The 144,179-nt window shown below is 41.0% G+C and overlaps 1 protein-coding gene and 1 pseudogene across 2 annotated transcripts; one reads left to right on the top strand and one right to left on the bottom strand.

Annotated features, from left to right (window-relative positions):
- The first annotated feature begins 66,027 nt into the window (after nt 1–66,027).
- Nucleotides 66,028–143,717, top strand: ZFR (zinc finger RNA binding protein). Of its 2 annotated transcripts, XM_045847789.1 has the most exons (20): nt 66,028–66,179; nt 66,478–66,577; nt 88,324–88,606; nt 91,704–91,848; nt 93,714–93,932; nt 99,499–99,746; nt 102,571–102,762; nt 103,467–103,758; nt 105,878–106,071; nt 107,680–107,799; nt 108,651–108,796; nt 112,905–113,067; nt 114,109–114,314; nt 115,068–115,218; nt 116,930–117,071; nt 121,899–121,996; nt 122,864–122,959; nt 139,647–139,758; nt 139,857–139,954; nt 142,123–143,717. In XM_045847789.1, the coding sequence occupies exons 1-20, from the start codon at nt 66,143–66,145 to the stop codon at nt 142,300–142,302; spliced, it is 3,222 nt and encodes a 1,073-aa protein (XP_045703745.1). In that variant the 5' UTR covers nt 66,028–66,142; the 3' UTR covers nt 142,303–143,717. The 2 variants fall into 2 exon arrangements, 1 of the variants encoding a protein (XP_045703745.1); XR_006786724.1 differs by lacking the exons at nt 121,899–121,996; nt 139,857–139,954; nt 142,123–143,717 and having other exon boundaries at nt 139,647–139,691.
- On the bottom strand, nt 77,329–78,185 carry LOC123824553 (annotated as a pseudogene).
- Nucleotides 143,718–144,179: the final 462 nt, after the last annotated feature.

The raw sequence follows: 144,179 nt of genomic DNA, 5'->3' as shown, positions 1-144,179 counted from the left end.
GGGGTGCCAGAAGAACAGGAAGAGCAAGAACTTGAAAATTTATTTGGAAAAAATAACAAAGGAGGACTTCCCCAATCTGGCAAGGGAAATAGACTTCCAAGAAGTCCAGGAAGCTCAGAGAGTCCCAAAGAAGCTGGACCCAAGGAAGCACATACCAAGGCACATCATAATACATTACCCAAGATTAAAGATAAGGAGAGAATCTTAAAAGCAGCAAGAGAAAAGGAGACAGTTACCTACAAAGGAGTGCCCATTAAACCATCAGTGGATTTCTCAAAAGAAATCTTACAGGCAAGAAGGGGCTGGAAAGAAGTATTCAAATCATGAAAGGCAAGGACCTACATCCAGGATTACTCTTATCCTGCAAAGCTATCATTTAGAATGGAAGGGCAGATAAAGTGCTTCCCAGATAAGGTCAAGTTAAAGGAATTTATCATCACCAAAGCCTTATAATATGAAATGTTAAAGAGATTTATCTATGAAAAAGAAGATCAAAAACTATGAACAGTAACATGAAAACAAACTCAGAACTATCAACAACTGAACCTAAAAAACAAAAACTAAGCAAAGAACTAGAACAGGAATAGAAGCATCGAAATAGAGATCACAAGGAGGGTTATCAGCAGGTAGAGGGAGGAGGGAGAATGGGGGGAAAGGTACAGAGAATAAGTAGCATAAATGGTAGGTTCAAAATAGACAGGGGAAGGTTAAAAATAGTACAGGAAATGTAGAAGCCAAAGAACTTATATGTACGACCCATGGACATGAGCTAAGGGGAAGGGGGAGAATGTAGGATTGTGGGGGAAGGGGCTCAGGGCAGTGAGTGATAAAGGAGAGAAAAAATCAGGACAACTGTGATAGCATAATCAGTAAAATATACTTTAAAAAAAACCCAAAGCGCATCCAAAAAGACATGTGGGTTAAAGGTATCAAAGTCTGAACGGGAGTATTTGTTTTTATTGCTGTTAAACAGCAGGCAGTGTCTCTCGAGGAGGCCGTGCCAAAGAAAGGAGAAAAGGGTCCAAAATCACAAGAGAAAGAAAGAAGCCAGGGATGTTTGATAATTACACTTCAAGCGCCTGTTCCCAAAGGGGAGTGGGGAGAGGGGCCGGGCTAAAGAGTGCTGATCTGCCTCCGGGCAGGGATTCTCAGCCCCTATGGCATTGCACCTGGGGTGGGATCAGCCTTTGCCGTGAGGGCGTGAGGGGCTCGCCTGTGTATGGCAGGATGTTTGGCAGCAGCTACAACTAATCATCTTTTGTTTTCCTTTTTTAAGGTTTTGTGTATTTATTTTTAGAGAGAAGAGAAGAGAGGGGTAAAAAGAGGCAGAGAAACATCCATGTGTGAGATATACATTAATCACTTGCCTCTCGCAGGCCCCCCACCCGGGGACCAGCAACCCAGGCATGTGTCCTGACTGGGAATTGAACCTGAGACCTTTCGGACTGCAGACCAATGCTCAATCCTACGAGCCACACCAGTGAGGGCCAACTAGTCATCTTTTAAAATTTATAATTCAGAGAATTTCAGAAAATCATCAGATAGGAGTTCATTTTTTAAGTGCTGAACTTCATATATATGTAATCTATCTATCTACAGACAGGTTCATACACAGATTACGTATATGTGAAATTTTATTTGCCACAGCACCCAGGAGTTAGTATAGGAGTAAATTGTCGCTAGGTCCCAAGAAAACAGTAAACAGATGACGCTGCTGTCGCTTCAGGTGCTTTGACACATGATATCTCACTGGATACTTACAACAAGGTGGGACCATGGTGAGTGTCATTTCTTCTCTAGTTGGTGCCCACGATGGTCGCAGGGATAAGAGGCCCTCACTCCCTCTGTCACCAGAGGACAAGCAGGGTGTCCAGAGAGAAATCACCTGTCTCTTTCTGCAGCCTGTATCCTGTCTCCCAGCTCTTTGTGTTGCTTGAAAGGAGCCCAGGCCTGCACTGCCCAGAGGCTCCCTGCAGGAGGCATCCCCCCAGGAGGATGACACCACCTCCCTGCACTCCAGCCCTGTCCCCTCCCTGCACTCCAGCCCTGTCCCCTCCCTGGCTGGTTCTGCCTGCGGCCAGTGCTCTGCGGCTCTCTCCTCCCAGCACATTCATTTTAATTGCTGCAAGCCAGCCTCCGAGCATCCTTAAAGCGCCTTTCCTGCAGTGTCCCCTGCAGCTGGCGGGGTGATGGGCTGGGGCATAGAACAGAGATGGACCATCACTACCTTGACTGTCTTCCCCATGAATAAGCCTCCAGCAGTGGGAAGGCTGGTATCTTGCGGACTCCCCACAAGAGTGAGGAAAACAAACAGCAGCAGAAGGATGAATAAACAGAAAGCTACAACAGGAAAAGAGAACACGATTTTAAAAAAATAAAAAAGGTCCTTTTGAGGCAGGCTGCTGTAAAGATTCCTGATACTAGGTAGGTCAGGCCTGGAGTGCATATTGTATTTCCTTCCAAGCCTCCTGCGGCCTGCGAGCAAAGCCACCCCCAACAGCTGCAAATATCCACCCTAATTCCAAATTATAGGTGCACGAATTCCACACCTCTTTGGATTTTAGGGTGATTGTATTAGTCAGGGTTTTCCAAAGGAAACAGACTCAATAGAGGGTGTGCATGGGGCAGGGAGGAGGAGGATGTGGGAGAGGGAAGAATGGAGGAGGGAGGGAGGGAAGGAGGGAGAGAAAATGAGGGAGAGAGGAAGAGAGTGGGTGGAGAGAGAAAAAGATTAAGAATTGGCTCACAGGCTTGTGGGGGCTGGCAGATCTCCAAGGCGAGCTGGAGATCCAGGGAAGAGCCAGTATTGCAGCTTTCAGTACAAAGTCTTGAAGTTGCAGATTGCAGGCAGAATTCCTTCTTCCTTGGGGAATTGCTCTCTTTGCTCTTAAGGCCTTCAGCTGGTTGGATGAGGCCCACCCACATGATGAAGGGTAACCTGCTTCACTCAGAGTCTACTGATTTAAATGTAAATCACACCCAAAAAATGCCTTCCTAGCAACATCTAGACTGGTGTTTGACCTAGCCATAGCCTAGCCAACTTAACACATAAAACTGAGCATCCGTGGAGTCCTAAAATCCTACCTCAAGGAGTAAGACTGGATTCAATAGGACCTGAATCACAACTCTAAAGGACTTGAGTCAGAGCCGAGGTGCCGCCAACGGCCTCTAGGGAGCCTCTCTGCAATGGTTGGGACTTGGAGAAGCCCTGGACGGAGCAGGGGTTCTGCACCCCCACGAGCCTTCTCCAGTCCCATCTCGTTTAAGCCTGCTCTGAAATGTCCCGATTTCCTTCCCAGGTGATCATAATTCATGCCTGCACAAACACCTCCTGCATGAGGGCTTGCTGGTCTTCATCACTCGCTCGATGTCCCGAGAGTCGGCTAGGCTGCATAAGCACCCACCTAGCACAATGTATCAGATGTCTATTAGGAATGAATGAACGTCGAGTCACACCCATAAGGGGGTCTACCATTGAAAACAAACAGGAAAGGACAAGTGTTGGGCAAGAATGTAGAAGAAATTGGAACTCTTGTACACTGTTAGCAGGAATGTAAAATGATACAGCCCTGTGGAAACAGTACGGCGGTTCCTCAAAACATTGACAATAGAATTATTGTCTGATCCAGCAATGCCACTTCTGGGTTTGTACCCAAAAGAAGTGAAAGCGAGGACTCAGATGTTTGTGTGCCCATATTTATAGCAGCAGTATTCCAACAGCCGAGAGGAGGAGGAAAATCAGCGTCCGTGGACAGATGAAAAGATACACAAAAAGTGGTCTATACATACAAGGGAATATTACTCAGCCTTAAAAAGGAAGGGAATTCGGGCACAGGCTCCAACATGGATGAACTTGAGGAAATTACGCTAAGTAAAATAAGCCAGCCTCCAGAAGACAAATACTATGTGATTCCACTTTTATGGGAATACCTAAAGAAGTCAGATTCATAGAGACAGGAAGTACAATGGTAGGGCTAGTGGGGGGCAGGGAGAATGAGTAATTTTTTGTTTAATGCATGTAGATCTTCAGTTTTGCAAGCTAAGAGTTCTGGAGATTGGTTGCAGAACAATGTGAATGTACTTAACACTACTGAACATAAAAATGGTTAAGATAGTAAATTTTATGTTATATATATTTTACTACAGTTTAAACAGTTTCTCAACAATGAATATAGATACACTCAACATGAATGACCATGAATACATTAGACTACATGAGCCCTGACTGGTGTGGCTCAGTGGATTGAGCATGGGCCTGCAAACCAAAAGGTCTCAGGTTCGATTCCCAATCAGGGCACATGCCTGGGTTGTGGGCTATGTCCCCAGTATGGGGTGCAAGAGAGGCAACCACACACTGATGTTTCTCTCCCTCTCTTTCTCCCTCCTTCCCTCTCTCTCTAAAAATAAATAAAGTATTTTTAAAAGAAATAATAAGTGAAAGGAGCCAGTAACAAAAGACCACAAACTGTATGATTCTATTTCTATGAAATGCTCTGAAGAGGCAATTCCATAGAGACAGAAAGTAGATTAGTGGTTTCCGTGGGTTGGGAGAGGAAAAGGAATTGTGTATGACTGCTAATGGGTACAAGGTTTCTTCGGGGGTGATGAAAATCTTCTAAAATTAGATAGCAGTAATGCTAGCTCTGTGAACACACTGAAAACTACTAAATGGTACACTTTAAGAGAATGGCTTTTATGATTTGTAAATTATATCCCAATAAGCTGTTATTTCACAAAAAAAACGGAATGAATGAAAGAGTAGGGTTCTAATTATATCTAGATCCTTGAGATCATTTTCATTCAGTGTCAGTTCTAACAGAAGGGAGATTTGTCATGAATAATTTGGGTCGGAAATGAGAGTACAAAGAGGCCCAAATAGGTACTGCCCGCAAATCGGCAAATCGCAGTCTGAGTCCCAGCAACCTTTGAAATGAGTTTGCTAATGGCCCCTGAGGGCTGGAGAAGCCCTTGGGCAGGCCTTGGCAATTGACTACAGGACCCTATCTCCCTGGAGCCCTCGGCCTGTTAGACCATGGAGTCTCTTCAGGGCACTAGGACTAGAGGGAGTAAGTACATTTACTCCCCAGAAACGCCCGACTGGGAATCCAGTTCACTACTTGCCATTATAATGATGTAATTGCAAGCTACTCATTGATAATGTGTAAAAACAATCACTCGAGAGTGTAAACAAACAGCTGGTGAGCAACTTCCCCGCAAAATGTGAAAGGCAGACTTCAAAAGATTTTTTTACATCGTTTTTGCCAACCTGATGCAGTAATCTCGAATGTGCGGCACAGCATATGTGCCACCTCGGAAACGACAGTGACACAGTCTGTGAAATGGCACGTTGTCAGCACCACTCACAGAAGGCAGCCCGGAAGGCAGCGGTGAGCAAGAAAGTGGAAAAGTGGAAACACTATTCACTGGCAGGCCTTCCTCCCCATCAGTGATCCAGACTCTTCATGCTCACAAACACCTTCCGTCCCCGAGTTGCACTTTCATACGGCATGTAAATTTCAGTTCCCTTCTGCGGAAATAGTTTCCTCTCCCAGCGAGTGGGAGCCCATAAGCCTGTTTGCTCAAGGAGCCCCACCAGCGAGACCCGTGTGTTGCCTGGTGGGCTAATGTCAAGGGCACTGTCTAGTCCCCAAGGCCACCGACCTGCACTGAATTTCTGACAACCTGAATGGACTTCTAGAATTGGATCTTTAAGAAAACAGCAAAATAAATTATTTGAAAATTAAAAAACCAACCCAGTGGCTAGAATATAAACATATGTCAAGAATCAATGTAGGTAATCCTAGAAAGAAACCATTATTGTATTGTGAGTGTAATAGGCATAGTTTTGTCAATCACCAATTCCTCTTTTTGGAGAGATGGATAAATTCTTTAAGCCCCAGCAAAGAAAGGAACTCCTAGGTCCAACCAGGTTTGTCCTCTGAACCCTGGGTCCCTGTCTGCAACATCTTGTGGGTTCCGGGTTCCGACAGAGGTGCAACACACTTGGAATTTTTCTTAGTTTTTACCCATAGGATGTGTATTGGATTTATTTGCTGTGGTGACTTCTTTCTTTAAAAATGGTTTTTAACTATTGAGATGTAATTTATACACCATAAAATTCACCCTTTCGTGTGTTTTTGTATGCTCCCAAGATTGTGCTGCCATCACCCCTATGCAATTTCAGAACTTTCCTCCACCCCAGGAAGAAACCCCCTGCCCATTCCCTCCGTCCCCAGGCCCCAGACACCCCTTATCTATCTTCTGTGTCTATAGATTTTCTTATTTTGAATATTGCCTATAAATAGAATCATATAATATGTTGTCTTTGTGACTGCTGGGTTTCTTTCCCATTGCATGTTTTCAGGGTACATCCATGCTGTGGCACATGTGAGTAGTGCATTCCTTTTACGATAGAATAATATTCCACTGTAAGAATATATCATGTTTGGTTTACCGATTCATCACCTGATGGGTGCGAGGGTTGTTTCCACTTTCGGCTGCTGTGAATAGTGCTGCTGGGCACTTCGGTGCGTGGGTTTTTGTGCAGACACACACCTTCCTTTGTCTTGAGTCTGTACCTAGGAATGGATTTGATGGGTCCCAGGGTGATGCTGTGTTTCACTCTGTTGCAGAGTGTGCAGACTCTTCCCCTCGGCCGCCGCACCAGTTTATTAATATCTGTGGTCACTCCTTACGGTCGAGCCTTTTCTCGGCCCTTGCATTTTGTGCTCCTCGTTGTCCGGCCTGATCAGCGGGCCCTCTGACGACACACTTCCAGGCATGTTCCCGTTTCCTCCTCCCGCTTGCCTTCTCACTCAGGCAGGCCGCTCCCGAGCAAAGAGAGGGAAAGGAGGATGAAAATGAAGGGAGGGCCAGCTGCACGCTAAGCTCTGCACTCCACACTCTGTGTGTCTGGTTCTTTTGTTACTTGCCACGTGACAGTGAGTGCCCACCTTACCAACCAGGAGACTGAAAAGCTTCTGCTGGTTTGATTGCTCCAAGCTGCTTCCCAGGCCCACCAGACCATGGTTCTCAAACTGTGTCCCACAGAACCCAATGGTGCAATGAAAACACAGCACCTTCTGCTGAACAATAAAACATTAAATTCCTGAAAACTCCACTCCTCACTTGTGTCTGTGTTGTAGTCTGGAGCTGTAGGAAGACCGAGTCGGTCTTATTCATGACTCCTTCCCAGGGCTTAGAACAGCGCCTGGCATGTAGTGGTTGTTGGGTCTGTTTTTATCCAGTGAATAAATTTTTCCGCTAAAAATTTGGCTTAGCACATGATTGGTTCCCAAACCGGACTATATGTCCAAAATCACCCAAAAGTTGGTTGTTTTTTTTTAATATAGTTCACTGAGCCCTGCTGAATGAGCCTCTCTGGGTGGGCATTGACATCATTGTTATTACATTTGCCCAGGGGATGCTGATGGAGCTTTCTGCAGACCCTGGTTTGGGTGCCATTGCTATGAGAAGTGCTGTTTCTGTTTGTCTGGTCAGTGACTTCCATGGTTGCTCTCCCAGGCCCTGGGGAATCTCACTCCGTCCAGAACCACCAGTCAACAACCATATGGTTAGGGTCTCTGTCTGCATCCATTGGTGTTACTGTCCCACTGATCACTGGTGGCTTTACGCCAACCATTGAGACCTCTCAATGTGACAGATTACCCATGTCTGGAAACAATCTCAGTCTGGCTTTCCCAGTACTGGACCTGCTTCCTTATTATTAAGTAACAAAACTTAATGCCATGCTAGTTTGCACATCAGAAGTTCTGCAGGCTGCAGAGAAGCATCGCAACACTTTTTAAATTCTGTAACTTTCCCACAACTTCCCAAGGGTTTACAGGGTAGACATATATTGTGCAAGCACATTTGGGTTTCCCCTTTCTCTCCACCTGTTATGACAGGTAGGAGTTCCTACAGCCTCAGTTCTTCTTTTGAAGTCAAGGTTAGTGTAGGAAGTTGTAATGTTTTTCCCCACTCATGGCAGACTGAGAGAGAAAAAGTACACCTGACTCATCTTTATGAGCTTGCTCAAGTTTCACTTCCTCTTTTCTCCTAGGAGGAAGGACTTCACCTATCACCAAATGTAAAGATTCTCTAGAGATGTTCAGTCGTCTGTCCACAGTCAGTTATGTACCCACATGGGAGGAAGGCCAGGGTATGGCAGAGGAGTTGCGCAGAGGAAGGGATAGCAGAGTGAGGGTGGGAGGACCAGGTCAGCGAGGGGAGGGAGGAGGGAAGCAGAGAAGCAGAGTGAGGCTAGGGGACCGCTGGGTAGAGCCCAGCCAACAGAGCCCAGCAACTATCAGGCCAGAGCGGTCCTCTCCAAACCAATTCAAGAAAAACACTGGCACCAGGAACTCGAAAAGCCTCAGAATGGCTTCTCAGGTCTGCAGAGAATCTCGACACAGACATTTTAGCATTTTGCCACTCACCCGAACATTTGTGAGAAACGCAGAATCTCAGGTCCCACCACCCAACTTAACAAGACCCCATGGGACCTGAATGCCCATGTAAGTGCTCTGAACTAGCTTGGGAACCATCACAACCCAATATTAAAACCAAGTAGATGATTCAGCAATGGCTGGAACAAGATAGTCTCGAGCTTTAGTGCACGTGAGAATTGCCTGGAAAGCTTCTGGTTCCACAGACTTCGGGTGGGGCGCAGGAATCTTTAGTTGGAGCAAGCACACAGGTGATTCTGATTCCAGATGCTCCGACTGGTTTAGTTCTGGGTGGATGACATGAGGTTTCCTCTCTCACGTGTGTGCACAATATTTGGAAGGCTTAACTAATATTTCGCATGTATTTTTCTTTTTGCCCATTCTCCATTTCCAACAGACAGCCTATTTTTATGGCCTTGCCATTTGGAAAGGGTATGAGAGGACAGAAAGCTAAAGAGAGTGAGAGCAAGAGACACAGTCAGACGGACAGACTTCTTCCTGACTGTGGCTTCCAAAAGCCTCCCATCCGTAGTGAGAGGAGTTGGACAGGACCTAATGTTTGAGAGGGGGATTGAGGGAAAGAAGGTCTTCTCCACAGCAGGAAAAAATTGTTCATGCTCCGTGACAGGAAGGACAGGCAAAAGGACAGATGTCACCGAGGCCCAGAGACTGAGGCTCTGTGCGGTCATTGCTGCAGAGAGAAGGTGCCTGCCTCGGGGGGGGACTCCTGTGCCTTTAAGATGTAAGCATGGAACAGCGCGGGAAAGGCCTTAGAACTTGAAGGCGCAGAGCAGACAGGAATAAGAGGCATCCCAGGGCCCTTTGCATGATTGGTAGGTTGGAGGGGCAGCCTTGGCAGATGCCCGCATGAACAGATGACCCGAAGATTCAATGGGCCATCACTGCCACCATCCAGATGCCTCAGCGTTCACAAGACCTCAGGTGAAGATCTGAATTCAGATACGTGGTGGAAGCTATAGAAGCAGCAGAGTATTGGGTGTGAGGCCACAGTGGCTTAGGTACTTGGAATTACTTATCATAAAAATAAGAAAAGTCAGACTGTGGAATGAAAACCATCTGTGTGACACAGGCAGGTCAGCAGGACCACGACTCAAGAACAGCCGCAGGTGGTCTCTTCCAGGGGCCCCTCTCGGGGCACCTGTGGGCAGCAGCACCTCTCACCGTTACCTCCAGCTTGTCTCCTAAGAACCCTTGGCTTTGCCCCAGCGAACCTCATACTGTCTTTTTTTTTTCCCTTTCTATTCTTTATTCTTCTCGAAAGAGCTTTAATGACCCAGAGTAACAACCTCCACCGCCCTTTAAAACCGGACAGCTGGGGAGAAACAGATCCTCCTCTGGGCCACTTTCTCCTAGCGCAAGGAGAAGCCAATTTCTCAAAACACACGTGTGAATTCCCACCCAGTAAGGACAGCTCGGGCCTCCTGAGCCTGCAGGGGAAGGGGCAATGATGACATTCACAGTAAAACAAGACAACCCCACCGTTGGTGGAAATGCAGACTGGTGTAGCCACTGTGGAAAGCAGTGTGGAGTTTGCTCAAAAACATTTAAAATGGAACTGCATTTCTGTAACAGGGTGCAGCCAAGAGGGGGGCCCCAAACAAGGATTTGGAATGGGGCCCAGAACTCAAGGTGTTCAGGAAATATTAGGATGTCCTTGTTACAGAACAAACAAGGGGGGGCCTGAGACGATACAAAGAAGCCCCCAGGTCCATTATGTCCGCCGCCAGAGGAAAGACGTCTCTCAATGCCAGAGATTTGTGAAAAGGAAAGGAAACGTTTATTTAATGCTATACAAACTTAAAGTAGGGACCTAATGTCTTCACCAAAAATCCTAAAGCCCCTTAAAGCACCCACAAACAGACACAGTCCTTCCTTCCTTCCTTCCCCTTTGCCCAGTCCAGAGTACCGTATCTCCTAAAGCTGCGGAGGTCCCTACTCTGGCAAAGGCATGTGGTCCTCTCTCCCCAGACCATAGGGGTCCCCACCCCATCAAGGCCGCATGGTTCTCTCCCTCAGGGCTGCGGGAGTCCTCACTCTGCTAAAGCTGTGTGGTTCTCTCTTGCAGGGCTGCACATGATTCCTCCCCTCAAATGGCTGCCACGACTCGGTTTAAATTCCAGCGCCAATCTTCCTCTGAAGCCCCATTTCCAGCTCCTCTCACAATTGGCTACAGCTGCCAGATTCTGGGCAGGTGTGGCCCTGTGGTGTGGAGCCAATTATCTTCAGGCTCTTCTGGATCTTATTACAGATCCCTATTTGAGGCTCCCCTCTTGGCTGCACCCTGTTACAGCCTCACCCCCGCAACAGGTGTGGGTTGGGGGAAGGGACACATGGAGCAGGGCCTTTGAGAGCTGTTTTGCATAGCAACAGCTTTGCAGCTAACCTCTGGTGTGGTCATTTAACACATCTATAACCTTTAACCGGTTGCATAGATATGTTAAATAGCTGTGGCCATGCTCTGAGCCAGGGGGATGGAAGTGACATCCCCCCAAGATGTAACTGGGTCCCCCGAGTTACAGCACCTGCGTGGGAGCTTGGAGAAGATTGACTCCATGACATGGGGCCACTCCTGCCCAGACTCATATGGCAACCCAGTAAAGCTGCAAGGATATGAGAGTGCTGGCAGGTGTAACTGATTGTAGGAGTCGGAAATGGGGCTGCAGAGGAAGATTGGTGCAGGGATTTAAACCCAGACTCAGCAGCCATGAGAGGGAGAACCACGTGGTTTTGGCTGAGTGGGGACTCCTGTGGCCATTGTGCAGAGAGGACCACTCGGCTGTGGCAATAGAAAGGAGAGAACCACACAGCTTTGCCAGAGGGGGGACTCCCACAGCCCTGTGAGAGAGAATCACCATGCAGCTTTAGCAGAGAACTGCCACTCAGCTTTGTCAGAGTGGCGACCCCCCTTCTTGCAGCCATTGAAGGGGGAGAACCATGTGGTTTTGGCAGAGTGGGGGCTCCCGCAGCCCTTGTGTAGGAGGGTGCAGCCAGGGAGCCCCCAAAAGAAGGATTTGTAATGGGGTCCAGAACTCAAGGTGTCCAGGAAATATTAGAAAGATACATAGGATGTCCTCACCCTCCACCACAGGTGTGAGTTAGGGGAAGAGACACATGGAGCAGGGCCATTGAGAGCTGTTTTGCATAGCAACAGCTTTGCAGCTAACCTCTGGTGTGGTCATTTAACACATCTATAACCTTTAACTGGTTTCATAGATATGTTAAATAGCTGTGGCTCTGCTCTGAGCCAGGGGGATGGAAGGGACTTCCCCCCAGGATGCAACTGGGAGGCAGCTCCCCCTAGTTACAGTGCCTGCATGAGAGCTTGGAGATGATTGGCTCCACAACATGGGGCCACCCCTGCGCAGACTCACGATGGCAACCCAGTAAAGCTGGAAGGATATTAAACCCAGACTTGGCAGCCATTGGAGAGAGGACCATGCGGCTGTGGCAGTGAGGAGAACCACCCACCTGCCGCAGCCATGAGAAGAATCACCATGCAGCTTTAGCAAAGAATCACCACGAAGCTTCAGCAGAGAACCACCACATGGTTTTAGCTGGAGATCCTGGCAACACAGCTGATGGTGCCGGGAACTGAGGGAGGCCTACCAGCCGAGTATGGATTACTGGGAAGAACCGGGGGCTGCCTGAGCCATGGACTTCTATTTCTTTTCCTGAGATATGGTACCCCAGACTGGGCAAAGAGGGGAAGGAAGAACTGTGTGTGTTTGTGGGTGTTTTAATGGACTTTGGGATTTTGATGAAGACATTAAGTCATTACTCTTAAGTCTGTATAACTTGAATAAATAATTCCTTTCCTTTTCACCAATCTCTAACATGGAGAGCTATAATTCTCTGGCTTAGGGAAAGGTGAACCTAGTACAGGGGGACCCCAGGAGAAACGGGGATCAATTCGGTAGCATTGATCCCTCTTCCCTGGTAGCCAATCAGGGAAAATCATGGGAGACCACATGTGCAATAGCTTTAAAGTAATACAACTACTTGTACATGAGCAGTAAAAGCCCACCAAAACTAGCCAGGAAGGATCCACCCTATAAGAATAGAGTCCCTTCAAGCCCATGAGATCATTCTCTGCTTGGAGTTGGCCTGCTCCCATGTTCTCTGCTATAAACTCTGGGTGTTTGGTTCAATTCTTTGTCCTGATCACCAAGAACCTGGTTACCTGTGACACTTGTGCAGAGAGGACCATGCAGCTGGGGCCCTGTCAGGGAGAACCACACAGCTGTGGCAGTGCAGAGAGAGGACCACAGCCAGTGCAGGAGGGGAGAACCACGCAGCTTTCCCAGAGTGGGGACTCCCTCGGCCCTGGGAGAGAGAACCATGCGGTTTTGGCTGAGTGGGGACCCCCGCAGATTTAGAAGGGGGAACCACCACCCAGCTTTAGCAGAGATCCGGCAGGCAACACAGCTGATGGTGCCGGGAACCGAGGGAGGCCTACTAGCCAAGACAGATTACTGGGAAGAACCAGGGGCTGCCTGAGTCACGGACTTCTATTTCTTTCCCTGAGATACGGTACCCCAGACTGGGCAAAGTGGGGGAAGGAAGGACTGTGTGTGTTTGTGGGTGTTTTAAGGGACTTTGGGATTTTGATGAAGACATTAGGTCACTAATTTAAGTCTGTACAGCATTAAATAAGCATTTTCTTTCCTTTTCATGAATCTCTGTCATTGAGAGATGTCTTTCCTCTGGCGATGGATACAACAAACCTGGAGGGTTCCTTTCAGGTAATAGTACATTGCCTTGCCCCCCCCACCCGCTTGTGCTCTGTAACATTTCAACCCCATTCCCACTTCTGGGAATATATCCTAAGAAACCTGAAACACTAATTTGAAAAAATAAATGCACCCCTATGTTCATTGCAGCATTATTTACAATAGCCAAGATCTGGAAACAGCCCAAGTGCCCATCAGTGGGTCAAAAAGCTGTGGTACCTTTACATGATGGGATACTACTCGGCCATACAAAAACAAGGAAATCATACATTTTGCAACAGTATGGATAGACCTGGAGATTATTGTGCTAAGCGAAATAAGCCAGTCAGTGAAAGATAAATACCATATGATCTCATTTACATGTGGAACCTAATGAACAAAATAAACAAAACAAAAACAGAGGCATGGATACAGGGGGAAAGCTAACAGCTGTCAGAGGGAAGGGGGGTTGAAAGACCATGAAGGGATTAACAACAAATATATCCATAACACACAGACACAGACAACAGAAAACTGTGGTGACAGCCAGAGGGAACGGGGGACGGGAGTGGGTGGAAGTGGGCAAAGGGCGGGCAGGACATAGGGACAGAAAGAGACTCTGCTCGGGGTGATGGGCACACGGTGCAGTGCGCAGATGATGTTTTATTGAGTTGTGCACTTGAAACTTGTGTGATTTTACAAACCAATGTCACCTCCCTGAATTCAATTTAAAAATGTTATAGCACCAAAAATACAAAAATAAATAAATGAATAAAAATAAAACAAGACAAACCCAATGTTCTTACCAATGTCATTTCTGAATTTGGAGTCGAGGTGAAACGTGTCGGCATTGGGAAGAAATGCCAGTTAATAACAGAAAAGATTGTGTCCACATTTCTATCCCTATCTCCTTCCCCTGGACTCATGAGTCCAGCTTTCCGAAAGATCCGGGGTCTTTGCAACCAGAAATGTCTACCCGAGAAAGACTAATCCGTATTAAAATCATTTACCTTGTAATTGGTTGTGGAAATGGAAGTTTTCAATGAGTTCCAGGAGGAACCGTGGCCTCTTAGGGGCAGCAGCCCCTCAACCTCCTCCTTTCTGGCAGTGAGACCAGGATGGAAGTACAGATAGGCGGAGGTTAAGAGACAATCCCACACACAGTCTGCAGCCACAGTTATTTCCGTGTAGCAAGTTTTCCCACTCGATTCAAAACACAACGAGGTCTGGCCTTGCCCAGCCCCACGTCCCCATACCTGCCTCCGGGGCAGCCTGCTCCCGGGGCTCCCTGGGGCAGAGGTGGGCGGCCCCTTCCTCCTCCCAACCCAGCAAGGATTTAGTTCACCCTTTGCCAGGTTTAAAGAAATGGAACAAGCTGTCTCCAAGTGGGTCCAGACAGCTAACTTAAGTGACTCAAATGACAACTACCACCTCTTCCACCAACCCCACTTCCCTGAGAGCTACCCATGGGCACCTCCTGCCCCTACAAGCCTCCTCCTTTGGCTGGAGGATCTATAGGATAGTATGAGCTCAGCACACTACAGTGGAACAGCCAAGTGTAGGGTGGCTAACTACTGTCATGCGGATAGAGAAGGAGAAAGAGGGCTGGCATTGTAGGGAAGGAACTGTGAGATGGAAAAGTGAGAGACCATCAGACAGTCCTGGCTCCTGAGAGTTCCCTTCCTGTTTCTATCCTTCCAGAAGCCTGCCAGCCCTTGGGTTCTGTAAAACATCACCGTGCATCTGCCAAGCACCTTATGTCTCCATCCAGGATACGCTATGTCTTCACTTGGATTGTCTGTCTAGTTCTCTCACAGTGATCCAGGATCTGCTGGACACCAGGCATCTCTTTTTATTCCTGTTTGTGACTGCAGTCCTTGCTGGAGAAGTCTGGCACAGAGAAAGTGATTCAAATGTTGCTTGAATGAATAAAAGGACAACTCGGTTATCACGTTATCCTTAACGGGCATGTGTTTCGTGTCCAGGATTGTTAGGCATATGTCTGGTGCTTTGTGCGCGCACGCACATACAAACATTAAACATCTTTTCTCCCAACCACGGTTAAATAGAATATTCCTTTGTAAATAAACATGACTATCTTCTCATCACAAGTGCTTTTTAGGGCTGCCTAGAAGCAAGAGCTCTTCAGTGGCACTCCCGCCTGTGGACTCTCCCGCAGGGACTTCAGGAGGGTGCTGCCTGCAGCTCAGCAGTCTCTCTCCCCCTGGCAGCAGCACCCCCATCCTGCTGTACAGGTTACAAAGGCCAGACTAGCCAATTCTCAGCCTCCTCCGCAGCCAGAGCTCAGGCAGGCGGCCCAGTCTTGGCTCTGGACCTGCTGTGGCTTCCGCTGAGAAGCAGGTTCTGTTTGATAACTGGAGAGAAAGGATGGGAACACCCTCCCTTGTGGCTGCAGACAAGGCCTCCTGCAGATGTGATGCTTAGAGCCCTAAAGTGATGTTCAAACCACGCAGGGAGACGCTGCCATAACTCTGAGAATGACTGAGCAGCAGCTATTAAAAGAAAAAAAAAAAACCAAAATCTTGCCATTTGTGACAACATGGATGGATACTGAGGGTATTAAGCTAAGTGAAACAAGTCAGACTGCAAATACAGTATGATTTCACGTATATGGGTAATCTAAAAAACAAAACAAACTAATAAACAAAATAAACTGATGCTTGCCAGAGGGAAGGAGGGGAGTGGGGGAAAGGAGGAAGGAGATGAAGAAGTACACACTTCCCGTTATAAAAATTGTCACGGAGTGGACTGCACAGCACAGGGAAGACAGTCGGCGATATTGTAGTAACTTTGTGTGGTGCCGGTTCCAATCCCTGGAACCTGCACATTTTACCTTATAGAACAAAAGGGACTTTATAGGTGTGGTTAAATCCAGGATTTTGAGGTGAAGGATTATCCTGGGCTCTCCAGGTGGGCCCTGGATGTCGTCACAGGTGTGCATGCAAGAAGGAGGCAGAGGGAGACTTGGCAGAAGCGAGAGAGGGGAGTAGTCTGAGGAGTGGCCATGAGCCGAGGAGTGTAGAAGTCTTCCAGAAGCTAAAAGACACAAAGAAACAGATTCTCCCTGGAGCCCCAACTGGCTTTTGTCCAGTGAAACTGATATTTTGGACTTTTGGCTTCCAGAACTGGGAAAGAATAACTTTGGTTGCTTTAAACCACCCAGTGGGTGGCAATTTGTCACAGCAGCAGTGTGTCAATAATGAACTAGCATCCCTACCTCTGGATTTCCTTTGAGGTGACACCATTTTTTTTTAACTGCTATGTTTTTAAGCTGCTTTCAGGAAGGCTTGTTACTTATAGCACAAAGCATCCTAAATAGTACGTTTATTACAGTTAGTTAGGATGACTGGTAGGGCTGTTCAAGTTCAAGAGCTTCACCCAGAACGAGGCTTCTTCTATCTAACATATTGGGTACCTCCTCCTTCATTTTCTTTTCTAGCGGTGATAAATAAGTAGCAATATTTTTGTTACCATAAATGTATGTCTTAGCGCTCTGCCCTGCCTGTGGCATTATGTGGCCCTCAACCTCACCGCCCAAGGTACTTTGTCACCAAGGAAACCAAAAAAAAACCCCAGCTGAAAGGAAGAGGGAAGGGGAGGGCTTGATCCTGAAAGTGGCACTCACATTCACACGCATCGCTCAGGACTTGGTCACAGAGCCACCACACCTACGCGTCAAGGGTGTGGAAGTCTTCATTCCAAGGCGCCCACTTAGACACTCAGAAGAAGAAGGGGAAGGCACTTGGGGGACGACAGATGATCTGTCTGAAGAGTTTAGTTGATAGGTCACGCGAGAATTCAAGTTAACATCAAGAAGCCTTCAGCATCTCAGGACAGTGGCCTAACAATCAAGCTTACCAATGAAGCTTAACTCAGTCCAAACTACTCCTGGATTTTTTTTTCTTTTTCTGGTAGCAGCAGAACCTGCAATATGCAAGACGCCAGCCCTGACCCGCGTGGCTCAGGTGGTTGGGCGTCACCCCACAAGGCGGATGGTCATCAGTTCTGTTCCCCGAGGGAGCACAAGCCTGGGCTGCGGGGTAGGTCCCCAGTCAGTGCACGGTCCCGGTCAGGGTGTATGTGACAGTCGACCAACCAATGTTTTTCTCCCTCTCTTTCTTCCTCCTTTCCCTTCTCTCTAAAAATAAACAGGTAGAATCTTTAAAAATTTAAAAAAAAATCTGTCTTTTTTTTCAAAGAAAGAAAGATACCAGTAGTAGGCCCCTCCCTCTTCCCTTCCCTCATCCCCTTGGGCACCTCTTTGGAGTATTAGTGTTCAGCGAGCACACTTGGAGGCAATGCGTTGCTCTAAGAGGAAGCAAAACCATACTGCTAGGCGGTAATTCTTGGGGATTCCCAACTCTTCTGAGTGGATTGTCCTGTGAGAAATCCCCCAACCCTGCGTAAAGAAGCTGGACTAGTCCTATTGCCGCACTCAGTGCTTGATGTGTTTTAGAGTCAGCGGCTGGAGGGGAAACAGAGGCTTGAGCACTCCACTCCGCAAGTGAGAAGCCATTTTCAATTACACTCTGTAGCCCACAGTGCTGTCTGGGGCCACAGTGAGTGCTGGTTGCCATGGCACCGCTTTAAATCATGTCTGTGCTAACATTCGCACATCCTGCCCCCAATAAACCCGAGCCGCAGCTAGCTTTTCCTACGGTGCACTGATTGATGCTTGAGCTCTGCACCAGGACTACAGATGGATCAGCAAGAAAGAGAATCCATGCGGTTGCCACACCTTCTGCCCAGCTACTACACTGGAAACATTTGAACCAGGAAACAGGAGACCCGGCTCTGCTCTCAGTTCTCCACTGTGTGGCTTTGGGCAACTCTTTTCATCTCTCTGTGCCTTGGACCCCTGACCTGCACCGTGAAAGAGGGGGAAGAGAATGTCTCCAAGGTCTCCTGAGCTCCTGGTGTAACAGACTCTGGTTCCTGGTGCTGGTCTGAAGCTGCAGAGGTGAGCAGAGTTCCGCAGAGGATGAACAGCACAGCGGGAGTGAGGCAATTCCTGTAAGCTCTTGCACAGTCCTCCCTTCGCTGTTTCTGAAACTCCCCTCCTGCTCCTCTGGGCCGCTGGAGATCTGTTTTGAGTCAAGGCCCTGGCAAGATGCCACTTGTCAAAAAGTCCCTTCTGACATGCTAAGAGGATTGTTTTCCACTTGAGTTGAATCACTATTTGCCCTGGAAATGATTTCTTCTCGGGATAGCCCCTGCCCGGTTCAATGCTCAGGACTTGGGTCCCAAAGATCGTTATCCCCTCGAATAAAGTAAATTACAGAACTAGAGAAAGACAACACCTGTGAGGCTGGCCTTCAGACCTGTTTTAGGGAGAGCATCTCGTGGGATGGAGAGAGCCACGAGGGAGCAACACTGGCACTAGTCCAACCAGTGCTCAGCCGTTCCACCAGCCAGAGCGCCGATGACGTCATCCTTGCGCTTCCGCTGACCTTGTCCTGCCCCCAGCCCTCACGTGCTGATTGCAGGAACAGGGCTTCCATCTGTTGCTATGTCCCCTCCCCAGGGCCCTCCATGACTTCTGAGAACCCCAGAGACTATCTCCTGTACACCCACAAAACAAAAATATGGCTGGGAAACCAAGGTGACAACAGGAATGGGGTGTCTTGTCACAAACTAGGGCTGTACACATCATTGGGAAAAAATCCAGGACCTCAGTGACAATCGCCAACTCAGGAACAAGGGTCGAGCACCTCAGTTTGCCTGGTGAGGGGAAGAGAAAACTCTCAGCAGACTTTGCAGAGAAGGCTAAATACTGGCTGACCCTTGAGAACAGATGTTAGACCCAATGACGATGGCGTTCGGAGAAAACCCGATGAGGCACCTTGCTCCCCCATGCACCGAGCATGCCCCCTTTCAACTGGAACGTTTGTTCATTCATTCGGGGCTCTTTCTAATTGTCCGCACTTAGAATGAAGGCAAAAACATCATTGCTTGTCCTCTCAGTGTCATGCTGGCCAACTAACCACAGACCTTCTTGGGTCCCATCAGACACAGCCCTCTTGGAGAGAGGGAACGGCTGTATAATCTCGTGAATCTATTGAAACCACTGAACTGTACACTTTAAAAGGATGACTTTTGTAAGATGGGCCTTATATCTCAATACAGCTGTTGTTTAAAGAACAAAAAGAAGTAGCTACTTTCCCTAGGCAGTGGCTCTAAGGTGCATTATTTTCTGGGAACAGATACGAAATCTGATTTACAGATGCTGAGCTTTTCTGTATTGTTTTAATAACCATTGTTTTAAATCATTTCAAAAGTTATTTTCTCTGCAGAAAAATAGAAAAGCCAACCTTGCCTGTCCATGCTAGTATATAACCACACTAAATAGCACTAAATTAAGCCCAAATGAAACCATATTCCGTCACTCTTGTTTGAGCATCCTCCAAATCCGTTCTCAGTAACATCATCATCGGGACCTTTTAAAATGTAAGTGAGCAATGAGTTACAGATGTGTAGAGCTCCCGGTCTCCTCACTGTGGGGGTGGTTGGGTGGAGGCTGGGGGAATGGGGCCCCTGGACTGGTCAGCCCCAGCTGTGAGCCATCTCCTCTATTCACCCAGCCTGCTCCACAAAAAAAGCATTTTTTATTATCACGTTCTGGCTCATTTCACAGCCTGCTCTGCCCTAGCCTGCTCAACCCTGGGCCATGTTATGTTTAGATTATGGTTGCTGGAATAGTAAAACCGGAAGTAGGGCATGGAACAACTCCTACCGAGGCGGGGGCGGGGTCCCAGGGGACTGCCTCCTTAAGACAAAGGAAGGTGGGGACTACCCTTTTGTCTTAGTCCCTTAAGATAAAGGGACTACCCTTCCTGAGTCAGAAAAGGTCAGGGGGTGGGTTTCAGAAGTCTGTGAGGGTTGGAAATTCTACTTTGAGTTACTATTGTTTGCCTAATGGATTTCCTTGATTTTGTTTTCTAGTTTAATCTAATTGAATGCCTCCCAGATGTTTTCATATCATTGCACAGTCTAACCCCTGAAGCCTTTAAGTCACCACATCGAAGTATGTGCTGTTACCCAGAGACGCCAAGTTCTGTCGTGCCGCTGGCTGTTGCCAGAGCCATTTCCTCTGGACGGTGCATCCTGAAGACCAGTGAAGCCCCACAAACGTATGGGTACATACCCCGTAGCGGGCTGCATCCCCCATACTCTCCCCCCACCCCACACCAGCTCTGAGTGGCCTGGCCCAAGTATCACCTCCTACACAAATTTTTCCTTGACTTCAATACAGGTAGACTTAACAGTTTTCTTATTGTCTGTTCCCACACAGTTTTAACACATGAAATAAACCCTTGCCATTCGTATATTTAACTTTTCTAGTTTAGCCAGTTCAAAAGTTGCTTTACAGAGTGAGTCTATAGAGTGTCGTCATTTGCCATTTGGGAGCGCACAGATGGGAACCGTTCCCCCTGGAGGGCTGTGAAATGAGGCGGAGTCACCCCTCGGGGAAGCTTTCCTGAGGCTCCTCCGTCCCACTCAGTCTCCAGGCTGCTGGCCCTTCGCATCAGCCGGGATACTCACAGCCCTGCCTGCGAATCGTTTCACATGGCGGAGAGTCTGAAGGCTGAAGGTGGCTTTGCTTGGCCGCTCAACAACGACAGGTCTTTGGATCAGGGTTTTTGCAGGACTCAGCCATGTCCCCAGAGACACGACAGCAGCAGCTCCCAACAGCCTCTCTTCACATATAGCTACTCACTTTCTCCTTTGATCCCACTTTTTCCCAGGAAGCAAAACTTCCTCCGGGAATTCCCCCAAAGGCTTTCCCTTTGACTTCATTGGCCAGACCTTGGTCCTATCCCCAACCCTGAACCAAAGGCCAGAACACGTAAACCAGGACGCCGTGCTTGATTTAGATTAGTGGTCCTCTGGCCAGTGGCATCAGCATCACCTGGCAACTAGCTAGACATACAAATTCCGGGAGTAAGGCCCAGGGTTCTGGGTTTTAAAAGCCTTCTAGGTCAGCCGTCTCCAACCTTTTGGACACCAGTGACCAGTTTTGTGGAAGACAATTTTTCCATGGACCAGGGTTGGGGGGGTTGGTTTCCGGATGACTCCAGTGCATGACATTTATTGCGCACTTTATTTCTATTGTTATTACATTGTAATATATAGTGAACTCATTATACAACTCATCACATGCTAGGGTTAGCACGTGGACTCACCAAAGCCGTGACTGAGACAAGTGTGCAGTGCGGGAAGGAGGCACAGACGGATGTGGTAAATGAAATAATGGGTGGGCCACACGCGGACTAAAACACGTGTTGGATTCTGACTTAAAGCCTGCCACCAGATGCAGCTTAATTGTCACATGCCACTCACTGACAGGGCTTTGATATGAGTGTGCAAGCAATGGTTTTATTATGGTCTCTGTGTGGTCAAACCTCTCTGCTGATGATAATCTGTATTTGCAGCTGCTCCCCAGCCCTAGTATCACTGTCTCAGCTCCACCTCAGATCATCAGGCATTAGATTCTTATAAGGACCATGTACAGCCTACATAGCGCACAGCCAAGATCCCTCGAGTGTGCACCTCACAATAGGTTTCACAGTCCTATGAGATGCCTCTGCTGATCTGACAGAAGGCGGAGCTCGGGTGGTAATGCCAGTGGTTGGGAGCACCTGCAGGTATAGAAGAAGCTTTGTTGGCTCACCCTCTGCTCAGATCCTGCTGTGCAGCCTGGTTCCTAGCAGGTACCAGTCCATGGCCCAGGGGCTGGGGACCCCTGCTGTAGGTGATGGTAAGGCATATCAACATGTGGGAATCACTGGCTAAGATCCATCATGGTTCATCCGGAGCGTCTAGCTTCCTTGAATAAAATCAGGATTCTGTGAACTAAGAAAGAGGAGAGGGATGCGGTTGGGTAGGCATCACACTTCTATTATTTACAGTTAAAGTGTCACTAATTATACTACTTATCCATGGGTTTTCTTGCCTGACTCACCCACCTGCAAGCTTCCTGAGAACGTTAAACAAAAAAAACGTCCACAGCCTAAAGCTTTTCTGAAAGAAAGGGTTTATTGGGCCAAATGCTAGCCAGAAGAGGACCAGGTCTTGGGCACACAGTCCGAACCGCCAGCAGCAGGGCCACTTGGAAAGACTTTGTGGAAGAAAGATGCTGTTTGTTTTGAAAGAATTAACACTGGCCGCAGATGAAAAGGGTGGGAGGAGAGAAGCTGGCTAGCCTTGCAATAGGCACAGAAGCTGTGAGGAGGAAGTACGTGGTCCTTCGGATTGGTTGTGGGCAACAACCCAGAAAGTTCATGCTAGGCAAGAAGAGAGGTGTCTGATGGTTAGTGGCTCCTGGCTATTCTTTGTAGATATTCAGGAAAATTGCCATATGGCAGTTAATTAAAAGTTTCAACATACACTCAGGAATGTAAGCAGTCCTTTGTTGGTTTTGCCCTGCAGTGGTGATTAACCTCTCTCGTCTCTTCCTTCTACCCTCCATCCTGCTGTAATTTAATTTTTAGGGCATCTCAGAAAGTTCTCCCTGTTGCAAGAGCGTGAACTTTGTCTTTTATTAGTGTTTATATAGGTAGCGCAATAGAAGGCACCCCATCGAAGTTTGCTGGACAAATAAGTAAATATTAAACTGGCCTCTCTTTTCTAATTGCTCATTCCCTCCACAGCTGCTTCCTGCTGCCTTCACTCAAGGAACATTTTCTCACATCAGCTCATGTCAGTGAACCAAGAGCTGTCTCTTCCAGGGGGTCTGAGAACAATTATTCCTTTGCACATGGGTGCAAGTTGAAACTCTAGCTTTCCGAACACGTGTTGGACTCTTGTGCACATTCATTCTTGTTCAGGGCGTCCTTGGAGAGCACTGCTGTACAACAGCACCAAGCTGAGCGTGTAGATTGTTTCCCTAGGTCCTGGCTGCTGACTCCTGGCTGGCGATCTTTCTCAGAGGCAGCTGTGTGCTCCCAGGCAGACAGACGACAGGACCTGGAAACGGCCATCAAGCTTCATCCCCACAAAGAGCAGCACGGGGCAATGGCAAGCAGCTGCACTCACTTTGTTCCACTGGCACAGTGACCTCAACGAGGCTCCAGGGCTTTCTGCAGCCGCTTGTACTGGGTAGGGCCCTTTTGGTTGTAAGGGACAGAAAGCCAAATGCAAAATGGTAAAAATAAAAAGGAGGGAGGAAGACATATAGGCACATGTATTTTAAAAGTCCTGGGGTAACAAACAAATAAATAAATAATAAAATAAAATAAAATAAAATAAAATAAAATACAAAGTCTTGGGTTGGTATGTCAGTGTAAGAGCTGTCCCAACCTGTAAGAATTTTTATGAGTTTATCCAAACCAAACTGATGACAATTACTGGCATGCAAAATCTCAACAGACTGAGAAAATGTTCCAGAAAATGGCAGTTTTACCACTTTATTTTATACATCAGAATCAAAGGGGAAATTCTGATGATATTAGGGCGGCAGGAGAAAGCAAAGTGGGGACTCTCTGGAATCGGATAAAAAGTAAAACGAATGAACACATACTGTTTCTACATAAGTGGCTACGGATAGTTAACAGTTAACAATTAACTCGGTAATGATAACAGTGAAGGGCCCTGGCAGGAGATTGTGCTCTGAGGGGTCTGGAAAAAGGAAATTACCCTGACATTCCAAAGATGTGAGGTCATCGATGCAAAAAGACAATAGACAGTCTCAGTTAAAGTAAAGATTGACCTTTGTCAAGGAAGATACCGGCCTAGCACCCGACTGCGCACCATGACTCGCTTTTAGCCGGGAAGTTTTCATTTCAGACCATCCTGGGAGGTTACTTTAGTCTCTGAGTTGGTAAGGCCCACCATGCAAGCCTCCCCTGAGCTTTCCAGGTTTAGTATGTGACCCCTTTCTCATCCGCACATAGCATGAGTTTCAGCTGCAGCTGGAAGAAGTGAATGCTCAACGTCCTAGGGGACCTCCTCTTCATTGCATAACTGGATGTCATCCACACGGCTGCATTCTCAGGCAGGCTTTCGCAAAGCAAGCCGGGAGCCACTCCAGACTAACACCCCATCCACTTAGCACCCACACCAGAAAGCAAGCCCCCTTTTCCCAAAAGTGACCTGGGGCTGACTCTCATCTTCCTGAGCCAAGCCACAGGGACGCCCTAGTACAACCACGGTGGCCAATGGTTTAGGTTGGTATAAGTGCCCAGCTTGGATTGGAGTAGGGGTGCTGGTTTGGGTGAGGTCCGTCTCCCTGACTACGTGGAATGAGAGTGAAGAAGCTGTCCTGCACTCAAAATCACTGGCTGTTGCCAGAAGAGGGGGGAAATGGCTGCAGAGAAGGCAAAAGCCACACGTGCTGAGCCTACAACTGTCCTGATGCTGAGTCTCCAAGTAACACTTCACAAAAAAGTCACCCACCTGCATACACACATGCAGAGCTGGGTATCATCTTCCAAAACCAGGGAGAAAATAAAGTGCTTCCTAAAGATACATAGTACAAACTCTTTCTCTTTCCCACTGGCTTGAAATAGCTCCCAGAGCTAAGGAGCTGGGGCTGGGGGGTTGGGGAAGGGAGTGGAGGAGGACGAGGAGGAGGGGCCCCTACAACCTCATGCCATGTAATTCAATCCTCCAGAGCATCTGCCCTGAACATTCAGCTCTGTGAACAACCCCCTCTCCTCCTAACGTTTTCTTGGCCTGCTTGACAGTCTTTTGTAATCATCAGCTAACATCTGCGTTATTTTATATGTGACAGGAAAGATTTTTTTTTTCTCCTTTGCCCTTCTTCCTCCTGGGGTTGAATACAAAATGGATTAGAATAACAAAATGAGGCAGACAGCTTCTTAACATAATGGCCTGCAGATTTGTTCAGCTGGGAAGTGTCGAGGTCTGGACGCTTCCCTCTGCCACTCCCAGAGGGCAGACTCTTGCAAAGGCCTCTCTTGCCCTCTTTTCCAGCACTTTCCTGGCCCAAAGGCCTGGGTCTGTTGGCAGCAGAAGGGCACCAGAATATTACAGGTGATTGGACCTTGGTTTAGCAACCTCAGTGCTTGCGTTCTGGCTAAGAAAGAACTCAGAGTCAAGACTGAACTATACAAGGAAGTTTATTTAGAAAGTCATGGATGCGCAGGGGGGTCCAACCTGCAGCCTGAGGGCCCCATGCAGTCCAAGATGGCTATGAATGCGGCCCAACACAACATTGTAAATTTACTTAAAACATTATGAGATTTTTCTCTTTGTTTTGGTTAGTGTTTGTGGGTCTAATGTGTGGCCCAAGACAACCGTGTTTCCAGTGTGGCCCATGTTAGAAATGCAGAAAGAGCCAGGTGATCTGATCCAAGTGCCTTTATTTGATGCTGCTCTGAGTCTGGACCAACTGTAGCCCCAGGGATAGGTAAAAATGGGTTTGTTTGTTCGCTCATTTTTTACAGTGGGGGGTAGGGATGGGGAGGGGTTAGTCTCTTGTTCATCTGGGCGAATGCCTCAGGGTTTCGGGATATGAGTCTGGACAATGGGTTAGGTAATGGGCAGGGCTGTTCCCAGGTATAGGAGGAGGGTCAGTCTGATCACAGGCCATTATGGCGCCCAGATGTCTATTGCATGATGTGGGAGAGAGTTCCCATGGAGCCTCAGGCTATCAAGCCTCTTGGGATAACTGAGTCACAGGCAGCCCAGCGGGTCAGAAAACTGGCCTGACTGTGTCATGAGCAGGCTGGCAGGCAGGGAACCTGGCCTGACCCTTTCAGCCCAGAGATGCCAAAAGGTTGGACACCCCTGTAGGGAAGTAGAAGACATGAGCCATAGAAGAAATAGGCTCAGGAAACAAGTTACAGAGACAAAGGGACAGTCCTTGGATATTAGGAGAAAGAGGGAGGCGAGGAAAACAAACCTGGGGGAAGGGGTGTGGGAAAGGGGGTGGGGAAAGGTACTGGGCCCTCTGTCCTGTAGATGTTTCTCTGGAGGTCTCAAGGGAGGATCCCAGGAGAATATTCATCAGCTTTTCGGGTCTGTGCTTTCAGGAGCTGGTCTCTACTGATGGGGCGGCACCAGGGCAGGGGCGCATCCGTCAATGCAGCTGGGCCTGATGTCAGCCGTGGTATTGCTCGTCTGGTTCTGCTGCTTTTCTGCACTGGGAGCTGAAACGAAAACGAGGCCAAGATATATTCGCTACGGATCAGAACCTCACTGTCCTGGGGGCTAAACTCCTCGGGGCTATTATCCACCCCTCTTATTTATTCCCCCTCTAAGGAGGTCTAGCCCCCATAACTAGCAATATGCCAAGAGAGATAAGGCCAGGGGACACTCTGAACTGCGTGACCAGCAATATGAGAGGTCAGGGAGTCTAAACCACATGACCACTGATATGCTAGGGGAGGAAAGGTCACCCTGAGGGCAAGGTCCCAGTCCAGTTTTCCCCATTGCTCAGTACCCGGCCCATTATCCTTGCTCTGCTCAAGTTTGTCTAACTACCTGCCACAGAGTCATCTGAGGCAGGATCGTAGAAAGCTAGCAAAATTCCTTGGCAAGCAGAATGGGGAAACTGAGACAGGCGGTTGATTCAGAGTCGCCTCATCTCGCACGCTGACTCACTTGCCTCCTTCTCTCCTGCACGACCACTCCCTTAAGCCTGAAGCTCCCAGTACAATGAGGTTCTAATCAACATTAAATAATCGTAGGAACAAAGCCTTGAGCCTGTTGGCCACAGAGATACAGTTTTGGTCAAACTAGAGAGAACATCTAGGCCTCAGTTGTGTTTCAGCTCCAGGCCCAGAGAAGCAGCAAAAGCAGATGAAGTGACGCCATGGCCAACCTCAGGACAAGATGCAGTGACTTATGACCACCCCTGCCCTGTGCGGATCAATCAGTAGAGACCACAACCCTGACCCTATATGCTCATTTTGATGAATAAGCATGTTGAAGGAAACACCTTGAAAAGCTGATGCATGTTCTATTGAGACCTTTCCCTGAGACTTCCCCTAAAATGCCAGCCCCTGGGAAACCGATAAAAACTCTTAAGGCAAAGGGCCTAGTGCATACTTACTCTCTAGAGCATCCCTGCACCCTCTTTTTTCAGATGTGTCTCTTTGCTTTCTTTCTCCTATGCTCTAAGGGTCCCCATGAGATTTGCAACCGGGAAACAGCAGGTAGTGGCAGCTTGCCCCAGGCTGCCTCCCTGAACCTGTCTCCAAAGGCTCTTCTTCTGCCTCTGTAACTTGTTTCCTGAGTCAATGCAGCCCAGCTGACTCACTTCTTCTGCCCCTATGACTTCATGTCTAAGAGGCCAAAGAAGCTGTCTGAGCAACCAACTCAATTCTTCTCTTTGAGTGTACTTTCACTGTGCTAAAAAAATTCCTCTTGTGCTAAAGTTCTTGGCTCTGAATTCTTTGCCAAAACCACAACACTGGTAACATGTCCAGGAAAGAACCGATGAAGCTGAAAGGCTAAATTCAAACTGAGATAGAGGGCAAGGGGGTAAGAGAAGGGAGGGCCCGCATAGAGAGGCGGAGATAAGAAATCCAAGGGAGTAGAAAATGAAAGCAAAAGTCTCTTTCTGTCTTCTGGGGGAAGAAAGGGCACTATATTTTCCCATCTGCAAGTAGACAATTCAGCTATATGGGAGATATAGTCTCTAAACCGATAACAAAATCAAGGACTTAGTCCCCTCCCCTACCCAGTTTTGACCAGAAGTGTAAAAACCAGTAAGACGACTGAAAGGTGCATGGCAAAAGAAGGAGAGGTAATCTGGCTCAAATAGTTCTAAACTGAGGTTTCCCACACCAGGGAGGAAAACCAGCAAGACAGCTGGGAAAACAGGGCAGAGAACCCTCCCCCACATCTCCAGCCCCCACCCCCACCCCACTCTCCTGCCCCCATCCCAGGAGCCCTGTACTTCATCAGCACATCCATTTGCGGCATGAATCAGACAGCTACTTCCTCTCCAACATGGCTTAATCAATGGGGTCACATGTTCATTCATGTCAAAAGCATTCAACCAGTACATTACAAAGCATAGTGCATTGGGGGGAAAAGGTATATTTTGCTTAAATTCTTTAGTGAATTCATTTCTCAAATAAATATGTTTCTTCTCCTCTATTTAACCTATAACCTTCCTGTACGTGTGTATATTATGAGTCCTTTTCAGGGAACTCACTCTCTTCTTAGCAGTTAAGTGGAAGCGGATTGCTCTATTTATGGGTTTCTTTCTCAAGAACCCTTCTTCTCTCCCTACAGACGCCAAAGACTCATTAGGTTTTCCTCCTTTCCTCACGGCCACTACTTGCTCTGTCATTTCCATCTGTATTGATCAGAGTTTGCAGTGGCTTTTGCAACAACCCTCTCTATCTAGCTAGTGTATGCAGAAAGGGATTAATGAAGAGGTATTATAGGTAGCCTTATGCATTTCTAAAAGGACTAGAGATGGAACCAACCCTAGATTAGGGAACCGCCCCAGTAAACTCTTCTAACAATGACCTCCCTGATGCCCCCTCAGGCCAATTAGCATCTCTCCTCAAGCTTCTCTTTATACTCCCGGGCCAAGCTGTCCACGCTGCAGACATCTTAGATTTATCACAATTTCCAGCAGATGGTGTCTTATTCTAATACAGTAGAATACTAATGACCATTATTTTTACAGGTGCTTTAGGCAGCATTTAGGTATCTTTTTATAATTAATACAAAGCTGCTGCGTAGGCTAGCAGGAACCATGCCCGTGACATCAGATATTAACAACAGAAACCCTGCCACACTGTTCCAGAGGGACCAAAAGCCTCCACAAAAGTGTTTTGCAGAAGAGGCGGCCTCTTTGCCCTCAGCCAGGGAGGGCCTCCCTTCTACCTCACAGTCTCACCAGGTGAGTGGTCTGACGCACCCTCGCTGCACAGGAGCAGGTATATTTTGCTTAAATTCTTTAGTGAATTCATTTCTCAAATAAATATGTTTCTTTTCCTCTATTTAACCTATAACCTTCCCCTACGTGTGTATATGGGATGAGGGCTTGTTCAGGCCCTGCACACAGAAATGTGTGGCTGGTTTTCTGCGAACCGATCCACGCAGCCGATCTCTGAGGTTTGCGGTGGAGCACCACAGGCCTCTTCAGTCTTCCTTCCTCGCTGCAGCTGAAAAACACCACTCAGCCTTTGGCAAGGAAACGGTTCTGCCGATCCCTATGGTGAACATCTGAGGAGCCATGCAGGAGGGAGAGATTTTGCAATTAGCAAATATGTCCCTTGTTAGGGTGCATTATACTTTGCCATTTAGTCCTTGAAAGTTGAATGGTACAAGCTCCTGAAAAAGCTCAAAAGCCTCCCTCTGTATTCTTTCTTCAGTCCGCATAGAAATGCAAATGGAGCTTCTGTTCCCATGGGTAATCTGAGCACCCACATGAATAATCGACCACCCCTAAACATGACACCCCGTGGAATGACAGTGCAGGCAGAGAATGGAAGGGAGGCCCGGACAGCTAAGGGATTTCAGAGGCATGAGAATGGAGGAAGCCCCTGCCTTGAACATGGCAGGGGGGGAGGGGGGAGTCTGGCTCCCAGGAGGAAGCCCACAGCCCCTCAGAGGGTGCGAGTCAAGTGGTCAAGCTGGCCCTGAGCAAACATGACTGCGCAGCTGATTGGTCTACCGATTTGCCGCACTGTTGTGGACAGTAAGGAAACAACCAGCCCAAACAGATGTACATAGTTTATTATTCACAGCATGGCAGAGGGTGTGAGCCCTAAATTCACATCAGGTCTGCCGGCCCCCCAGCCTCAGGGGCACTGCTGAGCCAGCAGGGGTGAATACTGACCGCACAGTGGTCCGCCTCACTGCCGAGGAAACCCCCAGTCCTCTAAGGGAATGGCTAGCCAACCTGCCTACATGTGACCCAGAGAAAGACAGTACTTTTATTATGCTGGGCATGAAACCAAACTGTCCTCTGACCCAGGGAGATGTTATCTCCAGTTTCCAAGAGCTGAGCAAATGATCTGGTTATCTGGACAAAAGCTGTCATGAAATGTGTAGCAGTGCCGTGGAGAACTGCCTCCCAGCATTCTGTAGGGGTGGCAGAGGCGGGCAGAGAAGTGAGGAGGAAAGTGAGGGATCAGTGAAAAGTCTATTGGAGGGGCGACATCTAACCACTGCTCCAGGCCCAGAAGTGGCGCGTTTAAGCTGGTACTTTTTCACCCCCTCGAATTCCAGGACCAACGCAGGGGAATTTTCCTGATAAGTTTTAAGGCTCCTTTGGGGAGTGCTTATTGATGCCCCAGGGTGTTATGAAGTGAGGATTACCTGTACAGAACACGTCAAATAGGGGCTGAGCAGAGATTTGGGGAAGGACAGGAGTCACCAGGTGGCAATAACACCAGTGAGGTGCTGGCTACTGTTGAAGAGAAGTTCTCAAGGCACAGCCAGCCTAGCCCCTGGGAGCATTAATAACAGGTGAGCACCACCGCCCCGAAGGTAATGACGGGGCTCCCACTCATTTCCAGGTCCTTGAATGAAGCCCTTTCATGAGAAGCCCCTTATTTTCCTCTCCAGGTGGCCCCTTCAAGTCAGGCCCTGTCTCACAGGAACCACCAAACTTCCCTCCCCATTCCTCTCCCTGCTGCAGAGATTTGGAGAGAGGTTCACCTCTTAGAATCAAGCTAGGTGAAGTGCGGAATGTCAATGCAAGAAAGGTTTAAACCTGGAGGGAATACGTACGAGTTTATTTGAGCCAAACTGACGACAATTGCCAGGAAGCAAAATCTCAAGGAATTGAGAAACTGCTCCAGAGAACGGCAGTTTCACTCCATATTTTAGACATCCCAGTCACAGGAGGGGGCTTAGGGGGTTACATGAAACCAATCTGTGAAAGAGCAGGGAGGTGGGAGAAGGCAAAGCTGCGAAATCTTTGGGATCAGATACGAAGTGAAAAGAATAGGCACGTGCTTCTTTTACATCTGTGGGTATAATACAGATAACAGTTAACAATGAACACAATAGCAGACCCTGAGAGGTCTGGAGGAAAGGGAATTACCCTGACATTCCAAAGGTATGTTACCAGTGCAAACAGGCAACAACAGACAGGCCCAGCCAAGGTGAAGACTGACCTTTGTCAGGACAGAGATCAGCCTAGGACGTGACTGCGCGCCCTGCCTCTCACTCTGGGTTAGAAAGCTTTCAGTTCAGACCATGCTGTGCGGTTATTTCAGTCTCTGAGCCTGTGAGGCCACCACACAGGCCTCCCCGGAGCTCGTCACGTTCAGCATGGGGCCCCTTTTCCGTCCACAGGAGGAATCGACTGTGGTGAAGACACAAAACGTAAACCTTACCGGCCTTGACAATATGAAAGTAAAATTACAGATGTCAGAGACTGGGAAACAGAGCTTAAGACTTTAAGAGAAAAGCAAGGGGTTTGTTTGTTTGTTTTAATAAAGGGAGAAGTCAAGAAGTTACTGCCTTCCCCCCGCCCCCTGCATCCCTAAACCTGTGTTTTGTCATGTCTACAATGGGGATGTTTGCTGAGGGTTCTTCTGAAAAAATGCTCTTGATATAGACTATTAATACAGGGAGGTCTGTGGTTCCTCAGCTAAAAACATGCCTTGAAGGCAATAGCCGTGTAATCCTCCCCATCCCCTACACTCACATTTTACTTTTAAAGCCCAAAATCCTCTTCAGTGTGGGCACTTCTGTCCCTCACACAACGTCTCTGAGGGGCTGGGGGCTCCTACGTGAGTTCCAGACCTTGGCTCAGGTGACACCACTGACTTGACATGTTCCCTTTTGTCCCACCCAGTGTGTAATGGTGACCTCAGCCTGTCCCTGGATGAGGCCTACCCCTCGCAGGCCCTCCAGGTAGTCAGGATACACAAGCGTTCAATAGTACACCTCCTGCCCCCCCCACCCCGCAAAAACGAAAGAAAAAAAAAAAACAACTCAGTAGTGTTCAAAAAAAGATTTGGCTTAAAAATAACTGTAGAGAGATTTAAGTCCATTACTTAATGTCAAAACAGTAACCAATAGAGGAACTAAAAATAAAGATAAACCCTTACTAGGCAAGGGGTGTGAGCGAACTAAATCCTTATCATTCACAACAGGAAGCCAAGAGAGAATGCCTAAAATTGATAAGCCAAAAAAGAGCAGCGCAAGGGTAGTATTTAGATACACAGAAGTGATCACCTGAAAACCAAAACCTAGTGGCTGCCTCTGGGGAGCAGAGAATATTCGCAGTAACCAGGAGCAGAAGTAAACGCCGCACCTTTCCGGAAAGGGGCCGGGCTCTGGGCCCGTCCGCCGAGGGCCGGCCCATCGTGTGTCGGTTCTTGACTCCGTGCAGAAGAGATTTCACTACCGCGTCCAGGTGATTTTTAGAGGATGTTTATCCAAGTGGGGGATAGTGAAACAGGGAAGGGGCCTCAGGTAGAAGATGATGCGGACTCCGGCCCGCGGGGTCCGTGTGTTGTGGCTGCGAGGAACAGATTCGCTCGGACTGCATAAGTCCTGCGGAGAAAAAGGGACGGCATGGCCGCTCTGTGAGTGAGAGAGAGCGCCCCCACCCCTGCCTGGGCAGGCTTTCATCGCTTTTCTGGGTGCATCACATCGAGGATGGTCCTCACTATGCACAGGTACACTGCAGGTGATTACATTTACAGATGACAGAGGAAGGGATGTTGCTAATTACTTCAAAAAGAAGGATGTTGCAGATCAAGGGGGAAAGTGGTTGAACTGGTTACATTCCATACTTGGAAGGTTTAGCAAAGATTTTAGGAAGTTACTTTAAAGATATGCAGTAAACATTTGCTGCCTCAATGCAGGGTGAGGGAGTGTTAGCAAAAAGCAAGTCTCATAGCAGCCTAGGTACAATGCGGGCCTGGTTCCCACAGGAAAACCAATCTGTGGGCTCAGGTCCTGTGTGCTGACTCACTCCCCACTGGTCTTTCCGAGTCGGGGCCAGGGCTACATTGGCCACGCCAGGCGGAACGGTTCCCTGTAAGAAGCAGCAACAGGAGAGGAACTGGTTAGGGAAATGGGCCCCGGTGGGGCTGCTGTGGCTCACTCAGACATCAGAGACAAGGGGGCCTAGGGGACAAGTTCAGGGGATTAGCCGGGGACAAGCTGCCACTGCCCATTGCTTCCTGGGTACAAGCCTCATGAGGTTCCTTAGGGTTTAGGAGGTTTGTGCAGCTTTCGGCGGTTTTTACCACTGAAAACCTTGATGACTTTCCATCACTCTTCCATCCCTCTTTTTTGTCCATGCCAGATTCTGATTCCCACCCCAGGTGCCCATCCCAGTAGGTCCTGTTACCTGTTTTTTTTTAAGGCACTTTCTCTAGGCTATAAAAAAGAAGATGGATGGACATGATATGGGTCAGTGTTTCATAACATCTTGAACAATGTGGAAAGAGCACACTGTCTTAGCACTTAGACTTATAATAATACACCAAGGAGTTGACAGAGGAACTCAGTACTCCTCTAAAGTGGTGGTGGCCCCAAACCAGGGGCACGTTTGCCATCCAGGGAGCCTCGTGCAACATCTGAAGACGTTTGTGGTTGTCACACGTGGGGGAGGGGGCATGACTGGCATGCGGTGGTGGAGGCCAGGGAGGCTGCAGAACGCCCTGCGGCATGTGGTTCGGGCCCCCACACCCCAGCAAAGAACCATCAGGCCCAAACGATCAGCCGCACTGAGACGGAGAGACCCTGCTTTAGAATTAAAAACATATTTTTGTTGAAGTATAATTTAAATCCAATGTATCATTTTTAGTCTACCATTCCGTGAGTTTTTTAACCACTTAAATTTGTGGGCATCCAGTTTGTTCGGCAGACGCAGACTGCTGCCGCTCTCAGGTTTCTCTTTCTCGTACTGCGTTTGGTTTGGTTTGGAGGTGGACCCCGTGAGTCAGAGGGAGCCTTGCGCCGCGCCGAAAGGAAAAGGAGATTTAGAACAGGCCTTATAAGGAATGACTTAATGTGAGTTTGGCCAAATGTATTACAAAAGGGAAGGAGCTAAGTACCTAAAAGGCCTAACAGTGCCTGACACATAGAAGAAAGTCATCGAATATCGGGGCAAGGTGCGCAGGACGGTGCGGGGGCTCCGGGCAGGCCACCCCAAAGTATTTCACTGTGGCATATTGATTATTTTGAATTAAAGTTACTTGAGAAACAGCCAGTGCAAGAAGGGCACTCTGACCTCCTCTCTTTCCCCCCTCCGAAAGCAGGAAATAAATCTCCCACGTGAAAGTTCCCTTCCTCACACCAGGAAGCAGAGAGAAGTCTTTATCACTGGAGACAGGAGATTAAGGGCCAAAAAGCCAATGTAAACAAACCTTGTGAGTTCTTTACTAATGTACTGGCCCAAGCCCCAACTTGGCTGGGACTCCTCATTCATCACACATCCAAGCCCTAACATTCTTTGTCCTGTTAATGCTTCTCAGATTAGTTGTTTGTCTACAAAGCATAAAAGCTACCCACTTTGGTCATTTCTTTAGGTCCCATACCTATCAGGTCTCTGTACATACAAACTAATTTTTTTTCTCCTGTTAATCTGTCTTGTGTCAATTTAATTATTACACCAGCCAAAAGAACCAAGAAGGATAGGGAGAATTTTCCTGTTGCCACCCAGAGAAACCATGTTCTGTTCAGCCTGGAAATCCAGGATCTGTCTTGGACGCACCTGCTTCCTTTATTGCACTCATCACCAATCCTGGCGAGTTTACATTTTCACCCTCTCTTGAATCAGCCCCCTCTTTTCTTTTTAAAGATTTTATTTATTTATTTAGTGTCGCAGGTTCAATTCCCAGTCAGGGTACATGCCTGTGTTGCAGACCATGATCCCCAGCAACCGCACATTGATGTTTCTCTCTCTCTCCCTTCCCTCTCTAAAAATAAATAAATAAAATCTTTTAAAAAAAAAAGCAATCCCAAATTGTTAAAAAAAATTTATTTACATATTTTTAGAGAGGGAAGGGAGGGAGATACAGAAAGAGAGAGAAACATCAATGTGCGGTTGCAGGGGGTCATGGCCTGCAACACAGGCATGCACCCTGATTGGGAGTCGAACCTGAGACACTTTGGTTCACAGCCTGCACTCACTCCACTGAGCTATGCCAGCCAGGGCGAGTCAGCCTTTTTTTTTTTTTTTCTTTTTTTTTTTCTTCCACACAGCCCTCATTCCAGTCACCGTTACTTCTCACTCAGAATACGAGGCAGCCCATGGCCAGGATTGCTGTGGACCTAATGTAAACAGCTTTCTCAAGCACCGGACTTCCAGGGGCACAAGAGCCAGAAGACAAAGAGAAGGGAGAACCAGAGGGCTACTAGCAACCTATGAGCACGCTACAATGAAAGGACAGACTGTGTTCTCTGTCAACCATGTCGCATGACTTCCTGCAATGATCTAAGCGTGAGCGGATCCAAGAATGGGGCTGTTTCATGTCAAAAACAGAAAGAAAAGCTCAGAGGCATTTTGAGAGGAAGGGCTCTCATTGTCTCGGATCTTCAGTGTCAGGAACCGGAGGGGAGATAAACCCCAGAACAGAAGGCAGGGGAAGGAACATAAAACCCGAGTTGGAAACTTCGGGCTTGGACTAATAGACCCTCCAAGGAACCCTACAACCTACCGAGCACTGTAAACGCCCCCGAGTGGAAACGGCAGCGCCCTCTCGCACCGAAGGGCCCCGTGCACCGAAGGGCCCCGTGCACCGAAGGGCTTAGTCAGCGCTCTGCTGCCACCCCACGAGGCCCCATATATTATGTAGCTCGTCCCGGCAAGGGCAATTTACTGTATGGAACCTGAAAAGCAGAAGTTCGAAGTTATTTCATAGTTTCAGTTTAAGAAGGGGAAATAGCTCGGGAGATGAACATTTGGCTGCGATTCTAGCAAAGCTGATTCCTTTCCTAAAGAAAAGACTCCTTTTTTGTTGTTTTTTCACCTTCTCAGATCGCCTGGTTTCACAGTGGGGAATGCACTAGAGGGGAGTCAGAGCAACGTGAGCGCCCGCCCCCCCCCCCTTGCCCCCCACCGTTGCATTCTGAGGGCTTCTCTCCGACCACACCCCCGACGCCACACGGAAACACCTTTCGGGATACAGGAGGCAGCTCCACACGCATGCACGTGGGGTGAGGGTGCCGGAGTGGGCGTGCCTCCAGAAGCCGCCTCAGCCAATGAGGAACAGAGATGGAGTGGGTTGTTTCTCACTCTCCTCCCCACTCAGCAGCGCCCCCTCCCTGTGAGCATCAGTTGCCCACGGCGCACACTCGCTTGCTGAGGCACACTGGATTGGCTCCCTCCCCGCCCCCATCTCAATTTTCCATCCCCCTTTTGAAGCTTCCAAGAGTCGCCTACGGAATAAACCCCTTGCACTCCAGTCTCCATTTGGGGATATTTGCGGGGGGAGCCAAGCAAAGCCAAGTCATTTCATCAAAACCCAGGGCAGGCTCAAAGAGCGACGTGAAAGACAGCTCGTGCCTGGTGCCGAGCTCCTGTCTCCTCACTCTGCCTCTGAGCCAGCGAACGAGAGGGCAAGGGACCTGCCAAGTCCGAGGGGTCTGGGCTGCAGAATCACTGCTTTTAGGAAAAGAACAAAAATCATTTTATTTATTTATTTTTAGGGAGAGGGGAAAGGAGGGAGGAAGAGGGAGAGAAACATCAATGTGTTGTTGCCTCCCGAGTGCCCCCAACTGGTGACCTGGCCCACAACCCAGGCACGTGCCCTGACTGGGAATCAAACTGGCCACCTTTTGGTTCGCAGGCTGGCACTCAATGCACTGAGCCACACCAGCCAGGGCAAATCGCTGCTTTTTATACCTCTCATTCGAGGGAGAAGCCTCATCCTCCTCAAGAACCTACCTTCTACCATGTAAGGAAATTTAAAAAACAAAACTTTCTTTTGATTGATTTCTTAGAGGATAGGGGAGAGAGCCAGAGAGGAATACCAATTTACTGTTCTGCTTATTTCTGTATTCATTGTTTGATTCTTATGTGTGCCCTGACCAGGTATTGAACCCACAACCTTGGTGTACCGGTACAGTGCTCCAACCACCTGAGCTACCTGGCCAAGGCTGCAAGGAAATTCTCAGTGTGCTGTCATTACTTCATGTTCCGCAGCTGACAGAAAACCTAGGAACAAGGCTTAAACAAGTAAGAAGTTAGTTTGTATTTCACACAGCATGTCCATGGGAGATGCTCAAAAGTTGGTACAGTGCTCCGTCCAAGTTTTGCTTCACTCTGCATGAACTCCATTCCCAAAGTCTCCTCATTCTCCAAAACGACTGCTCACAGTCCAACCATCTCACGCGTGTCCCAGGCAGCAGGGAGGAGGAAACGTGGAAGAAAAGCATACCCTCTCCCTTTAAGACTCCTTGGCAGATGTTGTATATATTCTCCCTTGCCAACTTCACAATGGCCAGTATCTAGTCTCATGACTCTGAAGGTGCAAAGAAGTATGGGAAATGTAGTCATCGCTCTGGACAGCATGCACCAGCTAAAAATTAGGTGTTCTATTTCTGTAGAAGAGAAGAACAGGTATTAGTGTCAGCTAACTGTTAGAAATGCTTGCGAGACGGAGGCGGAAGGAGCTGGATGATCTGATCCAAGTGCCTTTATTTGATGCTGCTCTGAATCTGGACCGATTGCAGCCTGTGGGGGAGGCAAAAATTGGGGTTTTTAAAAGAAAAAGAGTGGGGTATATGGGACGATAGGGGAGGGGTCAGTCTCTTGTTCTTCCAGACGGGTGCCTCAGGGTTCCAGGATGTGAGTCAGGACAATGGGCTAGGTGAAGGCCAGGCTGTTCCCAGGTGCAGGAGGGTCAGTCTGACCGCAGGCCATCATGTCCGGCACCAGACGTCTATTGAAGTGAGGTGGGAGAGAGTTCCGATGGAGCCAGCGGCTATCAAGCAGGTTGGGATAACTGGGTCACGAGCAGTCCGGCGGGTCGGAAAGCTGTCCTGACAGGGTCATGAGCAGTCTGGTGGGCTGGGAAACTAGCCCGACCTTTTCACTAACAAGCTCCACAATTCCAGCCTCAAAGAGTTTTTTGGGTCCTGGTATGGACTAGTAAGAGCAGAACAAATCCCGTCTGCGGCAGAGAAGCACAGAGGTGTCCACAACGTCATGGACTCTGATGGGCCCCTGCAAACCAGAACGAGGTGAGCGGATCACCGCACACCAGAAGGCTATCTCAGGAGAGGCCAGCCCGGACAGATGATGACGAGGTCCAGGTCCTCTCCACTATTATGGCATGTGCGAGGCCCTCCACCACCCCCATAGATGGAACCCCTGGAAAGAGAAAGACCCCAAAGTGGCTTAGAACATGTTTCTATTCCATTAGTGAGATGAGGATTATGGTGGCCATTTGGGCTTTTTACAAATGCCTATTCTTTTTCTCCTCCTCCCAGGTAGATGCTTTGCATTGCTCGGCCCCCTTGAAGTTGGCTGTGGTCATCTGATATGATTTGGCCAATGCCAGAAGAGCACAGGTGAGATGTACCCTGGCTAAACTGAAGGTTAAGAGCCCATAATGGTTAATTTCATGTGCCAGCCGGGTGTTGCTGTGAAAGAATTTTTAGATATTAACATTTAAAACAGTAGGCTCTGAATAAAGCTCATTGTGCTCCATAATGTGAGTGGGTCTTATCCGGTCAGTTATAGGCTTTAAGAGAAAAGACCAAGGTCTCCCAAGGAAAGAGGAATTCTGCCTCCAGACTCTACCTATAACTTTAACTCTACCCTGCGTTTCCAGCCTGTCCTGCAGACTTTGCATTTTTCCAGCCCCTGCAATTGTGTGAGCCAATTCTTTAAGATAAATCAATCTCTCTCTCTCTCCCACCCTGGAGAACCTTGATGGATGCAGAGCCTATGTGCAATTTCTCACATTTTCTCCCCCCCCCCCCACCCCGCCACAGTGACCTTGGCGTATGGAAATGAGGCTTCCAGCCTGGATCCCTAAGTAAATACCAAGTATGGTTCCTCTGCCCTCCATTGTGTTAAGCTGCTGAGATGTAGAGACTGTTGTCAGCACAACCGAGCCAATAGACGGGTAGAAGGAGGCAAACTAGATTGGAGGATGACGTAGAAACATAAAGGAAGTTCTTTGTCTTCAATTCCGGAGTTTGCAAACTAAGATTTTATTCCTGCTACAAGCGCTCACTCTTCCTGATTTCTCCGGCAAGGATTGTTCCCAGGCTGAAGGCCTGCAGGACAAGAAACAACTCTGAGTGTTCCCTGCTTACAACGTTCCTGGAATCAATGTCCTGTTCCCTTCACTCACACTCCCTAGGCTGGCTGTAAAACTACCTCTTCCTCTCATTCAATAAAAATGTTTCTTTTTGTCTCAATGTAAGAGATCACAAGGGTGCAACAAGAGATAATAAGCAAATCCTCTCCAATGTGTGAATAGAAGCTTGGTTTTCCCAAGGGGATTTGCATTTGAAAAGAAGATTAAAAAAAAAAACAAAAGTCCCACACAAATGAAGTAAATGTAATTGGTGAAGTTCCAGGAAGTGAGATCAAGTGAAGAGGTTTCCAGAAGCAAGGAAGACATTAGGGGGGCAAGAGGGATGTTTCACAGACTCTGTAGATGGTACCAATGTTGTGGGATATATTGTGCTTTGAACTTCTGGGTTTTGCTGAGTGGCAGAGAACAGGGAGTCATCAGGGACACTTCAGAGCAACTTTCTGTGTTGTCTAATCATCCACATTTCTCCTTCCAGATGGCTCTCAATGACGGGAGCCCACAGCCTGTCCTGTCCATCCTCAGGCCCAGTGGCCAGCCCCTTTGTTTTCTATGGGCCGTGTGACCTTCACCTCAGGGCAAAGTCCTTAAAATCTGATACTTATATACTCCCAGGTGCAACACCTGCCCTCTTACTTCACTCCAGGAGGCTGACCTCTAATCCCAAATGCAACGTGTATTCGTAAGAAATCAACTAGGGGTAAAATGCAGATTCAGAGATCCAGATGCTGATTCGGTAGGTTGGGATGCAGCCCGGAAAACTGCATTTTTACAAGCCTCCTTTGGAGGGGGGGGCGCTCAGATTCACATGGTAGTCAGGCTATGCCTGGAGAAATCATGCCCCAGGGAGATGGGGTGAGCTCCTTAGTATGTCCTGCCCCCCCTGAATCTGCAGCTATGAAATAAGTCTTTTCTAGTAAACTCTGGCGTTCTACTGATGTAGCTGGGCCATCTGTTCACATCCTTGAAACAAAACAGACAAATAAAACATGGAATGTTGCTTCTAGGAATTGCTGTGCTATTTTTCTCTTTTATTTCTGTTTACAAGGGGATGTGTTTTTTTTTATGGGTGCGTTATTTAGTCTTTAATCACAAAAAATGAGGAAAAATTATCATCTGTTTTCCTACTCAATTTTACCATATTTGCTTAGGACTTAAAACTAAACACAAAAGAAAGAAGCCACCAACTGGAACAGTTCTCAAATGGAAGTGGGGATAGTAAAGAGTTAAATGACATTAATTAATGCAGTGTCTCTATAAACGTGTTTAGAGCCAATTGCCACAGGGCAGAACCAAATGTCAAGAAGACAAACTCCAAGTGGCCATTTGAAGTGTTCATTTCTATGGCCTCCGGGAAAAGAATGCAGTCTCCCACACCGGGAAGTAATTATCCCCTCCTGGCTCCGGCCCAGCCCCAAGCAGGGTCTCTGCCCGGAACGTGTGCGCCCCCTGGTGGTTTGAAGGTGAACTACAACTTACTTTAACCGGGACAGCTTCAGATAACCAATCCTCTTCAAAGATGGGTCATCAGGACTGTTTGATAGGTAAGTATATTCTATCTCTGGTGGCATTCTCACATTTTATTCTACATGCCTTAAACATTCACAAATGCAAACACTTAGCAGCTCTTTTTTTTTTAAGATTTTATTTATTTATTTATTTTTAGAGAAGGAAGGGAGGGAGAAAGAGAGAGAGAAACATCAATGTGTAGTTGCTGGGGGCTGCGGCCTGCAACCCAGGCATGTGCCCTGACTGGGAATTGAACTTGTGATGCTTTGGTTCGCAGCCCACGCTCAATCCACTGAGCTACGCCAGCCAGGGCTTACTTAGCAGCTCTTAAAAGCAGTTTTTGCTGGGCCCAGCTCTGTGCACTGAGTCTGGCCCACTCACCAGTGCTCCTCATAGAAAGCACTCAGTAAAAATCAAGCCCCAAGTGCAGCGTGGAGCTCTGGCTCCCCAGCACTCACACTTCAATTGCAGACCCACCTGCCCAGCTTCTGTGTCTGTTTTTCCAACCCAACACTCACCCCTGATCATGGACCCCAGAATATATACCCAGGGACAGGGCTTCTGTCCAGCTCTCATGTCCACTCCATCCCTACCACCCTAATTATGGAAAAGTCTCACAGCTTCTAACTGGGAAGTAGTAGAAAAAGGCCTCTGAACCCTCCAAAGGGGTTGGCTTTTAGCCAGACACTTGACTTCCACATGAGATTTTTAAAAAATAAATTACACAGATACATTAAGTTGTTTAAACACATCAAACACAACATACAAATGCCATTGTTTCCAGTTTGGAGCATGTTCTTCTGGAACTTTCTATGTGTATTTACTCATATAAAGGTACATAGAGAAATGGAGTTTTGTGAGCCCGTGGAGCTTTTTTTGAAAAACAAATAGGATCGTATTGTACCTCTCTTCTTTGGCAGCTTGATTTTTTTTAATTAAGAATGAGCCTTTTATCAATAAATCTTTCCACGTACATACATATGGAGCCATTTAGTTCTTTTTAATTGCCGCATACTATTTCATAGTGTTGGGAGTTCAGAAAGCCAAAATAATACTCCTTTTCTTCCCAAGTCTGGGACCAATGGAGAAAGAAGACAGTAGAGACAGACAGATATAAATCAGAAACTGACAGAAGTCAAACTGTCTGTGTTAACTAGCTGGCTGGAAAACATGGCTTAAGGTACATCTTGAAGAACTTGCTATACTTCACCCCTGAATGAGTAAAAACTTCCCTGTCAGGTCACAGGCATTCCAGGACAGCCAATGTGTCCTAAGCCTTCCGAGCTTGCTACAGGGAAGTGAACAGGCTGGAATGCCCTCCAAGCAGGCACCTCAGGAGACGGGGGTGCAAGGGCTGAGCTAGGGTGCCCAGTGCCCTCCACCTCACTCACCAATCCCACACACCAGTCCTCTTTCCATAGGAGGAAATTCATAAATGAGCGAATGAGAGGTAGGAGAGAGGACAGAAATGTCATCCAGAACCTAACTGAGGCCGGGGACATGGAGATTCCCTTGAACATTTCCCAGCCTTTTGTTCTTGTAAACTTTTTTAGCCCAGAATCCACAGGGGCATGGTTGACTCCCCTGTGCCCCCTGGGAGAAGAGATTAGAAAGTTGCTCTCTGCTCTCTTCATCAATCTATTCCCTCAATACCAACCACTCCTCTTCTGTAGACCTGTCTTGTCAACAGGTTTCACTTTAGCCTCAGGAAATTCTAATCTAGATCCTGGCTGGTGTGGCTCAGTGGATTGAGCACTGGCCTGTGAATTGAAAGTAACTGAAAGGTTATTGGTTTGATTCCCAGTCAGGCCACATGCCTGGGTTGCAGGCCAGGTCCCCAATTGTGGGCGTGTGAGAGGCAACCAATTGGGATACCTCTTTCACATTGCTGTTTCTCTCCTTCTTTTTCTCCTCTTGTCCCCTCTCTCTAAATTAAAATAAATAACATCTTAAAAATAAAAGAAGAATGGATTAGGACAGTTCATTTGTTACAGTAACTCCTAGACCTTGATGTTGCCTAGGTCAAAATGTGCTCCATACTGTGTTTTCCATCAAGAACACACCCAATCGCAATGTCCAGTGTAATTCACCAAAGGTTATATAACAAGAAGATATAGTTACAGAACCCTGCCTATGCTGTTCTGGAACAGCTGTGGGGTTCAATTTCCTGCTACCAAGAAGCATGAGTCCCAGAGCAAAAGTTTGGTGAAAAAGGAAAGGGGTTGGTTATTTACAGGTTATACAAATTCAGAATACTGACAGACTTCTGCTGTTAAGTCCCACTCCCTTTAAAGCACCCAAAACACATAACCCTACCCCCCTTTGCAAACCCAGACCAGTTTCAGAATACGCCAGTCAGAGGTACCATCTTTCAGAACAGCAGAAATCTGCAGCTCAGCATTGCCGCTTACAGTTGAGCATTCTAGGCATCTCCCAATAATTCAGACTTGATTAGACAGGTACCTGCACAGCTCCCTCAGCTCTGCGGCCGTGTTCTCCAGGTAGGTTTCTTAGTGGGTCTCCTCATTCTTACTCCAGATCTTTGTTCAAAACCGTGTGGCATCTCATTACTCCAAACCACGTGGCACCTCCTTACACAGAGATGGCTGAATCCCCCTCCTTCACGGCTGCCACTAACCACTGACATCATGGCCGGCAAGCAGCCCGTCCACATCCTTTGCAACTGCGTGTCCGCCACCTTACTCTTTCAGCCCTCGTGGCAGGCCAGCTTTTCTCTCTCAGCCCGCTCTTACCTTTAAAGGCTGACCCAGAGCTCCCCACATGACCTCAAACCTGGCCCCTCCTACAATGTGCTCCTTTTGCCAGTTCCCCCATATCTTTTCCCTTCTTTGAGCTGCTATCTTTTTTTTTTTTTCAGCTGCCATCTTTAGTCAGGGCAAGAGTCTTCTGTGACATCCAGACATCCAGACATCTGGGGTGGGCCATCTCCCCTGGCTGTGTCATGAGTCCCTGAATGCCCTGAAAGTCACTAGACCTTTTGCCTGGGGTGGCAGCACAGCTGTCAAGTAGCTATAGTTATGCAAACTACCTTACGCAGCTGTATTTCCCCATGTCCCCCATGCCCCAACCATGAGCTGTGGGGAATTCCTCCTGTATTCTGGGGAACCCCGCTTTGCACCCCATCTCAATACACCTTTCAAAAATGCAATACCTATCATAATAAAGGCTACAAGGAACACACAGCTAACATGATACTGAATGGTGAAAGGCTGAAAACTTTTCTCTAACATGAAGAACAAGATGAGGATGTGTGCTTTTATCACTTGTATTCAACACAGTGTTGGAAGTCCTAACCAGAGCAATTAGACAAGCAGTCAAACATAAGACATCCAAATCTTTCACAATCTTGAGAAAGAAGAACAGAGCTGGAAGCATCATGCTCTGTGATTTCAAACAATATTACAAAGCTATAATAATCAAAACGGTATAATATTAGCCTAAAAACAGATGCATACATCAATGAAACAAAAGAGAGAGCTTAGAAATAAATCAACATATGTATGGTCAATTAATTTATGACAAGGGAGTCAAAAATGCACACTGGAGAAGGGACAGTCTCTTCAATAAATGGAGCTGGGAAAACTGGACAGCCACATGCAAAAGAATTAAAATGGACCACTGTCTTACACTTTACACAAAAATTAACTCAAACCAGATTAAAGACTTGAAGTCATAAAACTCCTCGAGGAAAAACATAGGCAGTAAGCTTCTTGGTATCACTCTTGACAATGACTCTTTTGGATTTGAAACCAAAGCAAATGCAATAAAGACAAAAATAAACGATTGGGACTCCGTCAAACTAAAAAGCTTCTATACAGCAAAGGAAACCACAAGGTGAAATGGCAATCTACCAAATGTGAGAAAATGCTTGCAAATCATATATTGATAAGGGGTTAATATCCACAATATATAAAGAACTCATACAACTCCTTAACAACAAAAAATCCAATAAAGAATGGGTAGAGAGGAACTGGATAGACATCTACCCCAAGAAGACATGCCAATGGCGGACAGGTACATAAAAAAGAGCTCAACATCATAATCGTCAGGGAAATGCAAATCAAAATCACAGTTGAGAGATACCACCTCACACTTGCTAGGATGTCGACCACCAAAAACAGAAAATAAAAAGTGTTGGCAAGGATGTGGAGAAAAATAGATCCCCCGCCCCACCCCCTGCCCGACTTTGATGAATCCGGTGTGGGCTGGGGCCAGCCGGAGTCTGCATGTCTAACAAGCCCCCAGTGACGCTCACGCTGCTGGGCTGGGACCACAGCTGACGCCTGGCTCTCAGACCCCAGTCTTCTGTCAAGGAGAACTCTCCTTCATTTTGCTTCTGTTCTTCCACTGCTCCACCCTGAAGCCTATTTTTTTTTTCAAACTTTCACGGAGAGTTAAGTTCCTCTTTAACTCTCTGACTCCTAGACAGGGGCCTTTTAATCTCTTCTCAGCCTATGGCTTTCTAGTAACTTTTATTGTGCTGCTCCTCCACTTCAACGCAAGAATTTAGCATAACTGTTTATTAATAAAGCACACTTCTGGTGGTGGCTGTGCAGTGTCCACTTTGGAACCGTTCACTGAGCAGTTGCTGTTACGATGTAAGCACTTTTTCTCATGGATGTTATATTTTAATTTTCAAAAAAAGGTTTGTTAAACACACATCCACACTGATGTTGAAGCCATGGTGTCTGAGTCTCTCAAACCCAAAGCCATGGCCAAAGGTTAGGCCACTGGCCAACATGGGGCTGTGACCCTGAACCTGTAGACAAGCCAGACGAATCCAAGAGGTTAGTTTCCTGCTTGGCCCTAAACGCAGATGGACGAAAGAGACCACATTTCGAACTGTATTTTGAAGAGCGAAGGGCAAGCATACCCCTGGGCCTGACCTTCCCACGGCAGCAACAAAGCCGAAAGCCAGCAGCCCCGGCTGTGCCAGGACCTTAATCTCCTCACATGTTCCTTTTGTTCTCGGGCCCAGTCCTGTTCTGCTGCCCGAGGCTTCAAGCTGGGTTTTTAGGAGGCCACTGTATTTGTTCTTTATTCCCATTTCAAAACAGGACCGACTGAAAACCGGACCGACTGAAAACCGGACCGCGGATCACAGTGTGTGCTTTCTTACTGATAAACATCGACTCGACCATGGATCCAAATCTTTGGCTAAAAGCATTTCTGCCAACCATTAGGGTTGAGTTAGGTAGGCTTCCTCACTAGGTCACAACCAGTCCCGGAGGACTGGAACCTGCCACACAATATGGGAAACAGGTCAAAATGCAGTGTCCTTGAAGGTCATCAAAAAAGAGAAAAAGTAAAAGACTTGGCTGAGCGTGCCTATTCTCCCAAATTCCCTAATCCTAGACGTCCCCTCTTTCTATCGGGAGGTGTAAGTAAGGGGACAGTAGTGTGGCTCTAACTCAATTTCCTCTCATTGGAAATATGAGACGAGAAAAGAAATGGAAGTTCCCCTAACATATAGGATGGTTTTACCAGAAACTTACTTCGTGATTTCCCTGTTGGTAGATACTTAGGTTGTTTCTAATCTTTCACACAATGAACATGCACCATGGAAGAGCCTACACACTCGTATGTTTCATAGTGCCCATGTTTAAGTTTTCCTCTGGGTTGGTACCTGGAAGTGAATATCTACACTGAATGTATAAACATTTAAAATTGTAAAAAATACTAACAATTTGCTTTCTTCAAGTGCTGTAAATGATTTGCGCTTGAGCCAGGATGCATGCAAATGCCTATTTCCCCACAATGTCATCAATGTTGGTTACAATCGGTCTTTGTAATTTTTTTCAAATATAACAAGTGAAAGGGCCATATTTGTTTTGTTTTACTATACATGATTCTGTCACTGGGGAAAATGGTATCTTTTTATATGTCTGCCAGCCATTTGCATTTCCACTTCACGAGACTGTATGTTCATTTTTTCCTTTACCCATATTTCTGTTAGGGTATTTTTCCCTTACTCATTTGTAGACATTCTTTATACATTTTCATTACTATTTTACACTTTATACTTGTGATGATTATTCTTTCCAGCTTTATGCTTGTTTTTTAAGTTGAATGTGCATCTTTGGTAGTACAGAAAATTTTATTTTTATGAGGTTGTCAAATTTTACTTTAAAAAAGAAGATCCTCACCCCAGGACATTTTTTCATTGCTTTGAGAGAGAGAGAGAGAGAGAGAGAGAAAATGTGAGAGACAAATATGGACTGGTCGCCTTCTTGAGCCCTTACTGGGGATCAAACCTACAACCTGGATATGTTCCCTAACTGGGAATTGAACCCACGACATTTCAGTCTATGGAACGGTGCTCCAACACCATTCCATAGACTGAAACATCAGTGTGTGGTTGCCTTTCACACTCCCCCAACTGGGGAACCTGGCCCATAAACCAGGCATGTGTCCTGACTAAGAATCGAACCAGTGGCGTTTTGGTTTGCAGGCCGGTGCTCAACCCACTGAGCCACACCAGCCAGGGCTAATTGCTATTTTTAAAAGGTGGTGAAATAAACACTGTTTTGGCACTTGAAGGGTCAAGTTTCCATTGAATGGGAAGATCAGTTATACACGGAACCTTGATTCTTACACTCTGTTGGTGGGCTGAGAGATAATATAATTCTTAGATATGAAAAGAATCAAGCTCATTAAATGCAGAGCAAGAAAGATCTTACCTGCCTCTTTTTCCTTTTTCTTTTATTATACTTTTCTCTTATCTGTATTTCTTAGGTTTTGTATTTTTAGACAAACCTGGAAAAGACCCCTGTGTGTCTTTCCCCCGCCGACCTGGCTGCTGCAGGGTGCTGCGTGGGTGTGCAGCGCGGCCCCTTACTGCTACAAGGTGCAGGCTCCATGTGTTCCTTCTCCTTCTCCGTCCTGGTGCTTCCTGCCAGGTAGAAGTTCCGCCTGCTCTCGAAACTTGAGCTTCTGCATCTCATATTTAGCCTGAGGGTAAAAGTAGAAGCAGCTCAAATTTTAGCCTGGAGGGTCAAAATCAAGGATTATGTATCACAGCCCTGGCTGGTGTGGCTCCATTTGTTGGAGCATTGTCCTGTGAACCAAAAGGTCATGAGTTCGATCCCTGGTCAGCGCACATACCTAGGTTATCAGGATTGGTCCTTGTCGGGGCACATGCAAGAGGCAGCTGATCGATGTTTCTCTTCCTGCCTTCCCCTCTCTAAAATCAATAAGGATGTCCTCGGGTAAGGATTTAAAAAAAAAAAAAAAAAAAGCAAGCCCCAGCTGGAGTGGCTCAGTGGATTGAGCACGGGCCTGCGAACCAAAGGGTTGCCCATTCGATTCCCAATCAAGACACATGCCTGGGTTGCAGGCCAGGTCCCCAGTATGCCTACTGCATGAGAGGCAACCACACATTGATGTTTCACTCCCCTTCTTTTTCCCTTCCCCTCTCTCTAAAAATAGATAAATAAAATAAAATAAAACAAAATAAAAGGATTATGTATCACAGTAACAGTAACACAGGAACAATCCGCAGCAGCATGCCTTTGCCATTGAGGTTTCACTCTTCTCACTCAAGGTGTCTCCATGGTAACTCGCTTGTGCCTCCAAACAGCCCTGATGGCCCTGTGGGAGATGGGGTTACTGCTCCTTCACTCCCTCCCTGCAACAGAATGAAACACCTGCAGGCTTTGCATGTGGCTTGGCAGGGTCTCCCACTGCGGTACATTTTCGTTCTCCATTGATGCTGGGCTTGCCTACAATGTATCTGTCACCTGAACAGAGATTTTAAACATGCCTGCATAGTTTGTCTTGGTTTCCTGAACCTCTGTCGCCTGCCACGAACAGCTTCTAGTCCCAGCATGAGAGGCATGTGCATGGAGCTGACCTGAACCAGCCCCACAGCCTGGAGCCAAACCACCCCAGTGGACCTGAAGACCTGTAGTGAGAAACATAAGCGTGGCCTTGCGGTTGTGAGCCACTGAAATTTGATTCTGTTTGTTTACCAAAATCACTGCAGTAAAACCTGCCCTATCCAGCACCCCTCTTTGGCACATGCCCGGTGTTTCCATGCAGCTCCCCTGTCATGCCAAGTCCCTCTTCGCCAGACATGCACCATGACTTTGGCTGGTGCCCTCAACACCCCCTATAATATAATATCTCTCATGTTTCTGGGGTCAAAGGCCAGGCACAGCTCCCCTCAGTTGCTGCTGAAGGACCTCTTTCTTCCACGCTGGGATAAACTCTGTGAGGCCATCAAACAGCCACCCTGTGCTATTTTGTACAGCTCTTAAGCTTGACTAATTTTTTTTCATTTTGGTACCTGACTCCTCTCCCCAGGAGCCTGATTCAAAAGGGCTGGGCTTAAAGATCATCTGAGACTCTACTCAGGGCTGCATTCAAACCCTGTCTCCTTGCCGACCTACACAGTACCCCTGGGCCACGTGCGAGTGCTCTCGGTGGGGTGAGTTTCTCTCCTTTTAGAATACCACTGAGAAGGTGAGAAAGGGAATGATCTCTAGCTGAAGGCAGGCTGCAGTCCAGGGGTCAGCTGTCAGTCCCAGCATGCCAAGCGCCAGGCCCTTTGGAGAAAATAATTCCTGGTGGCCCATGTGGAAATTCACATGAACTCCAAAGCACATACCTGCACTCTGTCTGGGATTCTAAGGATGATAAATGGCTGGTAAATGGTATTGTCACTTTCTCAGAGCAAAGTAGGTCCATAACATACTAGTCCTGGAAGATTCATTCTTTCACTCATTCCGCAAGTACTTATTCAACTACTGTGCTAAGCACTAGAGATACAAAGGTGAGGGACAAAATCCTTGCCTTTGTGTAGCTTGCATTCTTGGGAAAAGGAGTGGAAGGGCAGAGAAAATAGATAAACACATACATACACCATTTTAAGTAGTGACAAGTGCTATAGTAAAAAGCAGGCTGGCCCTGACCAGTGTGGGTCAGTGGGTTGGGTATTGTCCCACAAACTGAAAGGTCACAGGTTTGATTCCTGGTCAGGGCACATGCCTGGGTTGTGGGCCAGGTCCCCAGTTGGGAGTGTGCAAGAAGCAACTGATCAATGTTTCTTTCATGCATCAATGTTTCTCTCCCTCCCATCATCTCTCTCTAAAAATAAATAAATAAAATCTTCAAAAAAAAAGTCAGGATAAATGGTTAGAAGAGGTTTGGGCCCTCGCTGGTGTGGCTCAGTGGAACGAGTGCCAGCCTGCAAACCAAAAGGTCACCGGTTCGATTCCCAGTCACAGCGCATGTCTGGGTTGCAGGCCAAGTCCCCAGCTGGGGGTGTGTGAGAGGCAACTGATTGATGTTTCTCTCCTCTTTCTCCCTTCCCCTATCTCTAAAAATAAATAAATGAAATCTTAAAAAAAAGGGGGGGAAGAGATTGGGATCTTTCACACAGGGCAGGGAGAGGGCATCTCGGAGACTTAACGTTTAGGTGGACACCTGAACCAAGGCAGGGAACAAGCTGTAAGGAGTTTGAAGGAAGAACAATCTGAAATAGGAAGAACAAATGCAAGGATTCTTACATGTATGAATGTGAGGCTGAGCAAACATTCAAAGACACGGTGGAGGCCAGCGGCTGGAGGAGAGGGAGCCCAGAGGAGTGGGAGAGGCTGGGTGGGCAGAGGCCAGGTCAGCCTCCCAAGGAATTTGAATTTCAGGGAAAGGAGAAGAGGAAGCCACCAGAGAGAGTTGAGCAGGGGGAGTGGCTTGTAATCTGATGAATCTTTAAAACCTAATCTTTACTAATACAAACGGCAGGGCAAGAAGCAGCGAGACCACTGACGAGGCTACCGCGATAGCACGACATGCGACACCAGCGGAACGGACCTATGGGCGTGGCAGAGGTGGTGAGCAGCGGTCAGACTTAAGGTGCTGTTTGAAGGTGGAGTCAGCAGGGCTCAACTAGCAATTGGATGTGAAGTGTGTAGAAAGGAGAAGAATCAAGGGCCTTCTGGGATGAGCAGCGCGAGGTGGAAAGAGGTCTTGAGAAAATATCCTGAGCCCTGTTGCATGGCTTTTCCAGATTCCCCTCCTCCATTTAGACGGGAATGTCGTGAAGACAGCTGGATATGCAAGTCGGCAGTCAGGAGAAAGGCGCAGCTGGAGGTATAAACCCGGAGAATCATCAGCGTTCGGACGAGTTCAAAGGAGCATGACTGCTTGAGGGCGAGCAGGAGCTGGGGACGGACTCCAATCTGTCCGGAATCTCACAATGGGGAAGATGCTTTGAGAGGTGCGCACAGTTCTCCATCTGGATGCAATGGCTGACACGTGTTCTTGAGCGTGAGGGCCCTGTCTTAATCATCTTGGTGACCCCTCCAGGTTCTGCACAAGCCCAGGTGTGGGCCCCTGTCTCTGTAGCATTGAAAGTCTCCACCGAGGCTTCAGCTCTGAACTTGAGGGAGCACGGCCAAATCAGGCTGAGCTGCAGCCAGAAGCCCGGAGTGAGCTACAATTACCTTTGTGTCCTGCATGGTTTCACACAAGTCTGTGGCCAGGATGCCAATGATCTTGTGTGGGAAGAGAGAAATGGGGATGAAAATTTCTTAGCCGTTGAAATTTTCGACGATTTCTTTTCAGCTTTTAAAATAAGTCTTTCACAGTTGCTGTGATAGAAATAATTGCCTGTGATTAAATTGCGCTGGCCTTAAAATTTTTGAAATCTTTTTATTTATGGAGAATTTCCAATTCACACAAAAGTAGACCAAATAGGATCATGAACTCTCTAGGCATCTACTTCCTCAACCCCCAAACCATCATCCACCTGTACCCTGAGCAGTTTCCTCTCTCCCCAGATTATTTTGAAGCAAATCTCAGACATAACATCATTTCATTCATAGAAATTTGAGTGTGTTTCTTTAAAAGATCAGTTTTTAAAATACAACCACAATGCAATCATTACACAATAGCATCAAATGTTCTGTCAGTATTTGAATTGCCAGTTGTCTCACAAATGTTAGGAATTTTTCTGTTTTCATTTTGTGGTTTTTTAAAAAATGGGATCCAAATAATGTCCATGCTTTGCAAATGGTTACTATGATCTTAAAATTTCTCTTAAGGATAGGTTGTCTCTCCACTTCTGTTTATAACAATTTATCTGTTGAAGAATCCAGATTGTTTATTCTGAATAGTTTCCAACAGTCATGGATTTTGCTTATTGCATTGTGTAGTTTATTAAACATGTTCCTTTGTCCTCTCTATTTGCTATAACTGGAACTTGGAATTAGATAATTATTTTTAATATAATTTAATACAGATCATTTGGAAAATGCAAAAAAAAGTAATACGGGAAAGCACAATTCTACTAATTTCAATCCTCATTTTGAATAGTAAATTATAAAAATTGAAGTTCTCTCTTCCCCTCACGGGATCCCTGTGTTCAGGAGTAACCACAGGTAATAATTTGGGGCTTAGAGGATATAGTTTCACTTGTTACCAAACAGCAGTTGGAGACCTACTGCCCACCACCACCCTCTAAGAAAAATTCCAGAGGCAAAGGATAACGGAAAGGACTCTTTATTCAAAAACTTCACAATTTTGAAAGAACAGCTCTCCACATGCATTAGTCACTTAAGCCTATCAATTAAGACTAAACCCTAACTCTTTCATTACAGCTTTAATCACTTAAGTTTATCGATTAAGGCTAAACTCTTTAAAATATATATATATATATTATTGATAATGCTATTGCAGTTGTCCCATTTTTTCCCCTCTGCCCTCCTCCATCCAGTACCCCCATTTGTCCAGCATTCCCCCCACTTAGTTCATGTCCATGGATCATATATATAAGTTCTTTGGCTTTTCCATTTCATATACTATTCTTAACCTTCTCCTGTCTATTTTGTGCCTACCAATTATGCTTCTTATTCCCTGTACCTTTCTCCCCATCCTCCCATTTTCCCCTCCCCACTGATAACCCTTCGAGTGTTCTCCATTTCTATGATTCTGTTCCTGTTCTAGTTGTTTGCTTAGTTTGTTTTTGTGTTTTTAGGTTCAGTTGTTGATAGTTATGAATTTATTGTCACTTTACTATTCATAGTTTTGATCTTCTTTTTCTTAGATAAGTCCCCTTAACATTTCATATAATAAGGGCTTGGCGATGATGAACTCCTTTAGCTTTACCTTCTCTGGGAAGCACTTTATCTGCCCTTCCATTCCAAATGCTAGCTTTGCTGAATAGAATAATCTTGGATGTAGGTCATTGTCTTTCATGACTTTGAATACTTCTTTCCAGCCCCTTCTTGCCTATAAGGTTTCTTTTGAGAAATCAGCTGACAGTCTTATGGGAACTCCTTTGTAGGTAACTGTCTCCTTTTTTCTTGCTGCTTTTAAGATTCTCTCTTTATCTTTAAACTTTGGCATTTTAATTATGATGTGTCTTGATGTGGTCCTCTTTGCATCCAACTTGTTTGGGACTCTCTGAGCTTCCTAGATTTGTATGTCTATTTCCTTCACCAAGTTGAGGAAGTTTTCTTTCATTATTTTTTCAAGTAAGTTTTCAATTTCTTGCTCTTTCTCTTCTCTTTCTGTTACCCCTATGATTCTGGTGTTGGTACATTTAAAGTTGTCCCAGAGGTTCCTAAGCTTCTCCTCATTTTTTTTTTAATTCTTGCTTCTTATTTCTGTTCTGGGTGAATATTTGTTTCTTCCTTTTGTTCCAAACCTTTCATTTGAGTCCCAGTTTCCCTCCCTTCTCTGTTGATTGTATATTTTTCTTTATTTCACTTTGTATAGCCTTTATCTCTCTCTTTATTTTGTAGCTGTATTCAACCATATCTTCGAGCATCCTGACTCTTTTGAACTCTGCATCTGATGGGTTGGCTATCTCCTTGTCGCTTAGTTCTTTTTCTGGAGTTTTGATCTGTTCTTTCATTTGGGCCATATTTCTTCGTCTCCTCTATTTGGCAGCTTCCCTGTGTTTCTGTGTGTTAGGTAGAGCTGCTCTGACCATGTCAGTACACCTGTTACCTTGAGGAGGCAGAGACTTAGGCTTACTCTGGGGTGGGGCAACCTGCCTCACAACTTGATAGCATTGTATGTGGGGTCAGAGAGGGAACAATGTGGCTCGCTCGGCTTTCCCCCCGTTTTCAGTCACTCCCCGACTTCCCATAAACAACTGGAGCCCTTCTAGCTGATGCCCTCATGCTGATTTCCCAAGTGGGTGGGTTTGTGCACATTCTAGGACCCTGTGAACCCTTGCAACGAACTCCCCTGAGAGACCAGCACTTTCTTCCACCACCACACCCCTCACTGATTTTTACAGCCAAAGGTTATTCCCATCACTGGAACCCTGGGCTGCACAGTCTGGTCTGGGGCTGGGATTGCTCAACCCCCAGTTGTCCCTCTGAGTTTTTACCCACTGAACATGAACGTGGGACCACCTGTTCTTCCAGCTGCCACTGTCACCTCACCATACTTCCTCTCCACCCTGGCCCCAGCTGCCTGTCTCTGCTCCTGCTACCCATCTGGATGAATGTTTCTTCTTCAACTCCTTGGTTGTTGAGCTTCCATATAGTTCAGTTTTCTGGCAGTTCCTGTTGTTTTGTGTTTTTATATTGGTTGTTATTCATCTTGTTGTTGTAAAGTATGTCTATCTATGCCTCCATCTTGACTGGAAGTTGAAGGCTAAACTTACTAACACCTAAGTTCTATCATTCCCCCTGTTAGTTTTCAATTATCTTATTTCTATAAGGTTAGTTTATAAACTGAAATAACATAAGATACGAAAGCTACACAATTTTGGAAGAATGGCAGGCTTCTGCATCAGAGGTTGTCCCCTCTAGAATACCCAAAGAAGAATAACCCTGCCACCCTCTGCCAGGCCAGCCTGATCCTAGGTTATACCCGGAGTTCCTTCCCATCCAAAATACTGTCCGTTGTCCATTGGGAAGTGCAGGCAACTACAGCATAATCATGCAGGCATCCTCAAGGAAAAGAGCCTGAGAACCAGAGCCAGCCCGTCTGAGAGCCCTCAAGAGCCCTTTTTCCTTTAAAAACTATTTCACTTATTTATTTTTTAGAAAGAGGGAAAAGGAGAGAGAAAGAGAGAGAGAGAAACATGTTGTGCAAAACAGCCATCAGTTGCCTCTCTCACGCCCCCAACTGGGGACCTGGCCTGCAACCCAGGCATGTGCCCTGACTGGGAATCGAGCCCACAACCTTTCAGTCCACAGGCCAGTGCTCAGTCCACTGAGCCACACCAGCCACCACACCCTTCTTTTATTTCAAATCTTCTTGCCCATAATTCCATGCACTCCAGAGGCATTCAGCCTCTCAGCTAATCCCATCAGTCTGTTTACCACTACCTAGACTATTTACCATTGCCTCATCCTAGCATCCCTCCCTGCTCCTCCCCAGTGATCTGGTCGGATCTTTCTGTGTCACAATTCAAAAATGAAGGAAGATGTGATGGTTAATTTCATGTTTCAACTTAACTGAACCATGGGTGCCCAGACATTTCCTCAAACCTCATTCTAGGTGTGTCTGTGAGGGTATTTTTGGATGAGATGAACATTTGAATCAATAGACTGAGTAAAACAGATTGCCCTCCCTATGTGGGTGGGCCTCATCCAATCAGTTGAAGGTTTGAATAGAACAAAAGCACTGATTCTTCCTCAACTAAAATGGAACTCCTCTTACCTGATTGCTTAAACTAGGACATCAGTTTGTTTTGTTTTGTTTTGTTTTGCTCTGTTTTCCAGTCTTTGGACTCACATTAAACCATTGACTCCTCTTGGGTGCAAGACTGCTGGCTTTTGGACCGAATTTATACCATCAGCTCTCTTGGTTCCCAGGCCTTTGGATTTGATCTGGAAGTTTGCATCAACTCCCCCGGGCGTCCAGCTCACCATCTGCAGATCTTGAAGCTTCTTACCCTCTGTAATTGCATCAGCCAATTCCTTGTAATAAATACGTATATATGAGATACACATATCCCCTACTTGTTCCATTTCTCTGGAGATCGCTGACTAATACTGAAGGCGAGTGGAGGGGATGGAACCTAGGCTAGGCCTTGAAGGACTGGCGGCATTTCAATGGTTAAAGACAAGAGGTAAGGGTATGCCAGGAAAGCAAAGTGGAAGCATCTGGAAAATGAATCTGTTATGTGGGGCTCAGTGGGTAGTGGACAGACTGCAGCTGAGACTTGGGTGTGTTGAGTCATGCAGGCCTCTGGAGGCCAGGATAAGGAGTATGTACCCAGGCCTCCAGATAAACAAGAGCCACTGTCTACTCTTATCAAGATAAGAGTCAGGTGTCAAAGAAGTTCACGTGTATACAAAAGAGCTCAAAGCAGCAGGGTTTGCTGGGCAAGTTCCACTGTGGTATTCTACAGAAACCCAAAGGGACTGCAAGGTAAATGAAAGCAGTACAGAATCCTCCCCCAACAGAGTCGCAGGCTCACAGCCTGACTGTTCAACACCCACACCCCCAACCCCGCCCCACCACCCCTGCCCCCGGGCTCTCAGCCCCTTTGAGCTCTCTGGTTCTCAACTTGGAGTGCACCTGCGCCTGTGTCTCCTTGCCTTCTGGTGCAGTCTGGTTCCAGTCCTTTTTCAAAGAGTCTGTTTCAGGGTCTCTGTTTATCTTCCTGGCAAACATGAGAGGCCATTTAGGGTGCAGTGTTTCAGTATCTCTGGAGCCATATTACCAACATTTAAATCACAGCACTATTTTTTTAGACTTTATTTATTTATTTTTAGAAAGAGGGGAAGAGAGGGTATGAGCCCTAACTGGGAGTCGAACCTGTGACCTTCTGGTTCGCAGGCCAATGCTCAATCCACTGAGCCACACCAGCCAGGGCCCCTAGCACTATTTTTAATAGCTGTGTGACCTGGGGCAAGCAGTCTTAACTGCCTGAGCCTGGTTGCTCATCTGTAAAATGAGAGTAATAGCAACTTACATAATAGTTATTAGGATGAAATGAGATGGCACATGTTAAGAGCTTAGAATGGGCCTGTTGCGATAGTAATAGTTGTTTTTTTTTTTACTAAAACATATGTGAAGCACAGGGTTTTTGCTTCCACTGCTCCACCCTACTGTTGAGGTCACCAGTGGCCCTGAATTTCATTCCCTGGACTTCAGAACCGAGAGCTGCACTCTCTTGGGGATCTTCCCTGGCAACACTGGGTTTCCACACTGCTGAGGCCCCAGGCTGGTTCCGAATCCTTTGTCTGCAGCTAGTTGAGCACCTTGACTTGGAGAAGTGAGTCCCTGCCCCTCTCTGCTCAGCTATGAGCCCTGAGGCAGGCTGAGCTGACCCTGACCAAGAAGGGAGGTGCAGAAGGGAGGTGCTTTGGGAACACCAGAGCCACCACAGAAGAGATCTGGAATCCCTCTGTGGCTGTCACAGGCCTGGTATTTGCTGTATTCATGCTTCTCAAATCCCTCAGCCACAGGCACGCCTCCCCTCCTCCTCCAAGTCTCTGGGCTCTACCTCTGTTTCCCATTCCTGCTCTAGATCAGGAGCCTTCCTCTCAAAAAGCCTGGCTTGTGTTCGACACCTTGCCTTACCCTCTCTGGCCCAAAGGAGCTCTCCTCTGTTTTCCTCTAAAGGCTTTATTGATCTTTCCTCTCACATTTAAATCTGCAATCCATCTGATATTGATCCTACCTCTAGTTTGAATGTTCTGAACTGAAAATGGTCGGTTTTCGTTTTTTTAGGCCGTGATGTCTGACCAGACTGTTTCTGCTTCCTTGTCCTCCAGAGCTGACTTTGTTTCTGCTCAAGCCCAAGCTTGATTCTCCAGCCTTCCTGTTAAATTTGAGCCTTCTATAAAGTCCCTTGTTACTTGCATTACCCAGAATTGGTTTCTACTGCCTGCAATCAAATATCCCTAATTTTTACATCCCCAGAGAAGTGCATTGCTTGGGAGGAGGAGGAGGAGGAGTAGAGAGAAGGAGGGAGAGGCAGGGAGGGAGGGAGAGGCAGAGGGACAGGGAGAGGGAGGGAGACAGACAGAATCCGTATAAAGGCATTAATTTCATCATGAGGGCCCTACCCTCATGGCATCACCAAATACCAACACATTGGGGGTTAGGGCTTCAACGTTTGAACTCGGGAGGGGGACAGAAACGTTCAGTCCACAACAGCTGCTCAGTAGGCAGTGAACAGTATCTGCCATTCCTGCTCTGTGTGGTAACTAAGTGGTGCCAGCTTGGGGATCATGTTGGTTGCAGGGGACACCAAAGATGTGATTATGGTACTCTTGGTAGTAGAGAAATTATGTGTCTCCAGCCACTTGGGCCTCACACATTCTCACTCACAAACCTCCAGAGCTTGAGACTCCTAGCCAGTGGGTTCTGTCCACGCTAGTGGGTGTCCTTGACCATCTCAGCTGTCACAGGGCAGGCTGAGTGTGCGTGGGGCATCAATTCTGTACAGGGAGTTGGGCTCGCAGGGCAAAGGTAGTGATAAAGCTTGAATTACAGGCATGATTTTTACTTATTTGTCCAGGAACACTGCCCATCTCTTCTGATGGACCCTTACCTTCAGTCAAGAACAGCAGAACACCCAAATCTTCATTAAGCTGGGACTCCAGGGAACCTAATTTGGGGCAGGTTTGCAGTGTAATGAGTGGAGAAGCCTTGAAGCCCTGAGACAGTTTATTCAAGTTGTCATGCCCTTCAAACTATTTTGATGCATGTAGATCTTCAAGGGTTTCATCAGTGAGAACATTAATGACACATAGCCTAGGACTTACCCTCTACACAGACGGTTCTCGACCAAAGTGATACCACCATCTGGGGAATATTGGAAGTTTGTGGTTGTCACAATAACAGCCCTGGCATGTAATGGTCAGACACCACAAATGTCTCACATCCTGCAGTGCATGGAACAGCCCTATACCACAATGAATTGTTTCATTCTACAAGACTGTAATATCAAATTGGGCATTCATGTATTCTCACTACACACAAAGTGTGTTTATAATGATCTAAGTCTAGAATGTAAGTGGGCTTTGACATATAAACACAAACTTTTTTTTGTATGTCTAAATATTTATTTTTTTTCATTGTTGTTCAAGTACAGTTTTCTTAAAAAGAAAATATTTTTTGCATAGTTTTAACATGCTCTAGACCTGGAAGGAATGTCATTATTGCACAAATGGAAGAATGATTGTCCTGTGTCCAGTTTAAGACTTTAGCACAGATTGTTTACCATCTCAGGAAACCACGTCACCAGTGCTCTGGTAACTAGCTGGTACATCGCCTGATGCCGTCTGCACTTGTGACTCTCGCGTTCCTGGAGATAGTCGCGCTGGGTGCACACACCTCCTGTCCTCACTCAGTGTCTTCCAGAGCAGCTGTGACCAAACATCAACACACTGGAGTGCACATTTTTTTATTATGAAGTTTTTCCCCTTTCCTTTTTTCCTTTCTACTTCAACAAAGGCACTGTACTGATTTTTTAAATTATAAAGTTAACATTTAATTTTAAAAAGAAAAAATTTATATATACATGTAGTAGGTACAATGATGTACAACTTTCACTGCAGAAGAGTACAGAGGGTGTTATGAAACATTTTTATAAAAGGGGGGCATTGGGGTTTGATGCAGTGGGGAACCATTACTCTATGGGGACTCATTTTTTTAAGTGATCTTACATGGACACAAAACATGAGTGGACCACTCAGTGAATTTTTATAAATCACCCATTTATTATCCAATTCATATTTGTAAATTACAGTTTTATAAGTTATCCATCTTCTCTGAGGGGTCCTAATATTGTCAGTTCATAGGACTCTCCCTCATACTCCCTCCCGGTCACTTCCCACCCATGATCCTGACTTTGACACCAGAGATTAATTTTGCCTGTTTTTAATTAAAACTCCAGCCCTGGCTGGCGTAGCTCAGCAGATTGAGCACGGGCTGCGAACCAGGCATCACAGGTTTGATTCCCAGTCAGGGCACATGCCTGGGTTGCAGGCCACGGCCCCCAGCAACCGCACAGTGATGTTTCTCTCTCTCTCTCTTTCTCCCTCCATTCCCTCTCTAAAAATAAATAAATAAAATCTTTAAAAAAATTATAATTAGATGAGGTCATGAGTGTGTTAACTGACCTTACTGTGGTAAACATTTCACAATATGTATACACATATGTCGAATCAACATGTTGTATACCTTAAAAGTTGCACAATGTAATATGACAATTGTATCTCAATAAAACTGGAAAAAATAAAAACAAAATACTTTATGTAAATGACATCATATAAACATTTATGCCTGGCTTTGTTTTTTCCTTTTTTTGCTCAGCACTGTATTTGTGAGAATCATCTATGCTGCATGTATCAGTAATTCGTTCATTTTCAATGATGAAAATATTCTGTTGTATGAATATAATAGAATTTATTTTACCCATGTGACTATTGATAGAAACTACTGTATTTAAGTAGTTTCCAATTTTGGACACTATGAATAGTTGTTTCTGTGAATACTCTTATGCCTGTCTTTTCATAAGCTTTACATATATCTATTTCTGTAGGAACACCAGGAGTACTATTGTTGGATAATAAGTGTGCATTTGTCAAGCTTTAACTTTTTAACACTTCTCCAAAGTGGTTGAAATAATTGGCACGGTCACTGCTGTTGTGATAGTTCCAGTTGTTCCACACTCTCCTGTTTAGACAATTAAATGTATCCTTCTAACTCCACCTTACACAGAATCTTGCCTGTGTCACTTTAAGATGTGGCTAATGAAAAATTGGAAAGGTGGGAACATGGGCACCTCAGCACAGAGTCCTTTCTGAAAGCACTCAAGGTTAAGTGCTGCTTAGGCGTGTTGCTGGCAAGTCCTCTGAGAAAGGCTTTGGCTGCCACAGCCAGTCCAGCAGTCTCTGAGACTCTGGGACTCCTGCTGCGACTTGCGGTGGGGGGGGGGGGGGGGGCGGGGGGGGAGTTAACGGGGGATGACTAAACTGCAAGGCCATCAGGGCAGAAAAAGGGTTGTTCAAATGCTCCAGGCCTCCAGGAGTCTGGAGTGGGCAGAAGGAAGGGAAGTGAGGGGGCTGACAGCTAGAAAGCTGACTCAAGGTAGGTGGGTGGGAGGGGGAGCCAGGGTACAAATGACTGTATTTCCAAGTTGTATGCAAATCAGATGTAGTTAGAACTAGGTTTTTAGTTGAAAAATTCATTCATTATGATATGATAAAAACTTTCTCCCACCGACCACCACAAAAGGGCTTATAATGAAGAAACAAAGTCTCTTTCACCTCTGAGATTGACAGTCCTCTGGGCCTCTCCCCCAAAGAGAGGCACAGTTCCTCCAGAGCCAGGCTGTGCTCATGCAGGAGGCATCTTCAGTAGGTTATTCAGCTTCTCTGGGCTTCGGCATCCTCATCTTTAGAATAATGAGGTTGGGCCCAGTGTCCCCCAAACGTCAGTGCTGATGAAAATCACTCAGGGAGGGGAGGACTTGTTCAGTGTATGGTTTCCCAGGGCCTAGGCCCTGGGATTTCAGTTTAGTGGGACTGCAGCGAGATCCAGGAATTTGTATTACTGAAAGATTCCCTGGGTGATTTTTTTATCAAAAAGTTGAAGGAAAACACTGGAATTGGAGTCTTTAACATTTAAATCTTTTCAAGTGCCTATAATATTCCGTCCTTTAGCAATCATAAAGGGATGCTACCTTATAGAAATGTGGAGTTTCTAAGGAATGAAGAATGAAGGTAAGTGTTTTCACTGCAGCCCATTAAAATAAAGTAAAAAAATCTCTGGGTTCTTTGTCAACGACACTGGTCAATGCTGGCTCCTCTCCTTGGTCTTGTCTGAGCTTCTTGCTCCCTGCCCGGGGTCCCGGCAACAGTGAGGCAGCAGCTCGCCCCTTGCCTCCCGCTGCATGCCCCCGATGACCCTCCATGCTGCCCCTCGTGATCTAGGCACCTCCTTTTTATGTTCTCAGGGGCTTGCTCTTCCCCTTCCCCTACAAAAACACTCCCATCCTTGGGCTCATTTTCTGATTGTGTTAAGAATGGGTGGTGGTTAGAATAACAACCAAAGCTCACATGTGTGCTTGCAAAGAGCCCGGCACTGATCTAGAAACTTACATCTAGGAGATTTTAAAGCCCTACCAACAATCCCTTGCTACAAGTGCTCCTTTCATCAACTCTATTTACAGAGGACAAAAATCAGTCAGAAAGGCTGTGGCTGAGGCGGCATGGCAGTGAGTGACAGCTGAGAGTGGAAGCCAGGTGGGTCCAGCTTCAGAGTGCGCATTCTCATTCACCATGCCATACTCCTCTCGGTACAAAGTAGCTTTTATGTCCTCCTTGCTGGCTGACACATTTGTGTTTTAATAAGGCCTTTCAGGATGCCAGGCCTTGACTCCAAGTTGGGACTAAGGGTGACTAGATACATTTTCTGTGAGTTTAGGGGCAGGCGTTCTCTGGCTAGCTCCACCTTGTGGTTATTGGTCTGCCAATGAACATTTCCTCGTGTGCCCTCAGACACTGTTGCGGTTCCTAACCATGACTGAGGCACTGTGAGTTCCTGAACTGCCTTCTGAATCATTGAAGAGAGGTTACACCGTGCACAGCCTGGTTCATTTCTTAAGTAAGTTCTCACTGGGGGCCTCTCACCAGGTACCCTGCCTTCACCAAGCTGTAGTTTGATGGGGCACATGGACATGACAGAACAAAATTTAATCGAATAAACTTGAAGATCTGATTGGCTTTACTAAACTATCCGTGAATCAGGCAGCGTCCCGTTTAGCAACTAAAAGGGTACTCCTATGAGTTGTACAAAATGGAAGGTTTTTTATAGGCAGAAGGAGAATGGGACTAAGAAGTTAAAAAAGTGAATTATTTCAGACAAGGACACCTTTCCTTAGAACAGTAATTTTCATCCCGTGAGCCACAGCACACTGGTGTGCCACAGGAAATTTTAAAACATGCATCACCTGACAAGTTAGGGGCACTGACCTTTTTTCCCTTAGATTGTCAAATTTAAAAAAAAAAAAAGACAAAAGCCAGCACAACAACAGCTATCCAGGATGAATGAATCAAAACTGTACCTATTTTTTTGTCAGATCATCAAAAAAAGTATTTTTTGGTATGCCATAGAATTTTAGTAATCAGCGTATGTGTGCCATGAGGTGAAAAAGGTTGAAAATCTGCTCCCTGAGAGGAAAGCAGGGGTCTTAGGTCGATTACCTCACTAGAGTTGATCAGGAGATTCCAGACTGATTGGTTTAAAATTTCACTCCTGGGAGAGGCTCAAACAGCAGTTACGTTAGTTATTCAGTTTTGCTTTGGTGATGTGGCTTAGCAATAGTGACTCCATTTTGGCCTGTTGTTTGTTTGTTTCTTTCAACATACACATTAAGCAAATAATCACAAAATAAGTAAAAGATTGCAACTGTGACAAAAGCAACTAAGGGGAGATGCCAGGTGGTCTGAGAGCACAATGAAGGTCTGATCCAGCAAGGGGTCCACAGAGCAGAGACCGTGAAGCATGAAGGTGACCTAGGTGAGGAGAAGAAGAACATTCCAGGCCGGGAGAACATGCAAAGCCCTCTGGTGGGTGCGGCACGGTAAACAGCAAGCCAAGGTAGCTGGACTAGAGAGAATCAAGAGGAAGAGGCTGAAAGGGCAGGGAGGCCAGACCACATAAGGCTTTGTGGGCCACCCCAATGGGTTTGCTTTGTCCTGAGAGGGAGGGGAAGGACAGACAGTTTTGATCAGATTTGTGTTTTGAACTCATCACTGTAGCTGAAGTGTGGAGAATGACTGTTACATGTTCTTTTCTTTTTTCTTTTTTTTGGTATTCTGATGCCAGCCATTCTGGACACGAAAGATGACAGATATAACAGGTTGCTTCCAGTCAAGTCTCCCGCCTTCTGCGGCTGGTCCAGAGGATTGCATACTGCTGTGTTGCCTAGACAGGGTACACTCTGGGACATAAACCCTTTCAGGGAAGAGCCACCTACTTTTTGGTTTTAGGGGAGTGATGTACATTCACTTACTAGAAGGTACATTTAAAAAAGATTTGCAACCATCCAGGCTAGTTCTTTTTACATAAATACCTTGTGCTTGGTATTGTTTTACAGAGATGCTACCTCATTTAATCCACACTGCCATCCTGAGAGAGAGAGAGAGGTTATTCTGGTCCTACGGGTTTAAAAATGTGAAATAATTTCATCTCACTATGAAATGCTCAGGAAAAAGACTCGAGTCTTCTTGAAAACTCTTTCTTTACATAAGCCCAAGTCAAGGGTAAGTTGAGACCCCTTCCTACAGATTCTCTCTTTGAGGAGAGCACTGTTATAAACAATATTCATTATGGCCACACCTACCCTGACCTCGAAGAACAGTTACCAAAGAGAAGAGGCACGCCTCCCTCTTTCTAGTTACTTGTTTGCTCATTGGAGTGTGCCAGCAGCCCCTTTCCATCCTCTAAAGGCCTACCAAGCAATCATGCATAAAAGCATTCTAAAAAGAATCTTCTTATGCAGGTGATTAATGCCTGCCTTTTGTCCTCCAGTTTTATTCATATAGCCTGGTAGCTAATAGTGCAAATTCATCAAAGCACTTACAGTCAGTGCCTTTGAAGGTTTGATTGCTCATGAGGTTCAAGGCAAATTACTTCTAAAATGCAGTTCCAATATCCCATGTCAAAAATATTCTTCCCTAGCAACACACTTGGAGCACAGATAACTTCAGCCTAGGGAAACATCAGTATTCTCAAAACCAATGATGCTGATTTTTCTCAAAGGTTCTACATTCTCTCTCTCTCTCGGAAATGACTAAGAGGATAAATCAGACAGGTTCTTAGAACCATCGCCCTTGTGGAGGTGTGGGGGAGCAGGGTTGGCACAAGGAGAAATGAAGGTATTGTTTCTGCTCTGGCATAAGAAGGCGGGATAAAGTCCTAAACTTCATGAGTGAGTTCTTTGCATTTCTTTTTAATGCTCATATCCAATATTGAGGAGAAACCAGTAGCAGAGGGTCTGGGAAATGGCCACGGAGAAGGTGAAGAAGAGGTGAAATAGAGCACTTATGTGCAATAGAAGGCAGGAAAGAGGGAAGGAGGGGGAAAACAGTCAATCAGAACAGGAACTGCAAGAGGAAAGAGAATGGTTGGAAATGACCAAGAAGAGAAAATGGTGAGAAAGCAGAGGGAAAAAGAAATACGTGAACGGGGGAGAATAGAGTTCAGTCCTTGCCATGAAAGGTCTGGCACCCTTACCAAGACCCCCTTCTGATCCGGTCTCCCATCACTCAACGCCAACGAGACGAGCCTCCCCATTGCTCTTGAGCACTCCAGCCATAGAATCTCCACCTGCGATCCTCCCCCACCCCCCAGGTACCTAACGAGCTAGTCCCTCACTTCCTTCAGGGCTCTACTCAAGTGGCCGCCTTATCCACTCCCTCCACTATCTTCTCTTCCCGGCTTTATTCTTAAAGCTGCAATCATCACCCGACACAGTATTTATTTGGCTATTGTCTAGCACCCTCTCCCCTTTCCCAGATGCTAAATTCCTTGTGGGTGGGTACTTTGTTTTATTCACTGCTATATCCTCAGGACCTAGCCTGACAGTGTGTGTGTGGGTGTGTGCGCGCGCGCGCGTTGGGATGGTGGAGTGAGGTGTTTCAACATACGTTGGATGAGCCCAGGGGTGGCTGCAAGTCGCAGAGAGTGCCAGTAGAGGTGTGTTCGGGAGGGGTGTCCGGGGGCGTGCTTCCAAACCAACAGAATTACACACTTGCCATTCTTTTTTCTTTCCCCTCTCCGTCTTTTCTTCCCCAATTTAGAGGCCAGGGACAAGAATCGAGGATGCAGGAAATAAGGAGGAATCCAAATGAGTCCAGCTCAAATTCTGATGAAAAGTGCACAGGCGAGAAGGACTGAAAGGTAGAGAACACATGCACACGCAATAGTGAGAGAAGAGTGAAAAGAAGAAAAGGCTAACAGACTTCAAGCCCTCGGGTCACTCTCCCGGATTCCCCCACGGCGTGACCAGGCGCTCCTCCCGCGCTCCTCGGTTGCCCGGCTTGCAGCTCGCTGTCACTACCACTTTGGAGGAGACTAGGCCCGCGCTCCACCGCGGCCGTCCCCCATTTCGCCTTGGCGGAGGCCCCAGCACGCGTTCGCCGGGGCTGCGAAGGCGGCGAGGACTACAGCTCCCAGGGTGCCGAGCGCGGCGGCGCCTGCGCGGTGCGGTGGGAGGCGGCGGTCTGTTCTCGGCTGAGGAGGAGCAGGGGCTGAGGAGGGAGGCAGCGGGTGAGAGTTCAGAGTTCAGCAGCAGCAGCCCGAGCCCATGATTCCCATATGCCCTGTAGTTTCTTTCACCTATGGTGAGTATAATGTGCCCCGCCGAGGTCCCTGCCCAGCTCCTTCCTCGGCCTGGGGCGGCGGGGAGGCGCGGGGGCTGGGGCTGGCTCCGGGGAGGAGGCGGCGGCCGCCACCGGGGCGTGCGAGTGAGTGAGGGAGTGCGAGGCGGGAGGGGGCGGCGGCGGCGGCTGCGGCCGCGGCCCAGGCCTGGCGAGAGCGGCTTCTCACGCGCCTCTCTCTCTCCCTCTCCCTCCCTCGGCGTCTCTGCGCCCCCGCTCCTGTCCTCCCGCCATGGGACCCGACTCTCCGTGCCCGCCGCAGTGCCCAGCCGGCTGGGGGAAGATGCCAAAATGGCGACCGGCAACTACTTTGGATTCACCCACAGCGGGGCGGCGGCGGCGGCGGCTGCGGCCCAGTATAGGTAACGGCTCCCGCCCTCCCCCTTCTCTCACCCAGCTCGCTCCTCCGCTCGGATCCCGCCGCCACGGCGCCCCCGCGCCGGCCCCCGCCCCGCGGCCCCGACTTCCCCTCCCTGCGGGCCCTGCCCACCGCCTCCTCCTCCTCCCCGCCCGGCCGGGCCCCGCGGCGGGGAGCGGCCCCCCGGGGGGCGGGGGGGGCGGGACGCGAGACGGCCGAGGTTGGGGACGTGGAGGGCCGCCGGGGCTCTCGGCGGCCCCGCAGCTAAAATGGCCTCCCGCGGCCTGGGAGCCCGGCCGGCCGGCTGGCGGAGGCCGAGGCTCCGATCTCCCCGGCTGCCCTGCCTGCACCCCCGGTCCCCCTCCCCCGGCGTCTCGGAGAGGGTGGGCGACACGGAGTGTAGATCGCACGGCCTGCGGCCTCTGCCGCGGCGCCTCCCGAGCACCAGTCTTCCCCGCGCCCCGGCCCCCCGAGCCCAGATAACGTGTCGTTTTCCCGGGTCCCTTCTCCTGCGGCCTGCGGCTTCCCCTGGCCTCCCCCGAGCCCTGCGAACGGACCGCGGGTGTCACGGCAGCCCTTGGGTTCCTTGAGTTTTCCCTCCGAGGAGAGATGTAAACGCGCCAACCACCTGTGCATGGTGTAGTCGGTAGGCTGCGAAAGAGGGTGCGAAGTTTCTAGTGTTGATAAACCAGTCCGCCGCCTGGTCCCGCTTTTGAGTTGAGGCTCCGTGCGGGCCAGTCGTTTCCCTTGGCGAGTCTTTTCCCCTGGGGAGAAGCAGGCGCGAGTGCGATTGGGCTGAGTTATTCTAGTGCGCGCACCTCATGAAATTCGTACCTTAAGGGAAACGCTAATTTGTGAAGTGTCGGTAGCCCATTATCCTAAAAAAGTAGGTTATTTGTTGTGGTCCCTGTCACTTCTGAGCCCGTCGGAGACAGGTGTCTTCAGATTCAGGCCGCGAGCACGCAGGGCTCCTAGGAGAGGAGCTTTCTGTAGCGCACGGACTGTATCAGACCGCCGTGTGTATCGGACACACAGCCGTGTCAGCTGTGGCTGCAACCCAGGTCGTTTCTTCCATCTCGTTCACTTCAGGCGGCGGCTTGTGTAATGCAGAGGGAGGGCATCGTTGGGGACTGGGCGCTCTGGGGTCCAGTCTCTCTTGCTCTAGATTTTTTGACATTGGGAGTACCGCTTATTTGGGGTTTTTTTCCCCTCATCTATACGGTGCAGCTATCTTTGGGGGTTAAAATTTGTAATTATGAGAAAGTTGCCATTCCCCTTGGCATTCTCAGATGCCAGTTATTGTAAGGGACATCATTTTATACATTACTAAAAAAATTGCTACCAATTAAAGACAGCAAGGCTGAAGACCATTGATTTTATGAGATGTTAGAGTGTGCAAATGTACCTGTTGTTGAGGAAATTGGTATTTTATTAGTTACTGAATGCCTTGAGTGCATGTGGATTTTTTTTACAAGTTTCTTACATTGAGGCCTATATTCCTCCCCCACCCCCCCCAAAAAAAAGACTGAGGTAACAAATAGGGAAAATTCTTGGGGCTTTTTAAACATTAAAAAGCCCTTTGCTTACAAGTTGTAAACAACTAACAAAGTTTCAGCTACTTTGTTAAAACCTTTCAGGGCCAACAATTTTTGTTGAGGGGGGAAAAAAACTAGCCATTTTCTTTTTCAGGGAAACAAGAAATAGCTGATCAGCATCTGTGCAATAAATTCAGTGCTACCAAGTACTTTGTATTAACCATTAAAATTTTCGCTTGTTTTACCCATTTTCTTTAAGTATGGGCAGAAGGATAGCTTTTTGGGTTACTGTTTATTATTAAAAATGTAGTGGGTTCTTTGTGGCAGTTCTGAAATATTTTTCTAATGCAAGCCTTCAGGTAGAAATGAGGGGAGGAAATGCCAATTTAAAGATACCTAATCATTTTTTAAATAAAATAGTTGCACATATGTATTTTATCCCAATATTGGAAACTATTAAAGAATTTCTGTACCTAATTATTCCTTGGCTCTGAATCTCATAGTTTCAGCAAACTATAACAACAATCCAGTTACTGCTTGTTATATATATGCCTAGTGATAAAAGACTACTTTTTAAAAATTTCATCATTATATTTATTTTTTTAGAAATATTTTTTAAATTTTATTTTAATCGTTCAAGTACAGTTTTCTGTCCTTAACTCCCATCCCCCCCCCCATTTTTTGTCCATGTGTCCTTTGTATTTGCCCTGTAAACCCTTCCCATTCTCCCCTGAAATTCCCCTCCCCTCTCCCCTCTGGTCACTGTCAGCCTGTTCTCTATTTCAAGGACTACTTTTTTGATGTCATGTATGCATATAACAGCAAAACTAATTAAGATGCTCTGTTCTTGTATATAGATATAGTACATGGAAATTGTTTGCTTTTAATGGGAATAAAGCAAGCCAAATAAAGTTAATACTTTGGTTCAGCAAAAATTAACAAATAGCATTAATAATAAAACATTTGTAAAAATGTAGTGATGATGCTCATTTTTCGGTCTAGAAAGCATTACGATGTAACTTTTAGACATGGAAAACAAAGCCTACTTTGCAGTTTTTCCTGTTTTTCCAATTTGAGGGATCAGGGAACTCTTTGGCATTTACATGTGGATGCTGTGAATAGTTGCTTCAGCTGTCATTGAATACAGATAAGTGAACGTAACTCCTAAGTCTAGATTTAATTCTGGTTCTAAGTTTCCGTGGTTACAGTTTTGAAAGGTATTTGATTAAATTTATTTGGAGCTTAGACTTTATTGCTTATTAATATTTGAGATTCTTAATGGCATACTAAAAACCAAGGTTTTTTAAAAAGGTTTTATAAAGATCTCATAAGTTCTGTTACTAATAACTGCAAGATAAATCAAGTTTTTCAGTTATATAATGCCATATTAAACATTTTTGTGGTAAGCATTCAGTCTTTGTACTACATGTTCTACCAGCTACTGAGTGTTTTTCTCACTGCTTTTGTGTTATTTTTAAAGGGCAGTGCATAAACCTGTTATGCCATTTGCCACTCTTGCAAATGTACTCTCTTCATTTTCTGGCCTTTCATTTGCTTTTTCCCCCCTCTTGGAAATAAAAAAAAAAATTGAAGTATCTGTGTGTGTATTTGTATGTGCTTCTGATAGAATGTTAATTTGGGGTGTGTAGGACAAAGCAGATCTCAAGCATGGTGAAAAAACAAGGAGGCTCCATGGCAGAAAGGAAATTTGGTTGGGTAGGTAAACTACTTTAGTGGAATACCTTTTTAGTTTGAGAAGATAGACTTCCTTTTAGACAGACAAGCCTAATTTTGTTGAAAAATATTTTAATAATTATGAGGACTTAGGATGATAGGAAAGAATGTGAGGAAAGATAATTATCAATAGAAAAACTTATAATTAATAGTTTCATAGGACCAAAATCATTTGTTCTCACTCTTTCATTGATACTGATGCAGAAATTGTCATAGTTCTTCAGTTGTTGAAGGGGCTTTGTGGCATATACACATACATGTATATGTAATACTAAATTAAGTAATCCCCTTAAATTCCACTATTAATACAACATAACCATTTCTTTGAGTGTTCTAAACAGGCAATTTCCCTTACTCATTAGAAGCCATGGACATACCAGTTCCTTGTCATCTATCTAACTAGTCAAGATACTTGACTTGCCCCAGCTGGGTGCCTCAGTTGGTTGGATGGCCCTCCTATACACCAAAAGGTTGCAGGTTTGATTCCTGGTCAGGGCACATACTTAGGTTTTGGGTTTGAGCTCTACTTAGGGCATGTATGGGAGGTAGCTGATTGATGTTTCTCTTACATCAGTGTTTCTCTCCTCTCTTCCTGTGTCCCCCCACCCCTACATCTCTGAAATGAATAAAAACATATCCTTGGGTGAGGATTTAAAAACAAAAAAGATACTTGTCTACTTTTATCTGAGTGATACAAATCTTCAGCTTGTGTTTAAAGTACTTTTCTTTGTCCTATACATAACTCTTACTGTATCATTGATATCTGAATGTTATTTACCTTCAATATAGTTAGTTGTTTAAAATAATCATTTGGCAACTTTTTTTTATATCCAGTGTTTATTAAATTTGGATACTTTAGAGATTGCAAAATAATTACTCCTATATATATTCTTAGAACCCTAGCAAATGTTACAAGTGATAAATGTTTAATTGGATTTTGATTGTTTTCTGGACATTTGTTTTAAGTATCTACTAGTCAAAAGAGCACATCTCATCTAATGCATCTTGAGATGTCTTTAGGACAATCTGTTCCTAAAGGAAAATAAGATAACTTGGTAGGCTGGTTGGATAAGCTGATGAATTTTTCCTTTTTTCCACTTTTCTCTTTTTTAACTTTTTATTTAAATGTAGTGTTAAGAACATTGTGTCTTGAAGGAAAGAATAGAAGTAATACTAGTAAGATAGAAAAGGAATAAGCACTGAGAAGGTGAAAAAACCAGGTGAACAGGTTTTTAAAACCAATCGTAGTGATGGAAATTTACTGGCTCTTAAAAAAATTATTGCAACTGCTAATTATATCAGTGCTTCCATTGTTGAATCAGAAATCTTAGGATTCATAATGCATGAAGGAGTTCGAAATAAGGAAAAAATTTTCCCAAAAGAATTGCTGCTGTTAACATTGATGATATTTCATTTTAATGTTAATAGCTTTAAGAGTAGGGTGAGCCAAAGTATCCCTGTATAGAATGCTTATGGTGTGTACTTGACAGTGCTTTTATAAACTACCTAACAATATACTAGAATGGAAAAGGCATGAATTTTGAGCTAGTTGGATTTGGCATTTGAAACCCAGCTCTATCTCTTTAGTCACTTGGCCAAATCACTTAATCTTTCTGAGACTCAGTTTCCTGACCTAACTGGCCTTAAGGTGAATATAAAATTTTGTAGTCTAGTGCCTGGTTTTCAGTAGTCATTTTACTACAGCTAGTTTTTTATAGAGATTTGAATACTACTAGAAGGGTTTTAAAAGATTTCCTTAGTTGATGTTTATATATAGCTGTATAGAGCTTCATGATCTGAGAATGAAATGTTTTAAAAATAGGTACTGAAGTATAGGTAGGCCTGAATTTCATTGTCAAATCCTGTTTATATATAGCCAGAAAACCAATTAAGTAACTAGAAATAAAACCAATAGAATATGTAAAACACTTTAAGGAAAAACTATATTAGGGTATAAAGGCCATAAAAGAAGACATGAATAAATTAAGATGAGCTGTGTTCACGGAGTGAAAAAAAACCAATACCATCAAGTTACCAATTTTCCACTAGGTTATCCATAGATTTAATGTATTTCCAGTAAAAATCTCAACAGGATTTTTGGGGTAACTTGATTGTCTTTGGGGGGGGAGGGGACAGCGGGAGGTGAGGGAGAGAGGAAGGGAGAAACATTGGTTTGTTGTTCCACTTATTTATGCTTTCATTGGTTCTTTTTTTAAAAAATTATTTTAGATTTTACTTATTTTTATTGAGAAGAGAAGGGAGGGAGAAAGATCTAGAAAAGCATTGGTATGTGAGAGCTACATCCAGTTGGTTGCCTCTCACACCCCACCCCACCCCCAGGGGACCTGGCCTGCAACCCAGGCATGTGCCCTGACTAGGAATTGAACTAGTGATATTTTGGTTCACAGGCCAGCGCCAAGCCACTGTGCCACACAGCCATGGCTAATGAAGGATTTCTAATGTTGATTTTGAGAGAATATTAGTCCAAAAGCAGTCGTGACCATCTGTAAGGTATGATAAGGAAGGTCTTATATTATGAAGTATCCAAACTTAAACAGGAAAATGTTGGTATTAGTGCAAGGATAGACAAATAGATCATTGGATTAAAATAGAGATCCTAGAGGTAGATTTATGCTTATGGGCAGTTGGATTTGACTGTATAGCTATTTAAGTAGAAGTATTTGTGTAAAAAAATAAGGTCAGCCAAATTATTATTCAGAAATATGCCATCAGGTTAATCAAGACAGTCCTTGGACTTATAGATGTAGTAACAGACAAACTATGTTAAAATCACTTAGATGCATGATTAAAGGTGAGGAGTTGTACCTTCGGTGCTTGTCTATAAATTGTCCTTGGTATCATTCTACCAGAATTAGGGTCGTTCTGAATATGGCATTTCTTACTGTTTCATGAAAGCTGTTTGCATTGCAGCTCTTAATTCATACTCACAGAGCACAAATTAATGAAATAAAGGACATTGGCTTATTTGTTTTATTATTAGCCTTATTGTATGATATGTATGTTGAAATACACTTACAGGGAGTAACACATGATATTTAATGGACATCTACAACATGCACAGTTCCTGTTCTCAAGGAGTTTACACTTCTAGGGGATGAGAGTGGGAACAGATCAGCTTCCGGCCAAGATGGAGGCATAGGTGGATGCACCGTACCTCCACGCACAACCAGGATTGGAACAACAACAATTTAGAGGCAGAATAACACCCAGAACTGACAGAGAATTTATCTGAATGGAAGTCGGACAGCCAAGAAGTTGAAGTAGACCTGTTCATCCAGACCAGTAGGAGGGGCAGAGAGGAGCAGCCAGGCGCAGGTCTCGGCGAGGAGAGCAGAGAGAGTTGGGTGCATAAGGCAACTGGGGGCGTGTAAGGCATCTGGGGCGCTCAAGATCGCAGCGGGTGGACCCTGAGTACGCAAGCGGCAGCTGGCAGACCCAGTGAGGCGGCGATTGTGGAACAGGGCAGAGTGCGAAACCCAGGATCCCAGAGAAGGGACTGAGGTCCCGTGGAGAACAGAGCTACCACCATTGTTTCTTCCCGCCCCCGTCCCCACATACAATGTCACAATCTAGCGACTGGGGTGTCCAGCCCTGGTGAACACCTAAGGCTCCACCCCTTACAGTAACAGAAGCGACCAGACCAAAAAAAAAAAGAGAGAGAGAGACATGTCTCAAACAGAAGAACAGATTAATGCCCTAGGACTCACATTTTAAGCGACTGAGAGATAGCCACTCTATCTGATGCACAGTTCAAAACACTGGTGATCAGGAAGCTCAGAATTGGTTGATTTGGGGTGCAAGTTAGATGAACAAATGCAGGTTACCATAAAAGAAATGAAGGAAAATGCAGAGAACCAATAGTGATAGGAAGGAAACTGGGACTCAAAACGAGAGTGGACCAGAAGGAAGAAAGAAACAACCAAACAAGAAAGAAAGGAGAAATAAGAATTCAAAAAAAAACGAGGAGAAGCTTAGGAACCTCCAGGACATCTTTAAACGTTCCAACATCTGAATTATAGGGGTACCAGAAGGGGAAGAGGAAAAGCAACAGATTGAACACATATTTGAATAAATAATAAAGGAGAACTTCCCCATTCTGGCAAAGGAAATAGACTTCCAGGAAGCTCAGAGAGTCCCAAAGCAGTTGGACCCAAGAAGAAACACACCAAGTCTCATCATAATTACACTAGCCGAGGTAAAAATGAAGGAGAGAATCCTAGAATCAGCAAGAGATAAGGGCACAGTAACCTACAAAGGAGTTCCCATCAGACTGTCCGCTGATTTCTCAAAAGAGACCTTAAGGGCAAGAAGGGGCTGGAAAGAAGTATTCCAAGTCATGAAAGACAAGGACCTATATTCCAGATTACTCTATCCAGCAAAGCTTTCACTTAGAATGGAAGGGCAGAAAAGGGCTTCTCAGATAAGGTCAAGTTAAAGGAGTACATCATCACCAAGCCCTTATTTTATGAAATGTTAAAGGGACTCATCTAAGAAAAGAAGATAAAAAAAAAAATGTATAGTAAAAGGACAGCAAACTCACAATTATTAACAACCACACCTAAAGCAAAACCAAAAGAAACTAAGCAAACAACTAGAACAGGAACAGAACCACAGAAATGGAGATCACATGGAGGGTTAGCAACAGGGGAGTGGGAGGAGGAGAGAGGGGGAAAAGGTACAGACAGAATAAGTAGCATAGATTGTAGGTTGAAAATAGATAGGGGGAAGGTAAGAATAGTATGGGAAATGTAGAAGCCGAAGAACTTACAAGTATGACACATGGACATGACTAAAGGGGGGGATGTGGGTGGGAGCGGGTGTACAGGGTAGAGGGCAGTGAAGGGGGAAATGGGACAACCGTAATAGCATAATTAATAAAATATATTTTAGAAAGTGGGAACAGATCAGATAAACCCACAAATAACTGTGCCATGACAACAGTCATAACTGAGTTTTAATGAGATAATAAGATGGGAATTGGGATTCTGATTAGGAATATGAGGTAGACTTCATGGTCTTTCTCTCTGAAAAGCCAGGGAATGTTATTTCAGACAAAGGAAATGTGTTGAGCCAAGACAGGAATGTAAGAATTGGTTAATATGATTGAGAGTGGATGAGTTCTAAAGTCAGCTTACCTGAGCTGAACCCTGGTTCCTTCTACTACCTGCCATGTGACCTTAGGTAAACAGTCACTTGGTATTTCAGTTTCTTTAAATATAAACTGGAGATAATACCACTTCTTACCTCATGGGATTAAAATTTTTAAAGAATGTTGAAGTAGAATCTATAACTGCAACAGTATATATTGCTTTATATAATGTCATATACTGAATACTCCTGTATAACCAGCACCCAGATAAAAAATTAGAACATTACCAACATTCCTGGGAGGCCTGTACAGTCCCCATTGTGGTGGTTTGAGAATCTAATGAGATAAAATTTACAATGTGCTTAGAACAGTTCCTGGCATATATAATGTCCCCATCAATGTTAGTATTATATTTAGTAGACAGTTGGAAATTGAGCTTAGAAAAGGGATAGAATTGGTAGTACAAATCTTGATATTCTGTATGTGGTGGCGACCCACCATTAATTGCTATATGGTTGAATCATGATAAAGTGCAGTGCCTGGCATACATCAAACATTAGTAAACATTTTTTGAATGAATGAGAAATAGAGTTGTGGTTACCAGCTGGGGTAATATCTGTGTTTAAGGTAGAGCCAGAGAAAGAAACGAGTACTGGGTGAGCAGAGCTCCAGGAGAACACAGTATCCTAAAAATCAAAAAGAGAGAGGTGGTCAGGAATGTCATCAGTGTTAGGGCTTTAGAGAGATTGGATGAAGGATTTGGTAGTTATCATATTATTGCTGTAATTTTAGTGGGTAGCTGTTATTGGAAAATTAGACTCAGATCATTTGGAGCTATAGAAAGACTAGCTTAAATATTTAAAAATGTTGCTTAATGTAATTTTTTTAGTCTAATTTAGTATTTAACTCGGGTTCTAGAGGTCAAATGAGCTTCAAGTATTGGGAAGGGAAGCACATGTTTGAAAGTTGAATTAAATGAAAAGAAAATTTTAAATTTATTTTTTATTTCTGGGAAATTATATACACAGTAGTCCTTCCGCATCTTCAGGGCATATGTGCCAGGGCCCCCAGTGGATGCCTGAAAAGAAACCATGGATAGTACCAGACTTTCTATATACTATGTTTTTTCTTGTATACACATACTCGCGCTGAAGTTTTTACATGCAGTAGTTTCCCCTTATCCACAGTTTTGCTTTCTGTGGTCAATTACAGTCTGAAAATATTAAAATGGGAAATTCTAGCAATAAACAATTCATAAGTTTTAAATTGCACACCATTCTGATTAATGTGGTAAAATCTCATACTGTCCATAAATCATCCCTTTGTCCATGTTTCCGCACTTTATACACTACTTGCCTGTTAGTGCAGTGCTTGTGTTCAGGTAACCTTTATTTTGTTATCAATGTTCTATTTTATTATTCGTTATTATTATTAATCTCTGCCTAATTTATAAAACTTTATCATAGGTATGAGAGGAAAAATATATATAGGGTTCAGTACTATCCATGGTTTCAGATATCCATTGGGGGTCTTGGAATGTATTCCATGTGGATAAGGAGGGACTACTTATAGACTCAGCTTTCTGGCGCAGTACACTGCTTTTGGTCACAACACATTATCTGTTTATGTCTTTTACCCACAAATGCCTTTTCCATCTCAACTGAACACTTATGATGCACTGTGGCTGTAACCTTTGCAGTTTGAGGTGCAACAGCATAACTAGCACGAATTTCTTTTTCCTTCACAATTTCACAGATAAATTCATTCTTACTCAAGATCTTAGCAACCTCAACATACAATTTTTCTAAGTAAGTCATGAACTTCCACCTTTTCACTTAATGCAGTTTATGGCTTCTCTTTAGCATATCCACATTGCCAGCATCAGTACTCTTGCACTTTGGGGCCATTATTAAATAAAATAAAGGTTGCTTGAACACACTGTGATACCACAACATTCAATCTGATAGCTGACATAGCTAGTAAGTGACTAATGGGTGGGTAGCATATAGTGTGGAAATGCTGGACGAAGGGATGATTCACATTCTGGGTGGGACAGAACTGGACTGCTTGAGATTTCTTCACCCTACTCAAAATGGTGTTCAATTTAAAACATGAGTTGCTTATTTTTGTAATTTTTCACTTAATGTTTTCGGAATGTAGTTGACTGGTGGTAACAAACCGCGGAGGCAAAACAGGATAAGGCGGCACTGCTGTGTGTACTGTATAAAATAAATCATATTATTATAGTAGTCAGCATAAAATGGACAACGAACATCCCTGAAAAGAGATTTGAAGAAATGACACTTTTATAGGAAAAATGATAAAGTCTCTCCTTTTTAAAAACAAGGTTAATTACTTTATTTTTCTTGTATAAAATTATGTGGTGGCCACAGCTGGAGCCTGGGTCCTCTGCACAGAAACTCTGGTGTGGGTCTTTACAAGATGGCCAGTGAATTCCTGATAGGGAGACTTGAGGAACACAGTCTGTTTCTAGAGGTTGGGGGTGAGATAGCTGTAGGTCTTAGAGATGGCATCAAAGGCAGCCTTGGTGAAGTTGCTCAGTGTGGCATTGTGGCTCTTGCCTGAGAGATAGCAGTCATCAATAACCAGCCATCAGCACCAGCTTCTTGGGCACAGGGGCTGAGATGATGCTAGTGCCCCTGGCGGCAGGGATGAGGAGGCTTCCCAGCACAGAGCCACAGCACCTGGTTGGGGCTTGTGTGCAAGGGACAATGTGGGGCTTCCTGATCTTGTTCCCCCAAAAGCGTTTCCGCACGGGGACAATAAAGAGCTTCGTCAGGATGATAGCCCCATGGATGGCAGTGGCTACTTCCTTTGAGCACTTAACACCTGGACAAACATGTTTATTACAGTTCCCAATGGTGAAAATGCCTTGAACCAGGCCTCTGGCTTGCATGTGTCAGCTTTTGCAGGGGCATAATATTCAAAACCTCATCCATGAGGGCATCCCCCAAGAAAAAGTCGGTGATCTCAGATTACCTGACAGGCAGAGAAAAGAGATAGATCTCCTTCAGGAATTTGATTTTCATATCCTTGACCAGGTGGCCCAGCTTGGTGACAGGAATCCACTCCTTGTCCTTGCCTCCAGGAGCACCATGGCCTCCACCCAGACTTTGACCCTGGACATGACCTCAGCCCCAAATGCTGCTACTGCCCTGTCCTCCCATTCCAGGGTACCTGGGCCCTCCTATAGCAACAGCCTCATCTGCCATTTGTGTTTCCTGGGGGAAAAAAACCAAAGTCTTTTAAACAATAACCATATAAATGAGGGCAAGAATGCTGTGATTTATGAAGATGGGTTTATAGCTTCTCTCACTCCCCAAGTCCTCATCCCAAACCATGTTTTTAATATAAGCAGAATGGTCATTATGAAATGTAAATTAACAGCGCTCTTCTGCTTAAAAATTTTCACTGGCTAGCTACTATTTTCAGACTATCTGATTATCCTAGCTTTATATTTAGAGGACTCCAGGATATTTTTTTACATGTTTATAGTTCCCTACCTACATTTATGAAATCCAAAAACTTCTGAAACTTACTATTGTACGTTTTTACAATACTTAGTAAGTTTGTAAAAAACTTGATAGTAAAAACTGACATGACATGTCAGGGGGCTGTTTTTATTCACTTATGTTTATTTTCCATCATAGTGCATCCCCCATACCTTCTTCCCCTCCACTCACCATCCCTCCCCCTGCATTTACCATACTGTTGTCCGTGTAGGAGGCTATTTTTAGTTCTTTTTTTAAATCTTGGTGTGAATTTTCATACCTTTCCCTGAAGAAATGTTAATATGTTTGAGAAATCATAAAGGATGTGTTTTTCTTGAGTATAAAAGGTTATGGGGCACTTTGGTTTAATTAACCTATGGTATCCATCAGCTTTTATTGTACCTAGTAGTTTGTGAGTTCCTTTTTGAACAGTTCTGTTTATAAATAGTTATAAGGATTGACATTTCATGACCTTATTTTCCTTAGAGGTCTTCAATGAAACCAGTTTGTTTTTAAAAATTGAATATTTATTTTATCCTGCAATTACCCTATGGATCCATTGGTATTTTTTTATAAGGTCTTAGATTTATTGTATGGGATCTGATTAGTGATCTTATTATTTTATGTCTTGAAACATTTTGCTATTTGATTGTCCTAGGAATTATTTCTTTTTACTCATTTATTTCCAAAGATGCTAAAAAAAACTTAATAGGAAAATGGAAAAAAATGGTAAAATCACCTAGAAGGGGATGGTAAAATAGTGAAATCACTAAAGGAGACTGCATCGCCCAAAGTACTCAATCATCCTTCAGGGAGGTGTGAAAGAAAGTAGAGACACCTCCTTTATAGTTGGCTTTTAGTTTTACTTCAACACAGTTAACTATTCAGAATTGTTCATTCTCTCTTTACACTAGCTAATAAAAGAAAATTAACACAGGAAGATGTTTGACAATAGGATGAATGCAAAATACAGCACTACTCTAGACTAATGATGATGAAATTGATTGTTAGAGCAAAGTCTCATACTAAGAATTTTCATATACAATGTCCTAGATTAATTTTTTCAAACTTATCAAGTTAATATGTTTTTAAGGATAAAAAAGGAAATAAGCTATTCCCATCTATTTAGTAGGAAGGACTTCATTATGTAATAGTCTGACAAAGTTCAGGTGTTCCACATTGCTAAAAGTGTGCAGAATTTTCATCTTTTGTGTTGTTTGTGCACCAAAATTCATTTGATATGATTGATTAGTGGACAAATGCTGAAGGCAAGTCTGTATATGAGGGTAGTTGGAAGGAAATAGATGATTTAGAAATGAAAAGATTTATTACTCATTTCAAATCTAAAACTGAAAATATTTTACAGTTATGGGGCAAAGAAGATAAAATACGAGTCATCAGATGTTTCAAAAAATTAAGCATTGCATTTTGACAATTGAAGAACAGAAAGAAAAATCAGAAGTAATAATGAGTTAGAATTCATTAGAGATAAATTTGAAATCTGCAATCAGCATTTATGAAATGGACATGTTCCCAGTTTGTGCGTTAAATTTGATGAGCAGTTACGCTCAGAGAACATGGTCCATTTTGTGTATATACCTGTAAAAACAGGACAATGTGGACAAAAAACAGGACAATAAAAATCTGGGTTTACTTATTTAAAATTTCTAATTTTTTTTCATTATCCCTCATTCTTACTTGTCAAATGGCTTTAAAACTACAAAAAAAAAAAAAGTGTAAAAGTTTCCCTGACCAGTGTAGCTTGGTTGGGTATCCTCCCACAAAGCAAAAGGCGCCTTGTTAGATTCTCAATCAGGGTATGTGCCTAGGTTGTGTGGGCATACAGGGGGCAACTGACTGATATTTCTCTCACATCAGTGTTTCTCTTCCTCTCTCCCTCCTCCTCTCTCTAAAACAAAAAACAAATTTACAAAGAAATGTAAAAGATGCAGAGGACCCAAATGGTAAATGGTAATGACTATTTTTCCTGGTATGTTGAGAGTTAAAAAGTCCCAAGAAAACTGCAGGTATACCTTGGAGATATTGCAGGTTCATAGTTCCAGTCCACAGCAATAAAGTCAGTATTGCAATAAAATGCATTTTAATCATTTTGCTTGGTGGAGGGACTTCAATAAAAAAAAAAAAGGCAACCTCTGTGGAGTGCAATAAAGCAAAAGCACAGTAAATGAGGTATGCCTCTAAAAACAGTTTTTATATATTTAACAATCTCTCTCCCGTGCAGTCTACTAGTCTATTAGTTGGAGAAATTGTAGGATTGGTTATTGTGTTGTTGTTTTTTAAGATTTTTAAAATATATTTTTAGAGAGAGGGAAGGGAGGGAGGGAGAAAGAGAGGAAGTGAAACATCTATGTACAAGAGACACATTGACTGGTTGCCTCTTGTAACACCTCCAACTGGGGACCTGGCCTGCAACCTGGGCATGTGCCCTGACTGGGAATAGAACCAGCAACCTTTTGGTTCTCAGGCTGACACTTAATCCACTGAGCTGCACTAGCCAGGGTGATTATTGTGTTTTAGTTTTAAGAAATGGAGCCTGAATTTAAATTTCTAAAATTTTACAATGATAAAGTTATTGTTTTAATAGTATTATAAAGGTAAAGAGAGCATGGCATTATAATATCGAGTATAAGGACTAGTTAAAGGTGGTTTGTCTTTGGGATGATTCTATGAGGAAGTTTAATTTTGCATCTTTTTAACATCATAAATATTAAATCTGCAGAAGTTAATGTATTAGTAATGTAGTTACATAAAACGGCATAATTTGAGCTAGAAAGTCCAACAATGTGCAGCATTAATTTGGCTAATGGAAAAGTTAGAATATGTTTTGTATGCCATGAAAAAGAAAAAACATTCTCTATTATCTTTATCCAACATTGTAACAAATGCGCACACAGTATGTTTTCCAAGGGAGAAAAAGTACATCTAATGTAAGTGGCAGAGCCTGTCCACGTTTTCTTGGTTAAAACTTTCCCTCTCATTCCTTTTATAAGGTCAGAAATTAATCATTCTTCTTCTGTCCCTTGGGATTCCTTTAGAAGTTTAGCATGAATCTTTCACTTAGTCTCAAGTTAATTACTATCTTTACTCTCCTAAACAACACAAGGACTTAAAATTCTTTAACCTTGATAAATTGCCTCTTGATTTTTGCACTGTTGTACATTTTATATTTTTTAACCCCACAACCAGTCACTGTTGAACAATTATTGTTTTATGTATTCAGTGATTATTTAAATTTACCTTCACATTCACCACTTTTTTTTTAACTTAATATTCATTCATTCCGAGGTCATTTTCATTTTTCCTAAAGTATACCTTTGCAAATGTCCTTTAATCTGGGTCTACTAGTAACACCTTTTTTTTTTTTTTTTTAAATCTTAAAATGTGTTTAATTCATTCCCCTCATTCTTGAGAAATCATCATGTAAGTCTCTAGGATGTTCTCCCTGCCACCCCAGGCTGCTTTATAAATGCTCTTTTTTCCTTAGATGCATCTTGGTGAGAGTTCATTTTAATTTATTACTATTTGGGGTTTGTTAGAGCTCCTGAATCTGAGGGGTTTTACCTTTTATTCTGGAAATCTGAGGCATTCTTTTTAGATGTTACTTCTCTGCCTTTCTTTTTCATTTGCTACTCTAATTAGATACATTACCACTTTCTCTTCTGTCCTCTGGATCTTTTAGCCTTTCGCCCTATGTGCTGGTTTCTTGTGTGAATCCCAAAGCTCTAGGCATTGCTTCCCAATGCCTTTCATGTGTCTGCTAACAGAAAATATTTATACAGCAGCACAATGGGTAAACAGGGAGATTGGGGGCCCTGGATAAAGATGTTGCAGCTGTAGGTAACAGACTTGGGGCTCTGGTTACTCATGCACTGCTCCTTTTGCTCCTTTTCCCTGAGAACTAACACTGTTTCTCTGTTGGATAGAAGGGACCATTTTGCTTAAAGATAATTATGAAAAAGCAGGAAAATGAAAGGTGACTACTCCATGAATGTTCTGTATCATGAAGTGGCAGAATTTTTTGGTTTTAGGACACCTTTACACTTCTAATTATTGAAGACCCCAAAGAGCTTTTGTTTATGTGGGTTATATAATCACTGTAACAAATTTAAAAAATAATATTATCAGATCATTTTAACATAATAATAAATCACTATATGCTAACCAAAAGTACTATGAAAAAAAAAACCCACATTCCTACCTCCGCAAAAATAGTGAGATGAGAGGCATTGTTTTATATTTTTACAAATCCATTTAATGTCCCAGTTATGGTGGTTGGATTCTCAAATTTGCTTCTGAATTCAGTCTGTTGCAGTAAATTATTTGGAATAAAATATATGAAGGCAATCTGTAATTGAAAAAGAGAACCTCTTGGACCTATGAAAGGGACTTAGGGACCCTTAGCAGTCTTTGGATCACATTTTGAGAACCACTATAGTGTAGAAAAGTGTTCCTGGTGCCAGAAACCACTTATATGGATAAACTATTTGTATACTTAAGTTATTTTAATTTCAGTAGTGACTGTAAATTTAATATAATGTAAAGCCAGATCATGGTAATGGAATTTGAAAGCATTAAAAATGGGTCCAGAGTTGGATGATAGGTTAGGGTTGAGGCCAGAAATGTAGAAGTTAGAGTCAAGTTGGAATAACTAGAAAGTAATATTGAAATTGGGGGTTTGTCAGTCATTCAAGTTGCCAGTTTAAGAAGTCTATTCCAATACCTTTATGCTTTTTTCCCCACCAGAGTAAAACATAGAATTAAAAACAAAGTAGTACAGAAAGGCTTAAAATGAAAATAGTATTTCCTTATTTTCTTTCTCCCTGCCTCCCAATTCTGCTTCCTAGAGACCCTCATCTTTTATGCATTCTGGTTTTATTTCACGAAATAATATGCATTTCTATGTCTCAGTTTGTCAACTTTATACGTTATATAATATTTTGATTTCCTACAGTCATAGTTAGGAATTCTCCGTACCCTGTCTTGCTTCTCGTTTCTCCTCCTAAATTCAATGATAACAGCTATTTCTGTTACTATAAACAATTCACTCCATTCTAGTTCCATCTAAGGTAGACAGTATTCCAGTACTGTCTATTTTAGGAAAAGAATCGTGAAACTCTTTTGCTTTATTTGACTGCTTTGTCCATCCCATCTTCAACTTAGCTACAGTTTTACTTGAGATACCATTTATATGATGTTCTGTGATCATAGTTTCCCTTCTGTGACTTAGATTAATTCTAAAACTTGAAAGCAAAATTTTTCATTATTATGGCTGTGTTAATATTTACTGTGAGCCAAGTACTGTCCTATGATTGTAATTTCTAATGTGTTTCATTTTTACAACCTTGAGTGGTTTTACAACCACTTAATAGAAGACTCTTCCTAGGCTCAAATTAAAAAGGATTTTTTCCTTTTTATACCCTACTAATTTTTCAACTATGATGTCTTTTAGCAGGATCATACCTTTTTTGAGCAGTCTGGTATTTCCTGAAGGCTTTCATTACCTTTTTTCCTTTCAAATCTTGTTGGTGCCTTTATTACCTTTTAAAATATTTCTAGGCTCCTAGTCTATTGTCTGTTGTACAGTGCTCTTTTCCTGAACATGTTCCTTCTGTCCTTCCCTTGATTCCAGTGTAAGCTGATTGCCTCTCTGGGACTGCTACACAGATGCTGATCTGGGCTTTTATCTCACTCCTAGGTTTGCAGGATCCCACAATTTCTTGATTGATTGTTGTTGGGGTTTTTTTTTGTTTGTTTGTTATCGTTGAAATACATCGTCATGTAACATTCTGAGAAAATGTATGTAGGAGATAGGCTTCTTCAGTCCTTGAATGTCAAGAAAAATCTATATTCTTCATTAATAGTTTACCTGGGTATGGTACAGAATTTTATATTAATAATAATTTTCTCTTGAATTACCAAGACATCGTATTGTCTTCTAGCCACTGGTGTTATCAATAAGAGTCTGATTTACATTTTCTTGTGTGTAGATGACCTGTTTTTCTTCTCTTTGGAGACTTGAAGGATTTTTGTGTGTGTTTGCAAAATGTGAAATGCTGTGCATGTGTCTCTAGGTGTGGTTCTTTCGTTCTGCTTTGCACTTTGTAGGCCCTTTGAATTTGAAAATATGTGCCTCTCTTTAAGAGTGGGAAATTTTATTTCTTAATTTCTTTCATCCACTTTTTTCTTTTCTCTCTAGAATTCCTTCTAGTTGAATATTGTACCTCTTAGATTTATTCTTTATTACAGTTTTCATATCTTTTCATGTCTGTATCCCTCAACTTGGTTTCCTGACTAGTGTAAAGTTCTTGTTTTATGAATACACATTAGAGTTTGAATTCTTGTCTGTTGCCTTGACATATTTGATTCCTACAGGGTAATTCTTGGGTCATTGTGTGGCTTTTCTGTTGTTTTTCAGTTTATAGTAGGCTCTCTTTAAGTTTGTGGTAATTTGGTTGGCTGTTTTGGTTAGCCCTCTGGCTGGAGTCACTTTTTGGTAAGCAGGTGTTCTTAAACCTTTGGATTAAGTACAGAAATATAAAGTGTTTTTACTCTTTAATATTAATAATTCTTTAGACATTTTCTTTTCTTCTTTTTCCTTTCAAGAGAACTATCCTTCCATTATTATGTCTGATTCTTCAGTTATTTCTTTTTTAAGCCATTTTTATGTTTGTTTCATCATTTATTATTTAGTTTGTCCCAGTTATAAACAGACTAATTAGATCTAATTTATTTGCAAAGGATATTATCTAAATAGAGGCTTCTGCTCCACTGGATACTTAGTAAATGAAAGTCTTCTCATTTTGCAGATGTATTTTATGGCACAAGATTTTGGTTATTTGGCCCTGACTCGTGTGGCTCAGTTGATTGAGTATTGTCCCTCAAAGGGAAAGGTCGCCAGTTCGATTGCTGGTTGGGACATATGCCTAGATTGCAGGTTTGTTCACTGGTCAGGGTGCATACAAGAGGCAGCTGATCAGTGTTTCTTCTCTCCCTCTCTTTTACCCCTCTCTAATAATTAATTAATTAATTTAGGAGGGATATTTATATCCCACTTTATTTAAGAGATAATTTAAAGACAGTAAGTATTACATTTTATGAAAGGATATAATTTAATAGCTTTTATTTTAATACCCCAAAGTAGGCAGAAACCTTGATTTGAACTATTTCCACTTAGAAAAATTTTACTTAAATGAATTTGGGCTTGATTTGACCTGAATTTTATAAAATTAACTTATTTATGTAGATTTAACCACTGGATATTTAATTGAATTGGCATTGTCTAATTTGGTCATCTACCTCACATAAAGGACAGTTTTTCTAAGGATATTTGAAACTGGGAGAGAAATTCCCAGATGGGTCTATGGCAACAACCCAGAGAATCTTTATTCTGAGTAGCAAGCAGTCAGCTACCCTAGTTTTCACCCCCTGGGAAATGGGACTGGATCATTATTGTTTATGATGCTTTTGGTGGAGGATATGTCAGCCCAGATAATGGGTAGGGACCTGACTATACAGAGCAGAATTAGGTTAAACAGCCCTAGGGATGTATATAGTAATTGCTGAATGCACTGGCATCTTTTTTATGGTTTCTTGGAAGGGTGACTATAAAATTTATTGTTCATACTGAAACACACAGGAGAGTTGAAAGAGAGTACTATTAATAATTATGCTGGGAAGGTGGGCATAAACTGGAGTATATGGTCATCCCATCTTGAGTCACATGGACTCTTTTATAAGTCACGTTGCCTGCTAGTTGACTGGACATTACTATTCTATTCCTACTCTTTCTGTTCAACAGAACAAATTTTGGGGAGAAAGAAATGTGAACAGATATTTGATAAAAGAGCAGTGGGATGGATAAATGGAAACAGTATAGGAATCCAAGACTATCTGAATTTTTGTATAACCAAACCCCCTTCTGAGTATGCAGTTTGGATTGTGTAAAATCTTACCAATAAATGCAAAATACAAGTTTTACAGAACTGATTATTTATATTTTAAATCTTTTTTTTTTTTTAGTTTTAGTTTTAGGAACTTGGAAGAAGTAAAATACGTTAATATGTTACTGGCATTGTTTCCTAAGGATGTAGAATTATCCATAGAAAATGTCAATCCCAAACCATTTTCCCATTATTCCAATTTAAACTTAACCTTTTTATGTCTTAGAATTGGCACACATGTAGAAAGTGTTCGGTAATTTTAGTATCACAATAGGGAAACCTCATCCGAATAGAAATTATAAGAGTTTCTCTGGAGTCTGTTCTAAGGGGTTTTTTTTTTTCCTTTTTCATATTGGGCTGCATTCTACCACCCTTCCTCAATCCACTGGTTCTAGTTCTGTTCTCTGGAGCAGCATGGAGTCAGTCTGCTTTGTTAGAAGACAGCTATCTTATCTTCCTCAGTCACCCTTTCTAGACTGAATATCTCCAGGTCCTCCACTTTTTATATGAAACAAAACCCATACTTATAAACTTCATATTGGTTCCTTTTGAATAGTTCCTAATTATCAGTGATTTCCATAATACAGTTAAAATAAAAAGGCCTCGAAGTTTAAGTCTGTGCTATATTTGTTTGGTAGTGTGCACACAAGTGAAGAATATTCTTTACTATAACCCATGAATCAGATTCTCCAGTTTATTAGTGCAGCTTCAGATCATGTATTTTTTTTCTTAGCTATTCCTAACTATTGACTTATTAAAACTTACAGTCAGCTAACCCTTGTCAGCTAAATAACTGTTGGAACTCTTTTTTTTTTTAAGGCATTTCTGTTTTGGTAATACACCTTTAGCAGCACATAGTTGTATGTATCTTATTCGGAGATTGTAGAACAACAAATTTATTCCTATGCCAACATTTTTAGGCCTTGGTTTTATGTGAAATAGGCTCTCAATTTAAAAGCTAATTGGCTGCAAAGTTTTTGATTTTCAGTTTTGGAAACTTCTGTTTCTCTGAGGTTTAAATGGTTATGATTGCAAAACGTCTGACTTAGGTCTCCTTTTGCAACATGTACATTTTAAAGAAAAAAACAATTGTATGTAATGAAATTCTGCCTCTAGTCTGGAAAAGTTATCTAAAGTAATAGAGATTGCGCTGCAGATTTTATACCCTAGAGCAGGATTTCTCAACTTCAGCACTGTTGACGTTCTTTGCATAATTCTTTCTTGTGAGGAGCTATTCTGTGCTTTGTGGGATAAGTAACAGCAGTCGCTGACCTCTACCCGCTAGATGTCAGTAGCACACATCACCACCACCTTCTTTGCAGTTTGACCATCATCAAAAATATTTCTGGACATGGCTAGATGTGCCAGGGGAAGGGGTGTGGGTGCAAAATCTTCCCTAGTTAAGAACCACTGTCCTACATAGAGCAGAAGTATTTGTTAAGTCAACTGGGTAATCATTTCTACCTTCAGTGTTTTCCATAATTGGAGTTAGAATACAACATTTTTCTTAACATCTCTTTGTGGAGATTTTTTAAACTATACAGCATAATAAAGAACTTTATGTATAACAAATACTTTCTGAAGTTCCAAGTTTGATCAATTTTTCCCTTCCTAATACTGTTTCTTATTCCAGTTTGCCATCCCTGCTTTGTCATATGATCTATGATCTGAAACATAATGTGTGACTATTTAATGTATTGAGATTAAGGAATGAAAATTATATAACAGTGACACATACGGTATTGTTTTGGAAGTTCATTAAGTTCAAATAAATGCTTGGTCAAATTTTGTAGTCTGTGATTAAATTACTTGAAAATGTACTTTTTATTTAAGTTGATTTAACTCCAAGGTTTTAAAATTAAATTGTATTATGTTTATTCTTCTACTCCACAATATAGCCAGCAGCCAGCTTCGGGTGTAGCCTACTCTCATCCAACTACAGTTGCTAGCTACACTGTCCATCAGGCTCCAGTAGCTGCGCACACGGTTACTGCTGCCTATGCACCAGCAGCTGCCACAGTTGCAGTTGCCAGGCCTGCCCCAGTAGCTGTTGCAGCTGCTGCAACAGCTGCTGCTTATGGAGGCTACCCCACTGCACACACAGCAACAGATTATGGTTATACCCAGAGACAACAAGAAGCACCACCACCACCACCCCCAGCTACTACACAAAACTACCAGGTAAGAAAACTATTAGTTTCAATAGCGTTAAATTACAGGCTTCAGTGTCCTCAGTATATGATATAATGTCCGAGCCAATGCTTCTCAGACTTGGCTTTTCCAAAATATACCTGTAATGTTAGAGAAGAGGAAATGTGTATTCCCAGGTAATTGGGGGAGGAGGGCATAGTCCAGGCATTAAGTTTCCTTGCTTTGAATTTTATATGAATAATCTCCCCCAGTCCATTTCACTATATCTGTTTGCTTTGATTTTGAAAAATTTACATTATTTAAACGTTTTAATTTTACCCCAAGTTTTTGAGAAAAATGAAGATATAGGGAAAATGCCACTTGTTTGTACTGTGGCATTATTTGTCCACTTGGAACACATTTTGAGAATCAATTTTGAGAAACATGAGCCTAAGCTATACAGGACAAACCAATTATAGTGTCTTTTTTAAACTTAGCAAGGGTGGAATTTCTGGTGCCTATACATTCTTTCTCTCAAGATGTTTTTTCTTAGTATGTAACAGTAAATTAACCTGCTCTTATTTATCCAGTCGCTTTTTGTTCAGCCTTGTGGGGATGTAAAGATTTAATTACCTTTATAGCATTATGTTTATTAAGGTACTAAATTACTGTGTGCTTATTTAATTAAATTTGGTCCTAATTTCCTTTAACCCATTTTTATTTTAGTTTTATTGAATTTATTGGGGTGGCATTGATTAATAAAATTATATAGGCTTCAGGTGTACATCTCTATAATACATCATCTGTATATTGTATTGTGTGTTCATTACCCCAAGCCAAGTTGCCTTCCATCACCATTTAGCCTCCCTTAACCCTCTTCTACCACTCCCCACCCCTTTCTCCCTCTTTCCCACTGGTAACTGCTGTACTGTTGTCTGTGTCTGGGAGGTTTTGTTTGTTTGTTTTTGCTTAATCTCTTTACTTTTTTCACCCAGCCCTCCACCCCACCTCCCTCTGATAGCTTTCAGTCTCTTCTCTGTATCTATGAGTCTGCTTCTATTTTGTTAGTTTATTTGTTCAAGATTTCACTCATATGTGGAATCTTTATGTGGAATCTTTGTGCTTGTCTTTCTCTGACTGGCTTATTTCACTTAGCACAATACTCTCCAGGTCCATCCATGCTGTCACAAAAGGTAAGAGTTCCTTCTTTTTTACAGCTAATATTCTCTTATATATAAGAGAAATTGGCTGTGAAAAGCTGTGAAAAGTGTATCACAGCTTTTTCTTATCCACTCATCTATTGATGGACACTTGGGCTGCTTCCAAATCTTGGCAATTGTAAATAATGCTGTGATGACATGGGAGTACATGTATTCTTTTGAATTAGTATTTTTGGTTTCTTTAGATATATTCCCAGAAGTGGAATCACTGGGTCACAAGGCAGTTCCATTTTTAAATTTTTGAGATAACTCAGTACTGCTTTCCACCATGGCTGTACCAAACTGCATTTCCACCAATAGTGTACAAGGGTTCCCTTTTCTCTACATCCTCTCCAACACTTGTTTGTTGATTTTTTAAAAAATTTTATTTTATTTTAATTGTTGTTCAAGTACAGTTTTCTGTCTGTTACTCCCATCCCAGCCTACCCCCCCCCCCCCCGCAGCCCTCCCCACAAAGATTTTATTCATTTGTTTGTTTAGTCCCCTGGCCAGCAACCCAGGCATGTGCTCTGACCAGGAATTGAACCCATGACTCTTGGGTTTGTTTGTTGAATTCCTTGATGATAGTCATTCTTACAGGTGTGAGTTGATATCTCATTGTGGTTTCGATTTGCATTTCTCTGATGATTAGTAATATTGAGCATCTTCTCATCTATTTGTTTGCCATGTGTATGTTCTCTTGGAGAAGTTTCTATTCAGGTCCTTTGTCCACTTTTATTTGGATTGTTTTGTGTGTGTTGATTTTTTTTTTTTTTTAAGATTTTATTTATTTATTTTTAGAGAGAGGGGGAAGAAGGGGAAAGAGAGGGAGAGAAACATCAGTGTGTGGTTGCCTCTCACACGCCCCCAACTAGGGACCTGGCCTGCAACCCAGGCATGTGCCCTGACTGGGAATTGAACCAGCGGCCCTTTAGTTTGCAGGCTGGCAGTCAGTCCACTGAGCCGCACCAGCCAGGGCTGGTGTTGAATTTTATACATTCTTTATGAATTTTGGATATTATTCCCTTATCAGGTGTATCATTGGTGAATGTGTTCTTCCATTCAGTGGGTTGTCTTTTCATTTCATTGATGGTTTCTTTTGCTGTGCAAATTAATCTGTTTGTTTATTTTTAGGATCTGTTTTGTAAACTTGGATCCTTCTGGACTTTGCCTAGTTCTTCTGTATTCTTTTTAATTATAGGAATTTATTGTGATTAAAAAATTAAATGAACTAACAATATTAGTATTTATTATTAATATTTGACAAATTACTAAGCAGGGAATTCCTTTTGACTTTTGTGATTGTTTTCATTATGTCCAGAGGTGTAATATAATAAATTCTGTTGTTCTTAATAGGATGTATGAAGCCCATCTTTTTCCCCACCCTGCCTAATTTTCAGCCTTTCTACCTTCATACCTTCCCATCCCTCACTTTATGCTGTACCAGAATTCACCAAGCTCACCTTGATCTTCATTGCCTTGAAGATTTTTATTTAATGTGCCTTCTCCCTGGCACCTCTGTTCCCGTTTCCTTCATCTGGAAGCTCCCATTCATCACTGTGTTAATGGTAGTAGTAAATAAGGGGGAATGAAAAGAAAGCTGGAGCAACCACAGAGTATGGAATACACAGGTGTTCTTTACTACAGGATCTATCTTTCAGTTGCAGATCAGCCATGAGTTTTTTAGTAAAATTGTTTTTATAAAAGACATTATTTTTAAATGTTTTAGTAATTTTTCTGGTTTTAAAAGTTAAACATGCTGCTTGAAATGGTTTTGACTTTATTTAATGAAGTCCAGAATGAATCCCCTTTATAATTTAATTTGACTCTTATATTTAGGTCTAGGTATATATTTAGTTTATTTCCTTTATTACACTTTCGTATAGCAAGATGAGGGCCATTTATTGCATCTACTCCTAGCAAGATTTTCTTTCATTCTCTTTCCTCAGGACTCATACTCATATGTAAGATCCACGGCTCCTGCTGTAGCTTACGATAGTAAGCAGTACTACCAACAACCAACAGCAACCGCTGCTGCTGTAGCTGCTGCTGCCCAGCCTCAGCCTTCTGTTGCTGAAACCTATTATCAGACAGGTAGGTGGGCTTTATTAACATACACGGTTTCATTGTAAATTATTGAAATATATTGTCTAGGGTGTTTTTAAATGAAGATACGCTTTTTTGTTTTTTGAGTCCATGTATACTCATTGTGTTATCTCAAAAGTTGGGTTCTAGCCATATCCTTCTATGCCTCTGCTAGAATGCCTTTGAGTCTCAAAGAGAAGGCCATGGAAGCAGTGCATAATCATGCCCTTCTCTCCTGGAAATGTATTGTATTTCTGGTCTTCAGCTTACAATTCACTTCCTGCTGAAATAAGCAGTTGAAAAGCAGTTGTGGTGATAACCTTGGCCACTTTCTCGTCTTTGCCAGAAATGCCTAAGACATACTGCTGGTTGCCTTTGTAACCAGTAGAGACCCTTTGTGGGTCCATATTTTTAAATCACCTGTCTCTGATCTGTAATGACAAGTTGGTTCTATAACCAGCCACCAATATTACAGTTGACTCAAATGCATTAAGTGTTTTGTTTGCAAAGAATCCTATGTATTTGTAGTCTTTAGAAGGTGATTTTTTAGAAGATTTTTTTTGTAGAGGTTTGACAACTTTTAAAACAAAGCTCTCTGGGATTTGAAAAGTAGACAGCGTTTTTATTTTAATTATTTTTGAAGGAGCATGAGAGTATGGGTAGAGCCTTGGGTTAGGAAACAGTAGAACTGGCTTAAGCACTAATGAGGGCAAGCGATTTTTTTACCTCTTTTCCTCTGTGTTCTCTTATTTGTAAATGATTTAGTTGACTCAGGTCTCTCCAGGATACTTCTAGTTCTAAAATTTTATGCACTTTTAAGGAAGTGGTTTAAAAATATTTTGAATTAACATAACCTTGATTTTTCTTATAGCCTCATCTCAAATGATTTGTATGTACAGCAATCTGTAGTGGACTTCTGGGTTGTTATGAAGGTCAGATTGTGCTTGAAAGTACTGAGTTATCTAAGCGTCAGAAGAGTTTGATTTAGTCTAATTTCTGACATTGAGTATGTAACTTTAGTTTTCTTTTTAAAAATGTTTGCAAAAAGCTTAAAACTTTTAAGTGCTATTTATTTAGGGTACCTTTACGTAAATTAGCATAAAATGAGTTTGGCCCCCTGGTATTTGGCCCTTTCTAAGAAATTACATTTGTACAATTTGGTGACCAATAATTAGTTATTAAATTCAGTGATTGATAATAAGGCTGATAAGATTCTTAAAGTGTACATTTGTTTTGAATATGGTCAAAGGGAGCAGAAAGTTTAGCAGAGACTTAATGGCAGCAATTTATGAAGAGCTGCACTCAAGTTATTAATTGCATTTGAAGAACTGTCAGCACCTTGTGAGTTGGAATTATAGATAAATCAATAAAATGTAATGATGGTATATGAATAAGTTCCTCATAACTTAACATTGAAATTTTTACTGTGAATTGAAATATGTACTTTGAGGCTTTCTCTTCTGTTCCCAGTATTAAGCATGACTCTAAAGTAGCCTTGACTATCCTAAATACATATATACACACCCCTACACACACACCTTTTCCAAAAACTTTTTAAGTAGTACCCGTATCTCAGTTAGTTGTAAAATTTACAAAACATAATTTTGGAAATATGGGATGGGAGACTATTTTATATAGGTATCATATTTTAATTGGTAATAAGAATTTTATCCCCCTTTGCCAAGAAGAAATTGCTGGCATCTAATTTACAGTTAACATTTAACCTGCTTTTTTTTCTAGTTTTCCATGATGTTGGCACAGTAACTACAGGTGTACCTTGGAGATATTTCAGGTTTTGTTCTAGACTACTGCAGTAAATCAAGTACTATAGGTGATTTACCCTTCTAATTTTCTGATGCCTCTCTCTCAATTAGCTCCCAAAGCAGGTTATAGCCAAGGTGCAACTCAGTATACACAAGCCCAGCAAACTCGACAAGTGACAGCCATAAAACCAGCGACACCGAGTCCAGCTACCACTACTTTCTCCATTTATCCTGTATCTTCCACCGTACAGCCAGTGGCAGCTGCAGCTACTGTGGTGCCATCCTACACCCAGAGTGCTACTTACAGTACCACGGCAGTTACTTATTCTGGTAAGACTGATAAACAATGTTTAAATAAATAAAGACATTGGAGACTTTTCAAGCTGTATAGTTTGTTTTTTGTTTTTGTGTTTTTTAAGCCAGGAAGATTTTAGCAGAACATGAAATGCTCTTTGGGAGTTTGAAAGCTAGTCATGAGTTTTGGGCCTCGTATTGCAATTAGAAAAAACAACACAGTGTTCTACTAGTATTCTATTTCCTTTCTGACTTCTTCAAATGAATTTGAAACCTCACAGTTAACAAGGGAATACCACTGACAAATTTTATTATTTATGTAAACCCTTAAGGAGCTATTTTTTTGTGTTACCAGGAATAAGTAATCATGAAAATATTGGTTAACACTTGTAAACATAAGATAATGGTTATATAATACACATCTCAGAAGGACAGTAGGTTTCCTTAAATGATCGTGTATTTTTTCTTCAAGAAGTGTAATCACTAAAACCTTACTATGAGGTACCTGAAGCATTTCAGTTATTAAAAATCACACGTTACTTTTTTAGAGACACTTAGTCTTATACTGCTATACAATTTATTATTTTACATTTTATTTGTTCCTTAATACCTTATTTTGTTCCATGGAGGATTTTAAGTGACATGGGTAATTTCAGTTCTTTCCTCTTGATACTTTGTTGTAGCTTAACTGTTAGAAGCCTACTTATTCAATTAAATGTTTTTTAATTTCTCAAGAAATATTTCTCTTACCCTATGCCAAATGCTATGATGGGTGCCAGAGATATGATGATGAATTAGGCAGGCTTGGAGTATTTGGGGATGAGAATTTACTGTGGCTGGGGTACAGGATATATGGAATAACACCAGGAGACGAGGCAAAAAATGTCAGTGTGAAAAAAGCCTTGTAGGCTCTGCTGTGGTGTCTGTCTTTATCTTGGGGGTAGCCAGGGTGCCAAGAGGAGATAGTACAAAGGGAGCAATGGGAACAGCTTGTAAGTTAACTGTGACAGTCACGTGCAGGTGAAGTGAAGTGAGGAGATGTTATTTCCAGATCTGTCATTCCGATTGCTCAGACAAAACTTTTCTGCCTCTCTTTATCTGATTAACCAGTTATAATTGTAATGGAGTTATTTCAGTGAAATCTGAGTGGATAGATTTTTCTTAATGTCCATATTAGCTTCAGAATACAGAGTATGATAGTATGCTTTCCTTTATGTTAGATGAATAATACATCATTATTTTAAACTAGAAATGATAAATTAAAAAATTTTATATGTCTTTCTATACTTCTCTTCCATGGAAATATTCATACATTAGCATCATGGTTTCTTTATAAAAAAAAGAAATTTGTCTTATACATACTGTTGTGTAAATTAGTTCTCATTAATGTTCTTTCATGCTACTAAATATGAAGATGTATCATTCCTTATGTTATTCTCCACCTTTTAGTTTAGAAAAATTTCCTTCAGAAATGTTGAAAAAAAAATAGTACTGGTAACCATATACCATTTACCTAGATTAACCAATTATTAATATTTTGTCACATTGGTTTCATCTCTCTTCTCAAAACACATTTTCAGATAGTTCAGCAGTATAGAAAAGTTGCAGATGACATGGTGCTTTGTCCAGAAATTTTCAGCATATATTTCCTAAGAATAAGGGCTTTCTTTTACATGGTCACAATGCAAATGTCATAAAAAGGAATTGAACGTGGATTTTTATCTGATAATTTTTTTCAGATTTCCACAAATGTTGCTGCTTTCTGCATGTTTGTGCCTTATTTTCAATTCAGGATTCGGTCAAGGATCGTGGATTGTATTTAGTTGTCATGTCTTTTTTGAGGGTTTTTTGTTTTGTTTGTTGTTTGTTTGCCTGCTTTTAATGTAGACTAATCCCCTATTTTCATCTCCTCTCATGACCTTGACATTTTTTTAGGAGTTAGGCCAGTTGTAGAATACTGTACAACCTGGATTTATCTGATTTCTTTATGCTTAGATTCTGGCAGCTTTTTAATCAACAATACTAGGCAAGTTTTTCATTTTATCATATGAGGAGCACATACTAAATAATGTCAGTTTATTTTTTATTGATGATACCAAGTATAGTCACTGGTTAAAGTGATGACTATCTGATCTCTCCCTTATAAAAGTAACGTTTTTCCCTTTGTAATTAATCAAGTAATCTGTGGGCCTGTTACCCATCTACCTTTCATTCTTACGGTGTTAGATCCTTTGGAAAATCTCTTAACTGATTTGAAGTCTTGCAGTGGTGGTTACAAAATTAGGCATTTTTCTCTCAAAAAAGAGTTTTCTCCCCCCTTTTTAAGTATTCATTTTTTATTTAATACAGTATAATCCATTACTCTTGGGGAAGCGAGGTTGAGGGACACACTGTCCCAAATTTGGCCAATGGAATCCTTTTTACACCAGCTCCTGAGTTTTTTTGGCTTTGGCATCATTAGTCTTTGAGTACTTCTTTTCTTTCTAGCACAGTAAGGTATTACAGATAAACTTCCAAGATTTTCCTGCCTTAGACTCACAGCCATTTTATGAAGGAACCATGTTTTTTTATATGGTGGTAGTATAAAGAAGATAATGTGCTTAGAAATACGTAATTTTAATGGCTGCATAATATTTTATTGTATAGATGTATTTTAAAGTTTCTCTTTTGGGACATTTAGTTTCATGTTATGGAAAAATTAAAAACAACACTGTGTAAAATAATCCTTGTATGTGAAGATTTGTGTGCTTACCAATTGTTTTCCTAGAATAAATTCCTATGTTTAGAACTGTTATGTCAAAGAGTATGCAGTTTGTAAAGAATTAAGGGATGCACAGCATGCATTTGCCATCCAAAGACATCATTTTTAGGGCATCTGAGTATATCAGCTATAACTTATGTCAGCTATTCTTTTTATCTCATTAAAATGAGTTCTAGAATGTTGGTACATACTAAATGGTGACTTACAGCATGATAGTTTTATTATTGAAATGGTATATACCTGTGTTTCTGATACTAGACATTTAAAAATTTTATATTTATAATTATAAGTGAAACTGTTTTAGCATTCAAAATTAAGCTTTTACTTAAATTGGAGGCACAGCTTTATATTTGTTTTTCCATAATGCTTTTTTACAAGAAATGTACATTTGTTTGCTAGTAGTCAATAGAAGAATTAAAGATGCTATTTCGTAGCACTCTAGTATCTCTAGCCCACTTTTCAGTTCATTCTTGACAGTTCAAAAACTAATAAGCTATGTAATTAAGCTTGCTTTTTACTAGTTTTAGGCTGCATGTGTGCAAATGAAGGATTATTATTTGACAATACAGGTTTACCTGGTTGATTTGTAGTTTAAATAATTCAGTGTTTAAAGAAACTCACAATCGCTTAGCCTCAGTTTTCTCACCTATAAAAAGCGAAGATAGTAATACCTGCCTTGAAGAGCTGTTCTGAGTCTTTGGTCTGTCTGGAATACTGCCTCCCATATTGTGGATTCTCAATGTAAAAACAAACAAACTAATTAAAATTCTCAGTCCTCCAGAATTGGAGAATGCTATTGGCCTTATTCTTTTTATGTTCTCCATACATAATTCATGAAGTGATATTAAAGTGGCATATTTTTTTTAATCCTTACCCAAAGACAGTCTAACTGATTTTAGAACAAGAGGAAGGGAGGGAGAGAAACATTGATGTGAGAGGAAACATTGATCAAAACATTGTACATGCCTTGACAGGGGACTGAACCTACAACCCAGGCATGTGCCCTGACTGAGAAACAACCCCCCGCCTTTCAGTTTATGGGACCATGTTCCAACCAATTTAGCCACACAGGCCAGGGCCTAATGTGACATTTTTATAGTTTCCATATACAACAACTGGTCATTTGGAAAGTGTCTATTTTAAAGATTTCATATATAAATCATGGTCCTAACTGGTAATGATGTAAAAACAGCTTTGTTATTGTTAATTGGACTATTTTATGGTGATGTTTTAAGAGCAAAATTTAAACTGTACATTTTTTTACCTATAAATTTGAAAGCATTTGGCTGTGAGCTTAATAATGTTCTTTTATCACACTTCAATAATAGAGGACATTGGTAGGCCTGACCAGTAAACGGTTTATTGATCTGTAGAGTTTTTCTTTTAACCGGTTTTCTCAGTTGTTTTCTAGTTGTTTTTCATCTGATCATATGCTTATTATTGGTATATTTACCTACTTTCTACTCTAATTTTTAGATTTTTTTATCACACATATATAAAGATACAGAGAATCTTTATAAGAATGTATATAATTTAATAACCCGATATAAAAGTCTGGGAAGGCTTTTCATGGTAGTTGCCCAACTACTGTCTCTCCTGGATATGTCAAGTTTTGGATTTCTGTGATTGTGATTTGCCATGCATCTTAACTTTCACTTTTCCAATTTATGTTTTCTTTCCTGTGTGTGTAGATACTACTGGAGTCAGTGGGTCATACGTCTTTACTTTTCATTATAGCATTCTGCATTTGAGAGACCAAAAAGTCCAGGTTTCTTTTAAGTGGTTCTTTTGCACTATCCTGGCAGCTAGGAATCTCTCTCTTGAACTTTATGTGGCTCTTTTCTAGTAAGAAATCTTACTGGAAAATATTATAAATAGGGAGTCCATGAAATTTGCCAGAGATTTTAGTTTAGAAGGGGTAAGTTTTCCAGTTTTCGGGTAAGCTTATAGACAAAATCAGTGACTTCGTCAAAGTTAAAACTTTCATAGATCTTTAAATCTGTACATCACTGAATGTAAACAACATGTACACATTGTCAATAACTAGCTTAATATACTTATTTATTAAAGACTTTGAACAATACAGATGGATAGAATTCGTACAGTTAACCAGAAAATATAATATGGTGCTTTTTCATCTTTTGGAACATGAAACCCAGTGGTTCTTAATTCCACAATCTTTTATCTGCTGTTCCATATACTCACCTGAACCCCAACTCCATATTACAGACTTCTGCTGAGCTTTATTCACCTTGCCCCTCCTAACCAACTTCTGTCAGCACCTTGCTTTTATCAATCAAATGCACAGCACGTCAGTTGCTGGGATTCAAAATCTTGCTATCATTGTGTTTTTTCCTCTTCAGTCATAGCTTTCATTTTAACCACCAAGCATATTAAAATCTTATTTTCATGCGATTCTTTTTTTCCTATTTATCATCTTAATTACTTCAGACCCTTCTTCAAATCCAACACTTCCTCAGTTGCATTTAGAGGCATTCTGCTTGGGGAAATAGTAAGGGTTCTGTAGCCACAAAGTTTACCAGATACTCTTACCACATTCTTCCCACTGAACCTGTAAACTTCTTGAAGACGAGGACCAAATCTTACACCTTATACTTTCTTTATACCTCCATAACACCTAATGTGTTTTGAGTAAATACTTGATTGACTTACATAAAAGGAAGATAAATGTTTTCTAGGTTTGTGAGATATACCTTATTTGTAAATATGCACGTGTAAACCTACCTTTACTAGTAAACTTTATTGAATTTAAGTTCATAACATTTAACTTGGCCTTTTATAATTATGTAACATAATCTTTGTTTGATTTTTGTTTGTAAGGTACGTCTTATTCAGGTTATGAAGCAGCAGTGTATTCAGCTGCATCCTCCTACTACCAACAGCAGCAGCAGCAACAGAAGCAAGCAGCAGCAGCAGCTGCTGCTGCTGCTGCCACAGCTGCCTGGACAGGGACCACTTTTACTAAAAAAGCACCATTCCAAAATAAGCAACTGAAACCAAAACAGCCTCCCAAACCACCCCAGATTCACTATTGTGATGTTTGTAAGATCAGCTGTGCTGGACCACAGGTACTTATGTTGTATGTTTTACCACTAGTCTTCAATGATTATTTTTAATAGTTAAATGTGGTTGGTGTTCTTGCTTTTGTGCCTGCAAAGAAGGTTTGCATTTTCTTTTTCTGTTAGCTTTTAGCTAACACGTACCTAGTTCACTAAATGGCCATTTTTAAAAGGGTATTTGTATTAAGACATAATTCTATTAAGAAAAAACTGTAAAAATGATTATGAATGTAAATGAAAAATGGGCAAATTGGCCTTTTTTCCAGAAAGGATACTTTGCTTTTTAAGTAAAACTTGAATTCAACTAAAAGTTTTATATTCAGATTAATTGGGATTTAAGGGAAAGATTGTATTTTTATTTCTTTTTTAGCATTTATAACTTGCTTTTTTTAAAGCCTTTATACAGAGTTCTTCAACTTAAGACAGTTGGTTAATTGATTTCCCTAGCTCTTCAAGGTCCATTTTAAGTGTGTGTATAGAGTTTTACAGCTGAAAAAGGATGACCATAGAGATCATTGTTTACATACTTGCACTAAAGATGAAAGGACTTTGTCAAATGTATTGTTTTTTGGAGGATATAAATAGCAGAATTCTTTCTAGAATTTTAAAAATTCTTAAACTACTTTAAAAATCTACAATTTTCAGGATAGTATTTCTGATCAGACTGACTTTTATATACTTTAGATATTACTTATTTCTGTATGATTTTCTTCATGAGGGAATAGGAATTCAGGGACCAAAAAATGGTGTAGGGAAGTGTCTATTTCAAAAATATCAACTAATGAAGCTTGCAGAACCTTTATCCCCCCCACCCCCCCACCCCTGCCCACACACTTTTGGTCTTTTTTTTTTTTTTTCCGGGTTGCAACACCTTAAAATACGTGATTTAGACATGAGTCTGTTTATAAAATCTAATGAGTTAAACTCCCTTCCCAACTTTGTTAATAATGTACTTAACAGTGTGTATGTAGCTTTTTAAAAATTTGATAAGCAGTTTGATAAGTAATAGACATATTATTTGATTGAGAGCAGATGTTGACTCTCTTGTCCCTGCCCCATCTGTGTATGTTCTTTTTAATTTACTAGATTAGTTCTCTTTACTTTTTAATACTGAATTTTGGGGGTATTTTCAGTTACCAGCATCCACTGAATTACTGTCAATAAATTGGAATATTTTAATATGTGGCTAGTTAAGTAAAACATTTTTTCTCCCTATTTTGAGTGTGATAGGAAACGGTTTCATTGTGATTGCATAATTGAAGGAGAGTGGAAAGATGAGGAATATTTATAATGACTGGGATTAAATATGAAAGGGAACAAGGATATTGGTCTTAGTATGAGGAGTATGTCCTACGCTATAATGGCTGTTGAGAGAGGATAATGCTGTGAGTGGCAAATGTAAACCTGAGAGATTTATCTAATATGTGGCACCTTTATAGAAGGACAGAACGTGGCTGTAGGTGACAAGTTAAAAGCAGCATTTAGAATGAGTATACATAAGCCTGACCATTCACTTGCAGTATCTGAATGGTTTTACAAGGACAAGCCCAGGGTACTTCTGCAAGTCAGATGCAGTGCCTTAGTGGATTAACGAGCCTTAGAGAAAAATATCATTGATATTGTGAGTTAGAGTCTAGGTGTGAACATAAGGAGGAGGAAAGTAGTTGATCCATATTTAAGATTCAGTCCTAGCTCTGCCACTAACTGTGGCCTTGAGCAAGTCAGAGACCTTAACTTCTTTGGGCTTTTGTTTCTTCACTTCTGTGATAGGGACTTGCCCTATATAATTGAGGCTTTACTTGCTTCTTGGAGCCACTTCAGGCTGCCGCAGATGGGCACTGTTAAATGACTGGGTCTTAGGTCTCCCTCTTTTGTTCAAAAACAGGAATTTTCCTTACTTGTGCTTAATATTATTTGTAGAAAGGATTTTCTTATTTAAAATGTAAAAATCAGCTCTGAAATTCTACGAAGAATACATAATTTTGTGCTAATTATTTCAACCTTAACAATTTTAAAAATAAAACATGAAAGGGTAACTATTTGGCCTCACTCAAGAATAAACAAACCAACCAGCAATCCATATTTACTTCCTCTCATTTTAATAAACCTGCCTTCTTAGTTGAAGATAATTTTTAATACATAATTTCACTGTTTTGTTGGCTAGTATTACAATAATGTTTTTCTCGCAGTTACACAATTTTTGCTGTTGTAATTTTTTAAAATACATGTTTATATTTTTTTAAATTACTATTTAGTCCCCATATACTCCCCTCCCCCAGCAATCACCATGCTGTTGTGTTTTAAATAGACTTTTGTTTATGGTGGCAAGAATTTTATGTGAAAGTGCATTCTGAGTTTTTTAATAAAAGTCAATTTTGTAAATAAACATACTTGTTTATTAAGGATCTTGTTACCATACATTAACTTTTTTCTTCTCATGATGTAGGTACATTCTCTCCCGTCTTAATTCTATAATTAATTTCTTTGTGGAATCATAATTGTCTGGTATTCTCTATTCAGCATTATACATAAACAGTAAAAGATACAAATTTTTGAAACTGAAAGCAGTTACCTTATATTGATATTATGGATGTGTGTGAAAGTCCTTTGTAAATCAAAGTGTTAAACAAATGTATTCTTGGTAAACAAGCTACAGAGAATCACAGATGTATTAAAGTGTGTAGAGAGTACCATAAGATTTTGTTAAATTGCTTTTAAAATTGTTGAAGCCTCATTTTTAGATGAATATTAGAGATCTGAGAATTGAATAATTTTAACGATTTGCTATCTAGAAAATTAATGAAACAAAATTTATCCTTTTTTTTTGAAACAGACTTACAAAGAACATTTAGAAGGACAGAAACATAAAAAAAAGGAAGCTGCATTGAAAGCCTCACAAAATACCAGCAGCAGCAACAACTCTACTCGTGGGACTCAAAATCAGCTACGTTGTGAGCTCTGCGATGTGTCTTGTACAGGAGCAGATGCATATGCTGCCCACATTCGTGGTGCTAAGCATCAGAAAGTAGGTGTTGTTTTCTTACCCCCTACACACACCCGTATGTCTTACTTTGTTTTCTTTTACTTTTTCAGTGGGGAGCGCGGAGTAAAGCAAAAGTGGCTCCAAAACTTTGAGTGTGTTATAAGCCTTTTTTTTAAGATGTTGTTTATTTGTAGAGAGAGGGGGAGGTAGAGAGAAAGAGAGGAAGAGAAACATTGATCAGTTGCCTTTGCATGCCCTGACCTGGGGGCCTGGCCTACAACCCAGGCATGTGCCCTTACTGCAAATTCGGTTTGCAGGCTGGCATTTATTCCACTGAGCCACACCAGTCAGGGCTTATAAGCCTTTTTAAATATGCTAATAAATATAAAGGTGACACCAAATAGTCATTGCTTAAAGAGGGGAAGGCTGGAGACCTTTAAATTGAACTAGATCATTTATTCTACAAATTGGAAAATTATATGTTTATTTTCCTTTTGTCATGCTTAAGTCTTGGTTGGTATGCATGTAGCCAAGTCATTTCATCTTTCTCTGTCTTAATTTCCTCACTAGTAATAGATGGAATATGTATCCATATCTGCTTCACAGAAATTACTTTCAAAAGTATTGTTTGTGTATGAAGATGTATAACAAAAAATACAGTTTATATTTTAATTTTATAATGTCTTTTAGGCACACTTAAAAATCTAGACTCTGAGTTTCCTAACTAATGTGCTTTTATTTTGTAGGTGGTTAAATTACACACAAAACTTGGTAAACCCATTCCTTCAACAGAACCAAATGTTGTTAGCCAGGCTACTTCTTCAACAGCTGTGTCTGTTTCAAAGCCGACTGCCTCTCCTTCAAGCATTGCAGCAAACAATTGTACTGTGAATACTTCATCAATTGCAACTTCATCAATGAAAGGTCTTACAGCTACAGGAAGCTCGTCTCTTAATAGCACATCCAACACTAAAGTATCAGCAGTGCCTACAAATATGGCTGCCAAGAAGACATCGACACCCAAAATAAACTTTGTTGGCAAGTACTAAAGATTCTTTATTATGTTCTTCCTAACTCTATCAGAGTAACATTTCTCTTCTAGTCCAGGACTTACCTTCCGCTTATGTGCTCATTCCTATCTCCTCCCTTCTTCTCTGGGACCTTGTTGAATCACATATCTCTATTTTTTTCTTAACTTTTAGTCCTCTAAAGGTTTCTTTCCACTTCCCTTCAACCATGCTAGTATACCTTTGTCTTCCATAGTCTTAAATTTTAAAAAGATGTTTTCCCATTCCTGTTAGCCTCTCAAGCTACTTAATTCTTACTTTCTGTACTTCTATACTTTCTATCCCATCCTCAGTCTGTTATAGTGTTTCCATTCTACCTTTTTCTGAAACTGCTTAAAGCAGTCACCAAGACCTAATTGTAAAATTCAGTGGACAATTTACAGTTTCATTCAGTTGACCTCTCTAACATTTGACACAGTCGACTGCTAAACCTTAAACCCTGAGATATGTCTTTATCTTTCTATTACCTGTCTGCCCACCTCTTTCTCAGGTATCTTTATTGGTTCTCTTGCCTTCATGTTTATTCAGTGGTGGTGTTCCTAAGATTCTGATTTCTGTTCTCATCTTAGTCTACTCACCCAGCATTCATGAGTGGTCTCATCGATTCCAATGTGTGCAGTGACTTTAAAATCCTTTGGGCAAACTCAAAACCCCTGTCTGAGGCTAGAGCTATGTTGTAGCTGTTCCCTGGACATCATGTGTACAGCTTTATAGATGCCTACCAATGTCTCATTCTAACCCATTGTCTCGTCACAAAAGTACCATGAAATAATCTCATGAAATTGCTGATTTTCCCTTGGTAAACTTTACTGACATTTCTTATTTATTGTTTCCTGTAGTTTTTACCTAGTTTTTTTGTTTCTATCACTACAATATTTCTGCCCCCCAAGAAAATGTCTTCACTGCCACTGCCTTGTTTTTAGGCCTTCAAAGTCTGTTCCTCAGAGCTTTGTCTCCTATTGATTGCATCCAGTCTCTAACACTTGTCAAAGTCATTTCATAAAAATACATGCCAAATTATGTTAAACTCCTGGTTAAAAGCTTTCAGTGTCATTCCCTTTGCATATAGGGAAAAAACTGCATTCTTTAATTATGTCATCTAAGGCCCTTCAGATCTGGCTCCTGCCTCATATGTTGTCATCATATCTACTGAGGTAGTAATTCATAGTGAATTACTGAGCCTTCCTTAAATTTACTCTAGTCTTTTTAACTCCATATTGTTGTGCTGTTTTGTATTCAGACATTCTCTTCTTTCTTCCTGGCCAGTTCATGCTCATTACTCTTCTTGCAAAGCCCAGCTCAACTGTCATACCCTTTGTGAAGTCTTTTTTTTTAACTGATCAGGTTAAAGGATAGTAGCTTCTTTGCTTTACATTCCCACAATACTGTATTCATACTTATTACAGCTCCTATCACATACTGAATTATAATACTTGCATCTTCCCTTCATTATTGGCACCTCAAGGCACCTACACTGTCACTATCTTAATATATTACCAGAATGTAGGACAGTGCCCAGTTCCCTTGGCAAAGAACTAGGGATACAAACATGAATAAGGGTTAGACCCTTCCTTTTCAAAGGGTTCTTGCTGTTCACTTTTTTTTTTTAAAGATTTGTTTACTTTTTTAGAAGAGGGAAGAGAGGGAGAAAGGGAGAAAAACATCAACATCCAGTTGCTTCTCATGCAACCCCCTGCTGGGGACCTGGCCCGAAACCCAGGCATGTTCCATAACTGGGAATCAAACTGGTGACCCTTTGATTTGCAGACTAGCTCTTAATCCACTGAGCCACACTAGCCAGTGTTTGCTGTTCACTTTTTAGGTACTTGATTTACAAGAACTGTGGTGGGTATGGAGAGGATGGTTGGGTGTCAGGTGGTGGAGAAGGGAAAAATCTAGATGTGTTTCATCAATAGGATAAAAAAGCCAAGTGGTATATGCAGTTCTTCAAACTTTTGGTCAACTGTATGTCAAGCAGGTATTTGAGTATTGGTAGAAAAGATAATTTTATCCAAAGTTTTTGTTGTGTTAGGTTATGTATATATTTACACAAAAAGTAAAAGTTACTGTATTCTTTTATGCTTTTCTAGGTGGTAATAAACTTCAATCAACAGGAAATAAAACAGAAGACTTAAAAGGACCTGAATGTGTTAAAAGCGCTCCTGTCACTTCTGTACAGATTCCAGAAGTAAAGCCAGACACAGTGTCAGAACCAGTCACGCCTGCATCTCTTGCTGCTTTGCAGAGTGATGTACAGCCAGTGGGCCATGATTATGTGGAGGAGGTATTGATTTGAGAATACCATTGGTGTCAGATTAGATACAGGGAAAAAGTGTGTCACTTTGTTGCAGGCATGCTTTAAGTGCAAAATTAAATTATATTCAATTATATTTTATATTTAGGTTATGAAGGAATATCAAAGGAATCTTTTTAAGGGTTTTTAAAAGGCGTGCCATTGACCTGGTTGGGTAGGTCAGTTGGTTGAAGCAAGGTCCCATGGACCAAAAGGTTGCAGGTTTGATTCCTAGTCAGAGCACATACCTAGGTGGTGGGTCCAATCCCCGGTTGGGTGGTGTATGGGAGGCAACCAAGAGATTTCTCTGTCTCTCCCCCACTGCAGTGTCGTCCCCCCACCCCCAACCTTCCTCTTCCTCTAAAATCAATAAATATGTCCTGGGGTGAGGGTTTTAAAAAAAAGTATACTTCTTTAAGCTTGCCTAACCCATATCACAATATTTTTGTTATCTCTTTCCCTGCTAACACCACTCTTGTATCCTTCAGCTGTCCTGAACATACAAATTTTAAACATTGTGAGCAACAAAAATTTTGACAGTCAATAATTTTTTTCTGAACAATCACTTAGTTTCGTGTGTAAAATTAGGGTTGTTAATTTAAAAGATCCCATTTATTTGGTTTTTCAAGCTGATTAGAAAACTTCCTAAATGGAAAATAAACTCAGTAAATGGAGGAGTGAAGGAATATCATTCTTGATATAAGTATTTGCTGTTGGTAGAAAGACTAACATGGAATGATGTAGCATTATTTCCTTGTTACTGTAGAACATATATAAGTTCTCTGAACTTCAGTGTCCACATTTATAAAATTTGGCAATTCCCCAAATAAGCTGTGAAGATAAAATGAAATAAAGTACCTAGCATATAGTAGATTCCCTGTCATGTTGGGTTCTTTGTTTACAAGGTGGAAAATTGGGTTATGTAGTTTATAAGTAGTACACTTACAGTTTTAATTTAAGAGTAAGATTTGGTTATCTAAAAAAATGTATACCACCAGAACACCATAATTTCCAATGATAATAGTTAATTATGTAATTCTAAACTTCAGATAATTGCATTCAAAGCCAGTCTTTAAAGCTTGCACTAACAATTTGAACGTAGCATTCATCATAAACTTCTTAATAACATTCTAGTCTACTTGTCTCCTAACTAGTTGTGCAATTAGAAAAAATTGACATTGATTTTTTCCCCCACAAAGTTACATGTATAAAATACTGAGCTTTGTAGACATTTGTATACCAAAACAATGTCTTTAATCATGTATTTCTTCATCTCCAACAATAGTACCTGGTATTCAGTAACTATTAGAGAATTTAAGGTATTTCATTGCATTACATGTAGAAAAAAGTATTAAAGTTAATTATAAAAGCTAACATATCTTGTATGCTAGTGCTTCAGTTAAAAGATTCTAACATTTAGTTTGTTTTTATAAATTATCCTTTAAAAAATTATAGATATTACCTCTTTTTTTCCCCTCACTTTAAACTCTAATTTTTCACAACATTTTTTTATCAGAGAATCTGGCAGGCCATGTAAATGAAATCCTCAGCTGAAACATTCTTGTCATGATTCTTGGGTTTTTTATCCCCTGCATCAAGGTACGAAATGATGAAGGAAAAGTAATTCGATTCCATTGTAAATTATGTGAGTGCAGCTTTAATGATCCTAATGCTAAGGAAATGCACTTAAAAGGGCGACGACACAGACTTCAGTATAAAGTGAGTAAAAATTTCAACTATTTTTTCTTTTTCTTTTTTTCAACATCTTGGAATATTCTAGATGTAAAACAAAACATCTAAGTATCATAACTCTCTGAGTCAATGAACTCCCACTCTAAGATTAGCATATTATGTCTCAGATTTAGATGTTTGACTGTTACTGATTAGTTTGTTATACTTAGGTAAGAAGATTATAACCATATTCCATCATTTTCAGTGACTGGCTAAATTGTAACATATCTTGCATCAAATGATCATGTAAGGGTACTTTCACATAATAAAGTGTTTTGAAAGAAGAGTTGGGTCTCCATTCACTTACTTTATTTTGGTAGAATTTCCACTAAAATGAATTTTGAGATGAGAAATTCTTAATTGAAAACACTTCAAGTGATAATTAAATTTAAATACTGTATGTAAAATTTTTAGGCTAGATTAATCTAATGCATTAGATCCATGTTTTCTCATAAATACAGAGGTAATGAAAATTAAAATAGTCTGTTAAAGGGCAACACTTTTCTGTGTAAAGAAATTTTTTAACCCCACACTCAGACATTAAGAATTATCTATTTACAACAATATGCAGGAAAATTAAATGACCATTAGTTCTCTAAGGATCTCTTCTATTGATCACCAGTGTTACAAGCAGTTTAAAAGTTTGTAGGTGGGAATTTTATTAACATATTCTAAATCTTTCTTATTCAAATTATATACTGATTTTACTCTTATATAATAGGAAATTTGTGACTAAAAGCTTCTGTGATGAAAGGATATGTGGGATTGTATGAATTTAAAAATGTGTTGATTGTTGGGGGAGGTGTGCTAGTTTTGAAATGTCTTGTCTATATTAACAGAAAAAAGTCAATCCAGATTTGCAAGTAGAAGTAAAGCCCAGTATTCGAGCAAGAAAGATTCAAGAAGAGAAAATGAGGAAGCAAATGCAGAAAGAGGAGTATTGGCGAAGACGAGAAGAAGAAGAACGCTGGAGAATGGAAATGAGGTAGTATCTTTAACTTTTTGTAGCATGATAAGTAGTTCAACCTTTCTTTTAAAAAAAAACAAAACTTGGCCATTCTAAGTATGTGACTTGCATTCAAAGCAATCCACATTTATTTAATGTACTTTTAAGTTTCACTTTTTAGGAAGATACTAGGTCTAGAAAAGAAATCTATTAAATGAATAGCCTTTTGGCTATTCTAATATTTGACCAAGGCCTTGGTATTAGTAATTATGTGGTTGAGTGGTATCTCATACATATTAAATATATGAAGAAATAGTTTAATATTATAAATAAATGCCTGAGTTTAAAACAAACAAAATAGAACATTTGGTTACATGCTGAAAATATTACATTTAAGATTTGGTAGAGTCTAGACATCTTAGTGTGTTTTTTAAGAAGAAAGTTTATTTTAAAACTTTAGAGGATATGTGTATGTGTGTGTATAATTTTTATATATATATATATAGAAAGAGAATGAGAAACATCTTCTAAAGATGCCTTCAGTTTTATTGATTTAACTGCCACATCTTTAGTGGTACAATTCACATACATTCACAGTTATGCAGCCATCACCATAATCAATTTTATTTTTTGTTAAGATTTCATTATTTGTTTTTAGAGAGGGGAAGGGAGTAAGAGAAGGAGAGAAACATCAATGTGTGGTTGCTTTTCGAGTGCCCCCTACTGGGTACCTAGCCAGAACTCAGGCATACACCCTGACTGGGAATCAAACTGGCAACCTTTTGGTCCTCAGGCCAGTGCTCAATCCACTGGAGCCACACCAGCCAGGGCCACAATCAATTTTAGAACATCTTCATTACCTCCCCAAAACACCAGTTTGCCACCACTGCTAGTTTTCCCCCCAACCCCTCCCTGTACCCCTAGGCAACTGCTAATGTACTACTTTCTCTGTAGATTTGCCTGTTCTGGAGATTTCATATAGATGGAGTCATGCAATATGTGGTGCTTTTTGTTTGGTTGTTTTCACTTAGCATAATGTTTTCAAGGTTCATGCATGTTATTGTTTTATGTCAGCGCTTCATTCCTTTTTATGGCTCTACCACACTTTGTTCATCAATTAGTGGACATTTGTGTTATGTTGTTTTGAGCTATCCTGAGTATTGCTCCTATGAGTATTTGTGTGCCAGTTTTGAAATACAGTCTCAAAAAATATGAACAGAAGCATAATGGATGCATATTCTGTAACGCTTCCTTCATGGCAGCATAGTATTTTCTTACACAGAGATAAAATATTCTTTATAACCATTCTATATTATCAGATATTTATATTGTTTCCCATATTTCCCTATTATAATTACATTGACCATCCTTGAGGCTATATTATTGCATAAATCATTATTAGTTGCTAATAAGAAGTCTCAGAAATGGAAATGGTTGATTCAAAGATACCCATACTTCAGCCTGTACTAGATAGTATAACTTGGTGGTCTTTAAACTTTTTGGTCTCAAGACCCTTTATACTTATGTGGATTATAGCTGTCAAGATTTACTATATTAGAAATTAAATCTGAGAAGTTTAAATATTATGAATTTAATTTTAAAATGAAATTTTAACTATATTCAAGTTAGATAAATATAACATTCAACAATTACATTGTAATATTAGATTAAATATATTTAATAAATATAGTATGGTAAAAATTAACTATAAAATAGCTATTTCTTCCCCAGAATCATTTAAATGACATTGTTTTACAGTTTTGCAAGTCTCTTTAATGTCTGGCTTAAAAGAAAACAGCATAATTCTCACATGTGCTTCTGTGTTCAGTATGTCATATTTCCACATTTTGCCTCTGGACAACTCCATTGTGTACTCATAAGAGAATGAGAATGGGAAAAGCAAATAATGTATGAACATTATTATGAAAGTAATTTTGATGTCATTGGTCCCCTGCAAATGTCTCAGGGACCATCTGGGGTTCCTGGATCACACTTTGAGAACTGCTGCTATCATTTATTAAAATTGCTGTCAATGAGAGAGTGAAATGTGGAAGCCATTTTTCTTTCAATTTCCATTGTTTATATTTAGGAAACTGAATTTTTATTTCATGCTTGACCACTTACATTTCTTCTGTGGTAAATTGCCTGTTTATTTTTTTATTTACCTGTTGTTGATTCATATAGATACTTCTTATGTTGTAGATATTAAGCTATTATTAACATGTTATTTTAAATAGTTTTTGCTCTTATTTATATATTGATTTTTAAAATGTATTTAAATCCACTGTTCACATTCTATATGAAGTTTCTGCCTTTGTAATTGATTAAAAAGTCTTCAGTATACCTAGATTATGCGGTTCTTTTTCTCTTCACCAATATGTATTTATTAAGCACTTACCACATGCCAGAAGCATGTGCCCTGACTAGGTATTGATATACAATACCGGTGTGAATTGGTAAACATTGGATAACCCTGACCGGTGTAGCTCAGTTGGATGGGTGGTGTTCTGCAAAGCATTTAATTCCCAGTCGGGGCATGTGCCTGGGTTGCAGGCCAGGTAGGGGCATATAAGAGGTAATCACACGGATGTTCCTCTCTCTCTCTCTCTTTCTCCCTCCCTTCCCCTCTCTCTAAGAATAAAATAAATAAAATCTTTAAGTCTTGGCTGGTGTAGTTCAGTGGATTGAGTGCAGGCCTGTGAAACAAAGGGTTGCCGGTTCAATTCCCAGTCAGGCCACATGCCTGGGTTGTAAGCCAGGTCCCCAGTAGGGAATGTGTGAGAGGCAACCACACATTGAGGTTTCTTTCCCACTCTTTCTCCTTCCCTTCCCCTCTCTCTAAAAATAAATAAATAAAAGCTTTTAAAAAAATCTTTACAAAAATAAAAATTAAAAAAATAAAATCTCTTTTAAAAAGAACAAAGTTTTAAAAATTTTTTTCTTTAAAAAGAAAACAATGGATAATAGTCCTTGCCCTTATTTAACTTAAACATCTTTAGTAATAACAGTAAACTGTTTGAAACTTGAATGAACATGGTTTATCAGAGCCTTCAAGCTGTTTTTATTCATTTCCTCCTGAGACCTAAATAATGTGAACCACTGGTCCGAAGTTGGATGAACTAAAAAAGCACTACTCATCCCCAATCTGACAGAACTGGTAGTTTCTACAGTGCTACTTGAGAAGCATAATTCTTATGTTTTGTATTGAACAAATTTGTCTAGTAAAACCTTAAGGCTGCAAAAATTTGCTTTAGTGACATGATTTCCTTTAGGAGTTATTCCTAGTGTGAAGCTGAAAGTGAGGATAGAAATGAGAGTGAGATGATGAAAAGAAATTAGGTTCTGAAAATGTTGACCCTTAAAGCAGAGGCTGTCTATCAACTGTCCATGGTCCAAGTTCAGCCCATGCTGATTTTATTTGGTGTACATGACATTTTTAAATCTGAACCAACAATTAAAGACCAATATCAAAGACATTTAAATTAAAATCCTGGTGATTTTGAGATTACAGCATATATTACTTTATGTCAGTAATTAATTGAAGCTGAGTCACGACTATGGTCTTTAGCCAGAACACACTTGTAATATTCCCAAGAATGAGACAGAATGTGAGTTGCCATTTATCATTGTCTTGCTCTATTATTCCTTATCATAGAGAAATGTCTTTGTCTTTACCTATGTTATAAATGGGGAAGTTAAGGGTGGTCTTAAGAGATTCTCTGTAAGAAAAAAGAGAGGGAGCACATTTCTTTGGACACAGGAAGAAATTCCGGAACATTTGCTTTGGATCCTTTCACTCACATACCTTAATGGCCTGACCACTTTAGGTAGACATTTAAGTCGACAATCTCTTCCTTAAATAGAGAGGTTGGAAGGAACTGAGGTTTCTGATGCTTGTTCTTTCAACTTTGACTTTGGACTAAAATTTTGTTTTGCTTTTCTGTTTGTATTCTTACCTTCTCTTTTCACCTGCCTTCACTTCCATTTACTTCTAAATGAAAGCAAATAAGGGAAATCAGATACAGTAGGGAAAAAAGGAAGGTGTTAGCAAGGCAGACCTGGGGTTTTTCATTGTTTTATGCCATTATTGGTGAAAGTCCTTGGGTTATATTTTTGTGTAGGCTTGTAATGTCACTCTCTGTTTCAGACGTTATGAAGAGGATATGTACTGGAGAAGAATGGAGGAAGAACAACATCATTGGGATGATCGCCGCCGAATGCCTGATGGCGGCTATCCTCACGGTCCTCCGGGTCCGTTAGGCCTTCTGGGAGTCCGACCAGGCATGCCTCCTCAGCCACAGGGGCCTGCAGTGAGTGTCCACTTAGTTTATGTGGGGGTGAAAGTGTAGAACTTGTTAAGCATTAGAAGGTAACAGTTTGGGAGCCTAATTCTTTGACTTAATAGTGTTGTAATCTTGATGTAATTTTTTCATCTGATTTAGAATTTTTCCTCCTTTTATTATAGCTCCTCACTGGCTCTCTTTGTGTATAAGACTTCATAGAATTTCCATGAGTCTTTTCTATAAAGACAAATGAGAAGAGAGCTCCTTTTGCCAACATAAAAGAATTTCTTGCCTTTGTTGTTGTTTAGATTAGATCAGCAGTAACTGATTTGTCTTTCTATTACTGGTGGTTTAGAATCTTTTTTTCTTCTTTAAATCCTGGCCATCTAAAACCTATTGCTACTTACGATTGAGTGCACGATAAGGGGTAGTATGTAAACAGTTCAAGGTTAACACCAGAGTTGATGTATTAGGAAAACTGTAGGAAAGCATAGCATCTTAGAGTTTGTGTTCTGTGGGATGTAGGTAAAAGAAGGAAACCCCTTGAGTGTGAGGAACATTTCATAGAAGTTTAGGCTACAGAAAAGAAGAGGATCTTTTGTGTGTTTTGTTTTCTAGATAGCACTTAGAAGAAAACAGCAAATTCCCCCTTTTTAACCTATTCTCTTTATTTGTCTTTACACAGAATAAGCACCTGAAAAACATTTTATTAAAAGCAAAAAATAGTTCAGAATCATTTGGTTTTTGAAGTTGTGTCAAAAGTGTTGTCATGACTTTAGATGGTGTGTATTATAATTTTACTTGTTTTAAGGCAAAGTATGTACATATGTACATACTTTGTACATATGTACATACTTTGTACATACTTTAGGTAGAATAACTTTACATAGTGTCCATTTTTGCCTTTACTGAAATGGAAAAAAGGAAGAGCTTGTTTTAAATGAATATTTTGCATAATTGACTTCGTTGTTGAGAAGGTAAGACAGCAATATGTGTATTAAAAATAATAGTGTGCGTTTTCTCAGAAAGCTTTTTTTTATTTAAGTGAAGTAACTTTTCTTTCTGTAGCCTTTACGTCGTCCTGACTCATCTGATGACCGTTACGTAATGACAAAGCATGCAACCATTTACCCAACTGAAGAGGAATTACAGGCAGTTCAGAAAATTGTTTCTATCACTGAACGTGCTTTAAAACTTGTTTCAGACAGTTTGTCTGAACATGAGAAGAGCAAGAGCAAGGAGGGAGATGATAAGAAGGAGGGAGGTAAAGACAGGTGTGTTTTCAGAGTTATCTACTTTGTATATTTTTGGTTTTCCTTACATGGACTTACTTGAAATAAAACTTACAAAGACTGAAAACTCTATGGTTTGAGTCTACATGTCTCATACTTGGGTTAGATATCTGATGTATTATTCAACTGCTTTTGCTAAGATGCGAAACACACAATTCCATACAATCTTCAATCTTGTAAATTTATGCATTTTATTTTAATTTATAGAAAATTATTTTGAGTCTGTTTTTAAAGCTACCTTTTTAGTTTTCTGTGTTCATCAGCTGTTCAGTTTTTATTTATTTGTTGTATCTGTCCTATATTCAGTCTTTGTTTTAGCAACTTTTACACATTGACCATAAAGTGTGAATAAGCCCAAGCTTTAGCAATATCTTTCATACCCAGTTTTGCATTATGGTCTATAACTTTTCATGCTCTCTTTATTTGGAAATATTTTAGACATGACTCTAATTCTAATTTATAAATGCAACACAAAATATATTAGAAATAACTGGTTCTAATTTGTAAATGTGACAAAGAAGTGTTTAATGTTCTTTGCTTTTCAGTTGTCCCTGTGAGAATCTCTGTATGTATTTATACATAAATGAATACCTAATTGAAAAATACTTCTAAAAATATTAAATCTTTTTTACTATAGTGGAAAATTTTATAGGAGTTATTAATTTACTATTGTGTGTTAGAGACTATCATGGTTCTGGTTAAGAAGACAAATATCGTAATTTGATTTCACTGCAGAGCTTTAAAAGGAGTTTTGCGAGTGGGAGTATTGGCAAAAGGACTACTTCTCCGAGGAGATAGAAATGTCAACCTTGTTTTGCTATGCTCAGAGAAACCTTCAAAGACATTGTTAAGTCGTATTGCAGAAAAACTACCCAAACAGCTTGCTGTAAGTGTAATCGAAATGTTCATTTTTACCCCTTGTCTGGTTCTAAAGTTTTTGGCAGGACTACCTGTACTTCAGCTTAAAGTTGAAACAGTCTTTAAAATTTTGGCTTGACTTTCCATATTGAGTTTTATTTTTATTCTTGGTTGTGCGAATTGGTACGGCCATTTTCTGTTTTGTCTTTTTAGGTTTTATAGTGCTGCTATTTGGTACAAAGCCATCTTATGAAATTATTTTAAAATGTAAAATTACATGTCTTCTTTCTGTTCTTTTTCCAAGATTTGAATCATCAGAGAGAAGACAGTTCAGAACAGAAAGTGATTTTTTTTTTAAAACATAGCCCATGTATAGGAAGCTTCAATTTTTTAAATCATGAACTTCTTGCCAGTTTAGTTGAATACATATGTCTTTAATAAAATAGTCTTTTTGAGTCAGATTTCCCCAGTTTTCTGTGTTACACAGTAGGAACCACTTCTTTAGTGTCCATTTGGCAAATTGTGGCAGTGCACAATTAATACAATATCTCCTTTTGGTGGTGCAAAAGCAATTTTTTAAATTTGAATTTTTTTAAGTTTTACTATATATTAGCCTGACAGAATCTTATGCTGAGATTTAAAATAAAGATTCTTTCAGTAATTTAATGTACGGAACTTATTTCCAACCTTGTAATTAGTGAGGCATTTTTTAGAGGATTTTATTTATTTTTAGAGAGAGGAGAAGGGAGAGAGAAAGAGAGGGAAGGAAACATCAGTGTGTGGTTGTCTCTGGCATTTCCTCTACTAAGGACCTGGCTTACAACCCAGGCATATGCCCTGACTGGGATTTGAACCACCGACCCTTGGTTCACAGGCAGGTGCTCAATCCACTGAGCCACACTAGCCAGGGGTAATTAGGCAATTTTAAATACAGTGATGATTGACATTTTAATGGTAATAGGTATTGTATAGTAATGAGTCAGAATAAATAGTACCTGACCACAGCAGAGCAGCTAGTAACAGAGGAATAATGAAGCACACTATTGAGCTTAAGTTCTGCCAACTGTGGCACTCACTGTTGTTTGCTTGGTATTACCATTATTCCAACTAGGAAGTTTCTCATTGTGGGTGTATCTTACTAAGTATTAAGAGCCAGCAAAATGGGGATTATCTACTTTTACTCCTCTGTTGATGCTGAAAGGGCAATGAGGAGAGAGAAGCAGAGATTTGAAGACCTTGAATGAACTATGTAAATTTGCAAAAAACATCTTGATTCTAATTGTGGTACTTGGTACAACCACAGAACAAGAAATGTTACATCCTAACTAAATAATTAACAGTTAAACAATTAAGCGAAAAGCAGAATATTCTTTCCAAATCAGTCTGTACTTATCGTACAAGTGAATAAGCAAGAGAAATAGAATTCTTCATCATTATCGTCATAATTAACATTTATATAGCACTTATGTACCAAGCAGGCACTGTTTTAAGTGCTTCGTATAGTTGATTCACTTAATCCTCCAACAGTCCTATAGGATAGAATTGCTGTCCCTGTTTTACAGAAACAGATCTTAGAGAGTTCAATGATATTTACATTTATTGCAAGGCCTCTTAAAGGGAGTAGTATTATGATCTAGTCCTTATAAAATGGTAGTGAGAAAATGAAAAAGTCACATTGAAACTGCTTTGTCTGATAATGTAAAAGGTCCAACTAATTTCTTGTACTCTTCATTATGTAGGTTATAAGTCCTGAGAAGTATGACATAAAATGCGCTGTGTCTGAAGCGGCAATAATTTTGAATTCATGTGTGGAACCCAAAATGCAAGTCACTATCACCCTAACGTCTCCAATTATTCGAGAAGAGAACATGAGGGAAGGAGGTTGGAAAGCCATTAAACATTCTACTTTTCCTCTTAACTTTGTTTCATTTGCCTACTCTTTAAGATGGCATTAAGCCCTAGAAGGCAACATGCTGGCATTACATTTGAATTTGATGGATTTAACTTATATAGCAATCAGTTTTACTTAAGATCATTTCTCAGAAAGTAAATGTTCTTTTTAGTTATGTATTTTTATATAAAACACTCATGGTATTATTGATTTTCTTGATTTTTTTTCTTTTCCTACTAACCTCAGATTTCTGGAAAAAAAAAGTTCAAAATCATTCTTACCAGCATAGTCGTGGCACATAAAAAAATTAAATGTTGCTAGTAAGGGGCCACAAATTGAACTTCTTTTTCTTACCTTGTCTTACACAAAGACGAGAGTTTCAGAAATAAAATTGGTTAAATACTCCTAAGGTATATTTTTAGAGGCATTGTTACATAAGTAATCATGAATTTGGCTTCTCCGGTGGTAAATAAAAGTATTTCTAGTTCTCTGAGGTTGTTCTTTGGTTTGGAGTGCTTTCATAAATGCAGAATATCCTAATGCACATAGATTTGGGCATTTGACCCCACTCTTATACTAGAGATACTGGAAAATAAATAGCATAGGTAGTTAGTGAGTTAGTACAATTCAGGATTTACTTTACAATTGTAGAATATGAAATCCTGCTGGTGCCAGCAATGTTGCTTTAAGGACTGTTCTGTAACATTTTCAAAGCTTCAAAAGCTTAAGCCGAAAAGCATGGTCAGTGTCTGCCATATGTTGGTTCTGTTGTTTTATGGGTCAGATAAAATTTACTTTGTTTCCTTTCATGTTGTTTTTGTACATCTTAACTTGATGATTATGGAGTTACAGTCTACTCTAATATTTGTGGTATACAGGAGAAAAGAGTAACATTGAATATTAAAATTTTTCTAAAATAGCATCAGTAGGTTCTCAATTACTGTCACTTTAAACTTGTTTTCTTACAGCAAAGCAATTTTTTTTTTTTTTACGGCACTGGGCTTTCTACAACCCAGGAAAAGAACATTTTATTAAAAACGTCATTGGGAGACTTGTCTAATTTTGCGTACTTTGTATATACACCATATCAGGACTTGTATGTTCTATGAGCTTTGCGTCTTATAGATAAATGGGTTTTGTGTAAAGGATCTTTTATATGAACATGAATTTCCATTCAAGGTTTGGCTGTGGATATTGCTGGAAAAAACAGTTCCTGAGTCAATTCATAATCAGCATGTGACTCTTAGGATTTGGGAAAAAAATCTTCAAATGTGATATACTGTAAATAAAAGTTGCTATATTTACCATGAAAATACACTTGTATAACCAATTAATTTTATTTCAGAGCACATTTTGCCCAATTATACTTAAGCTGTTTAATCTGTGCAGTATCAAGTCATTTTATGTTGCAAAAGTCTAAAGTCAATGGTATCATATTTGTAGTAGAGTTTTAATAACCCGTCCCTTCTAAAGGAAACAAAATTATATTTTTGTCTGACCCAGACTTGATATAGAAGTATTGTTCTGAATTTCATAAATACTATGTTGAGAGAAATGATCAGTCCAAATTTTGAAAGATTTTACTTGAAGACACTGAGCTGAAAAGTTGGATGTGCAAAAAGTGTAGAAACATTGATAGAATATTCCTTGCTGCAGATAACTGCAGTAAACCATGTCTTTAGCTTCATTATGAAGATCGCTTCTTTCTTGCTGCAGAATAACGGTATGTATTCTCTCTCACTGCAGCTCACAATGCTCTGTGTCTTAAAATCATTTAAAGCCTATAGCTTGCTTTGGGGAGTTAGTTCAGGGGGTAAGGAAGGCTTTGCCGGAAGAGTGATTGTCAATCACTAGACTTGAGACTTGCGCATAGTGTGATAGCCTCTTTAATGCGTAACAGTCCTATTTAATACCAAAAAATATTTACAGGAAATGATTAAATTGTCGAAATAACTGTTAAACGCATGACAGATCTATTTTATGGTACTGTGTTTGACAGTTAAATATTAAGTAAACGTTTGATTGACTCAAAGCTTGAAATGTTCAAAATGCTCTAACCCTTGCTCCAGAGTGTTTTCTGCAGCAAGTCAAGTATTGTATGTGTTTTTTTCCACCTGTAGCTTATCAGGCCCGGTCCAAAGCCTTCTAGCAGAGGGGATTGATTCCTGTCAGGGGTTGCTGCCAAGACATCGGAAGGATTTTTGACCAAGGTTTTCAAAGCTCAGTGTCACACCTGCCATTTGACTAAGAAGGGATTTTGGATGCAGAGCCTGGCATTTATTTGTCCTTTGTGTGGCTGTTTTGTTTTGTCATTGTCTTTTCTAGAATTGAGCAGTGTTCACACTAGTTTTTAAACGGTTGGGTGGATTATGTATTTTACATAACCTTGTTAATTTAAATTAATATATTCCCATTAACTTTTAATCATAAAATAGTGTGGACACAGCATGTTTTCTAACTGGTGATTAACCCCTTAAAGTTCATGAAATACATTTATGTAGAGTAAGAATTTACTTTTTTATTTTTCTAAATAAATTAACTGATTTTTGTTTTGTTTTAACTGGGTATTAGGAAACAAGAATGATTTTAGTACAGTATATCTAAGGGGTTAATCCACTTGAAATATAAAATGGGTGCAAAAATCCACACTCTAAATTTAACAGAAATTTTCTAGCTCTTAATTTGTTGCAGTAATTGCAATAGGTGTCCTGACATCTTTAAAACTGTGTTAATAATTAAAATTTTCAAAGTTATGGATGTTTGTTTGCAAAATAAAATTCCTTACATATTGGAGGACATTATAACATTCTGAATTAACATTAGAAATTGTGAAACATTTTTAGAAACAAATTGCACATTGTCACCTATTTGCATTCTAGCTTAAACAAATGTGAAGAAATAAGTAGGGGCATGGAAAGAGTGTCTTTCAGCATGTTTTGTAACCCTGCTTTGGGAAGTGGGGATTTTCTTGGTGGTGTTTCTTTTCCTTTCTTTTTTACTTCCTTAGTTGGCTGTGCTTTCCTGTGTTCCTTTTTCTTACCTCAGAGTAGTTCATTTCTCATGTTCAGTATATTTCTAGATTTGGTAGTTGGTCTTGTAGGTTTTAAGATTGTTTGTTGCTTTTTAAAAATAATATTTTTATCTTGATAGTTTCTTTTGAGTACCCCAATTCCTCATAATGTTTATTCTCAGAATACTGCGTTCTTTGATTATCTGTAAATCTCCCTTCAAAAATGTCTTCTGAAAAATCTGTGCCATCTTATTTAGGGAGTAAGAACTCACAGTAAAATGTCCAGACAGGGCATAGAATTCTTCATTACTTTAAAATACATGTTTTTATTTATATGTTATCTACTCAAAATATGGACAAGTATCTCTTAAGATTTCTATATGGTCGTATAAAATGAACAGTGCTCTGGGCAGGTGGCTTAGTTCGTTAGAGTGTCAGTCTGTAAGTCGCAAAGTCACTGGTTTGATTTCCAGTGATGACGTATGCCTGGGTTGCAGGTTCGGTCCCAGTCATGGTATGTACAAGAGAGAGAGGCAATCAATTGATATTTCTCTCTCACATTGATGATTCTCTTCCTCTCTCTCTTCCTCCGTCCCTTCCCCTCGCTCTAAATATTAGTAAGCATATCCTCAGGTGAGGATTAAAAAATAATAAAAAGTAACTTGCCCATGATTATTGTAGTACTCTTAAAGTCATCTTTAATTTTTTCTTTTATCATAAATTTTATCTTTTTCCCTCATCTATTTGTTGCCCTCCATAATTTATTAAATTATAATCCTAAATGTCCCATAATTTTCCTGCTCTTTAAGCCAGAAGACTATTAAATTCAATAGATCACTTGCCTGGCATATAATTTCCCTATATTTAGAAAATATGTATACTCTAAAAATCATGAAGAGTTATGAATTTGATGGACCGACTTGCTATTTACTTGTGAATAGTTCCATTAGCAACTTCGCTGTTATATTTAAACACATTTTACAGATATGTTTAGGTGAATATGTTAACTTCTTGTCCTGGTTTAGGTTCAGATTTTCTTTCAAGTTTTATGTTGCTCATTTATGTCTTAATATAATAATATGCTTAAAATCAATTATAATAACCTTGGACCCTACGTATTATCAAAGCATTCATTTACTTCATCTTTTCTATTTCAATACTTACTCTGTTTAACCATGCTGGTTCCTTTTGCCCTTTTCTACGTTACACATTGTTTCTCTCCAGTTATTCTTTAGAATACTTCATGGGAACTTTGGATTTTAAAGGGCATTTCATATTCCCTTTCAACTAAAAAGCTCCTCGTGGAAGAGAAAGTGTTGAACTCATAGAAATGCCAGTTTTTGCTGCTTTATTTTTTCTATGGTTATTACTGTGTTGTCATTCCATATTTATCATTAATTCTTTGCTATATTAGCCCCAGAGTAACCTATGACCATTTACAATACTGAACAAACTCAGTAGTTTATTGTACATTCTCATTTATTAAGGTGGATTTTTGTGTTCCCTCTTGTCTTGTCATCTTTGTGCTGGTGCACTGTGTCCAGTAATCCTTCTTTTTGGAGTTATTTTGGTGGGTAGGGCTTAATATTTGCAGAAATTATTATATTTTTAAAATAAGAGTTTAGTTCTCCTTTTGATTGTCCTGTTGGATTACGTAAATTTGTTGAAAATAATCTCCTGGGGACATTAAAGTACTAATAAACTCTCAAATGGCTTGTGTGACACTGATGCTACTTTAAGGAAGTGTCTTGCTCACCTGGTCAAACACCCATTCCTCACTGCATTTTGCCAATTCAATCCATTTTAGATGTAACCTCGGGTATGGTGAAAGACCCACCGGACGTCTTGGACAGGCAAAAATGCCTTGACGCTCTGGCTGCTCTACGCCACGCTAAGTGGTTCCAGGTTCGGAACATCATTTTACTTTTTTATTGTAGCCTTATGAGAGAGTAGTTCAGTACAACATGTTTAACTGTGTTTAAACATTGCAAAAGATTACCCAAGCAACACTATTTTAAATTAAATTTCAGAAAATATGTTAACATAGAAAGCTGGGTTTGAGGATCTGCATATTGCAGTTACTATTAATTTGACAATGAATTTAGAAGTTTTGAGGGTGTTTTGTAGTTTGGGTTTTTTTATTTTTATTTTTAGTAGCTATACTTAAAGTTGACTTGTTTAGGAACATCACATGTTTGTGTATATATATTATATTCCATAAGGCTGCAGATTAACTTTGCTTTAAATAATGGAATATGTGTTTAAAGCTTTGTGTATAGTTTTAAGATTTTTCCCCCTCTTTCTCTAAGTTAATAAGTGTAGGGAGTGAAAGGTGAGGAAGCAGCTGTTTGGTTTAGTGACTTTGCAGTCATGCAAAGGCACAGAAGGGAAACCAGACAGATTTCCTTAACCTTTCAGTCCCTAGACAAACTTTTTAGCTCTTTACTTTTTCTTTTATTTCTACTGTAGGCAGATTTTTTTTTTTAAGTTTACTGATTCAAATGATTACAGGTCAAGGTTCACAGGGTATCAAGAAATATTATTCTTGTATAATCTGTTTACTTTGACCTAAAATACCAGCTTTTAAATACTAACCCTGGCATAAAATATTGCTGTAAATGGCAGCTCATTGAATCCAATTCCAAGTGTGATTATTTTTGTTTTATTTTTATCTGAGCTTCCATTGAACAGTGGTATTTTAACTTTTTTTCATCAAGGGATATTTTCAATATTTCTAAGATTAATTCCATTGGTTTTTGTGTTGCTCTCAAGGCTAGAGCTAATGGTCTGCAGTCCTGTGTGATTATCATACGTATTCTCCGGGACCTTTGTCAGCGAGTTCCAACTTGGTCTGATTTTCCAAGCTGGGTAAGTAGTATGTAACTATGTGGTGTCAAAAATGAATATTTGGAAAGTATTTCTGCAGTTTTTATAGCCTGATCTTATACTTAACTTTATTTTTATTTCCTAAAGATAGATTTTTTCCTCTTCTAGTGAGAAATCTGGAGATATTAGGGTTTTTAATTGTCTGAGAATTTAGTATTTAAAGAAGTGCACTTGATATTTCTTTTTGTATTTTCCTTTTTTTTTTTTTCCTGGTCTCACGATGTTAATCATTTAAATTAACAACATTTATTAATTGGCTTTTACATACATAGTGGGTCCAAAGACTAGAAGTGAGAGCTATTAATCTTCCTTGCAGGGTTCTGTTGACATTTTTTTTTAAATGATGGATAAGGTTAGGAATTTTAAAAATTCAGAAATACACATTATTCAGAAATAATGTATAGTGGTGGGACACTCAATGCAGAAAGGTACAAAATAGGAAGCAAAAACCTTATCATTTAAAGCAGATTATATCTTAATAGTTTGTGGTGATTTCTTCCAGGGAAAAGAGGCATGCATATACACCATATATGTTCTATTTTTATACATGTACAAGTACCCATTTGATATTTTAACCTTTTTGGTTCCTGAATAGAACAAATTCAGATAGAAAGGAATTCATTCAGAAATATAATTGAACTCTTCGATTCCGGAGTTGGGTTGGATTCTTAAGAATTGTGTAGCCAGGGTTACCTTAAGTCTTCCTCCCTCCCTCTCTCCCTCCCCTCCCTCTCATCCCTCTCATTCTCCTTTTCTTTTTCTTTTTCTTTTTCCTTTTCTTTTTCCTTCTCTCCCCAGCCCCCCCCCAGGAGTGATCATGCTAATTGTATTATTTGCGTTATTCTTATCAAAATGCATCTTGGAGCTTTTTGAAAAGGGCACAGTCAGGTCTGCCTTATTCTTTGCATTTTCTACATGGTATTCCCTTTGTATGGACATGCCGTATTTTATTTAATTGGTATCTATTTGATGTGCATTTGGGTTGTATGTAGTGTTTTTGCTATTAAATCTTCATATAGTTGTCAAACTCTTTTGAGTATTATAAAAATGTGATAGATTACTAGGGCTGTAACTTGAAGGTCAAAGAACATGTGCTAATTGTTCACCAGAAAGTTGGGTCATTTAAAACTTCCGAAAACTATGCTGGGGGGGTGGGGATTGGGACAACCAAATAGCATAAACAATAAAATATAATTTTAAAAAATCCAAAAATTGTTGGAGTGATCCTTTATACCTGTACTAACTGTGGGATATTATCATACTTCTTAACAGTATAATAAGTAAAAAATGGTGTCTCATTTTTGGTTTGGGGTTTTTTATAAAGAATTATTTATTGATTTGAGAGAGAGACTTATTGCTCCACTTATTTATGTATTTATTGGTTGCTTCTTATGTGTGCCATGACCAGGGATTGAACCCACAACCTTAGTGCCTTGGAACAGTGCTCTAACCAACTGAGCTATCCAGCCAGGGCTCATTTTATAATTTATATTTCTTTGAGTGATTGATGACATTTGTAATTTTTCTCTTTAATAGCCATTTCCTTTGTTAATCATCATTTTCTTAACAATTTTATTCTTTCTATAAGAAGTTGGCTCTTCCCTGTATTGAAAATTACTTTTTCTGATTTTTTATTTGCTTTTCAACTTTATGCGATTTTTGCTATATAAAAGTTTTTAAATTTTTACAAATTCTAACTTATTAACCTTTTATGGCATCTAGGTTTTGTATTCTACTTAGAAAATCCTTGTGTATTTTAGGTTATAAATCAGTTCACTTACGCTTTCTTCTAGAGCTTTTTCTCATCAAATTACATTTTCTACAAGTGCATATACATAGTTTAATGCCTCGCTAAAGCTCCTGGAAGATGCATTCCAACTCACTTGTGGTTGTTTCTGGGGAGTGGGAGGAATAGATGTTTGGTCTTTACTAGGATAAAATATACATCTATTGCTTGTAAAATTAAAGATTAATTTAAAAATTATAAACAAATTAAAGATGGATTCAGCTATATGTTTCACCAGACCAATTGCCAATTATTCCAATACCATTAAACTATTTAATAATGATTATCTGTTCTCCCATCCCCCACTTTGAAATACTATCGTTATTATAAACCAGTGCTTCTCAACCAGGAGCAGTTTTGCCCTCTGGGGGACATTGGCAACATTTGGAGTCATTTTTGGTTGTCAGAAATGGTCATCAATAGCACTGAGGTTGAGAATGCTATCATAAACCCAAGTTCCTTTTTTTATGGGCCTATTTCTGTGGTTGTCTTTATTCCTCAGTCCATTTTCTTCTCTCATAATAAACTCTTAATTATTGAAGCTTCACAGTGTTTTCAAGTGCTGATTGAGCTCTGCATGACCTTCCTCCCTCTCCATTTTCTGCCTCCCATTATAAACACCATTTGCACAGAAGAAATTCTTTGGCTCTTGTATGCTTGTTCTTCCAAATGAACTTGACTACTACTATTTTGTTCCTTTTCTCCAAAGTTCTAGTAATCTTTTTCTAAGTAGGACTGCATTGAATTAATAGACTAATTTGGTGAATAGCATCACTTTTATAATATTAGCTGTTCTTAGCCAAGAGTATGGGATATCCTACTTACTGAAATTAATTTTATGTACCTATTTAGATTTGAATAGGATGTACATGTTATTTGGTGGTGGGGAGTGGTTTGTACGTGATTATTTCAGGGGGTTTTTTTCCCCTCACATTGTATTTTCGGGTTACTATTTTTGTTTATAAAAGCTATTAGCTTTGGATATTAATTTTGTAACCCAACACCTGACTGTGTTCCTTTCTTTGTAATAGTTTTTTTTTCCATGTGATTCTTTTGGGTGTTCTAGTCTTAGAATCATATCTGAAAGTGGTATTTTGCCTTCTCAGTATTTTCCTTTTTCTAATTTAATTAATATAATATTTCTACAACAAATATGGAATAAAAGAAATAATACTTTCCTGGGCATGTTATTTTCCTTATTGTACTGAAAATGCTTCTAATGTGTTAAGTGTAATGTAGCCTTTTTTTTTTTAAGATTTTATTTATTTTAGAGACATGGGGAAGGGAGGGAGAAAGAGAGGGAGTGAAATATCAACGTATGGTTGCCTCCAGCACACCCCATACTGGGGATATGGCCTGCAACCCAGGCATGTGCCCTGATTGGGAATCAAACCGGTGATGCTTTGGTTCACAGGCCTGCACTCAATCCATTGAGCATAATGTAGCCTTTTATTTGAGATATTTATTTTGTCATATTAGAAGTATTCATCTTTTCCCAGTTTGCTAAGTAATTTTGAATTAGGAATGGAAATTGAACTTTATCAGGTAAATTTTCAAGGTTTATTGACATGAATGCATAGCTGTTTTTCCTTTAATCTGTTAATATTATATATTATACAGATAGATTTTTTTCATATTTAGTTACATTTGCAGAGTTGAGTCACATATAGTATTGACCAATCTTAATGAACTGTTATGTTCTGTTTGCTGATACGAATTTATAAATTTTGCAGTGATAGACAATAATGTTTTGTAGTTTTATGTGTGTCCTCTTGGTCAGACTTTGAAACAGTAACGAGGTAACTATAAAAACAGTTTGGAAGCTTTGGTCTTTCTTTAGACTTTGGACTCTGAAACTGTTTTAGTGGTATCAAAACCATCTGTTTATAATTTATAAAATTCATGTGATATCATTAGTTTCAAATTTGTTTGATATAGTGTTTTTAAATTTATTTTTTATTTTTTTAATTATTGTTGTTCAAGTACAGTTGTCTGCATTTACCCCCTACCACTCCCCCCACAAATTCTTTTCTATTGTGATTAATTAATCCAATTTTTCTTTCTCCTGGGGTTAACTTTTATTTTCCTAGGAAACCAGTTCAGCCAGATATCTCAAAGTTTTGCTAACTTAGGGTTTTTTTAAAAATATATTTCAGCATATTTATTATTACTTTTTCTGTTTTAGTTATTCCTTGATTGATTAGAAAAACCAATAATAGCAGTTGCCTTATAGGAGCAAAATGACAAATGGATATTTCAGTATTTATTTGTGATCAGAATTCATTAAATTCTTACTGGATTTTTTTTTTTAGCTGTCAAGGCAGTATTTTATTTTTAATTATATTTTATTGATTATGCTGTTACAGTTGTTCTGATTTTTTTCCTCTTGTGCCCCTCCACAGAGCATCCCCCACTCTCTCAGGCAGTCCCCCCACCATTGTTCATGTCCAGGGCTCATGTGTGTAAGTGCTTTGGCTACCCCATTTCCTATAATGTACTTCTACATCCCCATGACTATTCTGTAACTGCTTACTTGTACTTATTATTCCCCTTACCTCTTCACCCATTCCCTCACACCCAGCTCCCATCTGGCAACCAACAAAACGCTCTCTGTATCCATGAGTCTGTCCCTGTACTTGTTTGCTTAAATTTGTTTTTTAGATTTGATTGTTGATAGATTTGTATTTATGCCATTTTATTGTTGATAGTTTTGATCTTCTTTTCCTTAAATAAATCCCTTTAACATTTCATATAATAATGGTTTGGTGATGATGAGCTCCTTTAGTTTTTTCTTGATGCATTTTATCTTTCAATTCTCAGTGATAGCTTTGCTGGGTAGAGCATCTTGGCTGTAGGTCACTGCTTTTCACGACTTGGAATATTTCTTGCCAGTCTCTTCTAGCATGCAAAGTTTCTTTTGAGAAAACAGCGACAGTTTTATGGGAACTCCCCTGTGGGTAACTTAACTGCTTTTCTCTTTATCTGCAACCTTGGGCATATTAATTACGATGTGTCTTGGAGTGGGCCTCTTTGCATCTATCTTGTTTGGGACTCTGTGCTCCCTGGACTTACATGTCTGTTTCCTTCACCAAATTAGTAAGGTTTTCTTTTCATTACTTTTTCAAGATTTCCGATTTCTTGCTCTTTCTCTTATTCTGGCACCCTTCTGTGATGCGAATATTGGATCTCTTGAAGTTGTCCCAGAGGCTGCTTGTACTATCCTAATTTTTTTTTGGATGCTTTCCTGTTCCAATTGGTCGTTTTTGCTTCCTTGTGTTCCAAATTGCTGATTTGATTCTTGGCTTCATCCACTCTTCTGTTGTTTTCCTGTAAATTGTTCTTTATTTCAATTAGTATATCCATGTTTCTGACTGGGTCCTTTTTATGCTGCTGAGGTCCTCGCTAAGTTCCTTGAGCATCCTGATAACCCTTGTTTTGAACTCTGCATCTGAGAGATTGATAATCTCCATTTTGTTTAGCTCTTTTTCTGGAGTTTTGACCTGTTCTTTCATTTGGGCCAGTTTCTTTGTCTCTTCATTTTGGCAGCCTCCCTGTGAGTTCCTACGTATTAGGTAGAGCTGCTTTGATTCCATGTCTTGGTAATGTGGCCTAATGTAGCAGGTGTCCTATAAGGTCCAGTGGCACAGCCTCCCTTACCACCCAAGCTGGGTACTCGAGGTGTGCACTTTGTTTGTGCTGAGTACACCTTCCTCTTGTAGTTGATTCTTGATTGCTGTGGCAGGTCAGTGGAAGGGATTTACCCAGGCCAGTCAGTGGCAGGGACTGGCTGTGACCACTGACCACCACCCTCTGCCCTCTGTGGAGGATCAGCTATGCAAGGGCAGGGTGGCAGTGCTCTGAGATTGTAGCTGTCCACTGGGTGTGGAGGCTCTGGGATTTCCCTAGTGGTGCAGGCCAAGGGCAGCCCCTGTTTGTGTTTTGCCTGGGGCACCCTGCCTGAGATGTCTGCTACTTGTGCTGGGCTTGGAGATTCCCAGGCCAAGCTAAACTGCATCTAGGCTGGCTGCTGCTTGTGCGGGGCCTGGGTCTCACTGAGGCCAGCTGTTGCTTGTTTGAGAGGGTTTAGGAAGTTGGGTGGGGTGGAGTGGAGTCTCAGGAGATCTCGAAGGGCTGGGCAACCAGTGTTAGCCAGGTTGGTGGATATGGCACCAGCTTGCTGGCTCTGTGGGGGGAAGGTTCAGAAAAGGGCAAACAATGGCCTCTGCTCTCCTTGATACCAGGCACTTCAGTTTTCTCCCTGTATGCCACGGGGACTTCTCAAGCTGCTTCTCCAGTGCTGGAGCTCAGAGAGAGTGAGTCTGAGTTAGGTGAGTCCTTGCATGGGTTTCTTAAGAGGAACTGTTTGGGGCTCCAGTGGTTTCTTCCACTGACTCAATCTCCACTGGTTTTTGCAGCCAGAAGTTACGGGGACTTCTCTTCCTGGCACTGGAACCCTGGGCTGGGGTCCCTTGTGTGAGGCTGGGACTCCTCACTTCCAAGATATCCCTCCTGAGTTTTTATCCACCAAGTGAGGGTGCTGGACCTGCGTGCTTAGTGTCTGTGCCCCTCCTGCCAGTCTGGATGGATGTGGTTTCTCTAATTCCTAGTGTCAAACTTCCATTCAGCTTGATTTCTGCTGGTTCTGAGTGATGGTTGTTCTATATTTTAGTTGTAATTTTGATGTCTATATGTGAAGGTGTGAGCCATGTCCACCTGCTCCTCCATTTTGGCTGGAAGTTCTCTTAATAGCTTTTAAATATAAAAGTTATAAGCATGGCCCTGGTTGGTGTAGCTCAGTGGTTTGAGCGAGGACCTGTGACCTGTCACCAGTTCAGTTCCCAGTCAGGGAACATGCCTGGGTTGCCAGCCAGGTCCCCAGTGGGGGACGCATGGGAGGCAACCACACATTGATGTTTCTCTCTTTCTCCCTCCCTTCTCTTCTCTATGAAAATGAAAAAACAAAATCATTTTAAAAAGTTATAAGCATAATAACTTTAAATGTTAAAATTTTATAAAAATATAAACATCATGATCTTCATTGTACTTCCTGTTTGCTTCAGCTTCAGTCCTCTCATTCCAGGTGCCTTTGAGGCCATTTCAGTTGTTGCAAGTCCGGGCTTCAGTACTTGTGAGAATGGTCTGTTAGGCCACTCTTTCGGAGCTGCTTGTGGAGGAGTCGGGAAGTGCAGTGTGTGCCGATAGCCCTTGCTGTCCTACACCATATTTTTCCTATTTATGAGAGACAACTGTAGGGCACTCTATGCTTTAGGGGGACAGAACTATAAGAACTACATGGGAAAAGGGGGGTACACAGGTGAAAGGAATTATGGGAGCATGGACTGTGGCAGGGTAATGCTGGGGGTGGTCAGAAGATAAGCAAAGCTCCTGGCTGATCTTTGAAATCATGTATTATATTAATATATCTATAACATAAAGTACACCAAAATTTTAGTTGAAAACACACCAAAATAATCATCAGTATTTTGACATGTTTAATTATTCCTAGTATTGTATTTTTTTAGGCAGTGATTTATCTTATTTTATTTTTTCTCCCCAAAGAGTCAGCTCTTTTTGGATTTATCTGTGAGAGCTACCATTTTCCTCTTTAATAAGTCAATAATTTCTGATTTCTGTTTATCTTACATTTATTGTTGTTATTCTTTTACAAACTTCCTGAGTTGGATACTTGTTTTATTCACTCACACTTTATCTAGAGGTTTTAAAGCCCAACACAGTTTTTGGCTATACATGTAATATTTTTCTCTTTAGTTTCTATGCCATCCAAAATGTTTTAATATTGTCTTTAAGCTAAGAGTGGTTTGGAGGGAATTTTTTAATTTTACGTGATGGAAGAAGGGTGGCTTTTGTTTTTGTAATTAACTTCTGGTTTTTATAGCAACATAATCTGATAAATGTATTCTGCTGTTTGCAGTTTTTTTAATTTAAACTTTTTCCTTGTGGTCTAATATGTATAGTTTTTATGAACTGGGCATTTAGAAGATGTATTCTCAACAACATATAGTGTATAAATATATACCTCTTAGTGGAACTTCATTAGTCATTTTGTTTGTAGTTTCTATATTCTTTCCTTACATTTTTTTTGTTTACTTCATCTGTTCATAGACTGAATAAAGTGAGTTAAAATTGGCTATTTCTGTTGTATTTCTATTTTTGTTGTATTTCCTACCGTTTCTGCTTTATTATTTTGTTGCGGTGATTTTTTTTTTTTTATTTTAGAAGTAAACACTTAGGATAGTTATGTTGTGATTGAACACCTTGCCATTGAAAAAGGCCTGTCATTTAACACTTTTCTTCCATGAATTAATAAGAATTATTTATGCATTAATATCAAAACTCTAGCTTTCCTTTTGTCAGCATTTGTCTGGTATGATTTTGTTCATTTTTTTTCTGTTTTCTGTCCTTCGCCATAATTATCTTTTCCTTGTTCTTTTTTTGAATGGGTTTTCTTCTGATTATTTAGACATCTAGTTGTTGCCCTTCTGTTTTCATTTGGTATTCTCATTCATCTGTTTAACAATTTTAATTAATGCTTATCAACCTCTTATCTATAAAAACTAAGAGAATTATTACATACGTCTTTCTATCGCTTCATCCTTTGGGGTTTTTGTTGTCTTCCATTTGTTTCATATCTTCAAGTAAAGTATTTAAACTTATTTTTTTATTTATCCTATTATGTGCTGATTCCATATTATTTTTAAACCTTAAAAGTATAGAAGTAACTATATATTTATCTTCTGTAGTCTTATTCTTTATGATTATTTAATGTTCTGTATTTAAATTGTTCAGTGCCAACCACTAGGTTTTTTTACTGGGGTTTCTCCTTTTCATTTCTTAACTGATTACATTTTATCATCAAATAGTTTTTATCAAAGAATGTTTACATATTTGAATTTCATGTTTGAGAATCTGCCAGTTAACCATTATTACATTGTTAGGTCAGTTTTTCCTTTTCCATTTCTAGTATCACTCCATTATCTTCCAGCATGGAGCATTGCTAAGTCCAAGTCCAGCTTCATTATTTTGCCTTTTTTCTACACACTTCTAAAAGAATTCCTTGTTTATCCTGAATTTCAGTAATTTAGCCAAATTATGTCTTGGAATATGTTGTTCACTATGTTTTTTTGTCCTCCAGGTTTTATTTTTCTTTCAGTTAGGAGGGAAAAACAATTTTCTTATGTCTATTCAGTATGATTCTCTGTGTTAGGGACATCAGTTATCCTTATGGTGGATTGCCTTTGTCTGGCATATCTGTTGTCTTCTCTGTGATTGTTTTAATCTTTGTTCTCTTTTCTCTCGTGATTGTATTTTCAGCAGTAACTTTATTTTCAGCTATATCCTAATCTTCTGTGATATTTATAATTCATTAGTTTTGTAATAATGCTATTTTGCATCTCAATTTTCTTTATTAGCTCTGCAGTCTTTTCATCTCAACTTGAGCTCTTAATTTTACTGGCTTTTGTATTCATCAATTTTTTTTAAGTATATTGATTATGCTATTACAGTTTTCCCACTTTTGCCCCTTTATCCCCCCTCTGCCCTACACCCCAACCCTTCAGTATCCCCCCATTAATTCATGTCCATGAGTTATACATGTTAGTTCTTTGAAATCTGTTGCCCATGCCATTCCTAACCTCTCCCTGTCTATTTTATGCCTATCAATTATGCTTCTTATTCCCTGTACCAAATTTCTCCCCCATTCTGCCCCTCCTCCCCTCTGAAAACTCTACATGTGATTTCCATTTTTCTGATCCCTTGTTCTAGTTGTTTGCTTAGTTGTTGTTGTTTTTGTTTGTTTGTTTTAGGTTCAGTTGTTGGTAAGTTGTGAGTTTGTTGTCATTTTACTGTTCCTAGTTTTTGATCTTCTTTACTTTCTTGGATAAGTCCCTTTAATATTTCACGTAATAAGGGCTTGGTGATGATGAACTCCTTTAACTTGACATTATCTGGGAATAAAGTGGAAGCACTTTATCTACCCTTCCATTCTAAATGAAAGTTTCACTGGCTAGAGTAATGTTGGATGTAGGTCCTTGCCTTTCATGACTTTAAATACTTCTTTCTGGCCCCTTCCTGCCTGCAAGGTTTCTTTTGAGAAATGAGCTGATAGTCCTCTGGGAACTCCTTTGTAGGTAACTCTTCCCTTTTCTCTTGAAGCTTTTAACATTCTCTCCTTATCTTTAATCATGTGTAACTTGATGATGTGCCTTAGTATGTTCTTCTTTGGGTCCAACTTCCTTGGGACTCTCTGGGCTTCCTGGGCTTCCTGGAAGTCTATCTCGCCAGATTGGGGAAGTTTTCCTTCATTATTTGTTCAAATAAGTTTTCGACTTCTTGCTCTTCCTCTTGTCCTTCTGTCACCCCTATGATTCGGATGTTGGAACATTTAAAGTTGCCCCAGATGTTCCTAAGCCTCCCCTCATTTTTTTGAATTCTTGTTTCTTCATTCTGTTCTGGTGGATATTTATTTCTTCCTTTTGTTCCAAATCGTTTATTTGAGTCCCAGTTTCCTTCCTGTCATCATTGGTTCCCAGAATATTTTGCTTTATTTCACTTTGGGTAGCCTTCATTTGTTCTTTCATTTTGTGACCATACCAATCAGTTGCATGAGCATCCTGATTACCAGTGTTTTGAACTCTACATAAGATAGATTAGCTATCTCCTCATCGCTTAGCTCTTTTTCTGGAGTTTTGATCTGTTCTTTCATTTGGGCCATATTTCTTTGTCTCTGCACACCAATTATGTTGTAAGGGGGCAGGGCCTTAGGTATTCTCCAGGGCAGGGCACCCCTCTTTGCTGAGTTGTGGCGCTGTCTGTGGGGGAAGGGCCAGAGAGGGAACAATGGAACTCGCTTGTCAGGCTCTAGCCCCTCTTTCCAATGAACTCGAGTGTGACACTGGGAGTTTCTCCCACCGTGGCAACCCCCACCATAGTTTACAGTTAGCTTTGAGTCTTAGTTTCCCAGTCAGCCAGCCCATCTTACTCCCAGGGTCCACCACCTTGCCATTGGACCTCTCAGCCAGCCCTGCTCACACAGTCCTCCACCTTGCCCGGTCTTCTCTGCCCGCCCAGTTGCCCATCTGCTTCCAACCAGTTTGGGTGAATATATTTTGAACTCCTTCATTGTCCGAGTTCCATGCAGTTTCATTTTCTGGCACTTCTGGTTGTTTACTGCTTTTAGATTGGCGGTTATCCTCCTTTTGGTTGTATGTGGAAGCAAAGGGTTTCTACCTACACCTCCATCTTGGCTGGAACTCTTCATCAAGTTTTTTTATAACTCAAAACATTAGCAGATTATATCTTTATTCCCTTAAATTCAAATTCTCCAGAGTGGGGTTTTTTTAGAGGTGTTGATTTATTGTTCCACCCATTTTTTTATTCATTGGTTGCTTCTTGTATGTGCCCTGACCAGAGATCAGACCTGTACCCTTAGTGTGTCAGGATGATGCTCTAACCAGCTGAGCTACCTGGCCAGGACTGGAGTGTTTTGTTTTTTTTTAATCGACATTAATTTTTAGATCAGTTTTGGTTCATAGCAAAATTGAGTGAAATACAATAATATGAGGAGTTCCCACATACTCTGTACCACATACAGCCTCCCCATCAACATTTTGCAGTGGAGCAGTACATTTGTCAACAAGTGATGAACTTATATTAATCCATCATTATCACCGAGAGTTAATAGAAAATAGATTTTTCATCCTATGTTTCACCCAAATACAAAGATATCATGCCTGGTTTGTTTTTGTTTTTCATCTCAATAGCGTTTAGCATCATCAGTTCCATTACAAAGTCAGCTTTTTGTGCTGAGACATTCCAACAAGAATTGCTTTGAATATATGCACACGTTTTTAAAAACCTCTCCTTTTCTCAGTTGTGAGCTCTGCTTGAAGGGTTGCTTATGGAAAGAAGTAGGGTTTGGTTGCATGCAGCCTTGTTGGAGACATGGGTTGTGCTTTCTCCTTTGTCTTGATCAAATGCTCTGTAGGTGCATTCCATTGGCACATCTTTAGACTGCAGGTTTCAAATCTGGGGTGGGCTCGTGGAGCCTTTACCTGTGCAGAATTCTCTGTATTTATATTTGTTTTCATCTCAGCAACAACTTATACTTCCCTGAGTCAAGAGGGGTTTGAGGGCATGTTCAGTCACTTTGGCAGACTTTTGTTGAGAGTCATAGCCATCTTGGATATATCACTTTTTCCCTAACCCTTACTCCTGTGGAAGATATTACCTTATTTATTTTTTTATCTGCATGTTAGGCAAATGTCTATTGTTAGAGATAATTAGATGTGGATAATTAGGATTCTTGTACTCTTCCTCACTTCCACAAAGATCCTTTTTTAAAAATTATTTATTTATTCCTAGAGAGGAATAAATGATATTTCGTTCCCTCTTTCTCCCTCCCTTCCCTTCTCTCTAAAAATAAATAAATAAAATCTTTAAGAAAAAAGACTTGACAGTTTTTAATAAGAATTGTTGATTATAAAATAAGGTACTATGTTTAAGTATAATACACAAATAAAACACCCTGCAAATAGATTTAAGAATGGAAGCCTCACTCACATGGCAATATTACCTATGTCAACTGGAATACAGAAATGCCTTTTGTATATACAGTTGTTTGTTGTAATGGTATTCATAAAGTCCTATTTTAATAACATAAACTCTTTATTTGTGAAATGGGGATAGTAGTCATATCTGTCTCCTCACAGTGATTGTGATGATCAGAATTGAATAATGTATATAAAGATTCAGAACAGTGCTTTAGTGTATAATATAAGTTATAATGATGAAGGGGATAACTGCTACTGCTACTGTTATTTAACCAGAATTCCTAGTGTTAGATATTTCCGTTGTTCCCAGTCAGTACAGATAGATAAACAACTGCACTGAATATTTTTTTGTGCTTTCATTTAAGTATAATAGCCCTATTTAAATCTTTAGTAACAAAAACAGGATTAGAGTCCGACAGATCTGGGTTAAAAATCCTAGTCTTTTTACCTTGTAATAATTGTATGGTGTTAGACAAGCTACTTCGCCTATTTAAGTTTTCTTTTTTTAATCTTTAAAATTGTGGTCTTAGCATCTGGTTATGATAATTAAATGAAACCATGCATTTAAAGTGCTTAGCATGGTGCCTGCTACTTAGTAAGTGCTGTTGTTGTTAGTACTGCCAGAGATGGGGCCCTGGCTCGTTTGCTCAGTTGATTAGAGTGTCATCCTGATACGCCAGGGTTGCAGGTTTGATCCCTGGTCAGGGGACATACAAGCGTGGAATAACAAATCGATATTTCTTTCTTTCTCTCCCCCAATCTCTAAAATTAGTAAATAAGAAACAATTGAAAAATATGCTACTAGAGATTGGAAGGAAAAATATGCTCCATGACTTAAAAATAAATATTGCAATCATTTGTTTCAAATCATTTAATGTGGAGAGCTTTTCTCCTTAAGTGACTTAAGTCCCCGAGATCCTTTACATTAAAGCCTGAATATCATTTCCCTAATTTGATTCTTCGTCTTTGATACTGTCCTTTTACTTTTGAATGCATGTATGCATATTTCAGAGTTTATAAACTGTGTATACTTTACTTCTATTGCTTCCCTAACTGTAGATATCTGCTTAGAGGATAACCATGTTCTGTAGAAAATTAATATTTTTAATTGCTTGCTTCACAGCAAGTGATCTTAGAAGTTCAGATAGTTGACTTAGTTTCATTGTGTGTTTAAATATATTAACTTACTGTTTTCCGTAAATCATTTCTTCCTTGGTTTTTAATTAGTTTTTACCTACCTTTATATGGAAGTATATATCACAAATTCCCACTCTATAAGGTCAGTCAATAAGCAGTTTTTAAAAAGCTTTGAATTATTTGAAATACCTTTTTTATCTTGACATATAGATTATAGGTAATTATTTAATACTTATTTTTTTCTTAACATTCTCTATAGGAACTTAATAAAAGTTTGAGGTATTTATGGCAAGTTGAATATTTTATGGCTTCAATTTTATATTTTTAGCACAAAATCAGTAAGCAGTTTCCTTATTTATTACCTTGGTTCTTTTTATAAGCAGGATTATTTTCACATTCTTTCCTGGAATATTCTGTTTCACAAATATTTACTGAGTGTTTTCTATATGCTGAGTATTTTCATTTATACTAGGCCTAGCATTCAAAATATATGACATTGACCTGTCCTTCAGGATTTCACAATCTGTTGGATGTCTTAAAATAATACTTGATTTGTTCAGCAAGGAGAGGTGTTTTTTTATATACATTCATAGATTTGTCTGGAAAACTGAAGCTAATTCCTTAACATACTAAAAATTTTTTAATGAAAATCCTTTTAAAATGTCTTGAACAACATCTATGTTCTTAAACTGGGTAAACTGAACCATCTTGATTTTTTTAGTTGTGATTTATGTTTATCATTATGAACATTTTAATTTTTTTTCCAATCTCTCATGCTACTGTCATTTTTTAAAAATTGATTTTAGAGAGGTAGGGCAGAGAGAGAAAAACATCAATATGCTATTTCACCCATTTATGCATTAATTGGTTGATTCCTATATGTTCCCTGACCAGAGATCAAACCCACAACCTTGTGACATGGAGACAATGGTCCAGACATACCCAGCCAGGGCCTGTTCATTTACCTTGAATGACCAGTACAAGCTGTCATTTTTTTTTTTAAGATTTTATTTATTTTTAGAGAGAGGGAGAGAAACATCAGTGTGTGGTTGCCTCTCTCATGCCCCCTACTGGGGACCTGGCCTGCAATCCAGGCATGTGCCCTGAGTGGGAATCAAACTGGTGACCCTTTGGTTCATAGGCTGGTATTCATTCCACTGAACCACACCAGCTGAGGCAAAACCTGTTATTTTTTACTGCCATTAATGTGCACTGTTTTTTTTTTAATTCCCTTCTTTCTTACAATCTCATTCTTCACAAGTCCAAACACCTTAGAATTCTTATTTTAAAATCTGAGTAATGGCTTTGGAGTGAATAGCTTGACGTAGTTTTTACCTCTGATTAAATCTGAGCTTTTTACGCAGGCAACTAAAAATGGATTCTCACTAAGGTATTTTCAGCTTCAGTATTATTTTAGGGATTTCATTATATTTCTAGTCCATTTAATTTCTTTGAATTGTTATTGGTGGTCTTGTCTAAAATTTAAGTTATCGGTAAAAGCTACAACATGGGTGAACCTTTAAACATTATGCTAAGTGAAGGAAACCAGACCCAAAAAGCCACATGGTTTTATTTGTATGAAATGTCCAGAATAGGCAAATCTATAGAAGTAGAAAGTGATTTAGTCATTGCGAGGGGAATGGAGAAAATGGAGAATGACTACTAATGGGTATGGAGTTTCTTTTAGGGGTGATGAATGTGTTCTGGCATTAGATAGTGGTTATGGTTGAACAACTTTGTAAGTATACTGAAAACCACTTCATTGTAGCCCTGACAGTTGTGACTCGGTTGGGTATTGTACTGCAAAGAGCAAAAAAGGTCAGTGGTTTCATTGCCAGTCAGGGCCCATGCCTGGGTTGAGGTTTCAGTCCCTGGATGGGGCGTGTATGAGAGGCAACCTATTAATGCTCCTCTCTCTCTCTTTCTGTCTCCCTCCCTCCCCCCTTCTCTAAAAATAAATAAAATCTTTAAAAATAAAAAACAAGCAAAAAAAAACCTCCACTGAATTATAAACTTTAAACTTGAGAATGGTCCTGGCTGGTGTGTAGCTCAATGGATTGAGTGCCAGCCTGTGAACCAAAGGGTCACTGGTTTGATTCCCAGTTTGGGGGCATGTGCCTGGGTTGCAGGCTAGGTGCCCAGTAGGGGTTGTTTGAGAGGCAACCATACATTGATGGTTCTCTTCCTCTCTCCCTCACTTCCCCTCTCTCTAAAAATAAATAACGTCTTTCAAAAAATAAACTTGAGAATCAATGTTATCATGGGAATAATATCTCAATTTTTTAAATCTAAATGGAAGCACATTTTTAATAGGCCCCTCAGAATACATCATTGGGTTGACTGCTTTCTAAATCTGTACTTTTACTTTTGTATTCTATTCATTGGTTTAGATTTTGAGTCTCTCCAAAGTAATTTACAGTGAAAGCATAATTTGTGTTTTGCTTAGGGATAATAGAAGTTCAGTTATGCATTAAATGAAAATTTAGATAATATACATTGTTTGTAAAGAAAAAAAAAAAAGTCTTCTCTACTTAGAAGACTGGCCTCCTGCCCTGGCTGGTGTGGTTCAGTAGATTGAGTGCCAGCCTGCACACCAAAGGGTGTAACTGATTTGATTCCCGGACTGGGGCACATGCTGTGCCTGGGTTGTGGGCCAGATCCCCAGTAGGGTGCGCTCCAGAGACAGCCACACACTGTTGCTTCGTATTCATGGTGCCTTCCCCTCTCTAAAAATAAATAAGTAAAATCTTTTTTAAAAAGAAGATTGGCCTCATATAACTCCCTAGTACGTATCATTAGTCTGTAGGTATTAAAAAATAAATGTATGTGAGCTTCTAAATGTCTAAAGGATTTTAAGGACTGTCCTATTTTAGGAAAGGATAGCAATAATTTAAACAATTTAAAAAACCTCTGAATCTATTTGTTTTTCTTCATTAAGAATAAATTATAAAATCTTTTTTAAATGCAAATTTTGTATTGTCTTATGAGTTTTGTTTTCATTACTTGTTTTATAGTTAACTCTGTTTTTATATTACATGCATTCTTATTTTCTGTTTTTGTGATTTGTTCTGTGTAACTTTTTCAGTCTTTAAAGTTTTTAATTTTCATTAAGTAGTTTGCCACTCTCATGCTTGGTCTGTAAGCTGTTAAACACATTTTTTTATGTTTTTATCTTCAGGCTATGGAGTTACTAGTAGAGAAAGCAATCAGCAGTGCTTCCAGTCCCCAGAGCCCTGGAGATGCGCTGAGAAGAGTCTTTGAGTGCATTTCTTCGGGGATTATTCTGAAAGGTAAGTTTTACTTTTAATATTTATGTTTGATAATTGAGTAAGAACTCTTCTTTTACAGAAAGCTAATGTTTTTTTTCTCACCTTTGTGATGGCTGTAGGTAGTCCTGGACTTTTGGATCCTTGTGAGAAGGATCCCTTTGATACCTTGGCAACGATGACAGACCAGCAGCGTGAGGACATCACATCCAGTGCACAGGTGAAAGTGTGCTCCTAATCCCAAAGCTTTGTTGGGTCACTGCCATAGGATTTTGTTTTTGTATAGTTGTCCTTTAGAAGAAAAATACTGCTTCATTTCTCTGCTTCTTTAATAAGTAAGTCCTTAAAGGGGATTGTACTTTAAACTAGTTTTCACTAATATGGTCTGAAATTGTATTATTTTAACTATGTGTATGTCTAGTTAAGTATATTATATAAATATAAAAATAAAGCAGTATTTTCAGTGTCTCATTAAATCTGAGTATTAAATTATATATCAATATTGGTGGAGAAACTGTGTCATCTGGTTGTACAGAAGTAATGTGCCTTGTGGTTTATGGTAATTTTTGTTATAATTTAGCCTCTCCTGCCTCTAGCTGTGTAATGCAGTGATTAAAAGTGTGTGCTCTGGAGTCATGACTCCCTGGTTTGAATACCAGCTCTGCCATCTCATCTGTAATATGGGAATAAAAGCATTATCTGGCTCAAGTTGGAGGGATTAAATGCGTTAATATGTATAATTATAAAGTGCATGTTATGTGGCATTGTGTCAGCTCTGATTCCTGGTGACTGAATGAATGAGTCGTGTCCATAAGGTCCTGTCCTAAGCAGTCCAACTCAGCTCCTGTAACCTCATGCCTGTGGCTTCCTTTGTAGAATCAGTCCATCTCTCATTTGGTTTTTCTCTTTTCCTGCCGCCTTTTCATAGTATGTCCAAAGTAGGACAGCTTCAGTTTTGTCATTTTTTATTCCAATGATGTTTTAGTCTTAATTTGCCCTGGGACCCACTTACTAGTCTTTCTGGTGGTCTGAGATATCTGCAGAGCTTTCCTCCAACACCATATTTCCAATGACTGCTGTTCACCTTCATTCTCCAACTTTTATATTGGCTATCATTATCAGTTATCAATCCTGTTAGAAGAATTATGGAAAAGGAAAAAACCTAAAGAATGAATGAAAGACTTGATCAATTTAAAAACTGCTATAGCTTTCCATTTTTTTTTGATTCCAGAAATGTACTAAATGTACTGTATCAGCTGAAGAAAAAGGTTAAAAATAGTCTAAATAGCAGCCACTTTGAAAAAAATAGTTTGATTTCTAGGTATATACCCAATAGAACTGAAAATATGTCTGCATAAAAACTTGTATATCAGTATACATAACAGCATTATGCATGATTGCTGAGAAGTGGAAATGTCCCAATGTTCTGTTGATGAATGGGTGGGTAAACAAATACAGTACATCCACATGCTAGAATATTATTCAGTCATTAAAAGGAATGTACTGATACACACTACAGTATGGATGGGCCTTGAAAATCTTTGCTGAGTTAAAGAAACCAGGCACAAAATGCCATATGACTCTTTATGTAAAATATCCATAGTAGGCAAATCTGTAGAGACAGAAAAGTAGATTAGTGGTTGTCAGGGAAGCTGAATCTTATGTGACCTATGTCTCAAAAAATAGTCTAAACAATTACTTTGAGGTTAATAACCGTATAGTTAAAGTTGCCATTCAATCAAATGACTATAAAATCTCCATAAGTTAGTTTAAGGGATATATTTTTCAGAAGTTGAGGAATAGATTAAATTATGTCTCAGAAGTCCTTTTAGTTTCAAGATTTCATGGTGTCTTGTGCCATCAGTGCCTAACATATTCCTGTGTATACGCAGCCATGTAGTGAAAATCGTTTTCACTTGTGAAGTGTAACAAGTTGAAGAAGTGTGATCCTCTTTTCTGTAAACCCAGGGAAGTGTATGTATGTACATTGTGCGTGTGCTGCTGGTGCTGAGCCTACGTCCATGGGTATCACAGTGGGAAAATAGGTGACTGTGACCCAAAGAGGGTTCAGTCGGTGAATGAGACACTTGTCTTTTGCTCTGTATAGTTTCAGGGTATTTTTTAAAATGAACATAATACTAAATTGTTTAAAGATTTAATTTTTAACTTAGATTAAAAAAAAAAAATCAAAAACAAATTAGCATGCACACAGAACAACCTGAAAATAAAAACAGCAGAACATAGGGAGTATTTCACTTATGAAACTAATAATATTGTTCAAGGTATTTCTTTCATTAAACAGACTTCTGTACATATGGGGGAGTAAACTTAATAATTATTATTTTGGTCTTTTTAATTAACCCTAAATTCTGACTCTCTTTGTTGCAGTTTGCATTGAGACTCCTTGCATTCCGCCAGATACACAAAGTTCTAGGCATGGATCCATTACCCCAAATGAGCCAACGTTTTAACATCCACAACAACAGGAAACGAAGAAGGGATAGTGATGGAGTTGATGGATTTGAAGCGGAAGGGAAGAAAGACAAAAAAGATTACGATAACTTTTAAAAAGTTTCTGTGAATCTGCAGTGTTAAAATAATAGGTGCCCATCTGTAGGCTGTTTTTCATTCATAATAATGTGTACTTCAAAAAATGTATCAAGAATTTCATAGAAGAACCAAGTTTTTCTGTGACATTAAAATCTTCATGTACAGTGTTAGGTATTATATGAATGGAAAGACAACCCCCCAAAATTGTGTTCCAGCTAGGGGGAAAACAGTGATTCAGATTTTTTCCCATTATTTTGGTTTTATTTACTGGTTGCCCTAGTTCCCCCTATTTTTGTGTCTTTTATTAACTAGTCTTATTAAATCTTTACTGTATTTAATGCAGTATTTGTGCTTCAGTTGCTATGTGTATTTGAGATTTTTATTTAGAGGTTTTGTTTTTTGACACTAGTTCTTTGTGTTATAGACGATATCCTTTACTCTTTAATATTTTACAGCAGTACATTATTTTTTGTAACGTGAGACTGCAGATTTGTTTTTTGTTTTATTATTCTATATGTGATGGATTATAACACAAAAAGTTATCCTGCCATTTAAGTGCTCAGACTGAATATTTCTGCAGATCTTGTGACATTTGTCTCTCTAGTGTGATATATAAAGGTGTAATTAAGACAGATTTCTGTTAATCTAATCAAGTTTGCTGTTAGTTGTGCATTAGCAGTATAAAAGCTAATATATACTATATGGTCTTGCAACAGTTTTAAAGCCTCTGCATAATTGATAAAAATGCATGACATTTTTGTTTTTATAGACTTTTAAAATTATAATTTTAGGTTTGACAGGTAGATCTTTGTACAGTTGACTTTTTGACATAGCAAGGCCAAAAATAACTTTCTGAATATTTTTTTCTTCTGCATATGTGGAGAGGGCATTTTTCATACTATAAGTGGGCTAACCAATATTTTGGAAAGAACTTTATCATTGTGCAACTAACAACAGTAACTAGCCCTTAATTATGATGACAGTTCCTTATTGATGTGTGTGAGATTACTTTAACGACTATTACAGTGTAACACAATTGAATGATTTCTTCCCCCATCCCCATACCCTATCACCCAGATAATTTACAGTTCTATTAACAGTGAAGTTGATAAAGTATTACTGATAAAAAATTAAGATTATCTAAGGGGGAAAAAAACAGAAAATTATTTGGTGTGGCCAATCTTACATGCTTATATATGTCCTACAAAAAGCTAAATATTCTAGCAGTGGTGTAATAAAAAGTTACATCTTACTGTTGATGTGTGTATGCTCTGGTACACAGATGTCATTTTGTTGTCACAGCACTACAGTGAAATACACAAATAAAAACTTAAATTCATATAATGACAAATGTATTATATGTCAGAATTGACATCATAAACTACTTTTGCTTTGAAATGACTTATGCTTTAGTAAAACCATATTTAAAAGTATTGAGTACTTAAATCTTGTTATTCCTGATACATGTTTGTCGCCTGAGCACATAATTTCCAGAAATTTTCAATAACATACTGGTTCAATTTCTTTCTTGGGTTAGAACCTTCCCCTGGACTCTTAGAGGGCCAGGAGACCGCGGGAGACGGCCATCGGCAAGCTAGGACAGGAAGCTCAGGCTTTGTCACCTGCTGCTGTCTGTGTCTGTCAGGCAAGCTATTTTCTTTTTTTAATTCTAATACTTCTGGGTCTCATTTTATTCTGTTGAGTAACAAGTCACCCAGTAAAATTTTGGAAACTTGTTTTTCACAGTTCTGCTTAACAGAAGAACAGAACTGAAATGTATCACACTAATGACAGATGTCATGCCTGGTGGTTTTACACATTTTCCTTTTTAAAACCATCATAACAGTAAGAATAAGTGAAGGGTTAATATTTCTTATTTTTCAGATGAGGGCATT

The sequence above is a fragment of the Phyllostomus hastatus genome, unplaced genomic scaffold, assembly GCF_019186645.2.
Source record: "Phyllostomus hastatus isolate PE091 unplaced genomic scaffold, TTU_PhHast_1.1 phas_contig_58, whole genome shotgun sequence".
Taxonomy (NCBI): Eukaryota; Metazoa; Chordata; class Mammalia; order Chiroptera; family Phyllostomidae; genus Phyllostomus; species Phyllostomus hastatus.
This window is presented reverse-complemented; position numbering and strand designations above follow the sequence as displayed.

Excerpts from the sequence above, each read along its gene's own strand:
- ZFR (XM_045847789.1), top strand. The coding sequence starts at position 66,143 with ATGATTCCCATATGCCCTGTAGTTTCTTTCACCTATG. Across the intron at positions 113,068-114,108 it reads CTCAGCCACAGGGGCCTGCA|CCTTTACGTCGTCCTGACTC; the intron begins GTGAGTGTCCAC and ends TTCTTTCTGTAG. Across the intron at positions 117,072-121,898 it reads AGAGAACATGAGGGAAGGAG|ATGTAACCTCGGGTATGGTG; the intron begins GTTGGAAAGCCA and ends AATCCATTTTAG.